This window comes from Podarcis tiliguerta, assembly GCF_965153285.1.
Source record: "Podarcis tiliguerta genome assembly, chromosome: 8".
NCBI lineage: Eukaryota > Metazoa > Chordata > Lepidosauria > Squamata > Lacertidae > Podarcis > Podarcis tiliguerta.
In genome coordinates this window covers 7569120-7712492 of record NC_139541.1, presented here as the reverse complement: position 1 = coordinate 7712492, position 143373 = coordinate 7569120, and the positions used below count along the sequence as shown (strand labels likewise).

General features: G+C 44.1%; 2 protein-coding genes and 2 long non-coding RNA genes across 4 annotated transcripts; 1 reads left to right on the top strand and 3 right to left on the bottom strand.

Moving 5' to 3' along the window:
* Positions 1-58776: 58776 nt before the first annotated feature.
* Positions 58777-65699, bottom strand: LOC310683690 (maestro heat-like repeat family member 5). Its single transcript, XM_083453990.1, has 16 exons — positions 65568-65699; positions 65333-65482; positions 64794-64936; positions 64526-64640; positions 64278-64414; positions 63972-64091; positions 63724-63838; positions 63329-63463; positions 63014-63178; positions 62570-62728; positions 62364-62468; positions 62153-62258; positions 61833-61895; positions 61542-61724; positions 61284-61452; positions 58777-59288 (listed from the first exon to the last, which is right to left on the bottom strand). Exons 1-15 carry the CDS (start codon positions 65682-65684, stop codon positions 61439-61441), a joined length of 1827 nt encoding a protein of 608 aa, XP_083310116.1. The 5' UTR covers positions 65685-65699; the 3' UTR covers positions 58777-59288; positions 61284-61438.
* Positions 65700-78679: 12980 nt separating this feature from the next.
* Positions 78680-139999, bottom strand: LOC310683657 (maestro heat-like repeat family member 5). The gene is made up of 21 exons (XM_083453912.1): positions 139961-139999; positions 134736-134803; positions 121725-121893; positions 121244-121385; positions 121047-121165; positions 120784-120933; positions 120245-120387; positions 119977-120091; positions 119737-119873; positions 119427-119546; positions 119179-119293; positions 118784-118918; positions 118466-118630; positions 118014-118172; positions 117815-117919; positions 117604-117709; positions 117284-117346; positions 116993-117175; positions 116735-116903; positions 114577-114725; positions 78680-78747 (listed from the first exon to the last, which is right to left on the bottom strand). Exons 1-19 carry the CDS (start codon positions 139982-139984, stop codon positions 116890-116892), a joined length of 2232 nt encoding a protein of 743 aa, XP_083310038.1. The 5' UTR covers positions 139985-139999; the 3' UTR covers positions 78680-78747; positions 114577-114725; positions 116735-116889.
* LOC310683948 lies at positions 86208-87564 on the top strand. The gene is made up of 3 exons (XR_014514576.1): positions 86208-86665; positions 86898-87089; positions 87432-87564. It is a non-coding gene; the product is annotated as an uncharacterized lncRNA (long non-coding RNA).
* On the bottom strand, positions 90322-93305 carry LOC310685017. Its single transcript, XR_014515025.1, has 2 exons — positions 91069-93305; positions 90322-90819 (listed from the first exon to the last, which is right to left on the bottom strand). It is a non-coding gene; the product is annotated as an uncharacterized lncRNA (long non-coding RNA).
* Positions 140000-143373: the final 3374 nt, after the last annotated feature.

The window sequence follows — 143373 nt, the reverse complement described above, 5'->3', positions numbered from 1 at the left end:
AATTACAAAAAAAAATCTGACTTTCGGGAATTCATTCAAAAATGGTGCCCAACGGTTGCAAATGCTCCCCTGAAAGGTTTGGCGGTCGAAACAGAAGGCTTATTATCCCAGGACAAGAAATCAGCCATCGACAACTTAACCGGCGGAAAAATATTTTTTGAAAAAATCCCTAAGCCCCGGGGTCATAATTTCAGAAAAAAACTTAGCTTTGGGAATTCACTCATAAATGGTGCCCAACGGTTGTAAATGCTCCCCTGAGAGCTCTGCAGTTCGAAACAGAAGGCTTATTATCACAGGATAAGAAATCAGCCCTCAACAACTTAACCGGGAGAATTATTTTTTTGAAAAAATCCCTAAGCCCCGGGGTCACAATTTCAGAAAAAATCTGAGCTTTGTTTAATCACTCAACAATGGTGCCGAACTGTTGCAAATGCTCCCCTGATAGGTTTGGTGGTCGAAACAGAAGGCTTTTTATCACGGGACAAGAAATCAGCCCTCGACAACTTAACCGGCAGAAAAATATTTTTTTGAAAAAATCCCAAGCCCCGGGGTCACAATTTCAGAAAAAATCTGACTTTCGGGAATTCACTCAAAAATGGTGCCCAACGGTTGCAAATGCTCCCCTGAAAGGTTTGGCGGTCGAAACAGAAGGCTTTTTATCACAGGACAAGAAATCAGCCCTCGACAACTTAACCGGCAGAAAAATATTTTTTTGAAAAAATCCCAAGCCCCGGGGTCACAATTTCAGAAAAAATCTGACTTTTGGGAATTGACTCAAAAATGGTGCCCAACGGTTGCAAATGCTCCCCTGAAAGGTTTGGCGGTCGAAACAGAAGGCTTTTTAACACAGAGCAAGAAATCAGCCCTCGACAACTTAACCCGGCAGAATTTTTTTTTAAAAAAAAATCCCTAAGCCCCGGGGTCACAATTTCAATAAAAAATCTGACTTTCGGGAATTCACTCAAAAAGGGTGCCCAACGGTTGCAAATGCTCCCCTGGTAGGTTTGGTGGTCGAAACAGAAGGCTTTTTATCACGGGACAAGAAATCAGACCTCCACAACTTAACCGGCAGAAAAATATTTTTTTGAAAAAATCCCAAGCCCCGGGGTCACAATTTCAGAAAAAATCTGACTTTCGTGAATTCACTCAAAAATGGTGCCCAACCGTTGCAAATGCTCCCCTGAAAGGTTTCGTGGTCGAAACAGAAGGCTTTTTATCACAGGACAAGCAATCAGACCTCCACAACTTAACCGGCAGAAAAATATTTTTTTGAAAAAATCCCTAAGCCCCGGGGTCACAATTTCAGAAAAAAATCTGACTTTTGGGAATTGACTCAAAAATGGTGCCCAACGGTTGCAAATGCTCCCCTGAAAGGTTTGGTGGTCGAAACAGAAGGCTTTTTATCACAGGACAAGAAATCAGCCCTCGACAACTTAACCGGGAGAAATTTATTTTTGAAACAATCCCTAAGCCCCGGGGTCACAATTTCAGAAAAAAATTGAGCTTTGGGAATTCACTCAAAAATGGTGCCCAACGGTTGCAAATGCTCCCCTGATAGGTTTGGTGGTAGAAACAGAAGGCTTTTTATCACGGGACAAGAAATCATACCTCCACAACTTAACCAGCAGAAAAATATTTTTTTGAAAAAATCCCTAAGCCCCGGGGTCACAAATTCAGAAAAAATCTGACTTTCGGGAATTCACTTAAAAATGATGCCCAACGGTTGCAAATGCTCCCCTGAAAGGTTTGGTGGTCGAAACAGAAGGCTGTTTATCACGGGACAAGAAATCAGACCTCCACAACTTAACCGGCAGAAAAATATTTTTTGGAAAAAGTCCCAAGCCCCGGGGTCACAATTTCAGAAAAAATCTGACTTTCGGGAATTCACTCAAAAATGGTGCCCAACGGTTGCAAATGCTCCCCTGAAAGGTTGGTGGTCGAAACAGAAGGCTTTTTATCAGGGGGCAAGAAATCAGACCTGCACAACTTAACCGGAAGGAAAATATTTTTTGAAAAAATCCCAAGCCCGGGGGTCACAATTTCGGAAAAAATCTGACTTTCGGGAATTCACTCAAAAATGGTGCCCAACTGTTGCAAATGCTTCCCTGAAAGGTTTGGTGGAAGGAACAGAAGGCTTTTTATCACGGGACAAGAAATCAGCCCTCCACAACTTAGCCGGCAGAAAAATATTTTTTTGAAAAATTCCCAAGGCCCGGGGTCACAATTTCAGAAAAAATCTGACTTTCGGGAATTCACTCAAAAATGGTGCCCAAGGGTTGCAAATGCTCCCCTGAAAGGTTTGGCGGTCGAAACAGAAGGTTTTTTATCACAGGACAAGAAATCAGCCCTCGACAACTTAACCGGCGGAAAAATATTTTTTTGAAAAAATCCCTAAGCCCCGGGGTCACAATTTCAGAAAAAATCTGACTTTTGGGAATTGACTCAAAAATGGTGCCCAACGGTTGCAAATGCTCCTCTGAAAGGTTTGGCGGTCGAAACAGAAGGCTTTTTATCACAGGCCAAGAAATCAGTCCTCGACAACTTAACCGGCAGAAAAATATTTTTTTGAAAAAATCCCAAGCCCCGGGGTCACAATTTCAGAAAAAATCTGACTTTCGGGAATTCACTCAAAAATGGTGCCCAACGGTTGCAAATGCTCCCCTGAAAGGTTTGGCGGTCGAAACAGAAGGCTTTTTATCACAGGACAAGAAATCAGCCCTCGACAACTTAACCGGCAGAAAAATATTTTTTTGAAAAAATCCCAAGCCCCGGGGTCACAATTTCAGAAAAAATCTGACTTTTGGGAATTGACTCAAAAATGGTGCCCAACGGTTGCAAATGCTCCCCTGAAAGGTTTGGCGGTCGAAACAGAAGGCTTTTTAACACAGAGCAAGAAATCAGCCCTCGACAACTTAACCCGGCAGAATTTTTTTTTTTTAAAAAAATCCCTAAGCCCCGGGGTCACAATTTCAATAAAAAATCTGACTTTCGGGAATTCACTCAAAAAGGGTGCCCAACGGTTGCAAATGCTCCCCTGGTAGGTTTGGTGGTCGAAACAGAAGGCTTTTTATCACGGGACAAGAAATCAGACCTCCACAACTTAACCGGCAGAAAAATATTTTTTTGAAAAAATCCCAAGCCCCGGGGTCACAATTTCAGAAAAAATCTGACTTTCGTGAATTCACTCAAAAATGGTGCCCAACCGTTGCAAATGCTCCCCTGAAAGGTTTCGTGGTCGAAACAGAAGGCTTTTTATCACAGGACAAGCAATCAGACCTCCACAACTTAACCGGCAGAAAAATATTTTTTTGAAAAAATCCCTAAGCCCCGGGGTCACAATTTCAGAAAAAAATCTGACTTTTGGGAATTGACTCAAAAATGGTGCCCAACGGTTGCAAATGCTCCCCTGAAAGGTTTGGTGGTCGAAACAGAAGGCTTTTTATCACAGGACAAGAAATCAGCCCTCGACAACTTAACCGGGAGAAATTTATTTTTGAAACAATCCCTAAGCCCCGGGGTCACAATTTCAGAAAAAAATTGAGCTTTGGGAATTCACTCAAAAATGGTGCCCAACGGTTGCAAATGCTCCCCTGATAGGTTTGGTGGTAGAAACAGAAGGCTTTTTATCACGGGACAAGAAATCATACCTCCACAACTTAACCAGCAGAAAAATATTTTTTTGAAAAAATCCCTAAGCCCCGGGGTCACAAATTCAGAAAAAATCTGACTTTCGGGAATTCACTTAAAAATGATGCCCAACGGTTGCAAATGCTCCCCTGAAAGGTTTGGTGGTCGAAACAGAAGGCTGTTTATCACGGGACAAGAAATCAGACCTCCACAACTTAACCGGCAGAAAAATATTTTTTGGAAAAAGTCCCAAGCCCCGGGGTCACAATTTCAGAAAAAATCTGACTTTCGGGAATTCACTCAAAAATGGTGCCCAACGGTTGCAAATGCTCCCCTGAAAGGTTGGTGGTCGAAACAGAAGGCTTTTTATCAGGGGGCAAGAAATCAGACCTGCACAACTTAACCGGAAGGAAAATATTTTTTGAAAAAATCCCAAGCCCGGGGGTCACAATTTCGGAAAAAATCTGACTTTCGGGAATTCACTCAAAAATGGTGCCCAACTGTTGCAAATGCTTCCCTGAAAGGTTTGGTGGAAGGAACAGAAGGCTTTTTATCACGGGACAAGAAATCAGCCCTCGACAACTTAACCGGCAGAAAAATATTTTTTTGAAAAATTCCCAAGGCCCGGGGTCACAATTTCAGAAAAAATCTGACTTTCGGGAATTCACTCAAAAATGGTGCCCAAGGGTTGCAAATGCTCCCCTGAAAGGTTTGGCGGTCGAAACAGAAGGTTTTTTATCACAGGACAAGAAATCAGCCCTCGACAACTTAACCGGCGGAAAAATATTTTTTTGAAAAAATCCCTAAGCCCCGGGGTCACAATTTCAGAAAAAATCTGACTTTTGGGAATTGACTCAAAAATGGTGCCCAACGGTTGCAAATGCTCCTCTGAAAGGTTTGGCGGTCGAAACAGAAGGCTTTTTATCACAGGCCAAGAAATCAGTCCTCGACAACTTAACCGGTAGAAATTTATTTTTGAAAAAATCCCTAAGCCCCGGGGTCACAATTTCAGAAAAAATTTGAGCTTTGGGAATTCACTCAAAAATGGTGCCCAACGGTTGCAAATGCTCCCCTGAAAGGTTTGGTGGTCGAAACAGAAGGCTGTTTATCACCGGACAAGAAATCAGACCTCCACAACTTAACCGGCAGAAAAATATTTTTTGGAAAAAATCCCAAGCCCCGGGGTCACAATTTCAAAAAAAATCTGACTTTCGGGAATTCACTCAAAAATGGTGCCCAACGGTTGCAAATGCTCCCCTGAAAGGTTTGGTGGTCGAAACAGAAGGCTTTTTATCACGGGACAAGAAATCAGCCCTCCACAACTTAATCGGCGGAAAAATATTTTTTGAAAAAATCCCTAAGCCCCGGGGTCACAATTTCAGAAAAAAATCTGACTTTCGGGAATTCACTCAAAATTGGTGCCCAACGGTTGTAAATGCTCCCCTGAAATGTTTGGTGGTCGAAACAGAAGGCTTATTATCACAGGACAAGAAATCAGCCCTCGACAACTTAACCCGGCAGAATTCTTTTTAAAAAAAAAAAAACCCTAAGCCCCGGGGTCACAATTACAGAAAAAAATCTGACTTTCGGGAATTCATTCAAAAATGGTGCCCTACGGTTGCAAATGCTCCCCTGAAAGGTTTGGTGGTCGAAACAGAAGGCTTTTTATCACGGTACAAGAAATCAGCCCTCCACAACTTAATCGGCGGAAAAATATTTTTTGAAAAAATCCCTAAGCCCCTGGGTCACAATTTCAGAAAAAAATCTGACTTTCGGGAATTCACTCAAAAATGGTGCCCAACGGTTGCAAATGCTCCCCTGAAAGGTTTGGCGGTTGAAACAGAAGGCTTATTATCACAGGACAAGAAATCAGCCATCGACAAGTTAGCCGGCGGAAAAATATTTTTTGAAAAAATCCCTAAGCCCCGGGGTCATAATTTCAGAAAAAATCTTAGCTTTGGGAATTCACTCAAAAATCGTGCCCAACGGTTGTAAATGCTCCCCTGAAATGTTTGGTGGTCGAAACAGAAGGCTTTTTATCACATGACAAGAAATCAGACCTCGACAACTTAACCGGCGGAAAAATATTTTTTGAAAAAAACCCTAAGCCCCGGGGTCACAATTACAGAAAAAAATCTGACTTTCGGGAATTCATTCAAAAATGGTGCCCAACGGTTGCAAATGCTCCCCTGAAAGGTTTGGTGGTCGAAACATAAGGCTTTTTATCACAGGACAAGAAATCAGCCCTCGACAACTTAATCGGCGGAAAAATATTTTTTGAAAAAATCCCTAAGCCCCGGGGTCACAATTTCAGAAAAAAATCTGACTTTCGGGAATTCACTCAAAAATGGTGCCCAACGGTTGCAAATGCTCCCCTGAAAGGTTTGGCGGTTGAAACAGAAGGCTTATTATCACAGGACAAGAAATCAGCCATCGACAAGTTAGCCGGCGGAAAAATATTTTTTGAAAAAATCCCTAAGCCCCGGGGTCATAATTTCAGAAAAAATCTTAGCTTTGGGAATTCACTCAAAAATGGTGCCCAACGGTTGTAAATGCTCCCCTGAAATGTTTGGTGGTCGAAACAGAAGGCTTTTTATCACATGACAAGAAATCAGACCTCGACAACTTAACCGGCGGAAAAATATTTTTTGAAAAAATCCCTGAGCCCCGGGGTCACAATTTCAGAAAAAATCTGAGCTTTGGAAATTCACTCAAAAATGGTGCCCAACGGTTGCAAATGCTCCCCAGAAATGTTTGGCGGTCGAAACAGAAGGCTTTTTATCACAGGACAAGAAATCAGACCTCGACAACTTAACCCGGCGGAATTTTTTTTAAAAAAAAAAAATCCTAAACCCCGGGGTCACAATTACAAAAAAAAATCTGACTTTCGGGAATTCATTCAAAAATGGTGCCCAACGGTTGCAAATGCTCCCCTGAAAGGTTTGGCGGTCGAAACAGAAGGCTTATTATCCCAGGACAAGAAATCAGCCATCGACAACTTAACCGGCGGAAAAATATTTTTTGAAAAAATCCCTAAGCCCCGGGGTCATAATTTCAGAAAAAAACTTAGCTTTGGGAATTCACTCAAAAATGGTGCCCAACGGTTGTAAATGCTCCCCTGAAAGTTCTGCAGTTCGAAACAGGAGGCTTATTATCACAGGATAAGAAATCAGCCCTCGACAACTTAACCGGGAGAATTTTTTTTTTGAAAAAATCCCTAAGCCCTGGGGTCACAATTTCAGAAAAAATCTGAGCTTTGTTTAATCACTCAACAATGGTGCCGAACTGTTGCAAATGCTCCCCTGAAATGTTTGGTGGTCGAAACAGAAGGCTTTTTATCACAGGACAAGAAATCAGACCTCAACAACTTAACCGGCGGAAAAATATTTTTTGAAAAAATCCCTGAGCCCCGGGGTCACAATTTCAGAAAAAATCTGAGCTTTGGAAATTCACTCAAAAATGGTGCCCAACGGTTGCAAATGCTCCCCTGAAATGTTTGGCGGTCGAAACAGAAGGCTTTTTATCACAGGACAAGAAATCAGACCTCGACAACTTAACCCGGCGGAATTTTTTTTTTAAAAAAAAAATCCTAAACCCCGGGGTCACAATTACAAAAAAAAATCTGACTTTCGGGAATTCATTCAAAAATGGTGCCCAACGGTTGCAAATGCTCCCCTGAAAGGTTTGGCGGTCGAAACAGAAGGCTTATTATCCCAGGACAAGAAATCAGCCATCGACAACTTAACCGGCGGAAAAATATTTTTTGAAAAAATCCCTAAGCCCCGGGGTCACAATTTCAGAAAAAATCTGAGCTTTGGAAATTCACTCAAAAATGGTGCCCAACGGTTGCAAATGCTCCCCTGAAATGTTTGGCGGTCGAAACAGAAGGCTTTTTATCACAGGACAAGAAATCAGACCTCGACAACTTAACCCGGCGGAATTTTTTTTTTTAAAAAAAAATCCTAAACCCCGGGGTCACAATTACAAAAAAAAATCTGACTTTTGGGAATTGACTCAAAAATGGTGCCCAACGGTTGCAAATGCTCCCCTGAAAGGTTTGGTGGTCGAAACAGAAGGCTTTTTATCACAGGACAAGAAATCAGACCTCGACAACTTAACCGGCGGAAATTTTTTTTTTGAAAAAATCCCTAAGCCCCGGGGTCACAATTTCAGAAAAAATCTGAGCTTTGGAAATTCACTCAAAAATGGTGCCCAACGGTTCCAAATGCTCCCCTGAAAGGTTTGGTGGTCGAAACAGAAGGCTTATTATCACGGGACATGAAATTAGCCCTCGACAACTTAACCGGCGGAAAAATATTTTTTTGAAAAGATCCCAAGCCCCGGGGTCACAATTTCAGAAAAAATCTGAGCTTTGGAAATTCACTCAAAAATGGTGCCGAACGGTTGCAAATGCTCCCCTGATAGGTTTGGTGGTCGAAACAGAAGGCTTTTTATCACAGGACAAGAAATCAGACCTCCACAACTTAACCGGAAGAAAAATATTTTTTTGAAAAGATCCCAAGCCCCGGGGTCACAATTTCAGAAAAAATCTGAGCTTTGGGAATTCACTCAAAAATGGTGCCCAACGGTTGCAAATGCTCCCCTGAAGGGTTTGGCGGTCGAAACAGAAGGCTTATTATCACAGGACAAGAAATCAGCCCTCGACAACTTAACCCGGCGGAATTTTTTTTTTTAAAAAAAAAACCCTAAGCCCCGGGGTCACAATTACAGAAAAAAATCTGACTTTCGGGAATTCATTCAAAAATGGTGCCCAACGGTTGCAAATGCTCCCCTGAAAGGTTTGATGGTCGAAACAGAAGGCTTATTATCACAGGACAAGAAATCAGCCCTCCACAACTTAATCGGCGGAAAAATATTTTTTGAAAAAATCCCTAAGCCCCGGGGTCATAATTTCAGAAAAAATCTTAGCTATGGTAATTCACTCAAAAATGGTGCCCAACGGTTGTAAATGCTCCCCTGAAAGCTCTGCAGTTCGAAACAGAAGGCTTATTATCACAGGATAAGAAATCAGCCCTCGACAACTTAACCGGGAGAATATTTTTTTTGAAAAAATCCCTAAGCCCCGGGGTCACAATTTCAGAAAAAAATTGAGCTTTGGGAAATCACTCAAAAATGGTTCCCAACGGTTGCAAATGCTCCCCTGAAATGTTTGGCGGTCGAAACAGAAGGCTTTTTATCACAGGACAAGAAATCAGCCCTCGACAACTTAACCGGCAGAATTTTTTTTTAAAAAAAAAATCCCAAGCCCCGGGGTCACAATTTCAGAAAAAATCTGACTTTCGGGAATTCACTCAAAATTGGTGCCCAACGGTTGCAAATGGTCCCCTGAAAGGTTTGGTGGTCGAAACAGAAGGCTTTTTATCACAGGACAAGAAATCAGACCTCGACAAGTTAGCCGTCGGAAAAATATTTTTTGAAAAAATCCCTAAGCCACGGGGTCATGATTTCAGAAAAAATCTTAGCTTTGGGAATTCACTCAAAAATGGTGCCCAACGGTTGTAAATGCTCCCCTGAAATGTTTGGTGGTCGAAACAGAAGGCTTTTTATCACAGGACAAGAAATCAGACCTCAACAACTTAACCGGCGGAAAAATATTTTTTGAAAAAATCCCTGAGCCCCGGGGTCACAATTTCAGAAAAAATCTGAGCTTTGGAAATTCACTCAAAAATGGTGCCCAACGGTTGCAAATGCTCCCCTGAAATGTTTGGCGGTCGAAACAGAAGGCTTTTTATCACAGGACAAGAAATCAGACCTCGACAACTTAACCCGGCGGAATTTTTTTTTTTTAAAAAAAAATCCTAAACCCCGGGGTCACAATTACAAAAAAAAATCTGACTTTCGGGAATTCATTCAAAAATGGTGCCCAACGGTTGCAAATGCTCCCCTGAAAGGTTTGGCGGTCGAAACAGAAGGCTTATTATCCCAGGACAAGAAATCAGCCCTCGACAACTTAACCCGGCGGAATTTTTTTTTTAAAAAAAAAAAACCCTAAGCCCCGGGGTCACAATTACAGAAAAAAATCTGACTTTCGGGAATTCATTCAAAAATGGTGCCCAACGGTTGCAAATGCTCCCCTGAAAGGTTTGATGGTCGAAACAGAAGGCTTATTATCACAGGACAAGAAATCAGCCATCGACAAGTTAGCCGGCGGAAAAATATTTTTTGAAAAAATCCCTAAGCCCCGGGGTCATAATTTCAGAAAAAATCTTAGCTTTGGGAATTCACTCAAAAATGGTGCCCAACGGTTGTAAATGCTCCCCTGAAATGTTTGGTGGTCGAAACAGAAGGCTTTTTATCACATGACAAGAAATCAGACCTCGACAACTTAACCGGCGGAAAAATATTTTTTGAAAAAATCCCTGAGCCCCGGGGTCACAATTTCAGAAAAAATCTGAGCTTTGGAAATTCACTCAAAAATGGTGCCCAACGGTTGCAAATGCTCCCCAGAAATGTTTGGCGGTCGAAACAGAAGGCTTTTTATCACAGGACAAGAAATCAGACCTCGACAACTTAACCCGGCGGAATTTTTTTTTTTAAAAAAAAATCCTAAACCCCGGGGTCACAATTACAAAAAAAAATCTGACTTTCGGGAATTCATTCAAAAATGGTGCCCAACGGTTGCAAATGCTCCCCTGAAAGGTTTGGCGGTCGAAACAGAAGGCTTATTATCCCAGGACAAGAAATCAGCCATCGACAACTTAACCGGCGGAAAAATATTTTTTGAAAAAATCCCTAAGCCCCGGGGTCATAATTTCAGAAAAAAACTTAGCTTTGGGAATTCACTCAAAAATGGTGCCCAACGGTTGTAAATGCTCCCCTGAAAGTTCTGCAGTTCGAAACAGGAGGCTTATTATCACAGGATAAGAAATCAGCCCTCGACAACTTAACCGGGAGAATTTTTTTTTTGAAAAAATCCCTAAGCCCTGGGGTCACAATTTCAGAAAAAATCTGAGCTTTGTTTAATCACTCAACAATGGTGCCGAACTGTTGCAAATGCTCCCCTGAAATGTTTGGTGGTCGAAACAGAAGGCTTTTTATCACAGGACAAGAAATCAGACCTCAACAACTTAACCGGCGGAAAAATATTTTTTGAAAAAATCCCTGAGCCCCGGGGTCACAATTTCAGAAAAAATCTGAGCTTTGGAAATTCACTCAAAAATGGTGCCCAACGGTTGCAAATGCTCCCCTGAAATGTTTGGCGGTCGAAACAGAAGGCTTTTTATCACAGGACAAGAAATCAGACCTCGACAACTTAACCCGGCGGAATTTTTTTTTTTTAAAAAAAATCCTAAACCCCGGGGTCACAATTACAAAAAAAAATCTGACTTTCGGGAATTCATTCAAAAATGGTGCCCAACGGTTGCAAATGCTCCCCTGAAAGGTTTGGCGGTCGAAACAGAAGGCTTATTATCCCAGGACAAGAAATCAGCCATCGACAACTTAACCGGCGGAAAAATATTTTTTGAAAAAATCCCTAAGCCCCGGGGTCACAATTTCAGAAAAAATCTGAGCTTTGGAAATTCACTCAAAAATGGTGCCCAAGGGTTGCAAATGCTCCCCTGAAATGTTTGGCGGTCGAAACAGAAGGCTTTTTATCACAGGACAAGAAATCAGACCTCGACAACTTAACCCGGCGGAATTTTTTTTTTTAAAAAAAAATCCTAAACCCCGGGGTCACAATTACAAAAAAAAATCTGACTTTTGGGAATTGACTCAAAAATGGTGCCCAACGGTTGCAAATGCTCCCCTGAAAGGTTTGGTGGTCGAAACAGAAGGCTTTTTATCACAGGACAAGAAATCAGACCTCGACAACTTAACCGGCGGAAATTTTTTTTTTGAAAAAATCCCTAAGCCCCGGGGTCACAATTTCAGAAAAAATCTGAGCTTTGGAAATTCACTCAAAAATGGTGCCCAACGGTTCCAAATGCTCCCCTGAAAGGTTTGGTGGTCGAAACAGAAGGCTTATTATCACGGGACATGAAATTAGCCCTCGACAACTTAACCGGCGGAAAAATATTTTTTTGAAAAGATCCCAAGCCCCGGGGTCACAATTTCAGAAAAAATCTGAGCTTTGGAAATTCACTCAAAAATGGTGCCGAACGGTTGCAAATGCTCCCCTGATAGGTTTGGTGGTCGAAACAGAAGGCTTTTTATCACAGGACAAGAAATCAGACCTCCACAACTTAACCGGAAGAAAAATATTTTTTTGAAAAGATCCCAAGCCCCGGGGTCACAATTTCAGAAAAAATCTGAGCTTTGGGAATTCACTCAAAAATGGTGCCCAACGGTTGCAAATGCTCCCCTGAAGGGTTTGGCGGTCGAAACAGAAGGCTTATTATCACAGGACAAGAAATCAGCCCTCGACAACTTAACCCGGCGGAATTTTTTTTTTTTAAAAAAAAACCCTAAGCCCCGGGGTCACAATTACAGAAAAAAATCTGACTTTCGGGAATTCATTCAAAAATGGTGCCCAACGGTTGCAAATGCTCCCCTGAAAGGTTTGATGGTCGAAACAGAAGGCTTATTATCACAGGACAAGAAATCAGCCCTCCACAACTTAATCGGCGGAAAAATATTTTTTGAAAAAATCCCTAAGCCCCGGGGTCATAATTTCAGAAAAAATCTTAGCTATGGTAATTCACTCAAAAATGGTGCCCAACGGTTGTAAATGCTCCCCTGAAAGCTCTGCAGTTCGAAACAGAAGGCTTATTATCACAGGATAAGAAATCAGCCCTCGACAACTTAACCGGGAGAATATTTTTTTTGAAAAAATCCCTAAGCCCCGGGGTCACAATTTCAGAAAAAAATTGAGCTTTGGGAAATCACTCAAAAATGGTTCCCAACGGTTGCAAATGCTCCCCTGAAATGTTTGGCGGTCGAAACAGAAGGCTTTTTATCACAGGACAAGAAATCAGCCCTCGACAACTTAACCGGCAGAATTTTTTTTTAAAAAAAAAATCCCAAGCCCCGGGGTCACAATTTCAGAAAAAATCTGACTTTCGGGAATTCACTCAAAATTGGTGCCCAACGGTTGCAAATGGTCCCCTGAAAGGTTTGGTGGTCGAAACAGAAGGCTTTTTATCACAGGACAAGAAATCAGACCTCGACAAGTTAGCCGTCGGAAAAATATTTTTTGAAAAAATCCCTAAGCCCCGGGGTCATGATTTCAGAAAAAATCTTAGCTTTGGGAATTCACTCAAAAATGGTGCCCAACGGTTGTAAATGCTCCCCTGAAATGTTTGGTGGTCGAAACAGAAGGCTTTTTATCACAGGACAAGAAATCAGACCTCAACAACTTAACCGGCGGAAAAATATTTTTTGAAAAAATCCCTGAGCCCCGGGGTCACAATTTCAGAAAAAATCTGAGCTTTGGAAATTCACTCAAAAATGGTGCCCAACGGTTGCAAATGCTCCCCTGAAATGTTTGGCGGTCGAAACAGAAGGCTTTTTATCACAGGACAAGAAATCAGACCTCGACAACTTAACCCGGCGGAATTTTTTTTTTTTTAAAAAAAATCCTAAACCCCGGGGTCACAATTACAAAAAAAAATCTGACTTTCGGGAATTCATTCAAAAATGGTGCCCAACGGTTGCAAATGCTCCCCTGAAAGGTTTGGCGGTCGAAACAGAAGGCTTATTATCCCAGGACAAGAAATCAGCCCTCGACAACTTAACCCGGCGGAATTTTTTTTTTAAAAAAAAAAAACCCTAAGCCCCGGGGTCACAATTACAGAAAAAAATCTGACTTTCGGGAATTCATTCAAAAATGGTGCCCAACGGTTGCAAATGCTCCCCTGAAAGGTTTGATGGTCGAAACAGAAGGCTTATTATCACAGGACAAGAAATCAGCCCTCCACAACTTAATCGGCGGAAAAATATTTTTTGAAAAAATCCCTAAGCCCCGGGGTCATAATTTCAGAAAAAATCTTAGCTTTGGGAATTCACTCAAAAATGGTGCCCAACGGTTGTAAATGCTCCCCTGAAAGCTCTGCAGTTCGAAACAGAAGGCTTATTATCACAGGATAAGAAATCAGCCCTCGACAACTTAACCGGGAGAATTTTTTTTTTGAAAAAATCCCTAAGCCCCGGGGTCACAATTTCAGAAAAAATTTGAGCTTTGGGAAATCACTCAAAAATGGTTCCCAACGGTTGCAAATGCTCCCCTGAAATGTTTGGAGGTCGAAACAGAAGGCTTTTTATCACAGGACAAGAAATCAGCCCTCGACAACTTAACCGGCAGAAATTTTTTTTAAAAAAAAAATCCCAAGCCCCGGGGTCACAATTTCAGAAAAAATCTGACTTTCGGGAATTCACTCAAAATTGGTGCCCAACGGTTGCAAATGGTCCCCTGAAAGGTTTGGTGGTCGAAACAGAAGGCTTTTTATCACAGGACAAGAAATCAGACCTCGACAAGTTAGCCGGCGGAAAAATATTTTTTGAAAAAATCCCTAAGCCCCGGGGTCATGATTTCAGAAAAAATCTTAGCTTTGGGAATTCACTCAAAAATGGTGCCCAACGGTTGTAAATGCTCCCCTGATAGGTTTGGTGGTCGAAACAGAAGGCTTTTTATCACAGGACAAGAAATCAGACCTCAACAACTTAACCGGCGGAAAAATATTTTTTGAAAAAATCCCTGAGCCCCGGGGTCACAATTTCAGAAAAAATCTGAGCTTTGGAAATTCACTCAAAAATGGTGCCCAACGGTTGCAAATGCTCCCCTGAAATGTTTGGCGGTCGAAACAGAAGGCTTTTTATCACAGGACAAGAAATCAGACCTCGACAACTTAACCCGGCGGAATTTTTTTTTAAAAAAAAAAATCCTAAACCCCGGGGTCACAATTACAAAAAAAAATCTGACTTTCGGGAATTCATTCAAAAATGGTGCCCAACGGTTGCAAATGCTCCCCTGAAAGGTTTGGCGGTCGAAACAGAAGGCTTATTATCCCAGGACAAGAAATCAGCCATCGACAACTTAACCGGCGGAAAAATATTTTTTGAAAAAATCCCTAAGCCCCGGGGTCACAATTTCAGAAAAAATCTGAGCTTTGGAAATTCACTCAAAAATGGTGCCCAACGGTTGCAAATGCTCCCCTGAAATGTTTGGCGGTCGAAACAGAAGGCTTTTTATCACAGGACAAGAAATCAGACCTCGACAACTTAACCCGGCGGAATTTTTTTTTAAAAAAAAAAATCCTAAACCCCGGGGTCACAATTACAAAAAAAAATCTGACTTTTGGGAATTGACTCAAAAATGGTGCCCAACGGTTGCAAATGCTCCCCTGAAAGGTTTGGTGGTCGAAACAGAAGGCTTTTTATCACAGGACAAGAAATCAGACCTCGACAACTTAACCGGCGGAAATTTTTTTTTTGAAAAAATCCCTAAGCCCCGGGGTCACAATTTCAGAAAAAATCTGAGCTTTGGAAATTCACTCAAAAATGGTGCCCAACGGTTCCAAATGCTCCCCTGAAAGGTTTGGTGGTCGAAACAGAAGGCTTATTATCACGGGACATGAAATTAGCCCTCGACAACTTAACCGGCGGAAAAATATTTTTTTGAAAAGATCCCAAGCCCCGGGGTCACAATTTCAGAAAAAATCTGAGCTTTGGAAATTCACTCAAAAATGGTGCCGAACGGTTGCAAATGCTCCCCTGATAGGTTTGGTGGTCGAAACAGAAGGCTTTTTATCACGGGACAAGAAATCAGACCTCCACAACTTAACCGGAAGAAAAATATTTTTTTGAAAAGATCCCAAGCCCCGGGGTCACAATTTCAGAAAAAATCTGAGCTTTGGGAATTCACTCAAAAATGGTGCCCAACGGTTGCAAATGCTCCCCTGAAGGGTTTGGCGGTCGAAACAGAAGGCTTATTATCACAGGACAAGAAATCAGCCCTCGACAACTTAACCCGGCGGAATTTTTTTTTTAAAAAAAAAAACCCTAAGCCCCGGGGTCACAATTACAGAAAAAAATCTGACTTTCGGGAATTCATTCAAAAATGGTGCCCAACGGTTGCAAATGCTCCCCTGAAAGGTTTGATGGTCGAAACAGAAGGCTTATTATCACAGGACAAGAAATCAGCCCTCCACAACTTAATCGGCGGAAAAATATTTTTTGAAAAAATCCCTAAGCCCCGGGGTCATAATTTCAGAAAAAATCTTAGCTTTGGGAATTCACTCAAAAATGGTGCCCAACGGTTGTAAATGCTCCCCTGAAAGCTCTGCAGTTCGAAACAGAAGGCTTATTATCACAGGATAAGAAATCAGCCCTCGACAACTTAACCGGGAGAATATTTTTTTTGAAAAAATCCCTAAGCCCCGGGGTCACAATTTCAGAAAAAAATTGAGCTTTGGGAAATCACTCAAAAATGGTTCCCAACGGTTGCAAATGCTCCCCTGAAATGTTTGGCGGTCGAAACAGAAGGCTTTTTATCACAGGACAAGAAATCAGCCCTCGACAACTTAACCGGCAGAATTTTTTTTTAAAAAAAAAATCCCAAGCCCCGGGGTCACAATTTCAGAAAAAATCTGACTTTCGGGAATTCACTCAAAATTGGTGCCCAACGGTTGCAAATGGTCCCCTGAAAGGTTTGGTGGTCGAAACAGAAGGCTTTTTATCACAGGACAAGAAATCAGACCTCGACAAGTTAGCCGGCGGAAAAATATTTTTTGAAAAAATCCCTAAGCCCCGGGGTCATGATTTCAGAAAAAATCTTAGCTTTGGGAATTCACTCAAAAATGGTGCCCAACGGTTCCAAATGCTCCCCTGAAAGGTTTGGTGGTCGAAACAGAAGGCTTATTATCATGGGACATGAAATTAGCCCTCGACAACTTAACCGGCGGAAAAATATTTTTTTGAAAAGATCCCAAGCCCCGGGGTCACAATTTCAGAAAAAATCTGAGCTTTGGAAATTCACTCAAAAATGGTGCCGAACGGTTGCAAATGCTCCCCTGATAGGTTTGGTGGTCGAAACAGAAGGCTTTTTATCACGGGACAAGAAATCAGACCTCCACAACTTAACCGGAAGAAAAATATTTTTTTGAAAAGATCCCAAGCCCCGGGGTCACAATTTCAGAAAAAATCTGAGCTTTGGGAATTCACTCAAAAATGGTGCCCAACGGTTGCAAATGCTCCCCTGAAGGGTTTGGCGGTCGAAACAGAAGGCTTATTATCACAGGACAAGAAATCAGCCCTCGACAACTTAACCCGGCGGAATTTTTTTTTTTTTAAAAAAAACCCTAAGCCCCGGGGTCACAATTACAGAAAAAAATCTGACTTTCGGGAATTCATTCAAAAATGGTGCCCAACGGTTGCAAATGCTCCCCTGAAAGGTTTGATGGTCGAAACAGAAGGCTTATTATCACAGGACAAGAAATCAGCCCTCCACAACTTAATCGGCGGAAAAATATTTTTTGAAAAAATCCCTAAGCCCCGGGGTCATAATTTCAGAAAAAATCTTAGCTTTGGGAATTCACTCAAAAATGGTGCCCAACGGTTGTAAATGCTCCCCTGAAAGCTCTGCAGTTCGAAACAGAAGGCTTATTATCACAGGATAAGAAATCAGCCCTCGACAACTTAACCGGGAGAATATTTTTTTTGAAAAAATCCCTAAGCCCCGGGGTCACAATTTCAGAAAAAAATTGAGCTTTGGGAAATCACTCAAAAATGGTTCCCAACGGTTGCAAATGCTCCCCTGAAATGTTTGGCGGTCGAAACAGAAGGCTTTTTATCACAGGACAAGAAATCAGCCCTCGACAACTTAACCGGCAGAAATTTTTTTTAAAAAAAAAATCCCAAGCCCCGGGGTCACAATTTCAGAAAAAATCTGACTTTCGGGAATTCACTCAAAATTGGTGCCCAACGGTTGCAAATGGTCCCCTGAAAGGTTTGGTGGTCGAAACAGAAGGCTTTTTATCACAGGACAAGAAATCAGACCTCGACAAGTTAGCCGGCGGAAAAATATTTTTTGAAAAAATCCCTAAGCCCCGGGGTCATGATTTCAGAAAAAATCTTAGCTTTGGGAATTCACTCAAAAATGGTGCCCAACGGTTGTAAATGCTCCCCTGAAATGTTTGGTGGTCGAAACAGAAGGCTTTTTATCACAGGACAAGAAATCAGACCTCAACAACTTAACCGGCGGAAAAATATTTTTTGAAAAAATCCCTGAGCCCCGGGGTCACAATTTCAGAAAAAATCTGAGCTTTGGAAATTCACTCAAAAATGGTGCCCAACGGTTGCAAATGCTCCCCTGAAATGTTTGGCGGTCGAAACAGAAGGCTTTTTATCACAGGACAAGAAATCAGACCTCGACAACTTAACCCGGCGGAATTTTTTTTTTAAAAAAAAAATCCTAAACCCCGGGGTCACAATTACAAAAAAAAATCTGACTTTCGGGAATTCATTCAAAAATGGTGCCCAACGGTTGCAAATGCTCCCCTGAAAGGTTTGGCGGTCGAAATAGAAGGCTTTTTATCACAGGACAAGAAATCAGCCCTCGACAACTTAACCCGGCAGAATTTTTTTTTTAAAAAAAAAAAACCCTAAGCCCCGGGGTCACAATTACAGAAAAAAATCTGACTTTCGGGAATTCATTCAAAAATGGTGCCCAACGGTTGCAAATGCTCCCCTGAAAGGTTTGATGGTCGAAACAGAAGGCTTATTATCACAGGACAAGAAATCAGCCCTCCACAACTTAATCGGCGGAAAAATATTTTTTGAAAAAATCCCTAAGCCCCGGGGTCATAATTTCAGAAAAAATCTTAGCTTTGGGAATTCACTCAAAAATGGTTCCCAACGGTTGTAAATGCTCCCCTGAAAGCTCTGCAGTTCGAAACAGAAGGCTTATTATCACAGGATAAGAAATCAGCCCTCGACAACTTAACCGGGAGAATTTTTTTTTTGAAAAAATCCCTAAGCCCCGGGGTCACAATTTCAGAAAAAATTTGAGCTTTGGGAAATCACTCAAAAATGGTTCCCAACGGTTGCAAATGCTCCCCTGAAATGTTTGGCGGTCGAAACAGAAGGCTTTTTATCACAGGACAAGAAATCAGCCCTCGACAACTTAACCGGCAGAAATTTTTTTTAAAAAAAAAATCCCAAGCCCCGGGGTCACAATTTCAGAAAAAATCTGACTTTCGGGAATTCACTCAAAATTGGTGCCCAACGGTTGCAAAAGGTCCCCTGAAAGGTTTGGTGGTCGAAACAGAAGGCTTTTTATCACAGGACAAGAAATCAGACCTCGACAACTTAACCGGCGGAAATTTTTTTTTTGAAAAAATCCCTAAGCCCCGGGGTCACAATTTCAGAAAAAATCTGAGCTTTGGAAATTCACTCAAAAATGGTGCCCAACGGTTGCAAATGCTCCCCTGAAATGTTTGGCGGTCGAAACAGAAGGCTTTTTATCACAGGACAAGAAATCAGACCTCGACAACTTAACCGGGCGGAATTTTTTTTTAAAAAAAAAAATCCTAAACCCCGGGGTCACAATTACAAAAAAAAAATCTGACTTTCGGGAATTCATTCAAAAATGGTGCCCAACGGTTGCAAATGCTCCCCTGAAAGGTTTGGCGGTCGAAACAGAAGGCTTATTATCCCAGGACAAGAAATCAGCCCTCGACAACTTAACCGGCAGAAAAATATTTTTTGAAAAAATCCCTAAGCCCCGGGGTCACAATTTCAGAAAAAATCTTAGCTTTGGGAATTCACTCAAAAATGGTGCCCAACGGTTGCAAATGCTCCCCTGAAAGCTTTGGAGGTCGAAACAGAAGGCTTATTATCACGGGACAAGAAATCAGCCCTCGACAACTTAACCGGCGAAAATTTTTTTTTTGAAAAAATCCCTAAGCCCCGGGGTCACAATTTCAGAAAAAATCTGACTTTTGGGAATTGACTCAAAAATGGTTCCCAACGGTTGCAAATGCTCCCCTGAAAGGTTTGGCGGTCGAAACAGAAGGCTTTTTAACACAGGACAAGAAATCAGCCCTCGACAACTTAACCCGGCAGAATTTTTTTTTTAAAAAAAATCCCTAAGCCCCGGGGTCACAATTTCAATAAAAAATCTGACTTTCGGGAATTCACTCAAAAAGGGTGCCCAACGGTTGCAAATGCTCCCCTGATAGGTTTGGTGGTCGAAACAGAAGGCTTTTTATCACGGGACAAGAAATCAGACCTCCGCAACTTAACCGGCAGAAAAATATTTTTTTGAAAAAATCCCAAGCCCCGGGGTCACAATTTCAGAAAAAATCTGACTTTCGTGAATTCACTCAAAAATGGTGCCCAACCGTTGCAAATGCTCCCCTGAAAGGTTTCGTGGTCGAAACAGAAGGCTTTTTATCACAGGACAAGCAATCAGACCTCCACAACTTAACCGGCAGAAAAATATTTTTTTGAAAAAATCCCTAAGCCCCGGGGTCACAATTTCAGAAAAAATCTGACTTTTGGGAATTGACTCAAAAATGGTGCCCAACGGTTGCAAATGCTCCCCTGAAAGGTTTCGTGGTCGAAACAGAAGGCTTTTTATCACAGGACAAGAAATCAGACCTCGACAACTTAACCGGCGGAAATTTTTTTTTTGAAAAAAACCCTAAGCCCCGGGGTCACAATTTCAGAAAAAATCTGAGCTTTGGAAATTCACTCAAAAATGGTGCCCAACGGTTGTAAATGCTCCCCTGAAAGCTCTGCAGTTCGAAACAGAAGGCTTATTATCACAGGATAAGAAATCAGCCCTCGACAACTTAACCGGGAGAATTTTTTTTTTGAAAAAATCCCTAAGCCCCGGGGTCAGAATTTCAGAAAAAATTTGAGCTTTGGGAAATCACTCAAAAATGGTTCCCAACGGTTGCAAATGCTCCCCTGAAATGTTTGGCGGTCGAAACAGAAGGCTTTTTATCACAGGACAAGAAATCAGCCCTCGACAACTTAACCGGCAGAATTTTTTTTTAAAAAAAAAATCCCAAGCCCCGGGGTCACAATTTCAGAAAAAATCTGAGCTTTGGAAATTCACTCAAAAATGGTACCGAACGGTTGCAAATGCTCCCCTGATAGGTTTGGTGGTCGAAACAGAAGGCTTTTTATCACGGGACAAGAAATCAGACCTCCACAACTTAACCGGCAGAAAAATATTTTTTTGAAAAGATCCCAAGCCCCGGGGTCACAATTTCAGAAAAAATCTGAGCTTTGGGAATTCACTCAAAAATGGTGCCCAACGGTTGCAAATGCTCCCCTGAAGGGTTTGGCGGTCGAAACAGAAGGCTTATTATCACAGGACAAGAAATCAGCCCTGGACAACTTAACCCGGCAGAATTTTTTTAAAAAAAAAAAAATCCCTAAGCCCCGGGGTCACAATTTCAGAAAAAAATCTGACTTTCGAGAATTCACACAAAAATGGTGCCCAACTGTTGCAAATGCTCCCCTGAAAGGTTTGGCGGTCGAAATAGAAGGCTTTTTATCACAGGACAAGAAATCAGCCCTCGACAACTTAACCCGGCGGAATTTTTTTTTAAAAAAAAAAACCCTAAGCCCCGGGGTCACAATTACAGAAAAAAATCTGACTTTCGGGAATTCATTCAAAAATGGTGCCCAACGGTTGCAAATGCTCCCCTGAAAGGTTTGATGGTCGAAACAGAAGGCTTATTATCACAGGACAAGAAATCAGCCCTCCACAACTTAATCGGCGGAAAAATATTTTTTGAAAAAATCCCTAAGCCCCGGGGTCATAATTTCAGAAAAAATCTTAGCTTTGGGAATTCACTCAAAAATGGTGCCCAACGGTTGTAAATGCTCCCCTGAAAGCTCTGCAGTTCGAAACAGAAGGCTTATTATCACAGGATAAGAAATCAGCCCTCGACAACTTAACCGGGAGAATTTTTTTTTTGAAAAAATCCCTAAGCCACGGGGTCACAATTTCAGAAAAAATTTGAGCTTTGGGAAATCACTCAAAAATGGTTCCCAACGGTTGCAAATGCTCCCCTGAAATGTTAGGCGGTCGAAACAGAAGGCTTTTTATCACAGGACAAGAAATCAGCCCTCGACAACTTAACCGGCAGAAATTTTTTAAAAAAAAAAAAATCCCAAGCCCCGGGGTCACAATTTCAGAAAAAATCTGACTTTCGAGAATTCACTCAAAATTGGTGCCCAACGGTTGCAAATGGTCCCCTGAAAGGTTTGGTGGTCGAAACAGAAGGCTTTTTATCACAGGACAAGAAATCAGACCTCGACAACTTAACCGGCGGAAATTTTTTTTTTGAAAAAATCCCTAAGCCCCGGGGTCACAATTTCAGAAAAAATCTGAGCTTTGGAAATTCACTCAAAAATGGTGCCCAACGGTTCCAAATGCTCCCCTGAAAGGTTTGGTGGTCGAAACAGAAGGCTTATTATCACAGGACAAGAAATCAGCCATCGACAAGTTAGCCGGCGGAAAAATATTTTTTGAAAAAATCCCTAAGCCCCGGGGTCATGATTTCAGAAAAAATCTTAGCTTTGGGAATTCACTCAAAAATGGTGCCCAACGGTTGTAAATGCTCCCCTGAAATGTTTGGTGGTCGAAACAGAAGGCTTTTTATCACAGGACAAGAAATCAGACCTCGACAACTTAACCGGCGGAAATTTTTTTTTTGAAAAAATCCCTAAGCCCCGGGGTCACAATTTCAATAAAAAATCTGACTTTCGAGAATTCACTCAAAAAGGGTGCCCAACGGTTGCAAATGCTCCCCTGATAGGTTTGGTGGTCGAAACAGAAGGCTTTTTATCACGGGACAAGAAATCAGACCTCCACAACTTAACCGGCAGAAAAATATTTTTTTGAAAAAATCCCAAGCCCCGGGGTCACAATTTCAGAAAAAATCTGACTTTCGTGAATTCACTCAAAAATGGTGCCCAACCGTTGCAAATGCTCCCCTGAAAGGTTTCGTGGTCGAAACAGAAGGCTTTTTATCACAGGACAAGCAATCAGACCTCCACAACTTAACCGGCAGAAAAATATTTTTTTGAAAAAATCCCTAAGCCCCGGGGTCACAATTTCAGAAAAAATCTGACTTTTGGGAATTGACTCAAAAATGGTGCCCAACGGTTGTAAATGCTCCCCTGAAAGCTCTGCAGTTCGAAACAGAAGGCTTATTATCACAGGATAAGAAATCAGCCCTCGACAACTTAACCGGGAGAATTTTTTTTTTGAAAAAATCCCTAAGCCCCGGGGTCACAATTTCAGAAAAAATTTGAGCTTTGGGAAATCACTCAAAAATGGTTCCCAACGGTTGCAAATGCTCCCCTGAAATGTTTGGCGGTCGAAACAGAAGGCTTTTTATCACAGGACAAGAAATCAGCCCTCGACAACTTAACCGGCAGAAATTTTTTTAAAAAAAAAAATCCCAAGCCCCGGGGTCACAATTTCAGAAAAAATCTGAGCTTTGGAAATTCACTCAAAAATGGTACCGAACGGTTGCAAATGCTCCCCTGATAGGTTTGGCGGTCGAAACAGAAGGCTTATTATCACAGGACAAGAAATCAGCCCTGGACAACTTAACCCGGCAGAATTTTTTTAAAAAAAAAAAATCCCTAAGCCCCGGGGTCACAATTTCAGAAAAAAATCTGACTTTCGGGAATTCACACAAAAATGGTGCCCAACTGTTGCAAATGCTCCCCTGAAAGGTTTGGCGGTCGAAATAGAAGGCTTTTTATCACAGGACAAGAAATCAGCCCTCGACAACTTAACCCGGCGGAATTTTTTTTTTAAAAAAAAAACCCTAAGCCCCGGGGTCACAATTACAGAAAAAAATCTGACTTTCGGGAATTCATTCAAAAATGGTGCCCAACGGTTGCAAATGCTCCCCTGAAAGGTTTGATGGTCGAAACAGAAGGCTTATTATCACAGGACAAGAAATCAGCCCTCCACAACTTAATCGGCGGAAAAATATTTTTTGAAAAAATCCCTAAGCCCCGGGGTCATAATTTCAGAAAAAATCTTAGCTTTGGGAATTCACTCAAAAATGGTGCCCAACGGTTGTAAATGCTCCCCTGAAAGCTCTGCAGTTCGAAACAGAAGGCTTATTATCACAGGATAAGAAATCAGCCCTCGACAACTTAACCGGGAGAATTTTTTTTTTGAAAAAATCCCTAAGCCACGGGGTCACAATTTCAGAAAAAATTTGAGCTTTGGGAAATCACTCAAAAATGGTTCCCAACGGTTGCAAATGCTCCCCTGAAATGTTAGGCGGTCGAAACAGAAGGCTTTTTATCACAGGACAAGAAATCAGCCCTCGACAACTTAACTGGCAGAAATTTTTTTTAAAAAAAAAATCCCAAGCCCCGGGTCACAATTTCAGAAAAAATCTGACTTTCGGGAATTCACTCAAAATTGGTGCCCAACGGTTGCAAATGGTCCCCTGAAAGGTTTGGTGGTCGAAACAGAAGGCTTTTTATCACAGGACAAGAAATCAGACCTCGACAACTTAACCGGCGGAAATTTTTTTTTTGAAAAAATCCCTAAGCCCCGGGGTCACAATTTCAGAAAAAATCTGAGCTTTGGAAATTCACTCAAAAATGGTGCCCAATGGTTCCAAATGCTCCCCTGAAAGGTTTGGTGGTCGAAACAGAAGGCTTATTATCACAGGACAAGAAATCAGCCATCGACAAGTTAGCCGGCGGAAAAATATTTTTTGAAAAAATCCCTAAGCCCCGGGGTCATGATTTCAGAAAAAATCTTAGCTTTGGGAATTCACTCAAAAATGGTGCCCAACGGTTGTAAATGCTCCCCTGAAATGTTTGGTGGTCGAAACAGAAGGCTTTTTATCACAGGACAAGAAATCAGACCTCAACAACTTAACCGGCGGAAAAATATTTTTTGAAAAAATCCCTGAGCCCCGGGGTCACAATTTCAGAAAAAATCTGAGCTTTGGAAATTCACTCAAAAATGGTGCCCAACGGTTGCAAATGCTCCCCTGAAATGTTTGGCGGTCGAAACAGAAGGCTTTTTATCACAGGACAAGAAATCAGACCTCGACAACTTAACCCGGCGGAATTTTTTTTTTTAAAAAAAAAATCCTAAACCCCGGGGTCACAATTACAAAAAAAAATCTGACTTTCGGGAATTCATTCAAAAATGGTGCCCAACGGTTGCAAATGCTCCCCTGAAAAGTTTGGCGGTCGAAACAGAAGGCTTATTATCCCAGGACAAGAAATCAGCCATCGACAACTTAACCGGCGGAAAAATATTTTTTGAAAAAATCTCTAAGCCCCGGGGTCACAATTTCAGAAAAAATCTTAGCTTTGGGAATTCTCTCAAAAATGGTGCCCAACGGTTGCAAATGCTCCCCTGAAAGCTTTGGAGGTCGAAACAGAAGGCTTATTATCACGGGACAAGAAATCAGCCCTCGACAACTTAACCGGCGGAAATTTTTTTTTTGAAAAAATCCCTAAGCCCCGGGGTCACAATTTCAGAAAAAATCTGAGCTTTGGGAATTCACTCAACAATGGTGCCGAACTGTTGCAAATGCTCCCCTGATAGGTTTGGTGGTCGAAACAGAAGGCTTTTAATCACGGGACAAGAAATCAGACCTCCACAACTTAACCGGCAGAAAAATATTTTTTTGAAATAATCCCAAGCCCCGGGGTCACAATTTCAGAAAAAATCTGACTTTTGGGAATTGACTCAAAAATGGTGCCCAACGGTTGTAAATGCTCCCCTGAAATGTTTGGTGGTCGAAACAGAAGGCTTTTTATCACAGGACAAGAAATCAGACCTCAACAACTTAACCGGCGGAAAAATATTTTTTGAAAAAATCCCTGAGCCCCGGGGTCACAATTTCAGAAAAAATCTGAGCTTTGGAAATTCACTCAAAAATGGTGCCCAACGGTTGCAAATGCTCCCCTGATAGGTTTGGCGGTCGAAACAGAAGGCTTTTTATCACAGGACAAGAAATCAGACCTCGACAACTTAACCCGGCGGAATTTTTTTTTTAAAAAAAAAATCCTAAACCCCGGGGTCACAATTACAAAAAAAAATCTGACTTTCGGGAATTCATTCAAAAATGGTGCCCAACGGTTGCAAATGCTCCCCTGAAAGGTTTGGCGGTCGAAACAGAAGGCTTATTATCCCAGGACAAGAAATCAGCCATCGACAACTTAACCGGCGGAAAAATATTTTTTGAAAAAATCCCTAAGCCCCGGGGTCACAATTTCAGAAAAAATCTTAGCTTTGGGAATTCACTCAAAAATGGTGCCCAACGGTTGCAAATGCTCCCCTGAAAGCTTTGGAGGTCGAAACAGAAGGCTTATTATCACGGGACAAGAAATCAGCCCTCGACAACTTAACCAGCGAAATTTTTTTTTTTGAAAAAATCCCTAAGCCCCGGGGTCACAATTTCTGAAAAAATCTGACTTTTGGGAATTGACTCAAAAATGGTTCCCAACGGTTGCAAATGCTCCCCTGAAAGGTTTGGCGGTCAAAACAGAAGGCTTTTTAACACAGGACAAGAAATCAGCCCTCGACAACTTAACCCGGCAGAATTTTTTTTTAAAAAAAAAATCCCTAAGCCCCGGGGTCACAATTTCAATAAAAAATCTGACTTTCGGGAATTCACTCAAAAAGGGTGCCCAACGGTTGCAAATGCTCCCCTGATAGGTTTGGTGGTCGAAACAGAAGGCTTTTTATCACGGGACAAGAAATCAGACCTCCACAACTTAACCGGCAGAAAAATATTTTTTTCAAAAAATCCCAAGCCCCGGGGTCACAATTTCAGAAAAAATCTGACTTTCGTGAATTCACTCAAAAATGGTGCCCAACCGTTGCAAATGCTCCCCTGAAAGGTTTCGTGGTCGAAACAGAAGGCTTTTTATCACAGGACAAGCAATCAGACCTCCACAACTTAACCGGCGGAAATTTTTTTTTTGAAAAAATCCCTAAGCCCCGGGGTCACAATTTCAGAAAAAATCTGAGCTTTGGAAATTCACTCAAAAATGGTGCCCAACGGTTCCAAATGCTCCCCTGAAAGGTTTGGTGGTCGAAACAGAAGGCTTATTATCACGGGACATGAAATTAGCCCTCGACAACTTAACCGGCGGAAAAATATTTTTTTGAAAAGATCCCAAGCCCCAGGGTCACAATTTCAGAAAAAATCTGAGCTTTGGAAATTCACTCAAAAATGGTACCGAACGGTTGCAAATGCTCCCCTGATAGGTTTGGTGGTCGAAACAGAAGGCTTTTTATCACGGGACAAGAAATCAGACCTCCACAACTTAACCGGCAGAAAAATATTTTTTTGAAAAGATCCCAAGCCCCGGGGTCACAATTTCAGAAAAAATCTGAGCTTTGGGAATTCACTCAAAAATGGTGCCCAACGGTTGCAAATGCTCCCCTGAAGGGTTTGGCGGTCGAAACAGAAGGCTTATTATCACAGGACAAGAAATCAGCCCTCGACAACTTAACCCGGCAGAATTTTTTTTAAAAAAAAAAAATCCCTAAGCCCCGGGGTCACAATTTCAGAAAAAAATCTGACTTTCGGGAATTCACTCAAAAATGGTGCCCAACTGTTGCAAATGCTCCCCTGAAAGGTTTGGCGGTCGAAATAGAAGGCTTTTTATCACAGGACAAGAAATCAGCCCTCGACAACTTAACCCGGCGGAATTTTTTTTTAAAAAAAAAAACCCTAAGCCCCGGGGTCACAATTACAGAAAAAAATCTGACTTTCGGGAATTCATTCAAAAATGGTGCCCAACGGTTGCAAATGCTCCCCTGAAAGGTTTGATGGTCGAAACAGAAGGCTTATTATCACAACACAAGAAATCAGCCCTCCACAACTTAATCGGCGGAAAAATATTTTTTGAAAAAATCCCTAAGCCCCGGGGTCATAATTTCAGAAAAAATCTTAGCTTTGGGAATTCACTCAAAAATGGTGCCCAACGGTTGTAAATGCTCCCCTGAAAGCTCTGCAGTTTGAAACAGAAGGCTTATTATCACAGGATAAGAAATCAGCCCTCGACAACTCAACCGGGAGAATTTTTTTTTTGAAAAAATCCCTAAGCCCCGGGGTCACAATTTCAGAAAAAAATTGAGCTTTGGGAAATCACTCAAAAATGGTTCCCAACGGTTGCAAATGCTCCCCTGAAATGTTTGGCGGTCGAAACAGAAGGCTTTTTATCACAGGACAAGAAATCAGCCCTCGACAACTTAACCGGCAGAAATTTTTTTTAAAAAAAAAATCCCAAGCCCCAGGTCACAATTTCAGAAAAAATCTGACTTTCGGGAATTCACTCAAAATTGGTGCCCAACGGTTGCAAATGGTCCCCTGAAAGGTTTGGTGGTCGAAACAGAAGGCTTTTTATCACAGGACAAGAAATCAGACCTCGACAACTTAACCGGCGGAAATTTTTTTTATGAAAAAATCCCTAAGCCCCGGGGTCACAATTTCAGAAAAAATCTGAGCTTTGGAAATTCACTCAAAAATGGTGCCCAACGGTTCCAAATGCTCCCCTGATAGGTTTGGTGGTCGAAACAGAAGGCTTTTTATCACAGGACAAGAAATCAGACCTCCACAACTTAACCGGCAGAAAAATATTTTTTTGAAAAAATCCCAAGCCCCGGGGTCACAATTTCAGAAAAAATCTGACTTCCGTGAATTCACTCAAAAATGGTGCCCAACCGTTGCAAATGCTCCCCTGAAAGGTTTGGTGGTCGAAACAGAAGGCTTATTATCACAGGACAAGAAATCAGCCATCGACAAGTTAGCCGGCGGAAAAATATTTTTTGAAAAAATCCCTAAGCCCCTGGGTCATGATTTCAGAAAAAATCTTAGCTTTGGGAATTCACTCAAAAATGGTGCCCAACGGTTGTAAATGCTCCCCTGAAATGTTTGGTGGTCGAAACAGAAGGCTTTTTATCACAGGACAAGAAATCAGACCTCAACAACTTAACCGGCGGAAAAATATTTTTTGAAAAAATCCCTGAGCCCTGGGGTCACAATTTCAGAAAAAATCTGAGCTTTGGAAATTCACTCAAAAATGGTGCCCAACGGTTGCAAATGCTCCCCTGAAATGTTTGGCGGTCGAAACAGAAGGCTTTTTATCACAGGACAAGAAATCAGACCTCGACAACTTAACCCGGCGGAATTTTTTTTTTAAAAAAAAAATCCTAAACCCCGGGGTCACAATTACAAAAAAAAATCTGACTTTCGGGAATTCACTCAAAATTGGTGCCCAACGGTTGCAAATGCTCCCCTGAAAGGTTTGGCGGTCGAAACAGAAGGCTTATTATCCCAGGACAAGAAATCAGCCATCGACAACTTAACCGGCGGAAAAATATTTTTTGAAAAAATCCCTAAGCCCCGGGGTCACAATTTCAGAAAAAATCTTAGCTTTGGGAATTCACTCAAAAATGGTGCCCAACGGTTGCAAATGCTCCCCTGAAAGCTTTGGAGGTCGAAACAGAAGGCTTATTATCACGGGACAAGAAATCAGCCCTCGACAACTTAACCGGCGAAAATTTTTTTTTTGAAAAAATCCCTAAGCCCCGGGGTCACAATTTCAGAAAAAATCTGAGCTTTGGGAATTCACTCAACAATGGTGCCGAACTGTTGCAAATGCTCCCCTGATAGGTTTGGTGGTCGAAACAGAAGGCTTTTAATCACAGGACAAGAAATCAGACCTCCACAACTTAACCGGCAGAAAAATATTTTTTTGAAATAATCCCAAGCCCCGGGGTCACAATTTCAGAAAAAATCTGACTTTTGGGAATTGACTCAAAAATGGTTCCCAACGGTTGCAAATGCTCCCCTGAATGGTTTGGCGGTCGAAACAGAAGGCTTTTTAACACAGGTCAAGAAATCAGCCCTCGACAACTTAACCCGGCAGAATTTTTTTTTAAAAAAAAATCCCTAAGGCCCGGGGTCACAATTTCAATAAAAAATCTGACTTTCGGGAATTCACGCAAAAAGGGTGCCCAACGGTTGCAAATGCTCCCCTGATAGGTTTGGTGGTCGAAACAGAAGGCTTTTTATCACAGGACAAGAAATCAGACCTCCACAACTTAACCGGCAGAAAAATATTTTTTTGAAAAAATCCCAAGCCCCGGGGTCACAATTTCAGAAAAAATCTGACTTTCGTGAATTCACTCAAAAATCGTGCCCAACGGTTGCAAATGCTCCCCTGAAAGGTTTGGCGGTCGAAACAGAAGGCTTTTTATCACAGGACAAGAAATCAGCCCTCAACAACTTAACCGGCAGAAATTTTTTTTTTGAAAAAATCCCAAGCCCCGGGGTCACAATTTCAGAAAAAATCTAACTTTCGGGAATTCACTCATAAATGGTGCCCAACCGTTGCAAATGCTCCCCTGAAAGGTTTGGTGGTCGAAACAGAAGGCTTTTTATCACGGGACAAGAAATCAGCCCTCGACAACTTAACCCGGCAGAATTTTTTTAAAAAAAAAAAAATCCCTAAGCCCCGGGGTCACAATTTCAGAAAAAAATTGAGCTTTGGGAAATCACTCAAAAATGGTTCCCAACGGTTGCAAATGCTCCCCTGAAATGTTTGGCGGTCGAAACAGAAGGCTTTTTATCACAGGACAAGAAATCAGCCCTCGACAACTTAACCGGCAGAAATTTTTTTTAAAAAAAAAATCCCAACCCCCGGGGTCACAATTTCAGAAAAAAACTGACTTTCGGGAATTCACTCAAAATTGGTGCCCAACGGTTGCAAATGGTCCCCTGAAAGGTTTGGTGGTCGAAACAGAAGGCTTTTTATCACAGGACAAGAAATCAGACCTCGACAACTTAACCGGCGGAAATTTTTTTTTTGAAAAAATCCCTAAGCCCCGGGGTCACAATTTCAGAAAAAATCTGATCTTTGGAAATTCACTCAAAAATGGTGCCCAACGGTTCCAAATGCTCCCCTGAAAGGTTTGGTGGTCGAAACAGAAGGCTTATTATCACAGGACAAGAAATCAGCCATCGACAAGTTAGCCGGCGGAAAAATATTTTTTGAAAAAATCCCTAAGCCCCGGGGTCATGATTTCAGAAAAAATCTTAGCTTTGGGAATTCACTCAAAAATGGTGCCCAACGGTTGTAAATGCTCCCCTGAAATGTTTGGTGGTCGAAACAGAAGGCTTTTTATCACAGGACAAGAAATCAGACCTCAACAACTTAACCGGCGGAAAAATATTTTTTGAAAAAATCCCTGAGCCCCGGGGTCACAATTTCAGAAAAAATCTGAGCTTTGGAAATTCACTCAAAAATGGTGCCCAACGGTTGCAAATGCTCCCCTGAAATGTTTGGCGGTCGAAACAGAAGGCTTTTTATCACAGGACAAGAAATCAGACCTCGACAACTTAACCCGGTGGAATTTTTTTTTTTAAAAAAAAATCCTAAACCCCGGGGTCACAATTACAAAAAAAAATCTGACTTTCGGGAATTCATTCAAAAATGGTGCCCAACGGTTGCAAATGCTCCCCTGAAAGGTTTGGCGGTCGAAACAGAAGGCTTATTATCCCAGGACAAGAAATCAGCCATCGACAACTTAACCGGCGGAAAAATATTTTTTGAAAAAATCCCTAAGCCCCGGGGTCACAATTTCAGAAAAAATCTTAGCTTTGGGAATTCACTCAAAAATGGTGCCCAACGGTTGCAAATGCTCCCCTGAAAGCTTTGGAGGTCGAAACAGAAGGCTTATTATCACGGGACAAGAAATCAGCCCTCGACAACTTAACCGGCGAAAATTTTTTTTTTGAAAAAATCCCTAAGCCCCGGGGTCACAATTTCAGAAAAAATCTGACTTTTGGGAATTGACTCAAAAATGGTTCCCAACGGTTGCAAATGCTCCCCTGAAAGGTTTGGCGGTCGAAACAGAAGGCTTTTTAACACAGGACAAGAAATCAGCCCTCGACAACTTAAACCGGCAGAATTTTTTTTAAAAAAAAAATCCCTAAGCCCCGGGGTCACAATTTCAATAAAAAATCTGACTTTCGGGAATTCACTCAAAAAGGGTGCCCAACGGTTGCAAATGCTCCCCTGATAGGTTTGGTGGTCGAAACAGAAGGCTTTTTATCACAGGACAAGAAATCAGACCTCCACAACTTAACCGGCAGAAAAATATTTTTTTGAAAAAATCCCAAGCCCCGGGGTCACAATTTCAGAAAAAATCTGACTTTCGTGAATTCACTCAAAAATGGTGCCCAACCGTTGCAAATGCTCCCCTGAAAGGTTTGGTGGTCGAAACAGAAGGCTTTTTATCACGGGACAAGAAATCAGACCTCCACAACTTAACCGGCAGAAAAATATTTTTTTGAACAAATCCCAAGCCCCGGGGTCACAATTTCAGAAAAAAACTGACTTTCGTGAATTCACTCAAAAATGGTGCCCAACCGTTGCAAATGCTCCCCTGAAAGGTTTGGTGGTCGAAACAGAAGGCTTTTTATCACGGGACAAGCAATCAGACCTCCACAACTTAACCGGCAGAAAAATATTTTTTTCAAAAAAATCCCTAAGCCCCGGGGTCACAATTTCAGAAAAAATCTGACTTTTGGGAATTGACTCAAAAATGGTGCCCAACGGTTGGAAATGCTCCCCTGAAAGGTTTGGTGGTCGAAACAGAAGGCTTTTTATCACAGGACAAGAAATCAGACCTCGACAACTTAACCGGCGGAAATTTTTTTTTTGAAAAAATCCCTAAGCCCCGGGGTCACAATTTCAGAAAAAATCTGAGCTTTGGAAATTCACTCAAAAATGGTGCCCAACGGTTCCAAATGCTCCCCTGAAAGGTTTGGTGGTCGAAACAGAAGGCTTATTATCACGGGACATGAAATCAGCCCTCGACAACTTAACCGGCGGAAAAATATTTTTTTGAAAAGATCCCAAGCCCCAGGGTCACAATTTCAGAAAAAATCTGAGCTTTCTAAATTCACTCAAAAATGGCGCCGAACGGTTGCAAATGCTCCCCTGATAGGTTTGGTGGTCGAAACAGAAGGCTTTTTATCACGGGACAAGAAATCAGACCTCCACAACTTAACCGGCAGAAAAATATTTTTTTGAAAAGATCCCAAGCCCCGGGGTCACAATTTCAGAAAAAATCTGACTTTCGGGAATTCACTCATAAATGGTGCCCAACGGTTGCAAATGCTCCCCTGAAAGGTTTGGCGGTCGAAACAGAAGGCTTTTTATCACAGGACAAGAAATCAGCCCTCGACAACTTAACCGGCAGATTTTTTTTTTTTTGAAAAAATCCCAAGCCCCGGGGTCACAATTTCAGAAAAAATCTGACTTTCGGGAATTCACTCAAAAATCGTGCCCAACGGTTGCAAATGCTCCCCTGAAAGGTTTGGCGGTCGAAACAGAAGGCTTTTTATCACAGGACAAGAAATCAGCCCTCGACAACTTAACCCGGCGGAATTTTTTTTTTTAAAAAAAAACCCTAAGCCCCGGGGTCACAATTACAGAAAAAAATCTGACTTTCGGGAATTCATTCAAAAATGGTGCCCAACGGTTGCAAATGCTCCCCTGAAAGGTTTGGCGGTCGAAACAGAAGGCTTATTATCACAGGACAAGAAATCAGCCCTCCACAACTTAATCGGCGGAAAAATATTTTTTGAAAAAATCCCTAAGCCCCGGGGTCACAATTTCAGAAAAAAATCTGACTTTCGGGAATTCACTCAAAAATGGTGCCCAACGGTTGCAAATGCTCCCCTGAAAGGTTTGGCAGTTGAAACAGAAGGCTTATTATCACAGGACAAGAAATCAGCCATCGACAAGTTAGCCGGCGGAAAAATATTTTTTGAAAAAATCCCTAAGCCCCGGGGTCATAATTTCAGAAAAAATCTTAGCTTTGGGAATTCACTCAAAAATGGTGCCAAACGGTTGTAAATGCTCCCCTGAAAGGTTTGGTGGTCGAAACAGAAGGCTTTTTGTCACAGGACAAGAAATCAGACCTCGACAACTTAACCGGCGGAAAAATATTTTTTGAAAAAATCCCTGAGCCCCGGGGTCACAATTTCAGAAAAAATCTGAGCTTTGGAAATTCACTCAAAAATGGTGCCCAACGGTTGCAAATGCTCCCCTGAAATGTTTGGCGGTCGAAACAGAAGGCTTTTTATCACAGGACAAGAAATCAGACCTCGACAACTTAACCCGGCGGAATTTTTTTAAAAAAAAAAAAAAATCCTAAGCCCCGGGGTCACAATTACAAAAAAAAATCTGACTTTCGGGAATTCATTCAAAAATGGTGCCCAACGGTTGCAAATGCTCCCCTGAAAGGTTTGGCGGTCGAAACAGAAGGCTTATTATCCCAGGACAAGAAATCAGCCATCAACAACTTAACCGGCGGAAAAATATTTTTTGAAAAAATCCCTAAGCCCCGGGGTCATAATTTCAGAAAAAATCTGAGCTTTGGGAATTCACTCAAAAATGGTGCCGAACGGTTGCAAATGCTCCCCTGATAGGTTTGGTGGTCGAAACAGAAGGCTTTTTATCACGGGACAAGAAATCAGACCTCCACAACTTAACCGGCAGAAAAATATTTTTTTGAAAAGATCCCAAGCCCCGGGGTCACAATTTCAGAAAAAATCTGAGCTTTGGGAATTCACTCAAAAATGGTGCCCAACGGTTGCAAATGCTCCCCTGAAGGGTTTGGCGGTCGAAACAGAAGGCTTATTATCACAGGACAAGAAATCAGCCCTCGACAACTTAACCCGGCAGAATTTTTTTTTTAAAAAAAAATCCCTAAGCCCCGGGGTCACAATTTCAGAAAAAAATCTGACTTTCGGGAATTCACTCAAAAATGGTGCCCAACTGTTGCAAATTCTCCCCTGAAAGGTTTGGCAGTCGAAACAGAAGGCTTTTTATCACAGGACAAGAAATCAGCCCTCGACAACTTAACCCGGCGGAATTTTTTTTTAAAAAAAAAAACCCTAAGCCCCGGGGTCACAATTACAGAAAAAAATCTGACTTTCGGGAATTCATTCAAAAATGGTGCCCAACGGTTTTAAATGCTCCCCTGAAATGTTTGGTGGTCGAAACAGAAGGCTTTTTATCACAGGACAAGAAATCAGACCTCGACAACTTAACCGGCGGAAAAATATTTTTTGAAAAAATCCCTAAGCCCCGGGGTCATAATTTCAGAAAAAATCTTAGCTTTGGGAATTCACTCAAAAATGGTGCCCAACGGTTGCAAATGCTCCCCTGAAAGCTTTGGAGGTCGAAACAGAAGGCTTATTATCACGGGACAAGAAATCAGCCCTCGACAACTTAACCGGCAGAAAAATATTTTTTTGAAAAAATCCCAAGCCCCGGGGTCACAATTTCAGAAAAAATCTGACTTTCGTGAATTCACTCAAAAATGGTGCCCAACCGTTGCAAATGCTCCCCTGAAAGGTTTGGTGGTCGAAACAGAAGGCTTTTTATCACGGGACAAGAAATCAGACCTCCACAACTTAACCGGCAGAAAAATATTTTTTTGAACAAATCCCAAGCCCCGGGGTCACAATTTCAGAAAAAAACTGACTTTCGTGAATTCACTCAAAAATGGTGCCCAACCGTTGCAAATGCTCCCCTGAAAGGTTTGGTGGTCGAAACAGAAGGCTTTTTATCACGGGACAAGCAATCAGACCTCCACAACTTAACCGGCAGAAAAATATTTTTTTCAAAAAAATCCCTAAGCCCCGGGGTCACAATTTCAGAAAAAATCTGACTTTTGGGAATTGACTCAAAAATGGTGCCCAACGGTTGGAAATGCTCCCCTGAAAGGTTTGGTGGTCGAAACAGAAGGCTTTTTATCACAGGACAAGAAATCAGACCTCGACAACTTAACCGGCGGAAATTTTTTTTTTGAAAAAATCCCTAAGCCCCGGGGTCACAATTTCAGAAAAAATCTGAGCTTTGGAAATTCACTCAAAAATGGTGCCCAACGGTTCCAAATGCTCCCCTGAAAGGTTTGGTGGTCGAAACAGAAGGCTTATTATCACGGGACATGAAATCAGCCCTCGACAACTTAACCGGCGGAAAAATATTTTTTTGAGAAGATCCCAAGCCCCAGGGTCACAATTTCAGAAAAAATCTGAGCTTTCTAAATTCACTCAAAAATGGCGCCGAACGGTTGCAAATGCTCCCCTGATAGGTTTGGTGGTCGAAACAGAAGGCTTTTTATCACGGGACAAGAAATCAGACCTCCACAACTTAACCGGCAGAAAAATATTTTTTTGAAAAGATCCCAAGCCCCGGGGTCACAATTTCAGAAAAAATCTGACTTTCGGGAATTCACTCATAAATGGTGCCCAACGGTTGCAAATGCTCCCCTGAAAGGTTTGGCGGTCGAAACAGAAGGCTTTTTATCACAGGACAAGAAATCAGCCCTCGACAACTTAACCGGCAGATTTTTTTTTTTTTGAAAAAATCCCAAGCCCCGGGGTCACAATTTCAGAAAAAATCTGACTTTCGGGAATTCACTCAAAAATCGTGCCCAACGGTTGCAAATGCTCCCCTGAAAGGTTTGGCGGTCGAAATAGAAGGCTTTTTATCACAGGACAAGAAATCAGCCCTCGACAACTTAACCCGGCGGAATTTTTTTTTTAAAAAAAAAACCCTAAGCCCCGGGGTCACAATTACAGAAAAAAATCTGACTTTCGGGAATTCATTCAAAAATGGTGCCCAACGGTTGCAAATGCTCCCCTGAAAGGTTTGGCGGTCGAAACAGAAGGCTTATTATCACAGGACAAGAAATCAGCCCTCCACAACTTAATCGGCGGAAAAATATTTTTTGAAAAAATCCCTAAGCCCCGGGGTCACAATTTCAGAAAAAAATCTGACTTTCGGGAATTCACTCAAAAATGGTGCCCAACGGTTGCAAATGCTCCCCTGAAAGGTTTGGCAGTTGAAACAGAAGGCTTATTATCACAGGACAAGAAATCAGCCATCGACAAGTTAGCCGGCGGAAAAATATTTTTTGAAAAAATCCCTAAGCCCCGGGGTCATAATTTCAGAAAAAATCTTAGCTTTGGGAATTCACTCAAAAATGGTGCCCAACGGTTGTAAATGCTCCCCTGAAAGGTTTGGTGGTCGAAACAGAAGGCTTTTTGTCACAGGACAAGAAATCAGACCTCGACAACTTAACCGGCGGAAAAATATTTTTTGAAAAAATCCCTGAGCCCCGGGGTCACAATTTCAGAAAAAATCTGAGCTTTGGAAATTCACTCAAAAATGGTGCCCAACGGTTGCAAATGCTCCCCTGAAATGTTTGGCGGTCGAAACAGAAGGCTTTTTATCACAGGACAAGAAATCAGACCTCGACAACTTAACCCGGCGGAATTTTTTTTAAAAAAAAAAAAAATCCTAAGCCCCGGGGTCACAATTACAAAAAAAAATCTGACTTTCGGGAATTCATTCAAAAATGGTGCCCAACGGTTGCAAATGCTCCCCTGAAAGGTTTGGCGGTCGAAACAGAAGGCTTATTATCCCAGGACAAGAAATCAGCCATCAACAACTTAACCGGCGGAAAAATATTTTTTGAAAAAATCCCTAAGCCCCGGGGTCATAATTTCAGAAAAAATCTTAGCTTTGGGAATTCACTCAAAAATGGTGCCCAACGGTTGTAAATGCTCCCCTGAAAGCTCTGCAGTTCGAAACAGAAGGCTTATTATCACAGGATAAGAAATCAGCCCTCGACAACTTAACCGGGAGAATTTTTTTTTTGAAAAAATCCCTAAGCCCCGGGGTCACAATTTCAGAAAAAATCTGAGCTTTGGGAATTCACTCAAAAATGGTGCCGAACGGTTGCAAATGCTCCCCTGATAGGTTTGGTGGTCGAAACAGAAGGCTTTTTATCACGGGACAAGAAATCAGACCTCCACAACTTAACCGGCAGAAAAATATTTTTTTGAAAAGATCCCAAGCCCCGGGGTCACAATTTCAGAAAAAATCTGAGCTTTGGGAATTCACTCAAAAATGGTGCCCAACGGTTGCAAATGCTCCCCTGAAGGGTTTGGCGGTCGAAACAGAAGGCTTATTATCACAGGACAAGAAATCAGCCCTCGACAACTTAACCCGGCAGAATTTTTTTTTAAAAAAAAAATCCCTAAGCCCCGGGGTCACAATTTCAGAAAAAAATCTGACTTTCGGGAATTCACTCAAAAATGGTGCCCAACTGTTGCAAATTCTCCCCTAAAAGGTTTGGCAGTCGAAACAGAAGGCTTTTTATCACAGGACAAGAAATCAGCCCTCGACAACTTAACCCGGCGGAATTTTTTTTTAAAAAAAAAAACCCTAAGCCCCGGGGTCACAATTACAGAAAAAAATCTGACTTTCGGGAATTCATTCAGAAATGGTGCCCAACGGTTTTAAATGCTCCCCTGAAATGTTTGGTGGTCGAAACAGAAGGCTTTTTATCACAGGACAAGAAATCAGACCTCGACAACTTAACCGGCGGAAAAATATTTTTTGAAAAAATCCCTAAGCCCCGGGGTCATAATTTCAGAAAAAATCTTAGCTTTGGGAATTCACTCAAAAATGGTGCCCAACGGTTGCAAATGCTCCCCTGAAAGCTTTGGAGGTCGAAACAGAAGGCTTATTATCACGGGACAAGAAATCAGCCCTCGACAACTTAACCGGCGAAAATTTTTTTTTTGAAAAAATCCCTAAGCCCCTTTGAAAAGATCCCAAGCCCCGGGGTCACAATTTCAGAAAAAATCTAAGCTTTGGGAATTCACTCAAAAATGGTGCCCAACGGTTGCAAATGCTCCCCTGAAGGGTTTGGCGGTCGAAACAGAAGGCTTATTATCACAGGACAAGAAATCAGCCCTCGACAACTTAACCCGGCAGAATTTTTTTTAAAAAAAAAAATCCCTAAGCCCCGGGGTCACAATTTCAGAAAAAAATCTGACTTTCGGGAATTCACTCAAAAATGTTGCCCAACTGTTGCAAATGCTCCCCTGAAAGGTTTGGCAGTCGAAACAGAAGGCTTTTTATCACAGGACAAGAAATCAGACCTCGACAACTTAATCCGGCGGAATTTTTTTTAAAAAAAAAAAACCCTAAGCCCCGGGGTCACAATTACAGAAAAAAATCTGACTTTCGGGAATTCATTCAAAAATGGTGCCCAACGGTTGCAAATGCTCCCCTGAAAGGTTTGGCGGTCGAAACAGAAGGCTTTTTATCACAGGACAAGAAATCAGCCCTCCACAACTTAATCGGCGGAAAAATATTTTTTGAAAAAATCCCTAAGCCCCGGGGTCACAATTTCAGAAAAAAATCTGACTTTCGGGAATTCACTCAAAAATGGTGCCCAACGGTTGCAAATGCTCCCCTGAAAGGTTTGGCGGTTGAAACAGAAGGCTTATTATCACAGGACAAGAAATCAGCCATCGACAAGTTAGCCGGCGGAAATTTTTTTTTGAAAAAATCCCTAAGCCCCGGGGTCATAATTTCAGAAAAAATCTTAGCTTTGGGAATTCACTCAAAAATCGTGCCCAACGGTTGTAAATGCTCCCCTGAAATGTTTGGTGGTCGAAACAGAAGGCTTTTTATCACAGGACAAGAAATCAGACCTCGACAACTTAACCCGGCGGAATTTTTTAAAAAAAAAAAAATCCTAAACCCCGGGGTCACAATTTCAATAAAAAAATCTGACTTTCGGGAATTCACTCAAAAAGGGTGCCCAACGGTTGCAAATGCTCCCCTGATAGGTTTGGTGGTCGAAACAGAAGGCTTTTTATCACAGGAAAAGAAATCAGACCTCGACAACTTAACCGGCGGAAAAATATTTTTTGAAAAAATCCCAAGCCCCGGGGTCACAATTTCAGAAAAAATCTGAGCTTTGGGAATTCACTCAAAAATGTTGCCCATCCGTTGCAAATGCTCCCCTGAAAGGTTTGGCGGTCGAAACAGAAGGCTTTTTATCACAGGACAAGAAATCAGACCTCGACAACTTAACCCGGTGGAATTTTTTTTTTAAAAAAAAACCCTAAGCCCCGGGGTCACAATTACAGAAAAAAATCTTACTTTCAGCAATTCACTCAAAAATGGTGCCCAACGGTTGCAAATGCTCCCCTGAGAGGTTTGGCGGTCGAAACAGAAGGCTTTTTATCACAGGACAAGAAATCAGACCTCCACAACTTAACCGGCGGAAAAATATTTTTTTCAAAAAAAATTTTAAAGTATTTTAAGTATTCATTAGTATTCATCATTCACAGCGCCAGCCAATCTGCTGGTGGCGGGGGCGGGCTTATTGGGGGGCATTTAAGGTTGGGGCAGCCCGTGCTTGCCCCTTTCTTTTCTTTCAGCAGCTGCGGTTTTCCACCCAGCCACCCACCCTCTAGGTTTTCATTTGAACTTTGCTATGGGCTTCGGCTGGTAGCCGCAAGGGGCCTGGTAGGAGTTTTTCCATTTGTTGACTATGAGGGCCACTCCATTTCTTTTACGTGATTCTTGCCCGAGTAGTAGATATGATGGTCATCCGAACTGAATTCGCCCATTCCCGTCCATTTTAGTTCACTGATGCCCAGGATGTCAATATTTATTCTTGCCATCTCATTTTTGACCACATCCAACTTACCCAGGTTCATGGTTCTTACATTCCAGGTTCCTATGCAATATTTTTCTTTACAGCATTGGACTTTCCTTTCGCTTCCAGGCATATTCGCAACTGAGCATCCTTTCGGCTTTGGCCCAGCCGCTTCATCAGCTCTGAATCTACTTGTACTTGTCCTTCGCTCTTCCCCTATAGCATGTTGGACGCCTTCCGACCTGAGGGGCTCATCTTCCAGCGTCATAACTTTTCTATGCCTGTTCTCTTTGTCCATGGAGTTTTTGTGGCAGGGATACTGGAGTGGCTTGCCAGTTCCTCCTCCAGGTGGATCACATTTGGTCAAAACTCTCCACTATGACCTGTCCATCTTGGGTACATAGTTCATAGCTTCTCTGAGTTATTCAAGCCCCTTCGCCACGGCAAGGCAGTGATCCATGAAGGGGGAAAGAGGCCTAGACCGCTTCAAACCAGCCTAGACCTGTGCAAACTGGCTTGAACCGGCTTGAACCGTCACAAACCAGCCACGACTGGTTCAAACTGGCTTGGACCAACACAAACCAGCCTAGACCAGTTCAAACTGGCCTAGACCAGTTGGGAACTTTGAATCTGCAAATAAATGTGGGAAACTTTTAGCTTGACAACTAAAAAAGAGGCAAAAACAAAGTACTATTACAAATATTGTATCGGAAGGAAAGTCTGCAGAGAACCCTGTGGACATAAGAAGATGCTTTCAGAAATATTATAAACAACTGGTCCAAACTGGTTTAAACAGGTCTAGGCTGGTTTGATCCAGCCCAAGCCAGTTTGAACAGTTCCAGACAGCCTCGAGCAGGTCCAGGCCAGTTAGAGCAGTTGTAGGTCATTTGAAACTGGCTCAAGCTGGTTAGAACGGGTCCAGGCGGGTTGGAACAGGTCTATGTCGCTTGGAACCAGCCCAGACTGGTTAGAACCAGTTGATACCAGTTGGATCCAGTCCAAGCTGGTTCAAACCAGCCCAAACCAGTTGGGAAAGGTTCTGGCGGGTTGCAACTTGCCCAGACAAGTTTGAACTGGCCGAGACTGGTTGGAACTAGTTCAGACTGGTTGCAACAGGTCTAGGCTGGTTTGAACCGGTCAAAGCCGATTTGTGCTGGTCCAAGTCTGGTTTCAACTGGTCTAGGCCTGTTTGAACTGGTCTAGGCTGGTTTGAACCAGCCCAAGCCAGTTTGAACAGTTCCAAGTGGCTTGGAACTTGCCTAGACAGGTTGGAGCAGGTCCAGGCCAGTTGGAGCAGGTGCAGGTCATTTGAAACTGGCCCAAACTAGTTGGAACAGGTCTAGACCGGTTTGAACTGGTCCAAGCTGGTTTGAAATGGTCTAGGCCAGTTTGAAACTGTCTAGGCCGGTTTGTGCTGGTCCAAGCCAGTTTGAAGTGGCCAAAGCCAGTTTGAAGTGGCCAAAGCCAATTTGAACATGTCCAAGTGGATGGGGACTGGCCCAGACAGGTTGGAGCAGGTCCAGGCCAATTGGAACAGCTGCAGGTGGTTTGAAACTGGCCCAAGCTGGTTAGAAAAGATCCAGGCTGGTTGGAACAGGTCTATGTCACTTTGAACCAGCCCAGATCAGTTGGAAAAAGTTCATACCAGTTGGATCTGGTCCAAGCCAGTTGGAACCAGTTGGGTGGGTTCCAACTTGCCCAGACCAGCTTGAACTGGTCCAGACTGGTAGGAACAGGTCTAGGTTGGTTTGAACCGCTCCAAGCGGGTTTGAAGCTGTTCAGACTGCTTTGAACCAGGCCAAGCTGGTTTGAACCGGTCGAGCCCGTTTTGAACCAGTCTTGGCCAGTTTCAACCGGTCTAGGCCACTTTGAACTGAAACGGTCCAAGTCGCTTGAAACAGGTCCAAGTCAGTTGGAACAGTCTAGGCCAGTTTGAACCGGTCTAGGCCAGTTTGTGCCATTTCAAGCCAGTGTGAACCGGTCTTGGCCGGGTTGAACAGGTCTAGGTCGGGTTGAACCAGCCCAAGCCAATTTGAACAGTTCCAAGTGGGTTGGAACTGGCTCAAACAGGTTGGAGCAGGTCCAGGCCAGTTGGAGCAGGTGCAGGTCATTTGAAACTGGCCCAAGCTAGTTGGAACAGGTCCAGGCTGGTTGGAACCGGTCCAAGCCAGTTTGAACAAGTCTAGGCCGGGTTGAGCCAGTCTAAGCTGGTTTGAACCGGTATAGGCTTGTTTGAACTGCTCTAGGCCAGTTTGTGCTGGTCCAAGCCAGTTTGAACTGGCCCAAGCTAGTTTGAACCGGCCCAAGCTAGTTTGAACAGGTCCAAGTGGATTGGAACCGGCCCAGACAGGTTGGAGCAGGTCCCGGCCAGTTGGAGCAGGTGCAGGTGGTTTGAAACTGGCCGAAGCTGGTTAGAACAGGTCCAGGCCGGACGGAACAGGTCTATGTCGCTTGGAACTGGCCCAGACTGGTTGGAACTAGCTCAGACTGGTTGCAAACAGTCTAGGCTGGTTTGAACCAGTCAAATCCGATTTGTGCCGGTCCAAGCTGGTTTCAACTGGTCTAGGCCTGTTTGAACCGGTCTAGGCCGGTTTGAGCAGTTCCAAGCTGTTTGAACAGGTCTAGGCCAGTTTGAGAAGGTCCAAGAGGGATTGAACCAGCTCAAATCAGATGGAAAAAGTCCAGGCGGGTTCTAACTTGCCCAGACCAGTTTGAAATGGCCCAGACTGGTTGGAACTTGCTCAGACAGGTTTGAACCGGTCAAGGCAGGTTTGTACCGGTCTAGGCCAGTTTGAAAAGTTCCAAGTGGGTTGGAACTGGCCCAGACAGGTTGGAGCAGGTCCAGGCCAGTTGGAGCTGGTGCCGGTCATTTGAAACTGGTCCAAGCTGGTTAGAACAGGTCCAGGCCAGTTATAACCAGTTCATACCATTTGGATCCAGTCCAAGTCGGTTGGAACCAGCCCAAACCAGTTGGAAAAGGTTCTGGCAGGTTCCAACTTGCCCAGACCATTTTGAACTGGACTGCCCAGACTGGTTTAAACTAACTCAGACTGCTTGGAACAGGTCTAGGCCGGTTTGTGCCGGTCCAAGCCAGTTTGAACAGTTTGAGGCCGCTTAGAACAGTTCTGTGTCACTTGGAAGCAGCCCAGACCTGTAGGAACCAGTTCATACCAGTTGGATCTGGTCCAAGCCAGTAGGAACCAGCCCAAACCAGTTAGAAAAGGTCCAGACGGGTTCTAACTTGCCCAGACTAGTTTGAACTAGCCCAAAGTGGTTGGAACTAGCTTACACAGGAACAGGTCTAGACTGTTTTGAACCAGTCCAAGCAGGTTGGAACAGGTCTAAGCCAGTTGGATCCTGTTCAGACCAGGTGGAACCAGTCCAAGTCGGTTTGAACAGATCTAGGCCTGTTTGAACCGGATAAGGCCGGTTTGTACCGGTCCAAGCCGGTTTGAACAGGACTAGGCCAGTTTGTGCCGGTCCAAAGTTTGAACTGGCCCAGACTGGTTGGAACTAGCTCAGACTGCTTGGAATAGGTCCAGGTCGATTGGAACAAGAGTATGTCTCTTGGAACCAGCCCAGACCTGTTGGAAACAGTTGATAACGGTTAGATCCGATCCAAGCTGGTTGGAACCAGACGAAACGAATTGAAAAAGTCCAGGTGGGTTCCAACTTGCCCAGACCGATATGAACTGGCCCAGATTGGTTGAAACACGGCCAAACCGGTTGGAACAGGTTTATGTCACTTGGAACCAGCCCGGACCTGTTGGAACCAGGTCATACCGGTTGGATCCGCTACAAGCCAGTAGGAACCAGCCCGAAGCAGTTTGAAAAAGTCAAGACAGATTCCAACTTCCCCAGACTGGTTTGAAGTGGTTGGAACAGGTCTAGGCTGGTTTGAACCGGTCAAAGCTGAGTGCAACAGATCCAAGCCGGTTAGAACCGGTCCAAGCCAGTTTGAACCAGCTCAAACTAGTTGCAAAAGGTTCAGGCGGGTTGGAACTGGCCCAGACTGGTTGGAACCGGTCTGGGCCCGTTTGAATCGGTCCAAACCAGTTGGAACCTGTTGAGACCGGTTTGAATCAGTCCAAGCCAGTTTGAACTGATCAAGACCGGTTTGAACTGGTCTTGGCCAGTTTCAACCGGTTTGGGTGGTTTGAAATGGCCCAAGTCAGTTTGAGCAGTTCCAAGTGGGTTGGAACAGGCCCATACAGGTTGGAGCAGGTCCAGGCGAGTTGGAACAGGTGCAGATCAAATGAAACTGGGCCAAGCTGGTTAGAACAGGTCCAGGCTGGTTTGAACAGGACTATGTCACTTGGAACCAGCCCAGCCCAGTCGGAACCAGTTCATACAAGTTGGGTCCTGTCCAAGCCGGTTGGAACCAGCCCAAACCAATTGGAAAAGGTTCAAGCGGGTTGCAACTTGCCCAGAGCACTTTGAACTGGCCCAGACTGGTTGGAACTGGCCCAGACTGGTTTCAACAGGTCTAGGCTGGTTTGAACCGGTCAAAGCCCATTTGTGCCGATCCAAGCTGGTTTCAACTGGTCTAGGCCGGTTTTTGAAGCGATCTAGGCCAGTTTGTGTCGGTCCAAGCCAGTTGGAACCTGTTGATACCGGTTTGAACCGGTGGAGGCCGGTTGGTGCCGGTCCAAGCCGGTTTGAATCTGCAAGGGGGTACCGGGTACAGACCCATCCATCGGGGTTTGGCTCTGCTGATGGCACCTCCCCCATTAGGTTTCGCTCTGCAGTGGCATCTATTCTCCTTCTTTCCTAAGCGGTGAAGAGGGTCATTAAAAGACGCCTGCAATCTTGCCACGTGGGCAGATGGGTTACTATGATTGAGGCCATTAGGTCCTGCATAGCTTGAGGCTTTTCAGAAAAAGGCAGGGTATGGGTTTTCCAGCTTAACAGGTCAGTAGTAGTGAATGGCACATATTGCATGGTAACAGAAGGTGTGGGCCATGCACCGGTGGGTCGGCCCTGATCATCTGTGGGCCTGGGCTCTTGGGGTACCAAAACTGCTCTCAAAGGGAACATCAGGGCTTGGCCCCCCTTCTTGTTACGAAGGTAATGTCCTCCTTTAGATGGAGGTGGCATGGGGGGCCCTGTTGCATCACTTTCCTTCATCTTTATTACTACAGTAGTGCCTCGCAAGACAAAATTAATTCGTTCCTAGAGTTTTTTCGTTCCGCGAGTTTTTTCGTCTTGCGAAGCACCACTGCAGTTAAACACTAACAACGGCGGGGAGGGGCGGGGAGAAGCAGGACAGCTGCCGCAGCCGGTACCTCGGACTCACCCGCGCGTTGTGGCCACCGCGCGACGAGGCTGCTGGAGGGCGGCGGGGCTCAGGAGCGCGACTCCGGCTGCAACGCTGGCTGCTGGCGGCAACGGCTCTCTGAGAGGAGGGCGCGAGGGCGGTGGGCAGCGGCGCGAGGCAGCCGGAAGGTCGGAGGGAGCCGGAGGAGTCGTCAGCCGGAAGGTGGGAGGGAGCCGGAGGAGCGGGGAAGCGAGCGTGTGTGCGTGCAGTGACCGTCGCCATGACAGGAGAGGCAGGGCCATTTCGTCTAGCGAAGCAAGCCCTTAGGAAAATCCGTCTTGCGAAGCACCTCAGAAACGAAAAACCCTTTCGTCTAGCGAGTTTTTCGTCTTCCGAGGCATTCGTCTTGCTGGGTACCACTGTAACTTATTTCCAGTATCACTTCTTGCATCCACAACTGCCCACAGGCCTGACTTTCTCTCAGTGGCTGGAGTGCCTATGGGGTTGCTGATGTCACCCCAGGTTGGAGTTTTGCCCACTTCTCCAGGTTTGGCTCCTCCCACAGCACCCAGGGCCTCCAACGCTATAATCTATAATCTATAATGCCTATAATCTCCTTTTCCTGGGGGGCTTGGACTTGGGCAATTTGGGCTTGATTTCGTACCAGCACTGGGGCTAGCAAGGAGGGCACATCCGGGATGCTAGATGGAGCTTGTAATAATTGGACTGCAGCGGGTGGCTGGACTGGAGGGGATGGCACAATCCTGGCTGAAGGGGCATATGGAGGTGGGACAAAAACCTCCTCTTCTGGGTGGCCCTGGTATATCTTCTTATCAGGGGCTGAAGGCTTGGGTTTATCTATGTTTTTCCGGGCCTCCTGCTTCACTGCTAAAATTTGGCAGGTGTCACCCTTGCACTTCTTCATCCATGGAGGATTTTCCATGCAAGCATTATACCACTGATCAATATAGGGAAATTGATCTGGGTGGCCTCCTGGGTCCCTAGTTACTGAGACTCAAACTAGGCAGCTCAATTCTACATCAAAACTACCTTCCGAAGGCCATTTTGGAAAGCCACTTCCAACCTCGGGAGGAGGTGGTGTTGCGGGCTTCACACAGCCCAACACGCACGCAGAGGCTGGCTCCCAGCCCCACGCGATCTGGGGAATCCTCGGCCGTGTCATCCCTGGGCCAGCTTTCCTATCCAAGGGAAAGTTCGGTTAGCGATGCAATACTACAGGAACTGTGTTCCGTGAAGTATGCCTCCATTGATCAAGCGGTAAAGCTTCTTCGGAGATTCGGCAGGGGAGCCCTGTTAGCTAAGTGTGACATCGAGTCCGCCTTTCGTCTTCTTCCAGTTCACCCGGATGACTTCCGTTGGCTGGGTTTTTAATTTGAAGGGGCGTATTTTATAGATAAAGCCATGCCCATGGGATGCTCAGTAGCATGTGCGGCCTTTGAGACCTTTAGCACATTTCTGGACTGGGCTCTTTGCTTTAAACCGGTTCCGAAGGGGTGGGACATTATCTTGATGACTTTATTCTCGTGGCAAGACAATCTGTCACTTCAGGCTGACTTTCAGGTACAGTCTGACGCCGCGGGTTCCTTAGGGTTTGGCGTCTATTTTAAAGGACAGTAGTGTGCGCAACCTTGGCCTTCAACCTGGCAGGGTAAGCCTATAACGCGCGACCTCACCTTCCTAGAATTTTTTTTCGATCGTGGTCGCAGCACACTTGTGGGCGGAGGAGTTCAAAGATCACCGGGTAGGCTTCTGGACAGACAACAAGGCGGTTGTCTTAGTCCTGTCAAAACAGTCATCGCATTCCCCGAGGGTGGCAGCCCTGCTGAGATCCTTTGTCCTTTTGTGCCTAAAACTAAACATTTATTTCTTGGCTAAGTTTGTACCAGGAGTTAATAACGACATCACGGATGCTCTGTCTCATTTCCAGATGGATCCCTTCCGCTCGTTGGCGCCAGAAGCACAGCAATTGCCACAACCATTTCCGGAGCACCTTTGGAGTCTTGGGAGCGAGAAGTCCTGAAGGGAGTATTAGCATCAGTTGCCCCATCAACACTTAGATCATATAAAAAGGCTTGGTCAGATTTTTTGGTGTTCCGTAATAAAATAGAGAAAGATAGGCATAACACACACACACCCCAACAAAGGCAGAGGTGCTAAAATACCTGGTGCATTTACGAGGGTTGGGTTGCACAGCAAAGACACTTAACATACAGACTACGGCAATCTCCTTCTTTTGTAAGGCCATGTACTCGATAGACCCTTGTGCTGATTTTCTGGTGCGGAAGGCGCTGGAGGGCTGGCGCAGGCTTCAGCCTCCCAGCACCGATGGTAGAAGACCCATAACCTTCAACATCCATGTCAAATCCATAAAAAACTAAGGGCCATTTGTTGGTCAAAGTATGAAGCACGCCTATTTTCAGCAGCTTACTCCATCACCTTTTTCGGCACCTTGTGCATAGGCGAGATGGCTTGCGACGACCAGCCAGATTCTGTTGTACGTGGGATCCTCTTAAAGGATGTGACATTATCTCACTCAGATCTAGTTCTTCATATCCGGAGCTCATAAACTGATCAGCTAGGTAAAGGGGCCCTAATTCGGCTTATAGCAACTCAAAAGAAAGGGCCATGCCCAGTAAAGAACGCAAGACGATTTATATATTTGAGACCAAATACCCCTAGACCATATTTCATACATGCAGATGGCTCCCGCCTTACAAGACATCAGTTTACACGCGTTATGTGTAAGACAATTGCTGCTTGCGGTTTCCCCCCAGCTGAATTTGTGGCCCACTCATTTCGGATCGGGGCACCACTACAGCGGTACACTTAGGCCTTCTGGCTGAAAGGATAAAGGATCTGGGTCGATGGAAGTTAGGTGCTTTTAAAGGGTACATTTGGAGGCCTTTATGACTGTTTTCGTCACCCCTGACCCCTCCTTGTTATGCTCTTTTCCTTTTAGGTGACGTAGTTGTGCGCATTTGGATCATAGGCCATAGTAACGTCCACTGGGCCAGAAACCGTGCTGTCAGCCGGGGCCAGGGGTGTGGGTTAGATCTGCCAAAAAATGTTGAAATCTCCTGGATCACTCGCCGTGGAATGCGTTGGGCGGAATTTCTGCCAGCAGTAAAAGCTAGAGCCACCGTAAAAAGCCCACCGGATGCCCTTGTCATTCAGCTGGGTAAAAATGGTTTGGCCTACTGGAAGGGCATGGACTTAATGTGGAACATTTTCGATGATTTTGATGATCTGAGGATTTCTTTCCCAGATTTAGTCATAATTTGGTCGTCACTGTTGGAAAGGCGCACTTGGAGGGATTGCCAATGCCCTATTGCTATGAACAAATCCAGAAAGATCCTGGAACGCTCAGTGGCTCGTAGAGTGGCAGCGCTGGGGGGGGGTGTCATTGACCACCCCAACATCCAGTTCAGCAAGGTGATCCTATACCTCGAGGATGGCGTGCATCTTTCCGATGCGGGAAGCGATGTTTGGTTGGCTGACATATCTGCGGGGATTAGGGATTGGTTGCAGGTCTGAGGGTATTGGCGGTGAGCTTTGCTCGAGTGGCAGTTAGGCATTGGTATGGGTATTGTTATGTTTATGTATGGGGTGGAGCGCCATCACCTCCCCCGGATATTGAAGGCTAGTCTGGTAAAGGATTCTGGGGGGTGTGGCCCCATCTGAAGCCTATGGAGGCCAGGGCCCAAGACACGCCCCTGAGCGGTGACCCCGGGGGCGTGCCTAGTTGATGTACATCAGCAGGGCTCCCCCTGCTGGTGTCAACCCTTCCGGATCTTCAAGCAAGCAGGCCGAAGCCAGATAGTCAGATAGGACCAATGCCTAAGCCAATACCGCTCATCACCTGTAACCAATAAAGTTGCGGGCAATTTTACAAGTACTATTACAAATATTGTATCAGAAGGAAAGTCTGTAGAGAACCCTGTGGACATAAGAAGATGCTTTCAGAAATATTATAAACAACTGTATAAAAAGGATAAAGAAGATAAAGCTAAAATTGAGCAATTTATCAGAACTAATGGTTTGCAGAAGATTCCCAAAGGTAAAAGGATCCTACTAAATGGTCTAATCACAAGACAGGAAGTGGAAAGCGCAATAAATTTAATGCAACTTGGCAAGGCCCAGGGACCAGATGGTTTATCAGCAAAATACTATAAGACATTGAAAGATTGGCTTATCCAGCCATTGTTAGAAGTTTGCAATAAGATTATAGGAGGGGACAAAGCACCCGAAACCTGGAAGGAAGCCTATATTACTCTGATTGCAAAACAAGATCAAGATAGATTGAACGTCAAAAATTATAGACCAATTTCCCTACTTAATGTGGATTACAAAATCTTTGCCAATATATTGGCCAACAGGCTTAAGAAGGTCTTGTCAGAATATATACATGAGAACCAGACAGGTTTTCTGCCTGGAAGACATATCAAAGATAATATCAGGAATATAGTAGATATTATGGAAAAATTGGAAGCAAAAAAATCTGTAAAGCAATGTTAATGTTCATTGATGTGGAGAAGGCCTTTGACAATGTATCTTGGAATTTTATGACACAAAATTTAGAAAGTATTGGGGTGGGTCGGGAATTCTTAAATGGTATCAATGCGATTTATCATGAACAAAAAGTTAAAATTATAGAAAATAATGTGGTATAGGAGGAAATTAGAATTGAGAAGGGAACCAGGAAAGGGTGCCCACTATCCCCTCTGCTTTTTATCTCGGTCCTTGAGGTCTTGTTAAGTATGATAAGGACAGAAGAACAAATTAAAGGTATAGTAGTAGGATGCTAACAATATAAATTAAAAGCCTTTGCTGATGACTTGGTGTTGACACTTCAATATCCAGACTCCAGTGCAGTAAAAGCACTGGAGATGATACAGGAGTTCAGACAGGTAGCAGGATTTAAGTTAAATGAGAGCAAAACCAAAGTATTAGAGAAAAGTCTGGACAATGAGAAAGAAAATTATTACAAAAAAAGACAGGCCTAGTCTTTGTGAAAAAAGTTTAATATATGGGGGTTAATTTGTCGGTGAAAAATTTGAACTTATACAAAGATAATTATGAGAAATTATGGAATGAAATCAAGAGAGATCTGGAGATCTGGTCAAATTTAAAATTGTCATTAATAGGTTGGATTTCTGTGGTTAAGATGGATGTATTGCCAACGATGCTGTTTTTGTTTCAAGTCCTCCCAATTATTGAGAATGTGAAATGTTTTAAAGAATGGCAGAAAATTTTATCTAGATTTATCTGGCAGGGGGGAAAACCCAGAATTAAGTATAAACTACTAACGGACTCAAAAGAAAGAGGGGGATTCTCCCTGCCAGATTTGAAGATTTACTTTGAAGCCGCAGCTCTTTGTTGGGTTAAGGAATGGATACAACTGGTCGAGGCCAGTTTGTGCCGCTCCAAAGTTTGAACTGGCCCAGACTGGTTGGAACAGGTCCAGGTCAGTTGGAACAGGAGTCTCTTGGAACCAGCCCAGACCTGTTGGAAACAGTTGATAATGGTTAGATCCGATCCAAGACGGTTGGAACCAGACCAAACGAGTTGAAAAATTCCAGACGGGTTCCAACTTGTCCAGACTGGTATGAACTGGCCCAGATTGGTTGGAACAGGACCAAGCCGGTTGGAACAGGTTTATGTCACTTGGAACCAGCCCAGACCTGTTGGAACCAGGTCATACCGGTTGGATCCGCTACAAGCCGGTAGGAACCAGCCCAAACCAGTTTGAAAAAGTCCAGGCGGATTCCAACTTCCCCAGACTGGTTTGAAGTGGTTGGAACAGGTCTAGGCTGGTTTGAACCGGTCAAAGCTGAGTGCAACAGGTCCAAGCCAGTTAAAACCGGTCCAAGCCAGTTTGAACCAGCTCAAACTAGTTGGAGAAAAGTCCAGGCAGGTTCCAACATGCCCAGACCAATTGTAACTGGCTCAGACTGGTTGGAACTGGTCTAGGCTGGTTTGAACCGCTCCAAGTTGGTTGAAACAGGTCCAAGCTGGTTGGAACCTGTCTAGGCCAGTTTGAACCGGTCTAGACCGGTTTGTGCCTGTAAAAGCCAACATCCAGTTCAGCAAGGTGACCCTCTACCGCAAGGATGGCGTGCATCTTTCCGATGCGGGAAACGATGTTTGGTTGGCTGACATATCTGCGGGGATTAGGGATTGGTTGCAGGTGTGAGGGTATTGGCGGTGAGCTTTGCTTGAGTGGCGGTTAGGCATTGGTATGGGTATTGTTATGTAGATGTATGGGAGGGAGCGCCATCACCTCCCCCGGATATTGAAGGCTAGTCCAGTAAAGGATTCTGAGTGGTGTGGCCCCGTCCGAAGCCTATGAAGGCCAGGGCCCAAGGCACGCCCCCGAGCGGTGACCCCAGGGGCGTGCCTAGTTGATGTGCATCAGCAGGGCTCCCCCTGCTGGTGTCAACCCTTCCGGATCTTCAAGCAAGCAGGCTGAAGCTGGATAGTCGGATAGGACCAATGCCTAAGCCAATACCGCTCATCACCTGTAACCAATAAGGTTGCGGGCTATTTTAGCCCATTAACCTTCAAATAACGGTGCCATGTGTCTTTATTCCTACTGGTGGGAGGCGGGAAATCGCCCAGCAACCTGGCTTGGCCAATTCAGCTCACAATGCGTTCTCAGTCAGTTTGACACCATAGTCCCCTGAGAAAGCCCTTTTGAAATTTGCTATCATACAGCCTAGTGGAGTGCTTGAATTACAAGCTGTTGAACACTCCCCCCGCATCGCTATGTCCCTTGTAAAGTGCTTCTCAACAGATTCTCAGAGATTCGCTTCCCTTTGTTCCCGATCAAAATGCAGTCGCCTGATTTGGAAATGCGGTACTGAAAGGTCCAAGTCCCGGTGCCCTGTTATCATCAATTCTGTTGGAACCGGTTCAGACCGGTTGGAACCGGTCCAAGACAGTTTGAACCAGCTGAAACCAGTTGGGAAAAGTCCATGCGGGTTCCAACATGCCCAGACCAGTTTCAACTGGCCCAGACTGGTTGGAACTGGCTCAGACTGCTTGGAACAGGTCTAGGCTGGTTTGAACCGGTCCAGGTCGGTTGAAACAGGTCCAAGTCGGTTGGTACCAGTCTAGGCAGGTTTGTGCTGATCCAAGCCAGTTTGAACCGGTCAAGGCAGGTTTGTACTGGTCTAGGCTGCTTTGAACCGCTCCAAGCCGGTTGGAATTGGTCTAGGCCAGTTTGAACCAGTCCAGGCCAGTTGGTGCCGGTCCAAACGAGTTTGAACAGGTCCAGGCTGAAGAGGTCTAGGCCGGTTGGAACAGCTCTGTGCCACTTGGAAGCAGCCCAGACCTGCTAGGACCCGTTCATACTGGTTGGATCCGGTCCAAGCCAGTAGGAACCAGCCCAAAGCAGTTTGAAAAAGTCAAGGGGGATTCCAAGTTCCCAAGACCAGTTTGAATTGGCCCAGACTGCTTGGAACTGGCTCAGACTGGTTTGAACAGTTTCAAGAGTGAGATGGGTGTGCGTCTACCCACGCCGACGCATGCGCAGTTCTGCTTGCACCTGGCTTTAGAGCTACTACAATTGGTGGTAATTTCAATTCTGCCCCTTTAGGCGTGAAGGCTATTTGAGCTTGAATTTGAGATAGAAAATCACCTCCCAAAAGGGAAATTGGACATTCTAGTACATAAAGAAACTGATGAGTGAGGGTCCTTCCTCCAATCTGGCACTCTTGGGGTTGCAGAAAGGGTTTTAGGGTTTTATTGCCAGCTCAGACTGGTTTGAACAGGTCTAGGCTGGTTTGAACCAGTCCAAGTCGGGTGGTACAGGTCCAAAACCGGTTGGAAGTGGTTTGAACCAGCTGAAACCAGTTGGGAAAAGTCCAAGACAGTTTGAACCAGCTGAAACCATTTGGGAAAAGTCCAGGTGGGTTCCAACTTGCCCAGACCAGTTTGAACTGGCCCAGACTGGTTGGAACTGGCTCAGACTGGTTGGAACAGATCTAGACTGGTTTGAACTGGTCCTGGTTGTTTGAAACAGGTCCAAGCCGGTTCGAACCGGTCTAGGCCAGTTTGAACCGGTCTAGGTCGGTTTGTGCCGGTACAAGCCAGTTTGAACCGGTCTTGGCTGGTTTGAACAGGTGTAGGCCGGTTTGAAATGGCCCAAGCCAGTTTGAGATGTTCCAAGTGGGTTGGAACTGGCCCAGATAGGTTGGAGCAGGTCCAAGCAGGTTGCACCTGCTCCAAGTTGCTCCAAGTTGCTCCAAGTTGCTCCAGGTTGGAGCAGGTCCAAGCAGGTTGCACCTGCTCCAAGTGGTCTGGACCTGCTCCAACCTGTCTGGGCCAGTTCCAACCCACTTGGAACAAGTGGAACAAGACCTGTTCAAACCAGTCTGAGCTGGCAATAAAACCCTAAAACCCTTTCTGCAACCCCAAAAATGCCAGATTTGAGGGAGGTCCCTCACTCATCAGTTTCTTTATGTACCAAAATGTCCCATTCCCCTTTTGGGACGTGATTTCCTATCTAAAATTCAAGCTCAAATAGCCTTCACGCCTAAAGGGGCAGAATTGAAATTACCACCAATTGTAGTAGCTCTAAAGCCAGGTGCAAGCAGAACTGCGCATGTGTCGGCATGGGTAGACGCACAGCCGTCTCGCTCTTGGAACTTTACTAATTAAAAGCCTGAAAAACAAATAACTCTCTTCAAACTGATAGCTGAGATAACTCACCGAAAACTGGGCTTAGCTCCAAGTCCTGGATTGGGGTGTGTTAGTGTTTAAAACGGTGGTTTATCTATTTATTTGGGAAAGACTTGAGAAGGACTTAACAAGATGGCCAAGTCTTTGAAAGAGCTGGGTGAAATAATTCAGCGTTCGGAAGCAAATGTTCGCGCTGATATGCAAGACTTGAAAGGAGAGATGAGAAGAATGACTGCTACAGTAGAAAAAGTTATGAAAATAGCAGAGTATGCAAAAGAGGTAGCTGATGCAAACGTAAACAAAATAGAATCTCTGACAAAAAGGATTTCACAAATGAACGATAGACAGCGCAGAAGGAATTTAAAATTCTCTGGTATTTCTGAAGATATTGAGAATAAGGACCTGGAAAAGGAGATGTTAGAATGGCTCAAAGAACAAGGAATTGAAATTGAGCAGAATGAAATTGAGAGAGTGCACCGGGTGTTCACACCACGAGGAGGCTCTGGACTTCCCAGGGTCGTAATTATGGCATTCACAAGAGAGAAGTTAAGAGATAAAATTTATAAATCACTCCGGCAGAAAGCAGACCTGCAGTTTAAACAGCGAAAGGTCATAGTGAGACAAGACTTTTCTCAAGAAACGCTTCAAGACAGGATATGTATGCAGCGGTTTGCACAAGCTCTCTACAATCATAAAATCCTCTTTACCTGGGCCTACCCTGCTACACTGTTGGTTTTTAAAGACAGCAGGAAATATTCTGCTAAGAACCCTGGTGAAGCAAAAAAAAAATGCTAGCTGATTTAGGAGTTGGACTACAAGGACAGGCTGAGCAAGAACTCTCATGTTCGGAAGAATTACAGGTAGACCAACAGGGAGAGTCGAGTGAAGAATCTCCAGAATCTCCAGTGCAGAGACAAGAGAATAAAAGAAGACGGAAGTCGAGAGGGGAAGGAAACAGCAAGAAATAATATATACTAGAGACATCTAAAATGGTCTTTTGTAAATATATATATGTTGCTTTTTCTGATATAAACTTTCCAAGAGCGAAGGGAGAGGAGTATGGTTATCCAAGATACCATGAGACAGGGATCATGGAGATCCCTCAGTCTCAGGGGGGAGTTGAATGGGCCAGAATTGAAAATATAATATATGTACACAGAGGGATTCAAAAAATAAACAGTAGCTGGGATAATGGATAGATCTTGAAAGGTTTTATCTTTAAATGTTAACAGGCTGGCCTCAAACACCAAATGCTACAGGGTACTGATATTGGCAAAGAAAATGAAAGTGCCTTCAGGAGACTCATAGAGCCAAAACAAACAATAGACCTTTGTTATGCTCTCAGCAATGGGGCCTAATAGCAGAATCGAAAGTGACGAACAAGGCTAGAGGGGTCGCTATACTATGTAATGCAAATCTTAAGCCGGAGGTTCTGAGCCAGAAAAAAGATAATGATGGTAGATTTATATTCTTAAAAATTAAAGACATAAGACTTTCTCTTATATTGACTACGAGCTAATTAAAGAATGGAATGAAATCAGTGTTAGAACAGCAAAGATTATGGGAATATGGATTTCAGACCATGCTCCACTATTTGTGGAGCTGGGACTGGAAGAGGGTGGAAAAAGTAGGAGATGGCGGTACAATAACCTAATAATGGCAAAAGAGATTGACAGGGAATATATTAGAAAACCAATTGGTTGGTATTTTAAAGAAAACAATAGTTCAGCCGAGATTCCGGTAGTATGGGACGCTTTCAAAGCTGTTATAAGAGGACATTGTATACTGAAAGAGATTGCGATTAAGAAGGATTGGTACTCGGGGAGACAGGAAAAAATTAAAGAGATTGAAATCTTGCAACAACAGCAACAGGTTCAACTTCTAAGGAGAAGACAGGAGCAGTTAAGAAAGTTAAAACAGGAATTGGATGAGCTGGATATACTTGGAAGAGAGATAATATGATCAAAACTGGTTTTCAGAGAACCTCCATAGGATCATATAAGAGACTGGCAAACTATTTAAAGAAAAGAAGGGATAAACAGAGGGTGAAGGCCATTAAGACCAGAAGGAAAATACTTACACAAAGCTCTAGAGAAATAAGGAAATAATTTGCAGAATTCTGTCAATCTTTATATAAAGAAGAAAATAAAAATATAAGTAGGGAAAGTTTAGGGTTTAAAATCGAAGAAACTGATAGATTAAAACTGAAGGAGGAAATTTCTCTGGAAGAAATAGAGAATGTAGTTAAATCATTTAAAAGTAAGAAATCCCCAGGATTAGATGGAATTACGGCAGACTTTTATAAAGAAACAATTGATATCCTGGGCTCAAAACTGAAAAAAGTATTTAATAATATCTTAGAAGGGGGGGAAGCCCCAGACACTTGGAAACTAGTGGAAATAGTAGTAATTGAAAAACTGCAAAAGGACCCTACAGAGGTGGGGTCATACAGACCAATTAGCCTATTAAATCAAGACTATAAGATATTTACAAAGATCCTGGCAAGGCAACTGGAAAAGGTACTACCTAAAATAATTAAGGAAGATCAATATGGATTTGTTAAGGGAAGATACATAGGCCATCCTATAAGAAATGTGTTTTAATAAATACATATAATAAATATATTTTTTTTATTTTTTTATTTTTTTTTATTTATTTTTTATTGTTTTAATAAATACATTTATTAACAAGCAGGGTAAAAGGAAAATTGGTGGTCTTAAAATTGGATGTGTATAAGGCCTTCGACACAATTAGACATAAGTTCTTATGGAATATTATGCAGGAGGTAGGATTAGGAGAGAACTCTGTCGAAGCAAACTGGGAATTGTATAGAGAAGGGAAGGCTGCGGTCAGAGTGAACGAGGGGGTTTCAGATCAATTCAATATACAAAGAGGAGTTAAACAAGGATGTTCACTCTCACCACTACTATTTGCATTGGGTATGGAGTACTTGGCAGACAGAATACGAAACTCAGTAAGGATAAAAGGATATAAGGAAGGAAAGGAAGAAATTAAGTTAAACAGGGTGTAAGAGAACTTATGATAATCCTGAAGGACTTTAAAGAGGAGTCGGGGAGTAAATTTGGAGAAGTCTGAAATTTTATTTTGGGATGTAAAGAAAGAGGAGAAGAAGGAAATTGCAAAAATGACAAAGATGGATATCTATAGGAAAAAAATTGAATACTAGGGGTAAATATTATTAAAAATAGTGCTAGGATTCCAGATGTAAATTACAAAGAAGCGTGGAGAAAGATCAAGAAGGATATAAAACCATGGAATAATAAGAATTTATTTATTCTAGGTAGGGTTAGAGCAGTTAAAATGTTTTTGGTACCGAAATTATTATATTTATTTCAAGTAATTACACTACCCATTAGGAAAATATGGTTCAAAACATGGAATAAGGTATTTTAAAATTGGATTTTTGGAAGTAAAAGAGTTAGAACCCCAGACATAGTAAATTATTCATCTCAAGAAGAGATGGGATGGGGAATACTGAACTTAGAATTTTACTATGAAACGTTCCAATTGAAAAATCTAATAGATATTGCATATAAGGAAGGGATTAAATGGATAAGACTGGAGAATGAAATAAATGAAAGAACAGGAAGAGAAAGGCTATTTAATAGAGATATTAACACGGCTTTTAAGAAGACAATAGGACCAAGGAAAACTGCATTATGAATCTGGAAGAACTGGAATACAAAATGGATGCCAACATACTCAAGGTGGATGCTGTTAAAATATATGCAGGAGGGTCAAAGGGAGCCTAGTTGGTGGAAGAAATTAGAAGATCGGGGATTTTATAAATTAAAAGATATGTTTGATGAAGAAGGGAATTTAACTACAAAAAAAAAGTTTTTAAAGAAAAAATAGGAAAACGATATTGGCTGAAAGTGCAAGGACTTTATGATTTAATAAAAATGGAAAGAGCAGATGAAACGATGAGGACACAAATGAAAATAGATATGGTGCTGAACAAAAGACAAATGGTGAAGAAAGGGATAGTAGGGATGTGATATAAAGTGATGATAAGCGACAAAGAAAGAATGATAAGGATAATTCAGATTACTCACCCGAGGAAGTTTGCCTTCTTAACCCTGCATGCCCACGAAGCCCTATGGAAGGAGAACGGACTCATTGGTACAAAGGGCAAAGCTCTCAAATACGACCCACAATTAGAAAATCTCTTGGAAGCTGTATGGGCACCCGAGAAAATTGTTGTAATGCACTGCCGGGCCCACAGCCGGGAGTCCACCAAAATGGCAAAGGGCAATCATTTGGCAGACAAGGTAGCAAGGAAATCAGCCTTGGAGGAACCTCCACCAGACTCTATGATAGCCTCCCTTTTGCCGACAGTTATTAATATGCAGGAAATGAAGCCCATTTATACAGAGAGAGAAGCAAAATGGGCCCATCAGGAAGGAAGAACCAGTTTACCTCCCATAAAGGATGGTTCATATTGCCAGATCAGCGAGTTTTTGTCCCAGAAACCCTAGGCAGAGAAGTGGTGAAGCGGTACCACGAGTCCATTCATTATGTAGCCACAGTGTTGCGAGAAGGCCTAGGCAGGCAATTCTATAACGCCAGGCTATCTCAGCTGGCTGAGGCCGTGTCCAGAACGCGTCTCCTATGTGCCCAAAACAACCCCAAGTAGGGCCCAGTACGTCATATCCCCTTGTATTTTCATGATTGGTACATACCCGTTTGGGTACAAGCATTACCATGGCAGCTGTGGCATATACCCATATACCCTTAGAAGGGTTTCGGCCAAGACCGACCTATCATAGGAGGTAAATGCCCAGGGGAACCTAAAAGAACTGTAGTCAGGTTCTCTCACCCACCAACCCAAGGTGCACTTCCTCCCACCATACTGGTCACAGTAGCCTTCTTTCCTCCCTTCTTTCCTCCGCCCCCCCACAAACCCTTTTTGAGTAGCAATAGCAGGGTGTATACAGTGTGAATTGACCACTCCAGTTTGACCAGAACCCGGGAACCACTAAGAGGCTCTACTGGGTGCGGCTGAACGGAGGGTTGGCTCACTCTCCAGGTATGCTCTGGTCTTGGTTACCTCCAGTTCTTCTTACAGTAATAGTAACTGTTCTCCTTCTTATCTTCTTTTACTACCCACGAGGAATTGTTGATATCCTTGGGCTCCTTGAACCCCTGGAGTTCCTTGATGATGATGAAGTTGATGTTAACCCTGATGTGCATCTTGACCTTGAGGAGACCAATGACAAAAGAAAATGTTGTTGTAAAGAATGCTAAGCAGATGTTTCAAATATATGGAGAAAATGTCACCCTTTATTATGAACACCCTAGAAAGGTAGCTGACATGTCCCTCATCCCAGGACTAACCAGGAACCCTGACATTGTCTTGGCAGGCCTACTGTATAATCAAAGTGGCCTTTTCGTGACACCTCCTTCTGAAATGAATGATACCTCCTACCGATATTTCCGGTTCTCCAGAACCACCCAGGGCTTGTGCTTTTGTTGTTATGCCTCTGGATCATGGAACGCCAAATGGAAAGATTGGTCGCATGTCCAGCACCACCAACATAAAGGTTGGCTGGGAAATTACACACAGTGCACTGCTAAGTTTTGGTTGCGGGGTTCCTTCAACGCCTCTTACCAAAGCAACACCACATCCTCAGATCTGTATCCATACTTTCGCCAATATACAGTCAACTTCACCGGACAGGGATCCATCTGTTCTGGCTGGCTGATCAAGGACCCCAATCTTTGGTTCTTGTATAATGGACTAGCCACTAATTACCACCCTGGTAATTATCAGTGTGTGGGAATAGGTGCCTTTACTTTCCCTGTGGAGGCTTTTCCTCCTCTACCCTCTCTTAGAAACAGAAAGAGGAGAGAAGTCCAAGGGGAACAGTGCAGTGATAAGATTTTCCTGGCCCGGTCTGTGGGTGCTATTGGTGGAGGCTTCGTTAGCATCCTCACCATCGGCATACATCCGGGAGTTGTGGCTGAACAAAACCGTGAAGCACTATTTGCCCTAACATGCAGGTTGGAGAAAACCATCAATGCCACTACACATATCCTCCGACAGTTGCAGTCTGAGATTGAGAATTTGAACCAGATAGCAGCAGCTAATAGACTTGCTCTTGACTATCTCCTCGCCAAATCAGGAGGTTTTTGTAAAATAGTCCCGGAAGGCAAATGCAGAGTGAAGTTTCATGACCTCAACAACACTACTGAGGACGAGTTGCCAAAATTACAGGCCCTTATAAATGATAACCATTGCTGCATCTGTCGAATCTTGAGCATATTTTGAATGGGTTATAGGTTTGCAACATACGCTTCTGGTTTCTTATTGAATGGTTTTTTTAGAAATCTTAATGATTTCTTCATGAACTTTGTTCCAAAAGCTTTTTATCTCCTTACACCCCACCATATATGGTACATTGTTCCTATCTCGGTGTTACCTCTCCAGCACACATTGGTTTTTTGCTTATAGATTTTTGCCGATTCCTTGGGGCAGGGGTTAGGTACCATCGGTAGATCATTTTCATTACATTCTCCCTTATTGTATAACATGCTGTCAACTTGATGTCAAATTTCCACAGCTAACATTATGTTGTGGCCAAAATCCTGTGCCCACTTTATCATAACATCCTTTAGCATCTCATCCTTGAGTTCCCATTCCAAAAGTAGATCATACATCCTAGATAGGGTCTTTTTATTAGTTTGTACTAATTCCTTTTGTAAGAATGACTTCTTTTCTCCAAAACCAATTTTCTTATCCTGATTAAATATATGCACTATTTGGTGATATTGAATCCAGCCGTTACAATACTGTTTAATTTCTTCATACAATTTGATTTTTAATTGGCCCTGTTCTACCTTTATTAATTGTTGGTAAGTTGTCCAATTTGTGCCCATGTTTGTCTTTTTTACCGTTATCATCTCCACTGGGGATACCCACCAGGGTATTTTGGGCTTTAATAGTCTGTAGTACTTATCCCAGACCTTGTATAATGAAATTATTGAGATTTTATCACTATGTGATTTTAAAAGTCCTTATGCACTGCCACTTTGTTGTATGTTAGGTAGGCATGCCATCCAAACCTTGTATTCCAACCTTCTAAATCTAATATATCAGCCTTCTTCAAGAAGGTGGGGTTGTTTTAAATGGTTGTTAAATGTGTTTCGTTGATTTAGATTTTGTAACACAACAACAACGAAAAGGTTTCCTACCGCTGTGTACGGAAGGTCGTGAGGGCAGCACCACTCCTCTTGGTCCATCCTGATGGCGTTGATGTTCCTGGCGCTGGTCCAGACTGGATCCCGCGGAGAGCAGAAGATGGTATCTCTGCAGCATAACTGTGATGTTACGTTGACTTGGCCTGGCGCTACTCCGGATGTTCTGTCAGGAGAAGAAAGGGGCTCGTTGAGAAACGCCCCATCCAAACAACCCACCAGATGTCCCAATAGCCCACCAGATGCCTCACTCACCTGGCATGCAGCTCAGGAAGTCCTGCGGGTAAGGTTCCCTGTGAACGCAGTAGAGCAGCCTCCTCAAAAAGCGCTGGACCCTGCCTTTCTTCCGATGTTTATAGGCCTGCTGCATGATGTTCAGGCAGCTCCTCCCTGTCTGCCTGAGCCCTTCTTCCTCGTGCTGCTGCATCTCTTCCAGCCCTGAGTGGCAAGGGAGAAAGGTCTGAACATACATCTGGGAATTTGCCTTCCCCTGAAGACCTTTCTCAGCAGAAGCATCCCTCCCTGCCCTCCGTACGTCTCACTCACATGTTCCATAGGATGCCATGTCTTGATTGTGGATGAAACTGGCATCCCGGAAAGCCAGATGACCTAGAGAAAGAGATAGAGGGCAGGAAAAGGGACGTCATCTTGGTGCAAAGCAAGGGGAGATAGAGGCAGCTCGGCAGGAGGACAGGTATGCTCTGCTGCGTCTAGAGGCCTCCACCCTCACCGAGCACTCAGAGCAAGATCTGGGCACAGATGGAGGCCTACCTAGCAGGTGGCCTGGGGACATGCCCATCCTCCCTGCCATCATTACCAAGTCGTTTCTGTCCATCCCTAGCAGGGAAGGACGTTGCTTGACTTACCCAGAAGCAGAGCTGCCACCCTGGAGACTGATGGCAGCCTGTTGGCGGATGGCTTCGTACATGTTAAGGCAGCACTCCGAAGGATGTCCTTGCTGAAGGTCTTGCTCTGTGGGCAAAGACAAAGGAGAATCGGCATCAGAGAGGCTTGAGAGCGCGGCAGAAGAGCCTTGCACTCCCAAAGACATGCCTGGGCAAAGCAGAGGGACCTTACCAGATGCTTGGCAGCCTGGTGGAGAGCAAAGTGGAGGCTAAATTTGTTGGAACGAGCCCACCACTTCACTTGTGGGGCTAGATGGGAAAGAGCCCTCCTTGCGGCCTGCAACACAAGAAGAGAAGAGGGTTACAAATTGCGGTACATAGTCTCGTAAGCTCCTGAGAACAATCCCTCTCTCCTACTGCGTAAGTCTTCCTCCTCACCTTGGCCACCTCGTCCTCGTCTTCGAGGTGAATGAGGACCACAACCAGTTCGTGAATGGCTTCTTCTTCTGTTGATGTTATTGGAAGCCTTTGGTCTCTCATCCAGCCCCGAAGCAGCCCCAGATGTTGGATGGCTGATGCACGGACGGAGGCTTCCTCCTGTAGGCAGAAAATATCAGAGGTTGTATTTCTCATCAGATCACTTTCCTTTCTCCTGCCCACTGGGGTGTTTTGAGGCTGCTCAGCCCCCTATCCTCCTCCTGGGGGAGACTGGGGGCAGGGGTGACTCTCCCCCTGCGTTTTCCAGGCAGGCTTCCAAGAGAAGGTGCTCCACCCTCCTGAAGCCAGAACATCTCCGCTGCATGCCAGTCTAAACCCCACCCTTCCTCTTCCAAAGCATTCCTCCTCCACCGGGTGTGATGTCATGTTTTCCTTTGTACTCACATGGGCAGCCAGACCGCAGTAGGTTGCCGCCAGCATCTTCAGGTCTTCCTCTCCCAGCTCCCTGGAATGGTAGGCTTGGTCTACTAGCTCTATCAACTCTGGGAGGACATCAGCTTCTGCAGAAGGGAGGGAATCCAGCAGCAACAGCCGTAGAAGCGAAGGGTCCTACACAAAAGAGAGAATCTTTTCAAAGGTCTGAGAGGCCTCACGCCTTTTAGCACAGGCCCTTCAGTATTGTGCCAGCAAAAGAGTGCTGGGCCATGATTAGAATCGAGATCTGTACCCCCCCCCTCCCTCCCTCTGAGCATCACTTGCCATGTCAGAGTCCAGAAGCAGGGATATCCCTCTGACGCTTAGCTTCCGGACTTGCAGGTGGTCGTGTGCCAGCCAGTTGAGGAGCTGCTCCAGTGTATCTTCACAGGGATAGACCTCCAGACGGCAGCTGAGCAGCTAAAGAGGCCCAAAGAGAAAGAAACTCTTCAGTGATGAGAGGCTGAGGCAGGTTCTCCTTTTACCCACCATTTGCAATTCTGCACAGAGCAAACCCACTGAAGTGAATGTACCAAAGTTTGTCATGTACATCAAATCCAATGGGTCTACTCTGAGGAGCACTAAAACAGGCCTTAGGCTCAAAGTAGCCCAACACTCGGCAGAAACCAAGCCAGGGCCTCCTTGCTGCACCCATTTCCTCCCGCGTCAGTCCCCCTCACCTCGATGTAGATAGCTGCCGCGACTTGTGGCATCCCGGCAAAATCCTGGTCCTCGAGAGCAGCGATGATGCTTTCCACCATGGGAGGGATCCACCAGCGTTGCTTTCCGACAGCTCTGAAATGGAGAAACAGATCTTGGTAAGGAAGGGAAAGACACCGCAGGAAGCAAACAGGGGCACAGTCCGATCCCGTGCCTTCAGCTCCGTTTGCCAGACCACTGGGGAAGGTCACCGCGTTCTTCCTCTTACCTCACCATGGCAGACAACCCCTGGCTGAAAGTCTCCCGGCAGAAAAGTTGGTCGACGATGGCCGCCTCCACTTGCTCTCCAGTGGTGCCAAGAAGGAGGTGAAGAACTTCCTTAGCCCCTCTGCAACAAAAACAAGGCCAGTTTTACCAGGAGGGTCATTGCCACACCCTCAAATTCCTTCCCCATCTTTCCCTCCCTAGCAGCCGCCTGAAGGAGAGCCTCCCTTGCAAAACCAAGCTGGACAGGAAACCCCCCGAGGTTGAAGGGGAAAGGACTCCATTGGTCCCTTTGCAACACACTACTCACCCGAGGAATTCCTGGTCATAATGGAAGTTCATAACCATCCCCAGGAGAGCGATGAGCAGCTGTGGGAAGTTCTGGCGCACAGCTGCTTTGTAGTCCTCCATCCTGAGGATGGCGTGCAACAGGCTGGTTAGATGTTGCTGGAAGAGAGAGGGGTGCAAGTCACTTTATCTGCTTTCCTGAAGAATACAGGAATCCCTAGATATTACCCTGGGAAGAAGGAAGCCAGAAAGCAGATGGTAGGTCCTTACCACTTCGGTGGCAGATTCCGCCAAGGGGCTTTCGTAAAGCTGCTCGGCCGTCAGATGGATCAGTTGTTCTGGGTCGGCCGATGCTAAAACCTCCTTCCACACACTCTCGCAGTCTCTGTGAATGCAAAAACAAGAGCAATGGTCAGATTCAAGTCTTCTGCTTGCTGCCATGCTCCAGAGAGAGGAAATGGCAGCAAGGGCTTTCTGAGCAAGCCCTGCAGCTTGCCAACCTCCCCCTTAGCCCAGTAGAACCTGGAGGGCTCCATACCTGAAAGGAAACTGGAGGAGATATTCAACCACTGTCGCCAGGTGGTGGTGCGACAAGATGGACAAAGCGAAGACGGCCATCCTTCTGCCTTGAACTGTAGGCCCCTGGCTGATCTTATAGAAGGCCTCCAGCAGCACCTTCACCTGTCAGAGAAAAGGAGAGGGTTACTTGGAGAGTACAAGGAAGTGGGGCTTCTGCAGGCGGATCCCTCCATCCCTCATTGAAAGAGGGACCCTTGACCTGTGCCACCACAGCCATCTTCATTCCAAGGTACCACTCAGGGTCCTTGGGAGTATTGGACCCAGGCAGCTCCAGGGCGCCAGTTCCCCTATCCATTGTGGGCCAAGAGAAGAAGCTTGCCAGTCTACTCCCAGAAGGAGGAGGATTCCCCATCCCTGAATCCATGGCTGAGGTTCTTGTCCTGACATTGCCAGGCCCCTCTCAACTAACATGTGTCCTGGCCACCCAATGGCATGAGGTTGCCTCCCCTACACCAAAGCAGAGAATCTTCTTCTCTCCTACCTTTGCAGATGCCTTACCTCCACTTTTGTGCCGCCAAACTGCTTGATGAATTCTTGCAGTAAGTGGGAGATATCCAGTGGGTTGAAGCTGCTCTCGACGACCAGGTCTCTGGCCAGGAAGCACACGGCCTCCAAGAGCTGCTCCGCAGGGAGAAAGGCGCCAAAGACCTGAAACAAGAGAGGAAGGTCAGAGATGCCCACAGGGCAGGGCTGGGGAGCAGAAAGCCCAGGTGCTTGAGAGACAGCGACTTACCCTGGCAAGAGTGTAACAATTGTTCACGAACAATTCAGGAACCGGTCCTCCGGTGGATCTGAGGACCTTTTCAGCTCTGGTGATAAGCGTTTGGTTCCATGATGTTCGTGGCAGCATCTCTGCAAAGGAAAGCCAAAGGGTTAGTTTGGGTCTTGCTCACCCCCAGCCCCTTCCTGGGATATATTCTTCTAGTCTTACCTTCGTCGCGCCGCAGGATGGGCAGAAGATGGCAGAGAGCCTCTGCTGCCCACTGCCTGCTCTCCGGGTCCGGATCCAACGAACAAAGGCAGGAAATCGCCACCAGTTGTCCAAGGGAGGATGCAGAAACCGCTACCGATGGCTGAGAAGAAACCAAGAGAAGTGACTGATAAGAGAAGCAACCCATCACCATTTTTCCTATAACATTTTAATTAAATCTTCCAAACATTCCAAAACATTTAGCATCCTATGCAGAAAAAAACCATTTCTTTTTGACTTCCCACCCCTCTTTTCCGGATGTTCACTTTTTACTTCTTTTCTCAGCTGTTTTACTCACTGGGATTCGTTCTGCTATGGCCCAGCTCTGTTCTCAAAATTGGGTAAATGCTGGGATGCCTGATTGTCCCTTGGGCACCTTGCAGGGTGGGCCTAGAAGCAGCAGCCTGAAGGCCTTGACAGCCCTGCATGATTGCAATCCTTCCCTTCAGAAACTCACAGATTCTGTTTGTCCCCGTGTCAGTTTCAGTTTATTAGTTAATTTTTCTAGTAGGGCTGTTTCCCATACTATTTGGTACCATTGGTCCATGCTTACTCCTGACAGGTCTCTCCAGTGTCTGGCTATGATGCTTCTGGCTGCTGAGAGTAGGTGGGTTATGAGTTCTTTGTGGTGTAAATGGGCATTGTTGTCTTGGAAAATGTTTAGTAGGGCCAATTCTGGGGTGATGTCTATTACTTGCTTAGTTATTTTACATATTTCTTGTATGGCTGTTGTCCAGAAAAAAAAGGAAAAAAAAAAAGAAACTCACAGATTCCTGGATCTTCTGCAGGAAGGCGGAAAGATCTTGGAGCGCCTTCCTTCGGATCTTCCCACTCTTCATCGTTGCGACGACATCCGTGAGTCTATTCTTCAGCCGGTCCCTGCTATCGCTTTCAGGAAGAAGATCAGCCGCATCCATGGAAGCTGTGGTTGGGATGCTGAGGGGAGAGAGGAGTAGCACTTTTGTAAAATGATTTTATTGCCTCCCATCCTTCAAAGACCCCAAGCACCACCACCATAGAAATGGACCGGGGTTTTTTGTTTTGTTTTGTTTTAAATAAATTTTATTAGTATTTTCCACACAACAACAACAACACGAAAGATATCTAAAAATAGCAATACACAACACACAAAAATCAACATTCGAAAACTAAAGAAAGCAACAACAAAAAACAAAAAAAAAACCCTAATCCATATCTTACAAGTTACTATTATAAACACTAAAACAACAACAACAAGACACTGACTCTTACCAATCCCACAGCACCTCCTTTATCTCTCATTGTGTCTTCCTGTTTTCCTGTTTTCTTTATCACCTCTATCCTAACATCTAGATATAAATCCCTCTTTCATATCCTTTCACTTCACAAGGTTATTCCAGACTCAGCCAGATTTCTGTCCTCGAACCTTGACTTTTGAGGTATTCATTTAGGCACTCCCATTCTTTTTTTTACTCCACTTTTTGGTTTTTGTCTTATTATGTCTGTCAATTTGGCTAATTCTAAGTATTCTGAGAGCTTACATAGCCACTCTCCCCTAGTGGGTAACTGATTCCCTTTCCAGTACTTAGCCACCAGGATTCTTGCTGCAGACATTGCGTATAAGAAAAAATTAGTTTTGTCTTTTGGAATATAGTCATTTAAAATTTCTAAAAGGAATGCCTCTGGCTTTTACTATATGATATTCTTAATATTTTCTTTATTTCTTCATGGATCATGCTCCAAAATTTCCCAATTTCGGGGCATGTCCACCACATATGGTAGAAGGTTCCTTTTTGTATCTTGCATCTCCAGCACTTATTATTATATGAGCTTCCGGGGAAGATGGTGCCAGGTCAAGTCTCAACTGAGTCTCTGCTGCGTGAGTAGGAGCTCTAATGATCAAATTACCCTGATAAAAAGGCTCAACCTATGAAAATATCTGCCAACTTTTATCAGTAAAAGACTCCGGGAGCTGTTGGGTGGACTTTGAAACCTCTCCTCCCTTTTAAAGCTACTTAAATCAACTTTGAACCACCTACCTTGAAAAGCCTATAAAGTTGTGGGTTGGATAAAATAGCCCCATTTATTTCTGAGTACGAAGATGGTACTTACAAGACAATGTTGCAAAGAACTGGGGATTTCACCTTTACAACCTGTAACAACTCCCCCAAAGAAAAAAACAGGCCAAAATTTCAACCGACTTCCATCCCAAGGCTGATGAAGCAAATAATCCAGGAAACCTCCATTCTCATGAGTGGTCTATTGACCACACCTGGATTAAGGTAAATGTACCTTTACCTTTTAAAGGTACCCCTGCCCGTACGGGCCAGTCTTGACAGACTCTAGGGTTGTGCGCCCATCTCATTCAAGAGGCCGGGGGCCAGCGCTGTCCAGAGACACTTCCGGGTCACGTGGCCAGCGTGACATCGCTGCTCTGGCAAGCCAGAGCCGCACACGGAACGCCGTTTACCTTCCCGCTAGTAAGCGGTCCCTATTTATCTACTTGCCCCCGGGGGTGCTTTCGAACTGCTAGGTTGGCAGGCGCTGGGACCGAGCAACGGGAGCGCACCCCGCCACGGGGATTCGAACCGCTGACCTTTCGATCGGCAAGCCCTAGGTACTGAGGCTTTTACCCACAGCACCACCCGTGTCCCTTACACCTGGATTAGAAGGGAGGAAAAAACTAACATTGGAGGTGAGGGAGTGGACCTGGCAACAGAACTAAAACAAGCTGAGCTAGCCAAAGAGGGACCTGAAGCAAGTTTAGAACAGGAGCTATTCCTGGAAAACCTAGAAGCCATGTCAAACGAGCCTCCTTTCCCCTCCCTATCAGGAGAGAATTTAAGGTGCCCTTCCCTGACTGAGACAGGCAAATGGCCAAACAGCTTAAGGTTACAGTACCCGAACAACTGTATCTTCTACTTGTCAGGGATGTTCGAAGAGTTACTCAAAACTCATTTCACACAGATAAGCAAAGAACTTGAGCCAATTAAAAATTTCCTTTCGGAAAGCTTGAACCTGCTTACCACCCTAACTGAATTGATTAAGAACCATGAGGTCGCTGTCCCACACATGACATCTGGGAATAGGACTAATGGAGGTGAAACTAAGCCGGGACTCGATTACACAAAAAAAACACCAGAAACAATTCAGTGCAGGAGGGAGGGTCCCTTGCTCCCAAGAAACCAACCTTAAAGAGAAAATGCTCAACACAAAAAATGAAGAAGACCAAAAACATCAAAATGAGAGGCCAAAGGGAACGCCGACCTGCCCGACTAAAAAAATGAATTTCCAGAAGCTCTTTAAGCTGCTGGAGAATATAACAAAAAAGAACTCTGCTCCTACAACCCAAAAGAAAATCCCAAACTCATGCACGCCAATAAAGCACTCTGAGGAAAAGCCCCACGCCCCAGCAGATCACACACCACCCTCTAGTGGGGAAATAGGAATGCCAAAGGAAATTCCGGCTCCCATGCAACCAACCCTTCTCTTGACATCGCAAAGAAATCCCGTGTACCCCAACATAACAAGAAAGGATCAAGATAAAACAACACAGACTTGTTGGAAGCTAACGTTAAATAATCACAAACTTGCCTTCACAATTCTTCCCACAAATAGAGGACACCCATCATATGCTCAAAGAAAAGAAAATATTCCCGAAAAAATCGGAATTGTCACCAGGGGCCTCGTGACAGCAGAAAATATCATCAAGGTAAAATTCCTCCCTCATGATACGGCCCAAAATAGGGCTATAGTGACTTTTAACGACGGGCTCTCAACTAAGCAGACCCTTTCAAATAAAGACAATTTCCTGAGGGCTGGCTTGCTTGTGCACCGTTTCTTTGAAAACATCAAAAACCCGTTACCACTTCTAGGAGCACATAGGCCAGCCAGACCAAAAACCAAAACCAGCACTGCAGAATCCAACAGTGCCGGAAATGGTAAGCCGCTCTACCCAGAGGCTGGCAATCTTAGACAATCTGGCAGGCTGTACAAAACCCCGCCCTCACCAAATAAGCTAGAAAAGGACTTCTCCTCAAAGGATGAACAACTCCTAACAACCTACCTCGAGCAGATCCTACTTTCCCAGGATGCACTAATTGAAAGACTTTCAACCATAAGGAAGTCCCTTCCACCTCTAGCCCCGCCTCCTCCCATGGAATTTAATTACATCAATTGCAAATCAAAGCCTTTAACCAACGAGGAATGGACATCTTGTCGATATCTGTCTCCAGAAGAAACGGGCTCTCCTACACCCTCTCCAATAGCCCAATCCAAATCGCAACAAGTCGAACTAGTGGTGCCAGCGCCGGGAATCGGCTCAATCTTCATGGATTGCCTTAGAATCCTAGAAGCTATTCATGCAGAGGAATGAAATAAGGTCTTAGTGGGGGACTGCCTGGACGGACAAATTAATACCCCCAAATTAGTCTTCCCTTCCAAAGGGTCCCCCATTCCTCCGCATCGCGGCTCAATCAAGCCAAACTCAAAGTACCTGAGGAATCAGCGGCAGAAAACAGCTATGAGAGCCTGGAATCTAAAAACCCAAGAGTCAACTGCTGCCCTAAACATCATCTCCTGGAATGTTGCCGGCTGGTCCAGATGCCTCTCCCATTCTACAGACACTCCCTTCTACCATCAAAACTTTAATATCATCGCTCTCCAGGGGACGTGGGCGGCTGAAAACCCATCATTGGAAGGATACTATACATAGGCAGTGAGAGCGGTTGCAGGCAGAGGACCAGGGAGGCTCAAGGGGGGATTATGCATCCTAATCTCATTCTGCCTAAACGCCACCTGTAAGGAACTGTCCCCCCTAGACCACCTAGCAATGGCCCTACTCATATCCTGGAGAAACTGCAGTTTACTAATTATCAATGCTAATTTGCAACAAGCAAAAAAACCGATATTGAGGGCATCTGGAATAGACTGGACTCTTATGTCAGGTTACTGCTAACAGACTATCCAGGAGCAAAGGTCCTGCTGGTGGGCGACCTAAACGCAAGATTAGGTCCTGATGACCCCAGTTTAGAAACCAAATACAGGCAAAAAAATAGGGTACCCTGACGACTTTGGCCCGGAGGCCAAGGCAGTCAAAGGATCAACATTCAAATTTTGCTGGAGCCTGCCTCCTCAAATTCTCTAGGCAGCTAAGTCTTCATATCCTAAATGGTTGCACCAGGGGCAACATTCCCGGGGAATATACATTCATCTCTGGGGTAAGATCCAGCACAATTGATTATATGTTGATGGACAGTGAATTGCTAACAAAAATGGTGAATTTAAAAGTGCTCTCATTCATAGAGGGGGACCATTTCCCTTTGCACCTCAGGTGTCTCTGTTAAACGAGTCACCCTTCCTGAGAACTGTATACCCTGCGGAGATCACCGCATTAGAGCGGTGCCGAGTGAAATGGACCCCTGCACTTGACTCCAAACTGAAGAAGATTCTAACCTCTGAAAAACTCCGTACAATTTTAACTGGCTTTGGGAGTAATCCTAGGCCTGAGGACCCAGTTTCCAAGTATGAGAGCCTGCTCCAACAATTAAAACCCTATCTTTTGAATACCACAGAGAAAAGGCCAACTAAACCAAGAACATCAAATAAGCCCTGGTTTGATTACACCTGCTTCGAGGCAAAGAAAGCCCTGCAAAATGCTTACAAAGCTGCCCTGACAGCCGAAAATTCTGTCAGACATCAAGCCTATCTTTGCTGCCCTAAAAAAAGAGTATAAAGACCTAATACTCCACCAAAAGAATGCCTATAACAGAAAATGTTGGCTAGAATTAATTAGTGCGGCAAAAGCAAAACATCAGACACTATTCTGGAAACTGGTAGCTTCTGGCACCCATAAAGCTATTTCCCCCTTAACCTCACAAATTCCCCCTAGCCTGTGGGTCTCATTCTTCCAATCTTTGTATGAGGATGCTGAACCTCCACTACGGAATTATAATATAGAACAACTGGCTAAATGGCCACCTGTTTCAGTAACTGAAGTGAAATCATATATAAACCAACTGAAAATGGCCAAAGCCCCAGGCTCAGACGGCATCATGCCAGAAATCATAAAAGCACAGGTGGATTGGTGGGCACCTTTCTTAGCCACCCTCTTCACCTATATAGATGACACTGGCCGCATCCCAAGGGAATGGGGAACAGCCATAATAGTTCCTATCTATAAAAAGGGCAACAGAGGGGACCCAGCAAATTATAGGCTGATTAGCTTATTAAGTTTGATCAGTAAACTCTACGCAAAGCACCTCCTTAATAAGTTTACAGAATGGCTAGAGAACGAAGATATCCTGGCAATAGAACAAGCGGCTTCAGACCCGGAAGGTCCACAACAGATCACTGCCTAATGCTACAACATCTCATTGACAAATACAAATCAGAATGGCAGATGAAGTTGATGGACTAGATGAATTGGTGGAAAAGACTGGCAAGATCCGAGACCAGGGAGAAGAGTTGGTGGAAGAAGACTGGGAAAAGTTTAAAGAATATTTATAGAAATATTGTAAAATTAATGAATGTTAGAAGAACGTTGGGATGAAGTTATATGGCTTCAGTAGAAATGTTATAAGGAATTAAGTATAAATAGATTAATTGAGCATTAAAGGTAAAAATATGGTTAGAATGTGTTAAGACAATTATAGGATAGAAAACAAAGGAAGATGGAAAGGAATTGCTGAAACAATTAATAGAAGTGGAATACAAAAAGGGAGGTGTGAGGAGGTCGAGGAAATAAGGGAAGGAAAGATAAGATGTTGAAATTGAAATTTTAAATGGTTTTTGTTTTGTTTTGTTCTGTTTGTTTCTTTTATTATGTTTGTTTGTTTGTTTTTATTATTATGTATGGTATGGTATGGTATGGTATTTTTTTTCTTTTTTGGTCTTTTGCAGTGTTGTGTTTAATTTGCTGGGAACTCAATAAATATTATTTGAAAAAAGAAAAAAAAAGACAAATGCAAATCAGGAGGACAAGCCTCACTATACGCTGCCTTCATTGACCTAAAAGCAGCCTTTGATACAGTCTCCAGAACCAGACTCTGGGACAGACTACAGGGTACCAATATAGATAGAAGGCTCCTGTTCTTAATCCAGGCACTGCACGCAAACACGGCTCTTAGAGTCAGGTGCAGCCGCCTAGGACAACTAACGGACCCTATTAAAACCTTCAAAGGAGTCAGGCAACAGTGTCTATTGGCCCATCTACTATTTAATTTCTATCTAAATAACTTAGTATCTGCACTCAATGACTCAGAACTCCACCCGCCAAAGCTTGCAAATCGGCATATTTCGGTCCTGCTATATGCCGATGATGCGGTAATTCTATCTAGAACCCCCATTGGACTCAAAAGAACACTAAGAAAGCTCGCAGCATACTGTGAATCTGAATGTCTCAAAATCAACTATCAAAAGACCAAGATACTCGGTTCTGGGGAAAAACCAAAGCTTAGAAGCTGGGAACTCCAAGGCCATAAATTAGAACAAGTCACAAACTGCAAGTATCTAGGAATGGTGGTACAGGTCTCAGGAACCAACAAACTACACATAAACTCCATCAGGAGTTCAGCAGAAAAAATCGCAAATTGTATTCTTAAATTCTTCAGAGCACAAGGGGGCTTCTTCGTCTCAAACGCATGGGTGAGATTGGAAATGGGGATGATGAGAGTGGAGGCTAGCATCTGCTTAACATCAATCTACAAATGGCTGACATTGAATCTGCTCCCCCGAGGGATAGCCCCACTGATCCTCTGCGACCAATTCCAGTCAGGCTGGCAGACTGCAGTTCTGAACACCCTCCGGAAACTGAGTTTTGCCCCTCAAGCCCTTCTAAGTCTGGGCTTGGGCCAGGCAAAAGCCACGTTCAGGCAAAGAATATTAGATACCAAGAGACAACAGGACTGCGCAAGGTGTCCCGACTATAAAATTAGAGAAATCGAGAGAGAGATAGCCGCACCAGCAGCATTGGGAGAGATAGGAAGCCCAGAACACTTGTTCCTTAAATGTCCCTTTTATGAAGAGGCACATAGTAAGTTCATTCATCCCCTACTGGTGAGGCTCGCTGACCTCCCGCAAAAGCAAAAATTTGACCTTTTGCTGTTAGACAAAGATCAGAAGAAGACCTGGATGATCATGTTCAGCAAAACCTCCAGGACTGATATAAAAAGCAATGGGGAAATTGGGCAACCTTGTCGTGTTCCTTTTTCTTTTCTGAACTCTTCTGTTACAACATTGTTAACAATTAATCTAGCTTTTTGTTCAGAATAGATTGCACCTATACCATTTTCAAATTCTTGGCCTACCCCCATCCCCTGGAGATTCTTCTTCATAAAGCTCCAAGAAATGTCAAAGGCTTTCTCCGCGTCCACAAATATCATCACTGCTTTTGTATTAATTTTTTCCTGTAGAAGTTCCAAAATGTCTATTATATTCCTCACGTTATCGGATAAATGCCTACCCGGGAGAAAGCCAGCTTGGTCCTTATGAATCTCCTCTACTAAAACTTTATTTAGTCTTCTGGCCAAAATGTCTGCAAAGATTTTGTAATCCACATTGAGTAGTGATATAGGGCGGTAGTTCTTAAACTGTGTCTTTTCAGACTCTGTTTTTGGTATAAGTGTGATAAATGCCTCTTTCCAATTGGTTAAAGGGATACAGGTCGGAGCCAAACAATATAAATTAAGAGCATTTGCAGATGACTTAGTTTTGACCCTACAGGAGCCAGAATCTAGTGCAGCAAGAGCTTTAGAACTGATTCAAGAGTTTGGTCGGTTAGCAGGATTTAAACTGAATAAAGCTAAAACAAAGGTTTTGGAAAACTAACAGAAATTGAGAAAGAGAGGTTTCAGAATGAGACAGGTTTGACAGTGGTTAAGAAAGTAAAGTATTTGGGAATTATTATGACAGCTAAAAATGGGAAATTATTTAAAGACAATTATGATAAATGCTGGAACGAGATAAAGAAAGATCTAGAAACATGGTCAAATTTGAAACTTTCACTGTTAGGACGTATTCCTGCGATAAAGATGAATGTATTGCCTAGAATGTTGTTTTTATTTCAGACACTGCAGATTATTGACAAAATGGACTGTTTCAAGAAGTGGCAGAAAGACATATCTAGATTTGTCTGGCAGGGCAAAAAGCCAAGAATAAAATTTAAAATACTAACTGATGCAAAGGAAAGAGGAGGCTTCGCCCTGCCAGACTTAAAACTTTATTATGAATCAGCAGCTTTCTGCTGGTTGAAAGAATGGCTGCTTCTTGAAAACACAGACATTCTGGATTTAGAAGGATTTAACAATGTTTTTGGTTGGCATGCATATCTATGGTATGAAAAGGTTAAAGTGCATAGAATGTTTAAAAATCACATTGTTAGGAAAGCATTGTTTAATGTCTGGACAAGGTATAAAGTTCTGCTTGAAAATAAAACCCCAAGGTGGTTGTCACCAATGGAAGCAAAAGCTCTAAAAAAGCTTAATATGGAGGCCAAATGGCCAAAATATTGGGAAATTTTAGAGCAGGAGGGAGATAAACTAAAATTGCAGAGTTTTGAAAAACTAAAAAGTAAGGTGCAAGACTGGCTTCATTATCACCAGATAATGGAGGCATACAAATTGGATAGAAAAATTGGCTTCCAGGTGGAAAAATCAAAATTGGAAACAGAATTGCTAGAACCCAAAACTAAGATTTTGTCAAGGATGTACAACTTGCTGTTGAAATGGAATACACAGGATGAGACAGTGAAATATGCAATGATTAAATGGGCACAAGATGTTGGTCATAACATAATGTTAGCTGACTGGGAACGGTTATGGACCATTGGCATGAAATTTACGGCATGTAATGCCTTAAGAGAAAATATTATGAAAATGATATATAGATGGTACATGACACCAGTCAAGCTGGCTAAAATCTGTCATTTGCCCGATAATAAATGTTGGAAATGTAAAGAAACTGAAGGCACATTCTTCCACCTTTGGTGGACGTGCCCAAGGATTAAGACCTTCTGGGAAATGATCTATAATGAATTGAAAAAGGTGTTTAAATACACCTTCCCGAAGAAACCAGAGGCCTTTCTCCTGGGCATGGTTGACCAACAGGTGAAAAGGAAGGACAGAACCTTTTTTATGTATGCCACAACAGCAGCAAGAGTACTTATCGCACAGCACTGGAAGACACAAGAGTTACCCACTCTGGAAGAATGGCAGATGAAAGTGATGGACTATATGGAATTAGCCGAAATGACCGGCAGAATCAGAGACCAGGGAGAAGAGACGGTGGAAGAAGACTGGAGGAAGTTCAAAGACTATTTACAGAAACATTATAAGACTAATGAATGTTAATTTGACATCAGATGGAATGCAAAAGGTTATTAGTAAAAAAGTTGTAAAATTCGAAGACCCAACATTTAAGACATTAAGGAGATCAAGTTACACCAAAATACCAAAATCAAGATAAAGATTAATTAAGGTAGAGGGAAGGGATTTGCTGATTAAATATAAGATTTGGAATACATTGAAGGGAGGTTTGGGGAAGTCGGTGAAATAAGTTAATGCAAGAAATTTTGTGAAGATGAAATTGTTTTTATTGTTGTTGTTGTTTTTTCTTCTTGACGTTTTGCGCTTTTGTAACTTTGTATTCTTGTTGTTGCTTTTTTAGTGTTTGTTCTTTTTCTGTTTTGTTTTTTGTGTTAAAACTTAATAAAAATATTTTTAAAAAAAACAACAACAGAAGAAGACCTGGATGGTCGCCAGATTCTGTGTACAAATCTGTAGGCGCAGACCATCGCCCAGCTCAAAATAGTCCGGCATGAAAATCCCCAAACTCGGTTCCATGGGTGACTCTGAGTCAACTCCCTGGGATAGTTTATTGTTGCACATTGTTTCTAAATTTATTGTTGTACATTGTTTTAATTGTCTGTTTTAACCATATTTGCACATCAGTTTCTAATGTTGTGAGTGTCCTCTATTTCAGAGGCTTCTACTCTGCAGCCTCTTACAGTTGTTTTAACTGCGAGTCTTTTAGTTCTTACGCTCTTACAGTTGTTTTAACTGCATGTTTTTATTTGTTTTTAGTTCTTATCTGTTTTAATTATCAGTTTTTATCCATCCATTATCCGTGTTTAATCTTGTATTTTATTCAGATGTTTTATCCTATGCTTGTTTCCTTGTTCTTATCTGCTCCAACATTTATCAGTTAAAAAAAATCCTGCTATTTTATTTATATGCTGTTGTTGTTTTATCCTGGTCTGTGACCATAATAAAGTTCATTCATTCATATTATGTTTTGTTCATTTTTGCAAGCCTTTCTGGTGCCAGGTACCATCTGTGATGCATTTTCATATAGTTCTCTCTTATTAGGTAACATGCTGTAAAATTTATAATTTTTGTCCATTCATTATATTCAATTGGGTGGCCCAGCTCTTGTTCCCATTTTTTAATAGTGTCTCCTTTTTCCTCCTTTTCTATTTTCCCACTTTGTAACAGTTTATATATTTTTGAGAGTGTTGGTTGTTATATAAAATTTCTTTCTCCCATACCGAGATTTTTTTATCAAACCCCTTAAGCTTACTATCCTTCTCAAATATTATTTTTAATTGGAAATATTCTAACCAATTCACCCCCCTCTCTTTTAATTCTTCAAATTTCTTTACTGTTGGGCAATCTTTGATCTCTTCTACGAGTTCCCTATATGTTCGCCAGCTATCTTTCATATTGCTTCTATGCAAGGCTGATGACTCTATAGGTGATAGCCACCAGGGAGTTTTGGCTGTTACTATTGTTTTATTGGGAGGCGGGTGGCGCTGTGGGTTAAAGCCTCAGTGCCTAAGGCTTGCCGATCGAAAGGTTGGCGGTTCGAATCCCCGCGGCGGGGTGTGCTCCCGCTGTTCGGTCCCAGCGCCTGCCAACCTAGCAGTTCGAAAGCACCCCCGGGTGCAAGTAGATAAATAGGGACCGCTTACTAGCGGGAAGGTAAACGGCGTTTCCGTGTGCGGCTCTGGCTCGCCAGAGCAGTGATGTCACGCTGGCCACGTGACCTGGAAGTGTCTTCGGACAGCGCTGGCCCTTGGCCTCTTTGAGTGAGATGGGCGCACAACCCTAGAGTCTGTCAAGACTGGCCCGTACGGGCAGGGGTACCTTTACCTTTACCTTATTGTTTTATTACTTTCCCAAACTTTGAATAGGGCCTTTCTCACCAAATGATTAGTGAATCCTCTATGTGCTTTTATTTTATCGTGACCCAGGTAGCCATGCCACCCGAAAAGTTTGTCCCAGCCCTCCAGGTCTAAGATTTCAGTATCTGTCAGTAACATCCAATCTTTCAGCCATGTCATTCATGCAGCCTCAAAATACCACTTTGCTCAGCAAATGAGGGCCTCCAAACCTTCAGCCAGGTTGCATGAAGAAGGAACGGATGAGAAACTTTCCTTCCACAAACTTTCTTAAGTTACATTATATTTATGAAATAAATTGTTTGAAATATTGGAATCATATTGTGCATTGAGCTATCCTAGCTGCTCCCTACTGCTGAAAAATATTTTTATTCATTTAATTATTATGGCATCAAAAGATAGTTATGAAATTATCTATTATTGTGTTTCTTAGAAATGCTGACATTGTATCTGTTTAAGATTGCTTTTTCATTATTTCTGTTATGCAGTTTGGAGTAAACACTGAGTGAGTTGTTTTAAATGGAAAGGCAGTACACAAATAAATGTGATTTCTTTTAAACAAAATAAAACACGTGTAAAGAAAAAACAACAACAACAGCTTGAGGTTTGGGACTGCAAACCTGCCCCTTTCTCTAGGCTCCATCAGTACTTTGAACCTTACTCTTACCGGGGGGTTTTTAAAAGCAATTGATTATGGGGGAAGGGATTAGCACAGGATTACCTTGGAGGAAGATCCTCCCCATCTTCCAGGCTGATTTCCGATATTTGATCTTCATCAAAATCAATTCCCTGTCCATGAGAAAAGAGAAACAGGAACGTCAGAATGTGAAGAATGGATCAGACCCATCAAGCAGTTGGTCCCTTACCTTTCCCGCCCCGACCTGGCCACAGTGATCCATGCAACAGTCATCTCCAGGCTTGACTACTGTAATTTGCTCTACGCGGGGCTGCCCTTGAAGCTGTCCCAGAAACTCCAGCGGGTGCAGAATGCTGCAGCGAGGCTCCTCACGGGGTCTCTGCCATGGGAGCATATTCACCCAGTGCTTTTCCAGCTGCACTGGCTCCCGGTGGAGTACAGGGTCAGATTTAAGGTGCTGGTTTTGACCTTTAAAGCCCTTCACGGCCTAGGACTCTCGTACCTACGGGACCGCCTCTCCTGGTATGCCCCACGGAGAGCCTCAAGGTCCATAAATAGCAACACCCTAGTGGTCCCGGGCCCTAAGGAAGTTAGATTAGCTTCAACCAGAGCCAGGGCCTTTTCAACACTGGCTCCAGCCTGGTGGAATGCTCTGCCTCATGAGACCAGGGCCCTGCAGGATCTGATTTCTTTCCGCAGGGCCTGTAAGACAGAGTTGTTCCACCTGGCCTTTGGCTTGGAGCCAATTTGATTCCCTCCCCCTCTTTCTTTTTTCTTTTCCTTTCTCTTCCTGCGATGAGGCTACATTTTAATATTTTAATGTTAATTGTTGTATTTTGTTTTTAAGTTGTATTCACTCAACTTGTTTTTATTATTGCTTGTAAGCCGCTCTGAGCTAGGCCTTGGCTGGGGAGGGCGGGGTATAAATAAAATATTATTATTATTTATTATTATTATTATTATTACTTCAGGTTACATACGCTTCAGGTTACATATGCTTCAGGTTACAGACTCCGCTAACCCAGAAACAGTACCTCGGGTTAAGAACTTTGCTTCAGGATGAGAACAGAAATCGCGCAGCAGCGGCGCGGCAGCAGCGGGAGGCCCCATTAGCTAAAGTGGTGCTTCAGGTTAAGAACAGTTTCAGGTTAAGAACAGACCTCCGGAACGAATTAAGTACGTGACCAGAGGTACCACTGTAATGGCAATGGTGCCCACCTCAGAGGTGCTGGAACTGAGTTCTGGCTGGAGAAAAGCCATGGGCCTGATCCAGCAAGGCTCTTGGGGGACTTCGAAGTTGTGTTTCTCAATAACAACAACAACAACAACAACAATAATTTATTATTTATACCCCGCCCATCTGGCTGGGCTTCCCCGGCCACTCTGGGCAGCTTTCAACAAAATATTAAAATTCAGTAAAGCATCAAACATTAAAAGCTTCCCTAAACAGGGCTGCCTTCAGATGTCTTCTAAAAGTCTGGTAGTTGTTGTTCTCTTTGACATCTGGCGGGAGGGCGTTCCACAGGGCGGGTGCCACTACCGAGAAGGCCCTCTGCCTGGTTCCCTGTAACCTGGCTTCTCGTAGCGAGGGAACCGCCAGAAGGCCCTCGGCGCTGGACCTCAGTGTCCGGGCAGAACGATGGGGGAGGAGACGCTCCTTCTGATATACTGGACCGAGGCCATTTAGGGCTTTAAAGGTCAGCACCAACACTTTGAATTGTGCTTGGAAACGTACTGGGAGCCAATGCAGGTCTTTCAAGACCGGTGTTATGTGGTCAAGCATTGGGCCCCACACCCACCATCACAACATACAAAAAATACATTTGAAACCAACCAGGAGACCATGTGACAAAGCCAACCATTTCCTCCCTGACAGAGTTGTGGGCCATGAGTCGGCAACCTTTAGCCCTGTGTTTCAGAATGAGGCATCTGATCAAGATCTGTATTTTGGATTGAGCTTGAAAAAAAAAAAATTGCAAATGCTTGTTTCATGCCAGGCAGAGGCCGGCTGGCTGGGTACTTTGGCAGTTGTTTTGTTTTCCTGCACAAGGGCCCCCTGATTTATAGAAGTACCTCAAAGTTATAGAAGGAAATTACAGGCTGGAGCAAAGGTCATACAAATTACAGAATACAATCAAGCTGCAAAAAAACTAATTAAGAGTTGGTAAATAGTTTATCTATGGGCCTCCCATCAGCCACATTTTCCTAAGGTTAAAGGGCAAGAGCTAATAGAAACAGCAGCTGGCTGGGAAAACCGAAGAGGCTGCTCTGAAGTTGCTTTTAGAAATTGCTTTTAGAAAGCGTTTTTACGAAGTTCCTTTCTCCTTTGAAAAGGCCTTTCTTCTAAAAATATATCTATGTTATGTATGAAATATATTGGCTTTAATGTAATTTTAGAAAGTAAGAAATGTTAGATTCTTATGTTAGATTCTTATTCCATTGATGGTGTGTGAGAAGGTGAACTCAAGATCTCTGTTTAAGACAAAATTTCTGAGCCATCTGTTTTAGCCGTTTGCCCCTGTTGCCAGGGGCAGAAGGGCAAAAGAGCAAAAGGGCAATAGGGTAAAGATGATCTAGTAATTAAGGTGCCTTGAGGAGGCAAATGTAAGACATATGACTACCTGTCTGCCATTTATGGATAGAAGGAAATATAGCTCTTTGTCTCCCATAAAAGGTAATAGGAAATGGGTGTATCTTTTATGATTGGTTCTAGCAAACAGCCAATAGGAATTTCAACCAGGCTGATTGGACAGAGGCAGCCAAAGGAGGAGTAAGGGGGCTGGGCTGAGGAAATATAAGTGCTGGCCATCAGGGCTGGAGTGGGCAGAGGTTTGGTAACCATATACCACTGTGCCAATCATTTATTTGTCTGACAAATAAATTATTATTTTAATTTCTCTATTGCTGCGTTGAATATTTCATTCCAGCTAAGCGTTAACCACAAGCAGGGTGCTACATTAATACCTCTTGGCACTCCCCGTTTCTTCCAACCCAAAAAGGTGCCCATGTGCCAGTGTTGGGCAGGGGTGGTCAATGTGCTGTATTCCAGATGTTGCTGAACTACAACTCCCATCCTCCCTGACTGATGGGAGCTGTGGTCCCAAAACATCTGGACTGCCTTTCTTAGGAGCTACAAACCAAGCCACTGCTTCATGAGTTAACCATACCAACTCTATCATGGCTTCCTGAAATAATATTTGAACAGTCCTCTTTGCAGATTTAACCCAAATGATGACTCAAACTGGAATGACAGAGCGGATCCAAAACAGATTAGGCTTCATTCAGATGCTACAATGCAAGGTGAATATTTAGGTCACTGCACATCTCTAGAAGGAGATGTGAAAAATCCTATGGGTTACTGGGATGTAAGCAGACACCAAAGGATTGCATCGTAGGTTAATTTCTGGTTTGGTTTGGTTTTTTAAATTACCTAGGATTTATTGATCCACTGATAAGAGAGCTTTTCAATTACCATTTTTCTGGTCTTTTAAAATGTACTAATATGTTGAAAATTGACCCCATTCAAAAAAAATAATAACAATTAAAGCTCACGAATCTAGAATATTGGTTCTGTAAAGTTTGGCAAATAGCTTTCTTCAAATGAGAAATCAAAGAGTTTTTGGCACTTTGGCATCTGTTGATTTTTAAAATAGCCAGGAATCTGGTAGAACAGTTCCAACGCCATATAAAATGGTTTGGTCTTTTAAAAGGGGGAACAGGATCAACTGAAGAAGGGCTAAATGAATTAAAGAAAACAAAATGTGGATATAATTCACTGAGTCATTTTTATTTTGATTCTGCTATAGATTTTGGAGCATCTTAAAAAGCAGAGACATCACCTTGTTGACCAATGTCCATATAGTTAAAGCTATGGTTTTCCCAGTAGTGATGTATGGAAGTGAGAGTTGTTCCGCCTGGGACGTGCCCAGGGATTAAGACCTTCTGGGAAATGATATATAATGAAATGAAAAAGGTATTTAAATATACCTTCCTGAAGAAACCAGAGGCCTTTCTCCTGGCCATGGTCGGCCAATTGGTGTTAAAGAAAGATAGAACTTTCTTTATGTATGCCACAACAGCAGCAAGAATACTCATCGCAAAGTACTGGAAGACACAAGAGCTACCCACTCGAGAAGAATGGCAGATGAAGCTGATGGACTATATGGAAATGGCGGAAATGACTGGCAGAATTCAAGACCAGGGAGAAGAGTCGATGGAAGAAGATTGGAAAAAATTTAAAGTATATTTACAGAAATATTGCAAAATTAATGAATGTTAGAGGAATATTGGAATGAAGTTATATGGTCTTAGCAGAAGTGTTATTAAGAACTATATGAATATTAATTGTTAATGTGCTAAAGTGGAAAATTTAAAGTTAAATTGTGTTAAGATAAATTATAGAACAAAAATTGAGAAAGAGGGAAAGGATTTGTTGAACCAGCTAATTTGAACTAGAATACAAAAAAGGGAGGTGCGAGGAAGTAGAGGAAATAAGCTTATGAAAGATAATGAAATGAAACTTGGATGTGTTTTTAAATGTTTTAGTTTTTTCTTGTTGTTTTGTGGTATTGCTTTTCTTTTTTCTTTTTGATGTAATGTTTGTTAAATTTTTGTTTCTTTTTTTCTTTTTTTTCTTTCTTTTTGTAATTTTTAAACATTTAATTTTTTTAAATTTTTTTTTTTAGAAAAGAGAGTTGTTCCGCCTGGCCTTTGGCTCAGAATCAGTTTGATTCCCTCCCCCTCTTTCTATTTCCTTTTCCCTCCTGTGAAGAGGCTGCATCCTAATGTTTTAATGTTGTATCTTAACCTTTTAAATTGTATTTTAATCAACTTGTTTTTATTATTGGTTGTTAGCCACCCTGAGCCCGGTCTTGGCTGGGGAGGGCGGGGTATAAATAACCTCTACTTACCTCCAGGAGTCTTCGGGACGCCATCCTATCCTGTAGTGACGGAGCGAAGGTCACTACAGGCGACCTCTGCCAACCTCAGGATGCTGAGGAACCTCAAACGGTCACAAGCTCCGTTGCTAGGCAACGGCAGTTGAGAACATGGAATTCCCGGCCTCAGTGCCAAGGGCCTAGGACAGTCCGTGTGGCCTAGTGGTTAGAACAATGTTAATGCCATGCAACGCTAGGGTGATATAATATATGTACAGTTTAAACCTTTTTCTATTATTTGTATCCTGCTTTGCAGGCTCTTGTTGTCTCCTAAAGAAGCTGACAGGATTGCTCCCCTGTCCCCTTACTTATGTGTTTGCCGTGTACATTTATGAACGTTTATTTTATATTTGGGACCTTTGAATTCTTAACTCTGAACTCTGGATTAATAACATTTTAGGAATCTTCCAGTATGGCTAATTCTTTTTTTTTTTTTTAATAATATTTATTATAAGTTTTATAGTTACAGGAAAAAAAAGTATAAGAAAAAAGCAATTAAAAATTAACAAACAATACATCGAGAATAGAAAGAAAAAACAATACATCAAATCAACAAGAGAAAACAAAAACATTTAAAAACACATCCAATTTCCTTATCTTTATCTTTCATTTACTTATTTCCTCGACTTCCTCACACCTCCCTTTTTTGTATTCTAGTTCAAATTAGCTAATTCAGCAAATCCTTTCCCTCTTTCTCAATTTTTGTTCTATAATTTATCTTAACACAGTCTAACTTTAAATTTTCCACTTTAGCCCATTAACAATCAGTTTTTGCTTAATTCTTTATAACATTTCTGCTAAAACCATATAATTTCATTCCAGTATTCTTCTAACATTCCTTAATTTTACAGTATTTCTGTAAATATACTTTAAATTTTTTCCAATCTTCTTCCATCGACTCTTCTCCCTGGTCCAGTATGGCTAATTCTATTGCTGGGAAGGACTCAGTGACCCCGGTCTATTTTAGGAGAGAGGGTGGTATGGGGTTGGGGGCAGATGAGATGGAGCTGCTTGGCAGTGGGTGTGTCGTATGCAGAAAGCATACGCTTCAATTCCCATGACCCACCTCCTTCAGTTACTGGTTTCTTGGGGTTGGGGCTAAATCCATGATGGGTCAGAGAAAAATGAGCAGCGGCAGGAACCAGTCAAAGCAAGTTAGATCTTAATTTTACTGTTGCGACAGAGTTTCTCACCTTACATGTTGCATGGAGGTGAGGAGCCAAGACAAGTGTGTGTAACAACTTTTAAAGACTTGCGAAATTGCTAATAATAATATATATATATATATATATATATATATATATATATATATACACACACACACACACACACACACACACACACCCCACCCATCTGGCTGGGTTTCCCTTAGCCCAGAGGTTTTGGACTTTTTTGAGTCCACGGCTCCCTTGACCAACTACATTCTTTCTGTGGCAGCCCTGTGAGGCTCAGGAGCCCAGCTATGTCACCCCTTGCCAGCAGAGCTGGCAGCCTCTCGTTCTTTTTCCGACTCCTTACCTTGTGGAGTGTTCCCTCTTCTCCTCTCTCCCCTCTCCTTCGGAGTCCTCTGGACAGCCGCAGCTGCCGCCCCTTCCCTAAAGAGAGGTGCCTCCTCACGCTGCCCCACAGGGGCCTGGGAAGCACCCCCTGGCCAGCTCCAGAGGCACCATATGCCTGGGGAGCTTGTACCCAGGGGTGCTGCAACAAACAGCTGCACAAGCCTTGGGGAGGCAGAGATGCAAGAAGGCATGGGGAGGGGGAGAGAGAAAGAGGGACAGAGGCCAGTGTTGCTCCCAGCACCCTTGACCATCATTCAAGGCACCAAAGGGTGCCACAGCACCCTGGTTGAAAAACCACTGCCCACCCAACAAGCATCAGACATGCATCACAGAAAGAGGCAGTCTTGTCTCCTGGCTTGTCTCTTGTCATGATACCTGACAATGTTTTCTGGTTGCCCTTTCCTGACCATTCTGAGCCTTTCCCTTGAAATGGTAAATACCTCAGTTCTTGAACCCATTGTCACAGATCTACCCCTATTTATGTGAGAGGTTTATAGCTTTGGAAGGATTTGTAAGTGAAAAGAACTATTGGGAAAGGTTTTTCCTTCAACTGCAGAGTAAATATCTGGGGTCATTAAGAGGGTTGAGATGGCTTCAGGATTGCTCTATGAACTCAAAGAAAGTGTCTTTTTTTTCAGGGAATATTTTATAATTTTTGACTGGTGAAGGATTGTTTTTTCTCTAGGGTGCGTGTCTGCTATGTGTGCACCTTCAGATCTGTGTAACACTCATGCCAACTTTGGTTGCCCAGCGCCTGCAAGCCCCCTTGCAGTTTTGTTTTTTTTAAACCACACCAGCAACTGCTCACCAGGAGCAGAACTGAGCAGCTTCTGTGAGCGAAGTGAAGAGCTGTTTCTCAGAAGGGGAAACCCTGGGAGAGACTAGAGTTCAAATACCTCCTTACTCAGCTGTGCAGCTCACTGGGTGACCTGGGGCAGGTTGTCATCTTGAGCGCCTTGGAGCCGGATAGTCGATAGGACGAATGCCTAAGCCAATGCCTCTCATTCCTGAATTCAATAAAGTTGTGGCCTAATTCGCCCATTTTAACCTTAAATTATGGTGTCTTGTGTCTTTATTTATCCTAGTGGGGGGCGGGAACTCGCCACGCAAATAGCTTTGGAAGGATTTGTAAGTGAAAAGAACTATTGGAAAAAGTTTTTCCTTCAACGGCAGAGTAAATGTCTGGGGTCATTAAGAGGGTCAAGATGGCTTCAGGATTGCTTTGTGAACTCAAAGAAAGTGTCTCTTTTTTCAGGGAATAGGATTGGTTTTTCTCTAGGGTGCATGTCTGCTATGTGTGCACCTTAAGATTTGTGTAACACTCATGCCCACTTCGGTTGCCCAGCACCTGCAAGCCCCCTACTGTGACATCATAGAATGCTTGCAGTTGTGTTTTTTTACACCACACCAGCAACTGCTCACCAGGAGCAGAACTGAGCAGCTTCTGTGAGTGAAGTGAAGGGCTGTTTCTCAGAAGGGGAAACCCTGGGAGAGACTAGGGTTGAAATACCTCCTTATTCAGCTGTGCAGCTCACTGGGTGACCTGGGGCAGGTTGTGGGGATTAAATGAGAAGGCGAGAACTTGAGCTCCTTGGAGTAAAAGATGGGATATCAATTCAGACACCCTCAGAAGGTGGTGGACTCTCCTTCTTTGGAGGGTTTTTTATACACAGAGTTTGGGTGGCCATTTGCAAGGGATTCTTGAATTGGATTCCTGTTTTGCAGGCAATTGGACTAGATGCCCCTTGGGGTTCTTTCCAAATCTACAGTTCTATGATTTTGTTTAAGTGTCATTTTATTGATTAGATAGGAAACCCTTTCGAGACTGCTCTGAGATCCCAGGTTGGATATAAGCGCCATAAATGAGAAAAGAGACACGTCGGCCTGTGAATGACCCCAGGCAGCTGGCAGAAGGACTCGGACACAGAGGCAGAGGAAACCTGGAGGCTTCAGGACGAAGTTGCTGTTAAGCACTGGACGCAGTGCCGACTGGAAAAGGTGAGTGGCCGTCTGCAAGATCTTACAGAGCTCAGGAGATCTTGTGAGATTTCAGGAAGATCTCACAAGATTTTGCTAGCCTAATACTACTAGTAAACCAACTAGATTTAGTAGGATTATGTGTAGGGTTTCCATGTTGGGTTGCAGCTAGCACTGTGGGCAGGGTAAAGTCCTGGCACTTATATGACCTCCCACTACTGACATTGCTGGTGCTGGCAGGGTTGAGTAAGGTTGGCACAGTGCAAACACACCGGTGCAGCCAAACTCGTGCTCATGCCAGTGTGTTCACACCACATCAACCTCACCTCCTTCCTCCTCTACCTGTTCCCTTTTGAGATGCAGATGAGGACATGTTTGTGGATGAACCCAGCTTCAAGGCCAAAGATTCCCTGTGGTTACAGCAAAGACAATCCTAACCCAAGAAGGACAACAGGAAATGATTAATTGCATGAACATGCAATTGCCCTCCCCTATCTTTATAGGTATCGGTTCCAGCCTGTGACCTTGTGTGACGCAAGAAGTGGAAAGGAAGCCTGACCATCCCAAACCTGTGGTGGACATTGAACCTCCAAACTCTCTGGGGATGGATGCACCGGAAGCCACCGGTCCCACAAAGGGAGATGTTCGACCTTACAATTTTTCGGTGGACCTGAAAATCCTATTCAGGAAACAACCAGTCGGAAGGAAATCCTCCTCCCAGGCCTTGGAAGAAACACATTCTGCTCAAGGGCCAAGTGACTGTTTCAGGACAAATAAAGTGACAGTTGCAGGTGAACCAGGAAACTGAGAAGTGGTATACAAAACTAAATATGCAGGAGGGTGTAAAGGTAAAGGGACCCCTGACCATTAGGTCCAGTCGTGGCCGACTCTGGGGTTGCGACGCTCATCTCGCTTTATTGGCCGAGGGAGCCGGCATACAGCTTCCGGGTCATGTGGCCACATGACTAAGCCGCTTCTGGCGAACCAGAGCAGCGCACGGAAACGCCGTTTACCTTCCCGCCGGAGCGGTACCTATTTATCTACTTGCACTTTGACGTGCTTTCGAACTGCTAGCTTGGCAGGAGCAGGGACCGAGCAACGGGAGCTCACCCCGTCGTGGGGATTCGAACTGCCGACCTTCTGATTGGCAAGTCCTAGGCTCTGTGGTTTAACCCACAGCGCCACCCACATCCCTTCTGCCTATATAAGGTAAAGGGACCCCTGACCATTAGGTCCAGTCGTGGCCGACTCTGGGGTTGCGACGCTCATCTCCCTTTATTGGCCGAGGGAGCCGGCGTACAGCTTCCGGGTCATGTGGCCAGCATGACTAAGCCGCTTCTGGCAAACCAGAGCAGCGCATGGAAACGCTGTTTACCTTCCCGCCAGAGCGGTACCTATTTATCTACTTGCACTTTGACGTGCTTTCGAACTGCTAGGTGGGCAGGAGCAGGGACCGAGCAATGGGAGCTCACCCCATCGTGGGGATTTGAACCGCCGACCTTCTGATCAGCAAGTCCTAGGCTCTGTGGTTGAACCCACAGCGCCACCCGCATTCCGCAGGAGGTGTAGATAGTCTTTAAGAAAGGATGCTCTTCAAAGGCTGGGGGTGTGTGTGTAACAAAAATTGGAAGTATTGCAGACCCTTTTTCTGACCTGAGAAGTCAATTGTCTCTTATTTAATCAGCTGAATAAACCAAGTCTGACCCCCTTTCCTTGGGGGGGGGGGGCGGGAGTGAATCTGGAACATGTATCCCAGGGAAGAGCAGCATAGATTTAGGCAACAGGTTGTAGGCTCCATTGCTCTTCCCCCGGCGCAGCAGCACTCTTCCTTTCCCAACGGGATTCCCCCTTCTTCACAGTAGGGTGTGCTCCTCCCTGCACACCCTCCAAATCGGCCTTCCAATAGACAGCCTTGGATTCAAGCGTTGGTTTCCAGCAGGGCTGTGAAGTGCTGAAGGGGGACAATTTGCAAAAGTTTGGCACCATTTTTGAGTGAATCAGATTTTTACTGAAATTGTCGCGGGTTAGGGATGTTTTTCTGCAGGTTAAGGCCTCGAGGGCTGATTGTTTGACCTATGATAAAAACCTTTCTCTTTTCACAGCCAAACCTTTCAGGGGACAATTTGCAACAGTTTGGCACCATTTTCGAGTGAATGGGATAACGTCAGAGAACTGGCCAAGACTGGTTGGAAGTAGCTCAGACTGGTTGCAACAGGTCTAGGCTGGTTTGAACCGGTCCATGCTGATTTGTGCTGGTCCAAACTGGTTTGAACTAGTCTGGGCCGTTTTGAACTGGTCTAGTCCTTTATTCCAACGTTTTGCAACATATATACATGCTTAAAATATTGAGGCAACTGACAAAACTGTGATGGAAAGAGCATTTAGACCAGGGATGGGAGATCTCTAAGACTCCAATTTCTATCATATACCTGCCCTTGCAGGTTGGGGTGGATAGGAATTGGGAGTCTGCCAACATATGGAAAGAACAGGTTCCCCACCTCTGATTTAGATCTGCACCCTCATAAGCCAAACTGCCAATGTCAACAAGCTCTGCATGCGTTACATGAGCAATGGGAAGCAACTGGCGGAGTTTAGCCACAGACCTCATAGAATCATAGAATCATAGAGTTGGAAGAGACCACAAGGGCCATCGAGTCCAACCCCCTGCCAAGCAGGAAACACCATCAGAGCACTCCTGACATATGGTTGTCAAGCCTCTGCTTAAAGACCTCCAAAGAAGGAGACTCCACCACACTCCTTGGCAGCAAATTCCACTGTCGAACAGCTCTTACTGTCAGGAAGTTCTTCCTAATGTTTAGGTGGAATCTTCTTTCTTGTAGTTTGGATCCATTGCTCCGTGTCCGCTTCTCTGGAGCAGCAGAAAACAACCTTTCTCCCTCCTCTATGTGACATCCTTTTATATATTTGAACATGGCTATCATATCACCCCTTAACCTCCTCTTCTCCAGGCTAAACATGCTCAGCTCCCTTAGCCGTTCCTCATAAGGCATCGTTTCCAGGCCTTTGACCATTTTGGTTGGTCAAACCATTTTGGTTGCTCATTATTCTGCAAAATGCAGAAATACTTTTTACTCTGCCCAATTTTGCCATGCAGATGGCTGGGGGGTGAGGAAACTGGCTATCTGACCATGAGGGCACTCGACTGATCTTGAGACGATACCCGTTGCTAAAATGCTAATCTGCAATTTAATTTCTAAAACTTTTTTTTAAAAAAAAAACAACAAGAGCCAGATACTTTTAAAAGTTTTAGTAAAATTATTTATGTACACCAATGCATAATATTTACATTTATATAATACTGATGGGGCGGGGGGGGGGAGAGAACTGAACCGAACCATGGTACAACCAAAAGACACACTGAAATGGTGAAGAAAGAAGATTTTGAGAGAACGACGATTGAATTTAGGATTCACAGCTACACCCATGCTGCCAGTCAGCCTCAGAACAAACTCCCCTTTCCTGGACAAGTCCCTGCTACGCTGAATAACAAACCAGACAAGCTCATATGAGCTAGTTGGAACATGATGCCCACCTTAGTGAGGGGCTGCTGAGAAAATTCCAACAGGGAAAATAAATGTGGAAAACATTGCATCAGAAAAAAATAAACCCACCTGCATTTCCAGTTCCACGAATGATTGGCAGGTGCTGTTATGAATCTGGTACCTTTGCAAACAGGTTTTTTTTTTCCGGCCAAAGGGAAAGTTGGAAGTTTTCCACACACACACAAATCCTCTATACAGTGGTACCTCGCAAGACGAATGCCTCGAAAGACGAAAGAGTTTTTCGTTTCTGAGTTGAATCGCAAGACGAATTTCCCTATGGGCTTGCTTAGCAAGACGAAACGTCTTGCGCCCTTTTTTTAAAAAACGTCAATGCATTCCTATGGGAAACCGTCAATACACAGTGGTGCTTCGCAAGATGAAAAAATTCACAAGACGAAAAAACTCGCAGAACGAATTAATTTCGTCTTGCGAGGCACCACTGTAGTTGCCTTCCCCAACTTGGTGCCCTCCATATTTGTTGGACTACAACTTGCATCAGCCAACTGTCAAGTTGGTTTGGCCAAACGCTGGAAGTCGGCTGCAGGAGACTTGCAAGGCTCCTGGTGCCACCAGATCTGGGCCACTGCTTTAACGGAAGAAATCATAACAAAATGCAGCTGAACCCTGCGCTATCCAAAAGCAAAGGACAGCTTTTCTAAAACCGTCTATTGCATCATACATTAAAGGAACACAATTGGCAGCTACCTCAGAGATTCCTTTGGATAATATGCTTATGAAGGACAATCGCCTGGAATTATAATGCTGTTTTTGGAGTACTACCACTCCCTTCTCTCACCTCATATTCCATTCTCTTTCTTCTTTAGATCACTTTTTCTCTTTTTCCTTTATTATTGCTATTACTGCTTTTTGCATATTGGAAAATGAAAACTATTTTTTTTAAAAAAAAGGATGATACAAGTTGCAGTCCAAAAAATGTGGAGGACGTGGTTGGGGAAGCTGGCTTTAAACGCATTATCCCAGAAGCACTGCCAGGGTAGAAAAACAGAAGGTTGCACAACTCATTTTGTCCCATTTTGCTTACTGATTTCTGTCCACCCAACTCAGAAAACAGCTACTGATGCAGAGGTTTCCTATGTACGTATGAAGCCCTCTTTCCTGCAAGGGCTCCCCTGGTTTACTTCAAAAGTGACAGAAAATCTGTGTGAGTATTCCTCTGAAGTAAACAAAATACCCATGCCTAAGTTCTACACATGCTTAGTGGTTGAGCTACTGAGTGGGCAGTTGGTATTCTCAAGAAGAATTCTTCCTCACCAACCCACTCCCCATGGACTTGTCCGCTGAAAGCAAAACTCCTATGGGGTATCTGCCTTGCCTTGCCTTGTATTATGAAACACATACTTAGAACCAAAACCAACCAGAGATCTCAGCCATTTAACCTCCTTTAAAATAAGATATGCTGGCAGCATAACAAGGCATTTTTTAAAAAAATAAACCCACTTAAAACAGTTAAGGAAATTAATCTTTTGTAATAAAGGGGGGGAAATAACAGCATTTGATCTTCAACCTCAAGTTGCCATACTAACCTTAATCTAATCCATTTTTTCCTTATTGTTCATAGTGACGGATCTGGCAAGGGTTGCCAGGTCTTGTTAACCAGAGTGGTGAAAGCAGAGCATTCTGGGAACTGCTTATGCTAGCAGGGAGGGGTCAGCCACTGGAATTTAAGAACAGCCTCAAAGCCACACTTGTTTCGCCACAGTCTACTCTTTGCACATGTAAGTTGCCACAGAATTTCTGCAGAAAATGGCAAGACAACCGCTGTTGTGAGTTCTTCGTCACACCACTGCAAGCCAGTCCCTCTTAATGCCCTCCGTGGGGAGGGAAATCGAGGAACAGTGGTTCCAAAACAAAGGTGCGTGTCAAATTCTTGAAGAATACGGGTGCCAATTTTCAGCGCAGAACAATACTGAAAGGGAAGATGCTACTATTTATTTCACTGAGGACCATTGGCTTCTGGATAGTTTGGTGTTCCCACACAGAAATAAATTCCAGCTGACAAGCTGGTGGTAAAGATTCACCTCACCTGGAACTCTTGAAGAGCATCCAAGAACCGCTTTCCACTTCAGCATTGCTCTTGTAAGTAGAAGCCTCCATCTGCATTGCAAGAGGTTGGAATAGACAACCCTTTGGGCCAATTCTAATTCTATGAACCTCGCTCTGCACAGCCTCAGTGAATATAATCCTGCTGTGAGCAAGACTTCAGAAGGCCCATCTTCTCTTGACATTTGGCTTGTGGGCATGTCCAGAGAAGGCCTTCTCCAATCGTTTCCTGGTGCGTGCTCTTAGTGTCCAAGTCAGATCATGAAGAAGAGGAAGTGTTTGGATTTGATATCCCGCCTTTCACTCCCTTTAAGGAGTCTCAAAGCGGCTAACATTCTCCTTTCCCTTCCTCCCCCACAACAAACACTCTGTGAGGTGCGTGGGGCTGAGAGACTTCAGAGAAGTGTGACTGGCCCAAGGTCACCCAGCAGCTGCATGTGGAGGAGCGGAGACGCGAACCCGGTTTCCCAGATTACAAGACTACCGCTCTTAACCACTGCACCACACTGGCTCTCATGGTTTTGCACTTACGCCTTGCCCCAATTTATTAGCGGCGAGCAAGCATGCAGGGTGGCCTGTTGACGCACCTTCCTCCCAGCCTGACCGCACAGCTGTCAGCAGTGGCGTAGCGTGGGTTGTCAGCACCCGGGGCAAGGCAAGTAATTTGCGCCCCCCCGCCGCACTGTCCCTCCCCCAGATAGTCCCTCACTCTCTCTCCGCACCGCACGCCTGGCACCCTCCCCTCCACAGTGGGCGGCGACCCGGCGGCTCGGATCGGATTCGCACAGCCAGCACTGCAGTGAGAGAGAGTGAGTGAGCCAGGTAGGGGCAGAGAGCTGCGAGTGTGAGCGCCCCCCCCCCGATGTTGCGCCCGGTGCGCCCGGCCCCCCTGCACCCCCCACGCTACGCCACTGGCTGTCAGTGTCGAAGACCGAAACCAAAAAACATAGGGCACCCACCTGAAAATTTACCAATCAGTTTAATACTTTTCACTGGGAATTGTTGGAAAGAACTAAGAAAAAGGCTGTTACACATTGAGACAGCATCCTTGATAGTCCCGACTTCCACAAAATTATGGCAGAGGCAGAGGTGAGCAATGAGCTAAATAGCGGTAAAAGGACAAAAAATGGAGCATAGCAACTGATGAGGCAATATGGCTCAGGAAACCAAGTGTAAACAACCCCAGAAGTAAGTGAGCAATGAAAAAGTATCCACGTGAAAAGTCAACAGCTCTTAAGAAGCCTTGAAGCGGCACTTTACAGGCTAAACGGCACAAGGGATTGTACCAAAATAATTCTATAAAACCGTCATCCGTCAAGTCGTAAAACGCAAATGTGTCGTAAGATAAAAAACTAGAAATATGTACAGATCTTTGTTAAATGAATTTGTTTTAAAAAAAGGAAAGGAAGAAGACCAACCTATCCAGGTTAGAGGGCCGGTTTCTGTCCTTTTTCAGCTTCAGAAGTGGGGTGGGTGGGGAAGAGGGGCAGCTTGAAACTCAAGAGACCCAGGAGCAGCAGGCTGCCTCTGCTAGAGGCTCTTTGGGTCACTCTCCACAGCCAGCTCTTCTGCCATCAAAGCAGCTGCCTGACTTTCGGGAATTCACTCAAAAATGGTGCCCAACGGTTGCAAATGCTCCCCTGAAAGGTTTGGTGGTCGAAACAGAAGGCTTATTATCACAGGACAAGAAATCAGACCTCCACAACTAAACCGGCAGAAAAATATTTTTTTGAAAAAATCCCAAGCTCCGGGGTCACAATTTCAGAAAAAATCTGACTTTTGGGAATTTACTCAAAAATAGTGCCCAACGGTTGCAAATGATCCCCTGAAAGGTTTGGTGGTCGAAACAGAAGGCTTATTATCACAGGACAAGAAATCAGACCTCCACAACTTAACCGGCAGAAAAATATTTTTTTGAAAAAATCCCAAGCCCCGGGGTCACAATTTCAGAAAAAATCTGACTTTCGGGAATTCACTCAAAAATGGTGCCCAAAGGTTGTAAATGCTCCCCTGAACGGTTTGGTGGTCGAAACAGAAGGCTTTTTATCACGGGACAAGAAATCAGAACTCCACAACTTAACTGGCAGAATATATTTTTTTAAAAAAATCCCAAGCCCCGGGGTCACAATTTCAGAAAAAATCTGACTTTTGGGAATTGACTCAAAAATGGTGCCCAAGGGTTGCAAATGCTCCCCTGAAAGGTTTGGTGGTCGAAACAGAAGGCTTTTTACCACGGGACAAGAAATCAGCCCTCCACAACTTAACCGGCAGAAAAATATTTTTTTGAAAAAATCCCAAGCCCCGGGGTCACAATTTCAGAAAAAATCTGACTTTCGGGAATTCACTCAAAAATGGTGCCCAAAGGTTGCAAATGCTCCCCTGAATGGTTTGGTGGTCGAAACAGAAGGCTTTTTATCACGGGACAAGAAATCAGACCTCCACAACTTAACCGGCAGAAAAATGTTTTTTCGAAAAAATCCCAAGCCCCGGGGTCACAATTTCAGAAAAAATCTGACTTTTGGGAATTGACTCAAAAATGTTGCCCAAGCGTTGCAAATGCTCCCCTGAAAGGTTTGGTGGTCGAAACAGAAGGTTTTTTACCACGGGACAAGAAATCAGCCCTCCACAACTTAACCGGCAGAAAAATATTTTTTTGAAAAAATCCCAAGCCCCGGGGTCACAATTTCAGAAAAAATCTGACTTTCGGGAATTCACTCAAAAATGGTGCCCAAAGGTTGCAAATGCTCCCCTGAACGGTTTGGTGGTCGAAACAGAAGGCTTTTTATCACGGGACAAGAAATCAGACCTCCACAACTTAACTGGCAGAAAAATATTTTTTTGAAAAAATCCCAAGCCCCGGGGTCACAATTTCAGAAAAAATCTGACTTTCGGGAATTCACTCAAAAATGGTGCCCAACGGTTGCAAATGCTCCCCTGAAAGGTTTTGTGGTCGAAACAGAAGGCTTTTTATCACAGGACAAGAAATCAGACCTCCACAACTTAACCGGCAGAAAAATATTTTTTCGAAAAAATCCGAAGCCCCGGGGTCACAATTTTAGAAACAATCTGACTTTCGGGAATTGACTCAAAAATGGTGCCCAATGGTTGCAAATGCTCCCCTGAAAGGTTTGGTGGTAGAAACAGAAGGCTTTTTATCACGGGACAAGAAATCAGACCACCACAACTTAACCGGCAGAATTTTTTTTTTGGAAAAAATCCCAAGCTCCGGGGTCACAATTTCAGAAAAAATCTGACTTTTGGGAATTGACTCAAAAATAGTGCCCAACGGTTGCAAATGCTCCCCTGAAAGGTTTGGCGGTCGAAACAGAAGGCTTATTATCACAGGACAAGAAATCAGACCTCCACAACTTAACCGGCAGAAAAATATTTTTTTGAAAAAATCCCAAGCCCCGGGGTCACAATTTCAGAAAAAATCTGACTTTCGGGAATTCACTCAAAAATGGTGCCCAACGGTTGCAAATGCTCCCCTGAAAGGTGTGGCGGTCGAAACAGAAGGCTTTATATCACAGGACAAGAAATCAGACCTCCACAACTTAACCGGCAGAAAAATATTTTTTTGAAAAAATCCCAAGCCCCGGGGTCACAATTTCAGAAAAAAACTGACTTTTGGGAATTCACTCAAAAATGGTGCCCAACGGTTGCAAATGCTCCCCTGAAAGGTTTGGTGGTCGAAACAGAAGGCTTTTTATCACGGGACAAGAAATCAGACCTCCACAACTTAACCGGCAGAAAAATATTTTTTCGAAAAAATCCCAAGCCCCGGGGTCACAATTTCAGAAAAAAACTGACTTTTGGGAATTGACTTAAAAATAGTGCCCAAGGGTTTCAAATGCTCCCCTGAAAGGTTTGGTGGTCGAAACAGAAGGTTTTTTACCACGGGACAAGAAATCAGCCCTCCACAACTTAACCGGCAGAAAATATTTTTTTGAAAAAATCCCAAGCCCCGGGGTCACAATATCAGAAAAAATCTGACTTTCGGGTATTCACTCAAAAATGGTGCCCAAAGGTTGCAAATGCTCCCCTGAATGGTTTGGTGGTCGAAACAGAAGGCTTTTTATCACGGGACAAGAAATCAGACCTCCACAACTTAACCGGCAGAAAAATATTTTTTTGAAAAAATCCCAAGGTCCGGGGTCACAATTTCAGAAAAAATCTGACTTTTGGGAATTGACTCAAAAATAGTGCCCAACGGTTGCAAATGCTCCCCTGAAAGGTTTGGCGGTCGAAACAGAAGGCTTATTATCACAGGACAAGAAATCAGACCTCCACAACTTAACCGGCAGAAAAATATTTTTTCGTAAAAATCCCTAAGCCCCGGGGTCACAATTACAGAAAAAATCTGACTTTCGGGAATTCACTCAAAAATGTTGCCCAATGGTTGCAAAAGCTCCCCTGAAAGGTTTGGTGGTCGAAACAGAAGGCTTTTTATCACGGGACAAGAAATCAGACCTCCACAACTTAACCGGCAGAATATATTTTTTAAAAAAAATCCCAAGCCCCGGGGTCACAATTTCAGAAAAAATCTGACTTTTGGGAATTGACTCAAAAATGGTGCCCAACGGTTGCAAATGCTCCCCTGAAAGGTTTGGAGGTCGAAACAGAAGGCTTTTTACCACGGGACAAGAAATCAGACCTCCACAACTTAACCGGCAGAAAAATATTTTTTTGAAAAAATCCCAAGCCCCGGGGTCACAATTTCAGAAAAAATCTGACTTTCGGGAATTCACTCAAAAATGGTGCCCAAAGGTTGCAAATGCTCCCCTGAATGGTTTGGTGGTCGAAACAGAAGGCTTTTTATCACGGGACAAGAAATCAGACCTCCACAACTTAACCGGCAGAAAAATATTTTTTTGAAAAAATCCGAAGCCCCGGGGTCACAATTTTAGAAACAATCTGACTTTCGGGAATTGACTCAAAAATGGTGCCCAATGGTTGCAAATGCTCCCCTGAAAGGTTTGGTGGTAGAAACAGAAGGCTTTTTATCACGGGACAAGAAATCAGACCTCCACAACTTAACCGGCAGAATTTTTTTTTTGGAAAAAATCCCAAGCTCCGGGGTCACAATTTCAGAAAAAATCTGACTTTTGGGAATTGACTCAAAAATAGTGCCCAACGGTTGCAAATGCTCCCCTGAAAGGTTTGGCGGTCGAAACAGAAGGCTTATTATCACAGGACAAGAAATCAGACCTCCACAACTTAACCGGCAGAAAAATATTTTTTCGAAAAAATCCCAAGCCCCGGGGTCACAATTTCAGAAAAAAAATGACTTTTGGGAATTGACTTAAAAATAGTGCCCAAGGGTTTCAAATGCTCCCCTGAAAGGTTTGGTGGTCGAAACAGAAGGTTTTTTACCACGGGACAAGAAATCAGCCCTCCACAACTTAACCGGCAGAAAATATTTTTTTGAAAAAATCCCAAGCCCCGGGGTCACAATATCAGAAAAAATCTGACTTTCGGGTATTCACTCAAAAATGGTGCCCAAAGGTTGCAAATGCTCCCCTGAATGGTTTGGTGGTCGAAACAGAAGGCTTTTTATCACGGGACAAGAAATCAGACCTCCACAACTTAACCGGCAGAAAAATATTTTTTTGAAAAAATCCCAAGCTCCGGGGTCACAATTTCAGAAAAAATCTGACTTTTGGGAATTGACTCAAAAATAGTGCCCAACGGTTGCAAATGCTCCCCTGAAAGGTTTGGCGGTCGAAACAGAAGGCTTATTATCACAGGACAAGAAATCAGACCTCCACAACTTAACCGGCAGAAAACTATTTTTTCGTAAAAATCCCTAAGCCCCGGGGTCACAATTACAGAAAAAATCTGACTTTCGGGAATTCACTCAAAAATGTTGCCCAATGGTTGCAAAAGCTCCCCTGAAAGGTTTGGTGGTCGAAACAGAAGGCTTTTTATCACGGGACAAGAAATCAGACCTCCACAACTTAACCGGCAGAATATATTTTTTAAAAAAAATCCCAAGCCCCGGGGTCACAATTACAGAAAAAATCTGACTTTTGGGAATTGACTCAAAAATGGTGCCCAACGGTTGCAAATGCTCCCCTGAAAGGTTTGGAGGTCGAAACAGAAGGCTTTTTACCACGGGACAAGAAATCAGACCTCCACAACTTAACCGGCAGAAAAATATTTTTTTGAAAAAATCCCAAGCCCCGGGGTCACAATTTCAGAAAAAATCTGACTTTCGGGAATTCACTCAAAAATGGTGCCCAAAGGTTGCAAATGCTCCCCTGAATGGTTTGGTGGTCGAAACAGAAGGCTTTTTATCACGGGACAAGAAATCAGACCTCCACAACTTAACCGGCAGAAAAATATTTTTTCGAAAAAATCCGAAGCCCCGGGGTCACAATTTTAGAAACAATCTGACTTTCGGGAATTGACTCAAAAATGGTGCCCAATGGTTGCAAATGCTCCCCTGAAAGGTTTGGTGGTCGAAACAGAAGGTTTTTTACCACGGGACAAGAAATCAGACCTCCACAACTTAACCGGCAGAATTTTTTTTTTGGAAAAAATCCCAAGCTCCGGGGTCACAATTTCAGAAAAAATCTGACTTTTGGGAATTGACTCAAAAATAGTGCCCAACGGTTGCAAATGCTCCCCTGAAAGGTTTGGCGGTCGAAACAGAAGGCTTATTATCACAGGACAAGAAATCAGACCTCCACAACTTAACCGGCAGAAAAATATTTTTTCGTAAAAATCCCTAAGCCCCGGGGTCACAATTACAGAAAAAATCTGACTTTCGGGAATTCACTCAAAAATGTTGCCCAATGGTTGCAAAAGCTCCCCTGAAAGGTTTGGTGGTCGAAACAGAAGGCTTTTTATCACGGGACAAGAAATCAGACCTCCACAACTTAACCGGCAGAATATATTTTTTTAAAAAAATCCCAAGCCCCGGGGTCACAATTTCAGAAAAAATCTGACTTTTGGGAATTGACTCAAAAATAGTGCCCAACGGTTGCAAATGCTCCCCTGAAAGGTTTGGCGGTCGAAACAGAAGGCTTATTATCACAGGACAAGAAATCAGACCTCCACAACTTAACCGGCAGAAAAATATTTTTTTGAAAAAATCCCAAGCCCCGGGGTCACAATTTCAGAAAAAATCTGACTTTCGGGAATTCACTCAAAAATGGTGCCCAACGGTTGCAAATGCTCCCCTGAAAGGTGTGGCGGTCGAAACAGAAGGCTTTATATCAAGGGACAAGAAATCAGACCTCCACAGCTTAACCGGCAGAAAAATATTTTTTTGAAAAAATCCCAAGCCCCGGGGTCACAATTTCAGAAAAAAACTGACTTTTGGGAATTCACTCAAAAATGGTGCCCAACGGTTGCAAATGCTCCCCTGAAAGGTTTGGTGGTCGAAACAGAAGGCTTTTTATCACGGGACAAGAAATCAGACCTCCACAACTTAACCGGCAGAAAAATATTTTTTCGAAAAAATCCCTAAGCCCCGGGGTCACAATTTCAGAAAAAATCTGAGCTTTGGGAATTCACTCAAAAATGGTGCCCAACGGTTGCAAATGCTCCCCTGAAAGGTTTGGTGGTCGAAACAGAAGGCTTTTTGTCAGGGGACAAGAAATCAGACCTCCACTACTTAAGCGGCAGAAAAATATTTCTTTGAAAAATTCCAAGCCCCGGGGTCACAATTTCAGAAAAAAATCTGACTGTTGGGAATTCACTCAAAAATGGTGCCCAACGGTTGCAAATGCTCCCCTGAAAGGTTTGGCGGTCGAAACAGAAGGCTTTTTATCACAGGACAAGAAATCAGACCTCCACAACTTAATCGGCAGAAAAATATTTTTTGAAAAAATCCCTAAGCCCCGGGGTAACAATTTCAGAAAAAATCTGACTTTCGGGAATTCACTCAAAAATGGTGCCCAACGGGTGTAAATGCTCCCTTGACAGGTTTGGCGGTCGAAACAGAAGGCTTTTTATCACAGGACAAGAAATCAGCCATCGACAACTTTACCGGCAGATTTTTTTTTTAAAAAAAATCCCTAAGCCCCGGGGTCACAATTTCAGAAAAAATCTGAGCTTTGGGAATTCACTCAAAAATGGTGCCCATCGGTTGCAAATGCTCCCCTGAAAGGTTTGGTGGTCGAAACAGAAGGCTTTTTATCACGGGACAAGAAATCAGACCTCCACAACTTAACCGGCGGAAAAATATTTTTTTGAAAAAATCCCAAGCCCCGGGGTCACAATTTCAGAAAAAATCTGACATGCGGGAATTCACTCAAAAATGGTGCCCAACGGTTGCAAATGCTCCCCTGAAAGGTTTGGTGGTCGAAACAGAAGGCTTTTTGTCACGGGACAAGAAATCAGACCTCCACAACTTAAGCGGCAGAAAAATATTTCTTTGAAAAAATCCCAAGCCCCGGGGTGACAATTTCAGAAAAAAATCTGACTGTTGGGAATTCACTCAAAAATGGTGCCCAACGGTTGCAAATGCTCCCCTGAAAGGTTTGGCCGTCGAAACAGAAGGCTTTTTAACACAGGACAAGAAATCAGCCCTCGGCAACTTAACCCGGCAGATTTTTTTTTAAAAAAAAATCCCTAAGCCCCGGGGTCAGAATTTCAAAAAAAATCTTACTTTCAGCAATTCACTCAAAAATGGTGCCCAACGGTTGCAAATGCTCCCCTGAAAGGTTTGGCGGTCGAAACAGAAGGCTTTTTATCACAGGAGAAGAAATCAGCCCTCGACAACTTAACCGACGGAAGACTATTTTTTTCAAAAAAAAATTTTAAGTATTTTAAGTATTCATTAGTATTCATCATTCACAGCGCCAGCCAATCGGCTGGTGGCGGGGGCGGGCTTATTGGGGGCATTTAAGGTTAGGGCAGCCCGTGCTTGCCCCTTTCTTTTCTTTCAGCAGCTGCGGTTTCCCACCCACCCTCTAGGTTTTCATTTGAACTTTCCTATGGGCTTCGGCTGGTAGCCGCAAGGGGCCTGGTAGGAGTTTTTCCATTTGTTGACTATGAGGGCCACTCTATTTCTTTTACGGGATTCTTGCCCGAGTAGTAGATATGATGGTCATCTGAACTGAATTCGCCCATTCCCGTCCATTTTATTTCACTGATGCCCAGGATGTCAATATTTATTCTTGCCATCTCATTTTTGACCACATCCAACTTACCAAGGTTCATGGTTCTTACATTCCAGGTTCCTATGCAATATTTTTCTTTACAGCATTGGACTTTCCTTTCACTTCCAGGCATATCCGCAACTGAGCGTCCTTTCGGCTTTGGCCCAGCCACTTCATCAGCTCTGAATCTACTTGTGCTTGTCCTCCGCTCTTCCCCTATAGCATGTTGGACGCCTTCCGACCTGAGGGGCTCATCTTCCAGCGTCATAACTTTTATATGCCTGTTCTCTTTGTCCATGGAGTTTTCTTGGCAGGGATACTGGAATGGCTTGCCGGTTCCTCCTCCAGGTGGATCACATTTGGTCAAAACTCTCCACTATGACCTGTCCATCTTGGGTACATAGTTCATAGCTTCTCTGAGTTATTCAAGCCCCTTCGCCACGGCAAGGCAGTGATCCATGAAGGGGGAAAGAGGCCTAGACCGCTTCAAACCAGCCACGACTGGTTCAAACTGGCTTGGATCAGTGCAAGCTTGGTGGGTTGCAACTTGCCCAGACAAGTTTGAACTGGCCGAGACTGGTTGGAACTAGCTCAGACTGGTTGCAACAGGTCGAGGCCAGTTTGAACCAGTCTTCGCCAGTTTCAACCGGTCTAGGCCACTTTGAACTGAAACGGTCCAAGTCGCTTGAAACAGGTCCAAGTCAGTTGGAACAGTCTAGGCCAGTTTGAACTGGTCTAGGCCAGTTTGTGCCATTTCAAGCCAGTGTGAACTGGTCTTGGCCGGGTTGAACAGGTCTAGGTCGGGTTGAACCGGCCCAAGCCAGTTTGAACAGTTCCAAGTGGGTTGGAACTGGCTCAAACAGGTTGGAGCAGGTCCCGGCCAGTTGGAGCAGGTGCAGGTCATTTGAAACTGGCCCAAGCTAGTTGGAACAGGTCCAGGCTGGTTGGAACCAGTCCAAGCCAGTTTGAACAAGTCTAGGCTGGGTTGAGCCGGTCTAAGCTGGTTTGAACAGGTCCAAGTGGATTGGAACCGGCCCAGACAGGTTGGAGCAGGTCCCGGCCAGTTGGAGCAGGTGCAGGTGGTTTGAAACTGGCCCAAGCTGGTTAGAACAGGTCCAGGCTGGTTGGAACTGGTCCAAGCCAGTTTGAACAAGTCTAGGCTGGGTTGAGCCGGTCTAAGCTGGTTTGAACAGGTCCAAGTGGATTGGAACCGGCCCAGACAGGTTGGAGCAGGTCCCGGCCAGTTGGAGCAGGTGCAGGTGGTTTGAAACTGGCCCAAGCTGGTTAGAACAGGTCCAGGCCAGACGGAACAGGTCTATGTTGCTTGGAACCAGCCCAGACCGGTTAGAACTAGTTCATACTAGTTGGATCCAGTCCAAGCTGGTTCAAACCAGCCCAAACCAATTGGAAAAAGGTTCTGGTGGGTTGCAACTTGCCCAGACAAGTTTGAACTGGCCCAGACTGGTTGGAACTAGCTCAGACTGGTTGCAACCGGTCTAGGCTGGTTTGAACCAATCAAATCCGATTTGTGCCGGTCCAAGCTGGTTTCAACTGGTCTAGGCCTGTTTGAACCGGTCTAGGCCGGTTTGAGCAGTTCCAAGCTGGTTTGAACAGGTCTAGGTCAGTTTGAGAAGGTCCAAGAGGGATTGAACCAGCTCAAATCAGATGGAAAAAGTCCATGCGGGTTCCAACTTGCCCAGACCAGTTTGAAATGGCCCAGACTGGTTGGAACTTGCTCAGACAGGTTTGAACCGGTCAAGGCAGGTTTGTACTGGTCTAGGCTGGTTTGAAAAGTTCCAAGTGGGTTGGAACTGGCCCCGACAGGTTGGAGCAGGTCCAGGCCAGTTGGAGCTGGTCCCGGTCATTTGAAACTGGTCCAAGCTGGTTAGAACAGGTCCAGGCCAGTTAGAAGCAGTTCATACCAGTTGGGTCCGGTCCAAGTCAGTTGGAACCAGCCCAAACCAGTTGGAAAAGGTTCTGGCAGGTTCCAACTTGCCCAGACCATTTTGAACTGGACTGCCCAGACTGGTTTGAACTAACTCAGACTGCTTGGAACAGGTCTAGGCTGGTTTGTGGCGGTCCAAGCCAGTTTGAACTGGTCTAGGCCAGTTTGTGCCCATTCGAGCCAGTTTGAACAGTTTGAGGCCGCTTCGAACAGTTCTGTGTCACTTGGAAGCAGCCCAGACCTGTAGTAACCAGTTCATACCAGCTGAATCTGGTCCAAGCCAGTAGGAACCAGCCCAAACCAGTTAGAAAAGGTCCAGGCGGGTTCTAACTTGCCCAGACTAGTTTGAACTAGCCCAAAGTGATTGGAACTAGCTTACACAGGAACAGGTCTAGACTGTTTTGCGATGAACAAATCCAGAAAGAACCTGGAACGCTCAGTGGCTCGTAGAGTGGCAGCGCTGGGGGGGGGCGGGTTATTGACCACCCCAATATCCAGTTCAGCAAGGTGATCCTATACCTCGAGGATGGCGTGCATCTTTCCGATGCGGGAAACAATGTTTGGTTGGCTGACATATCTGCGGGGATTAGGGATTGGTTGCAGGTCTGAGGGTATTGGCGGTGAGCTTTGCTCGAGTGGCAGTTAGGCACTGATATGGATATTGTTATGTAGATGTATGGGGGGGAGCGCCATCACCTCCCCCGGATATTGAAGGCTAGTCTAGTAAAGGATTCTGGGGGCTGTGGCCCCATCCGAAGCCTATGGAGGCCAGGGCCCAAGGCACGCCCCCGAGTGATGACCCCGGGGGCGTGCCAAGTTGATGTGCATCAGCAGGGCTCCCCCTGCTGGTGTCAACCCTTCCGGATCTTCAAGCAAGCAGGCCAAAGCCAGATAGTCAGATAGGACCAATGCCTAAGCCAATACCGCTCATCACCTGTAACCAATAAAGTTGCAGGCAATTTTACAAGTACTATTACAAATATGGTATCGGAAGGAAAGTCTGTAGAGAACCCTGTGGACATAAGAAGATGCTTTCAGAAATATTATAAACAACTGTATAAAAAGGGTAAAGAAGATAAAGCTAAAATTGAGCAATTAATCAGAACTAATGGTTTGCAGAAGATTCCCAAAGGTAAAAGGATCCTACTAAATGGTCTAATCACAAGACAGGAGGTGGAAAGCACAATAAATTTAATGCAACTTGGCAAGGCCCCGGGGCCAGATGGTTTATCAGCAAAATACTATAAGACATTGAAAGATTGGCTTATCCAGCCATTGTTAGAAGTTTGCAATAAGATTATAGGAAGGGGACAAAGCACCCGAAACCTGGAAGGAAGCCTATATTACTCTGATTGCAAAACAAGATCAAGATAGATCGAACGTCAAAAATTATAGACCGATTTCCCTACTTAATGTGGATTACAAAATCTTTGCCAATATATTGGCCAACAGGCTTAAGAAGGTCTTGTCAGAATATATACATGAGAACCAGACAGGTTTTCTGCCTGGAAGACATATCAAAGATAATATCAGGAATATAGTAGATATTATGGAAAAAATGGAAGCAAAAAAATCTGTAAAGCAATGTTAATGTTCATTGATGAGGAGAAGGCCTTTGACAATATATCTTGGAATTTTATGACACAAAATTTAGAAAGTATTGGGGTGGGTCGGGAATTCTTAAATGGTATCAATGTGATTTATCATGAACAAAAAGTTAAAATTATAGAAAATAATGTGGTATAGGAGGAAATTAGAATTGAGAAGGGAACCAGGCAAGGGTGCCCACTTTCCCCTCTGCTTTTTATCTCGGTCCTTGAGGTCTTGTTAAGTATGATAAGGACAGAAGAACAAATTAAAGGTATAGTAGTAGGATGCTAACAATATAAATTAAAAGCCTTTGCTGATGACTTGGTGTTGACGCTTCAATATCCAGACTCCTGTGCAGTAAAAGCACTGGAGATGATACAGGAGTTCAGACAGGTAGCAGGATTTAAGTTAAATGAGAGCAAAACCAAAGTATTAGAGAAAAGTCTGGACAATGAGGAAAGAAAATTATTACAAAAAAAGACAGGCCTAGTCTTTGTGAAAAAAGTTTAATATATGGGGGTTAATTTGTTAGTGAAAATTTTGAACTTATACAAAGATAATTATGAGAAATTATGGAATGAAATCAAGAGAGATCTGGAGATTTGGTCAAATTTAAAATTGTCATTAATTGGTCGGATTTCTGTGGTTAAGATGGATGTATTACCAAAGATGATGTTTTTGTTTCAAGTCCTCCCAATTATTGAGAATGTGAAATGTTTTAAAGAATGGCAGAAAATTTTATCTAGATTTATCTGGCAGGGGGGGAAACCCAGAATTAAGTATAAACTACTAACGGACTCAAAAGAAAGAGGGGGATTCTCCCTGCCAGATTTGAAGATTTACTTTGAAGCCGCAGCTCTTTGTTGGGTTAAGAAATGGATACAACTGGTCGAGGCCAGTTTGTGCCGCTCCAAAGTTTGAACTGGCCCAGACTGCTTGGAACAGGTCAAGGTCAGTTGGAACAGGAGTCTCTTGGAACCAGGCCAGACCTGTTGGAAACAGTTGATAATGGTTAGATCCGATCCAAAACGGTTGGAACCAGACCAAAGGAGTTGAAAAATTCCAGGCGGGTTCCGACTTGCCCAGACTGGTATGAACTGGCCCAGATTGGTTGGAACAGGGCCAAGCCGGTTGGAACAGGTTTGTGTCACTTGGAACCAGCCCAGACCTGTTGGAACCAGGTCATACCGGTTGGATCCGCTACAAGCCGGTAGGAACCAGCCCAAACCAGTTTGAAAAAGTCCAGGCGGATTCCAACTTCCCCAGACCGGTTTGAAGTGGTTGGAACAGGTCTAGGCTGGTTTGAACCGGTCAAAGCTGAGTGCAACAGGTTCAAGCCGGTTAAAACCAGTCCAAGCCAGTTTGAACCAGCTCAAACTAGTTGGAGAAAAGTCCAGGCAGGTTCCAACATGCCCAGACCAATTGGAACTGGCTCAGACTGGTTGGAACTTGTCTAGGCTGGTTTGAACCGGTCCAAGTTGGTTGAAACAGGTCCAAGCTGGTTGGAACCTGTCTAGGCCAGTTTGAACCGGCCTAGGCCGGTTTGTGCCTGTAAAAGCCAACATCCAGTTCAGCAAGGTGACCATCTACCGCAAGGATGGCGTGCATCTTTCCAATGCGGGAAACGATGTTTGGTTGGCTGACATATCTGCGGGGATTAGGGATTGGTTGCAGGTCTGAGGGTATTGGCGGTGAGCTTTGCTCGAGTGGCGGTTAGGCATTGGTATAGGTATTGTTATGTAGATGTATGGGGGGAGCGCCATCACCTCCCCCGGATATTGAAGGCTGGTCCGGTAAAGGATTCTGAGGGGTGTGGCCCCGTCCGAATCCTATGGAGGCCAGGGCCCAAGGCACGCCCCCAAGCGGTGACCCCGGGGGCGTGCCTAGTTGATGTGCATCAGCAGGGCTCCCCCTGCTGGTGTTAACCCTTCCGGATTTTCAAGTAAGCAGGCCGAAGCTGGATAGTCGGCTAGGACCAATGCCTAAGCCAATACCGCTCATCCCCTGTAACCAATAAAGTTGCGGGCTATTTTAGCCCATTAACCTTCAAATAACGGTGTCATGTGTCTTTATTCCTACTGGTGGGAGGCAGGAAATCGCCACGCAACCTGGCTTGGCCAATTCAGCTCACAATGCGTTCTCAGTCAGTTTGACACCATAGTCCCCTGAGAAAGCCCTTTTGAAATTTGCTATCATACAGGCTAGTGGAGTGCTTGAATTACAAGATGTTGAACACTCCCCCTGCATCGCTATGTTCCTTGTAAAGTGCTTCTCAACAGATTCTCAGAGATTCGCTTCCCTTTGTTCCCGATCAAAATGCAGTCGCCTGATTTGGAAATGCGGTACTGAAAGGTCCACATTCAGTGCCCCGGTGCCCTGTTACCATCAATTCTGTTGGAACCAGTTCAGACCGGTTGGAACCGGTCCAAGACAGTTTGAACCAGCTGAAACCAGTTGGGAAAAGTCCATGCGGGTTCCAACATGCCCAGACCAGTTTGAACTGGCCCAGATGGGTTGGAACTGGCTCAGACTGCTTGGAACAGGTCTAGACTGGTTTGAACCGGTCCAAGTCGGTTGAAACAGGTCCAAGCCGGTTGGAACCAGTCTAGGCCAGTATGAACCAGTCTAGGCAGGTTTGTGCTGATCCAAGCCAGTTTGAACCGGTCAAGGCAGGTTTGTACTGGTCTAGGCTGCTTTGAACCGCTCCAAGCCGGTTGGAATTGGTCTAGGCCAGTTTGAACCGGTCCAGGCCAGTTGGTGCTGGTCCAAACCAGTTTGAACAGGTCCAGGCTGAAGAGGTCTAGGCCGGTTGGAACAGCTCTGTGCCACTTGGAAGCAGCCCAGACCTGCTGGGACCCGTTCATACTGGTTGGATCCAGTCCAAGCCAGTAGGAACAGGCCCAAAGCAGTTTGAAAAAGTCAAGGCAGATTCCAAGTTCCCAAGACCAGTTTGAATTGGCCCAGACTGCTTGGAACTGGCTCAGATTGGTTTGAACAGTTCCAAGAGTGAGATGGGTGTGCGTCTACCCACGCCGATGCATGCGCAGTTCTGCTTGCACCTGGCTTTAGAGCTACTACAATTGGTGGTAATTTCAATTCTGCCCCTTTAGGTGTGAAGGCTATTTGAGCTTGAATTTTAGATAGGAAATCATGTCCCAAAAGGGAAATTGGACATTCTAGTACATAAAGAAACTGATGAGTGAGGGTCCTCCCTCCAATCTGGCACTCTTGGGGTTGCAGAAAGGGTTTTAGGGTTTTATTGCCAGCTCAGACTGGTTTGAACAGGTCTAGGCTGGTTTGAACCGGTCCAAGCCAGGTGGTACAGATCCAAAACCTGTTGGAAGTGGTTCAGACCGGTTGGAACCGGTCCAAGACAGTTTGAACCAGCTGAAACCAGTTGGGAAAAGTCCAGGTGGGTTCCAACTTGCCCAGACCAGTTTGAACTGGCCCAGACTGGTTTGAACTGGCTCAGACTGGTTGGAACAGGTCTAGACTGGTTTGAACCGCCCAGGTTGGTTGAAACAGGTCCAAGCCGGTTCGAACCGGTCTAGGCCAGTTTGAACCGGTCTAGGTCGGTTTGTGCCGGTACAAGCCAGTTTGAACTGGTCTTGGCTGGTTTGAACAGGTCTAGGCCAGTTTGAGAAGTTCTAAGTGGGTTGGAACTGGCCCAGATAGGTTAGAGCAGGTCCAAGCAGGTTGCACCTGCTCCAAGTTGCTCCAAGTTGCTCCAGGTTGGAGCAGGTCCAAGCAGGTTGCACCTGCTCCAAGTGGTCTGGACCTGCTCCAACCTGTCTGGGCCACTTCCAACCCACTTGGAACAAGTGGAACAAGACCTGTTCAAACCAGTCTGAGATGGCAATAAAACCCTAAAACCCTTTCTGCAACCCCAAGAATGCCAGATTGGAGGGAGGTCCCTCACTCATCAGTTTTTTTATGTACCAAAATGTCCCATTCCCCTTTTGGGACGTGATTTCCTATCTAAAATTCAAGCTCAAATATCCTTCACGCCTAAAGGGGCAGAATTGAAATTTACCACCAATTGTAGTAGCTCTAAAGCCAGGTGCAAGCAGAACTGCGCATGCGTCAGCGTGGGTAGACGCACACCCGTCTCGCTCTTGGAACTTTACTAATTAAAAGCCTGAAAAACAAATAACTCTCTTCAAACTGATAGCTGAGATAACTCACCGAAAACTGGGCTTAGCTCCAAGTCCTGGATTGGGGTGAGTTAGTGTTTAAAATGGTGGTTTATCTATTTATTTGGGAAAGACTTGAGAAGGACTTAACAAGATGGCCAAGTCTTTGAAGGAGCTGGGTGAAATAATTCAGCGTTCGGAAGCAAATGTTCGCGCTGATATGCAAGACTTGAAAGGAGAGATGAGAAGAATGACTGCTACAGTAGAAAAATTTAAAAAAATAGCAGAGTATGCAAAAGAGTTAGCTGATGCAAACGTAAACAAAATAGAATCTCTGACAAAAGGGATTTCACAAATGAACGATAGACAGCGCAGAAGGAACTTAAAATTCTCTGGTATTTTTGAAGATATTGAGAATAAGGACCTGGAAAAGGAGATGTTAGAATGGCTCAAAGAACAAGGAATAGAAATTGAGCAGAATGAAATTGAGAGAGTGCACCGGGTGTTCATACCACAAGGAGGCTCTGGACTTCCCAGGGTCGTAATTATGGCATTCACGAGAGAGAAGTTAAGAGATAAAATTTATAAATCACTCCGGCAGAAAGCAGACCTGCAGTTTAAACAGCAAAAGGTCATAGTGAGACAAGACGTTTCTCAGGAAACGCTTCAAGACAGGAAACGTATGCAGCGGTTTGCACAAGCTCTCTACAATCATAAAATCCTCTTTACCTGGGCCTACCCTGCTACACTGTTGGTTTTTAAAGACAGCAGGAAATATTCTGCTAAGAACCCTGGTGAAGCAAAAAAATGCTAGCTGATTTAGGAGTTGGACTACAAGGACAAACTGAGCAAGAACTCTCGTGTTCGGAAGAATTACAGGTAGACCAACAGGGAGAGTCGAGTGAAGAATCTCCAGAATCTCCAGTGCAGAGAGAAGAGAATAAAAGAAGATGGAAGTCAAGAGGGGAAGGAAACAGCAAGAAATAATATATACTAGAGACATCTAAAATGGTCTTTTGTAAATATATATATGTTGCTATTTCTGATATAAACTTTCCAAGAGCGAAGGGAGAGGAGTGTGGTTCTCCAAGATACCATGAGACAGGGATCATGGAGATCCCTCAGTCTCAGGGGGGAGTTGAATGGGCCAGAATTGAAAATATAATATATGTACACAGAGGGATTCAAAAAATGAACAGTAGCTGGGATAATGGATAGATCTTTAAAGGTTTTATCTTTAAATGTTAACAGGCTGGCCTCAAACACCAAATGCTACAGGGTACTGATATTGGCAAAGAAAATGAAAGTGCATATACTATGCCTTCAGGAGACTCATAGAGCCAAAGCAAACAATAGACCTTTGTTATGCTCTCAGCAATGGGGCCTAATAGCAGAATCGAAAGCGACGAACAAGGCTAGAGGGGTCGCTATACTATGTAATGCAAATCTTAAGCCGGAGGTTCTGAGCCAGAAAAAAGATAATGATGGTAGATTTAAAGACATAAGACTTTCTCTTATATTGACTACAAGCTAATTAAAGAATGGAATGAAATCAGGGTTAGAACAGCAAAGACTATGGGAATATGGATTTCAGACCATACTCCACTATTTGTGGAGCTGGGACTGGAAGAGGGTGGAAAAAGTAGGAGATGGCGGTACAATAACCTAATAATGGCAAAAGAGATTGACAGGGAATATATTAGAAAACCAATTGGTTGGTATTTTAAAGAAAACAATAGTTCAGCCGAGATCCCGGTAGTATGGGACGCTTTCAAAGCTGTTATAAGAGGACATTGTATACTGAAAGAGATTGCGATTAAGAAGGATTGGTACTTGGGGAGACAATAAAAAATTAAAGAGATTGAAACCTTGCAACAACAGCAACAGGTTAAACTTCTAAGGAGAAGACAGGAGCAGTTAAGAAAGTTAAAACAGGAACTGGATGAGCTGGATATAGCTGGAAGAGAGATAATATGATCCAAAATTATTTTCAGAGAACCTCAATAGGATCATATAAGAGACTGGCAAACTATTTAAAGAAAAGAAGGGATAAACAGAGGGTGAAGGCCATTAAGACCAGAAGGAAAATACTTACACAAAGCTCTAGAAAAATAAGGAAAGAATTTGCAGAATTCTATCAATCTTTATATAAAGAAGAAAATAAAAATATAAGTAGGGAAAGTTTAGGGTTTAAAATCGAAGAAAGTGATAGATTAAGACTGAAGGAGGAAATTTCTCTGGAAGAAATAGAGAATGTAGTTAAATCATTTAAAAGTAAGAAATCCCCAGGATTAGATGGAATTACGGCAGACTTTTATAAAGAAACAATTGATATCCTGGGCTCAAAACTGAAAAAAGTATTTAATAATATCTTAGAAGGGGGAAAAGCCCCAGATACTTGGAAACTAGTGGAAATAGTAGTGATAGAAAAACTACAAAAGGACCCTACAGAGGTGGGGTCATACAGACCAATTAGCTTATTAAATCAAGACTATAAGATATTTACAAAGATCCTGGCAAGGCGACTGGAAAAGGTACTACCTAAAATAATTAAGGAAGATCAATATGGATTTGTTAAGGGAAGATACATAGGCCATCATATAAGAAATGTGTTTTAATAAATACATTTAATAAATACATTTTTTATTTTTTATTTTTTATTTTTTATTTTTTATTGTTTTAATAAATACATTTATTAACAAGCAGGGTAAAAGGAAAATCGGTGGTCTTAAAATTGGATGTGTATAAGGCCTTCAACACAATTAGACATAAGTTCTTATGGAATATTATGCAGGAGGTAGGATTAGGAGAGAACTCTGTCGAAGCAATCCGGGGATTGTATAGAGAAGGGAAGGCTGTGGTCAGAGTGAACGAGGGGGTTTCAGATCAAGTCAATATACAAAGAGGAGTTAAACAAGGATGTTCACTCTCACCACTACTATTTGTATTGGGTATGGAGTACTTGGCAGACAGAATACGAAACTCAGTAAGGATAAAAGGATATAAGGAAGGAAAGGAAGAAATTAAGTTAAACATGTATGCAGCTGCTATCCTATTATTATTTACAAACCCCTTAGAGGGTGTAAGAGAACTTATGATAATCCTGAAGGACTTTAAAGAGGAGTCGGGGAGTAAATTTGGAGAAGTCTGAAATTTTATTTGGGGATGTAAAGAAAGAGGAGAAGAAGGAAATTGCAAAAATGACAAAGATGGATATCAATAGGAAAAAAATTGAATACTTGGGGTAAATATTATTAAAAATAGTGCTAGGATTCCAGATGTAAATTACAAAGAAGCGTGGAGAAAGATCAAGAAGGATATAAAACCATGGAATAATAAGAATTTATTTATTCTAGGTAGGGTTAGAGCAGTTAAAATGTTTCTGGTACCGAAATTATTATATTTATTTCAAGTAATTACACTACCCATTAGGAAAATATGGTTCAAAACATGGAATAAGGTATTTTAAAATTGGATTTTTGGAAGTAAAAGAGTTAGAACCCCAGACATAGTAAATTATTCATCTCAAGAAGAGATGGGATGGGCAATACTGAACTTAGAATTTTACTATGAAACGTTCCAATTGAAAAATCTAATAGATATTGGATATAAGGAAGGGATTAAATGGATAAGACTAGAGAATGAAATAAATGAAAGAATAGGAAGAGAAAGGCTATTTAATAGAGATATTAACACGGCTTTTAAGAAGACAATAGGACCAAGGAAAACTGCGTTAGGAATCTGGAAGAACTGGAATACAAAATGGATGCCAACATACTCCAGGTGGATGCCGTTAAAATATATGCAGGAGGGTCAAAGGGAGCCTAGCTGGTGGAAGAAATTAGAAGATCAGGGATTTTATAAATTAAAAGATATGTTTGATGAAGAAGGGAATTTAATTACAAAAAAAAAGTTTTTATAGGAAAACAATATTGGCTGAAAGTGCAAGGACTTTATGATTTAATAAAAATGGAAAGAGCAGATGAAACGATGAAAATAGATATGGTGCTGAACTAAAGACAAATGACGAAGAAAGGGATAGTAGGGGTGTTATATAAAGTGATGATAAGCGACAAAGAAAGAATGATAAGGATAATTCAGATTACTCACCCGAGGAAGTTTGCCTTCTTAACCCTGCATGCCCATGAAGCCCTATGGAAGGAGAACGGACTCATTGGTACAAAGGGCAAAGCTCTCAAATACGACCCACAATTAGAAAATCTCTTGGAAGCTGTATGGGCACCCGAGAAAATTGTTGTACTGCACTGCCGGGCCCACAGCCGGGAGTCCACCAAAACGGCAAAGGGCAATCATTTGGCAGACAAGGCAGCAAGGAAATTAGCCCTGGAGGAACCTCCACCAGACTCTATGATAGCCTCCCTTTTGTCGACAGTTATTAATATGCAGGAAATGAAGCCCATTTATACAGAGAGAGAAGCAAAATGGGCCCATCAGGAAGGAAGAACCAGTTTACCTCCCCATAAAGGATGGTTCATATTGCCAGATCAGCGAGTTTTTGTCCCAGAAACCCTAGGCAGAGAAGTGGTGAAGCGGTACCACGAGTCCACTCATTATGCAGCCGCAGCGTTGCGAGAAGGCCTAGGCAGGCAATTCTATAACGCCAGGCTATCTCAGCTGGCTGAGGCCGTGTCCAGAACGCGTCTCCTATGTGCCCAAAACAACCCCAAGCAGGGCCCAGTACGTCATATCCCCTTGTATTTTCATGATTGGTACATACCCGTTTGGGTACAAGCATTACCATGGCAGCTGTGGCATATACCCATATACCCTTAGAAGGGTTTCAGCCAAGACCAACCTATCATAGGAGGTAAATGCCCAGGGGAACCTAAAAGAACTGTAGTCAGGTTCTCTCACCCACCAACCCAAGGTGCACTTCCTCCCACCATACTGGTCACAGTAGCCTTCTTTCCTCCCTTCTTTCCTCCGCCCCCCCACAAACCCTTTTTGAGTAGCAATAGCAGGGTGTATACAGTGTGAATTGACCACTCCAGTTCGACCAGAACCTGGGAACCACTAGGAGGCTCTACTGGGTGCGGCTGAACGGAGGGTTGGCTCACTCTCCAGGTATGCTCTGGTCTTGGTTACCTCCAGTTCTTCTTACAGTAATAACAACTGTTCTCCTTCTTATCTTCTTTTACTACCCATGAGGAATTGTTGATATCCTTGGGCTCCTTGAACCCCTGGAGTTCCTTGATCATGATGAAGTTGATGTTAACCCTGATGTGCATCTTGACCTTGAGGAGACCAATGACAAAAGAAAATGTTTTTGTAAAGAATGCTAAGCAGATGTTTCAAATATATGGAGAAAATGTCACCCTTTATTATGAACACCCTAGAAAGGTAGCTGACATGTCCCTCATCCCAGGACTAACCAGGGACCCTGACATTGTCTTGGCAGGCCTACTGTATAATCAAAGTGGCCTTTTCGTGACACCTCCTTCTGAAATGAATGATACCTCCTACCGATATTTCCGGTTCTCCAGAACCACCCAGGGCTTGTGCTTTTGTTGTTATGCCTCTGGATCATGGAATGCCAAATGGAAAGATTGGCTGCATGTCCAGCACCACCAACATAAAGGTTGGCTGGGAAATTACACACAGTGCACTGCTAAGTTTTGGTTGTGGGGTTCCTTCAACGCCTCTTACCAAAGCAACACCACATCCTCAGATCTGTATCCATACTTTCGCCAATATACAGTCAACTTCACCGGACAGGGATCCATCTGTTCTGGCTGGCTGATCAAGGACCCCAATCTTTGGTTCTTGTATAATGGACTAGCCACTAATTACCACCCTGGTAATTATCAGTGTGTGGGAATAGGTGCCTTTACTTTCCCTGTGGAGGCTTTTCCTCCTCTACCCTCTCTTAGAAACAGAAAAAGGAGAGAAGTCCAAGGGGAACAGTGCAGTGATGAGATTTTCCTGGCCCGGTCTGTGGGTGCTGTTGGTGGAGGCTTCGTTAGCATCCTCACCATCGGCATACATCCGGGAGTTGTGGCTGAACAAAATCGTGAAGCACTATTTGCCCTAACATGCAGGTTGGAGAAAACCATCAATGCCACTACACATATCCTCCGACAGTTGCAGTCTGAGATTGAGGATTTGAACCAGATAGCAGCAGCTAATAGACTTGCTCTTGACTATCTCCTCGCCAAATCAGGAGGTTTTTGTAAAATAGTCCCGGAAGGCAAATGCAGAGTGAAGTTTCATGACCTCAACAACACTACTGAGGACAAGTTGCCAAAATTACAGGCCCTTATAAATGATAACCATTGCCGCATCTGTCGATTCTTGAGCATATTTTGAATGGGTAACAGGTATTCCTTATAGGTTTGCAACATACGCTTCTGGTTTCTTATTGAATGGTTTTTTTAAAAAATCTTAATGATTTCTTCATGAACTTTGTTCCAAAAGCTTTTTATCTCCTTACACCCCACCATATATGGTACATTGTTCCTATCTCGGTGTTACCTCTCCAGCACACATTGGTTTTTTGCTTATAGATTTTTGCCGATTCCTTGGGGCAGGGGTTAGGTACCATCGGTAGATCATTTTCATTACATTCTCCCTTATTGTATAACATGCTGTCAACTTGATGTCAAATTTCCACAGCTAACATTATGTTGTGGCCAAAATCCTGTGCCCACTTTATCATAACATCCTTTAGCATCTCATCCTTGAGTTCCCATTCCAAAAGTAGATCATACATCCTAGATAGGGTCTTTTTATTAGTTTGTACTAATTCCTTTTGTAAGAATGACTTCTTTTCTCCAAAACCAATTTTCTTATCCTGATTAAATATATGCACTATTTGGTGATATTGAATCCAGCCGTTACAATACTGTTTAATTTCTTCATACAATTTGATTTTTAATTGGCCCTGTTCTACCTTTATTAATTGTTGGTAAGTTGTCCAATTTGTGCCCATGTTTGTCTTTTTTACCGTTATCATCTCCACTGGGGATACCCACCAGGGTATTTTGGGCTTTAATAGTCTGTAGTACTTATCCCAGACCTTGTATAATGAAATTATTGAGATTTTATCACTATGTGATTTTAAAAGTCCTTATGCACTGCCACTTTGTTGTATGTTAGGTAGGCATGCCATCCAAACCTTGTATTCCAACCTTCTAAATCTAATATATCAGCCTTCTTCAAGAAGGTGGGGTTGTTTTAAATGGTTGTTAAATGTGTTTCGTTGATTTAGATTTTGTAACACAACAACAACGAAAAGGTTTCCTACCGCTGTGTACGGAAGGTCGTGAGGGCAGCACCACTCCTCTTGGTCCATCCTGATGGCGTTGATGTTCCTGGCGCTGGTCCAGACTGGATCCCGCGGAGAGCAGAAGATGGTATCTCTGCAGCATAACTGTGATGTTACGTTGACTTGGCCTGGCGCTACTCCGGATGTTCTGTCAGGAGAAGAAAGGGGCTCGTTGAGAAACGCCCCATCCAAACAACCCACCAGATGTCCCAATAGCCCACCAGATGCCTCACTCACCTGGCATGCAGCTCAGGAAGTCCTGCGGGTAAGGTTCCCTGTGAACGCAGTAGAGCAGCCTCCTCAAAAAGCGCTGGACCCTGCCTTTCTTCCGATGTTTATAGGCCTGCTGCATGATGTTCAGGCAGCTCCTCCCTGTCTGCCTGAGCCCTTCTTCCTCGTGCTGCTGCATCTCTTCCAGCCCTGAGTGGCAAGGGAGAAAGGTCTGAACATACATCTGGGAATTTGCCTTCCCCTGAAGACCTTTCTCAGCAGAAGCATCCCTCCCTGCCCTCCGTACGTCTCACTCACATGTTCCATAGGATGCCATGTCTTGATTGTGGATGAAACTGGCATCCCGGAAAGCCAGATGACCTAGAGAAAGAGATAGAGGGCAGGAAAAGGGACGTCATCTCGGTGCAAAGCAAGGGGAGACAGAGGCAGCTTGGCAGGAGGACAGGTATGCTCTGCTCCGTCTAGAGGCCTCCACCCTCACGGAGCACTCAGAGCAAGATCTGGGCACAGATGGAGGCCTACCTAGCAGGTGGCCTGGGGACATGTCCATCCTCCCTGCCATCGTTAACAAGACGTTTCTGTCCATCCCTAGCAGGGAAGGACGTTGCTTGACTTACCCAGAAGCAGAGCTGCCACCCTGGAGACTGATGGCAGCCTGTTGGCGGATGGCTTCGTACATGTCAAGGCAGCACTCCGAAGGATGTCCTTGCTGAAGGTCTTGCTCTGTGGGCAAAGACAAAGGAGAATCGGCATCAGAGAGGCTTGAGAGCACGGCAGAAGAGCCTTGCACTCCCAGAGACATGCCTGGGCAAAGCAGAGGGACCTTACCAGATGCTTGGCAGCCTGGTGGAGAGCAAAGTGGAGGCTAAATTTGTTGGAACGAGCCCACCACTTCACTTGTGGGGCTAGATGAGAAAGAGCCCTCCTTGCGGCCTGCAACACAAGAAGAGAAGAGGGTTACAAATTGCGGTACATGGTCTCGTAAGCTCCTGAGAACAATCCCTCCCTCCACCTCTTTGGCCCTCACCTTGGCCACCTCGTCCTCGTCTTCGAGGTGAATGAGGACCACAACCAGTTCGTGAATGGCTTCTTCTTCTGTTGATGTTATTGGAAGCCTTTGGTCTCTCATCCAGCCCCGAAGCAGCCCCAGATGTTCGATGGCTGATTCCCGGACGGAGGCTTCCTCCTGTAGGCAGAAAATATCAGAGGTTGTATTTCTCATCAGATCGTTTTCCTTTCTCCTGCCCACTGGGGTGTTTTGAGGCTGCTCAGCCCCCTATCCTCCTCCTGGGGGAGACTGGGGGCAGGGGTGACTCTCCCCCTGCGTTTTCCAGGCAGGCTTCCAAGAGAAGGTGCTCCAGAGGAACACCCTCCTGAAGCCAGAACATCTCTGCTGCATGCCAGTCTAAACCCCACCCTTCCTCTTCCAAAGCATTCCCCCTCCACCGGGTGTGATGTCATGTTTTCCTTCGTACTCACATGGGCAGCCAGACCGCAGTAGGTTGCCGCCAGCATCTTCAGGTCTTCCTCTCCCAGCTCCCTGGAATGGTAGGCTTGGTCTACTAGCTCTATCAACTCTGGGAGGACATCAGCTTCTGCAGAAGGGAGGGAATCCAGCAGCAACAGCCGTAGAAGCGAAGGGTCCTACACAAAAGAGAGAATCTTTTCAAAGGTCTGAAAGGCCTCACGCCTTTTAGCGCAGGCCCTTCAGTATTGTGCCAGCAAAAGAGTGCTGGGCCATGATTAGAATCGAGATCTGTACCCCCCCCTCCCTCCCTCCCTCTGAGCATCACTTGCCATGTCAGAGTCCAGAAGCAGGGATATCCCTCTGACGCTGAGCTTCCGGACTTGCAGGTGGTCGTGTGCCAGCCAGTTGAGGAGCTGCTCCAGTGTATCTTCACAGGGATAGACCTCCAGACGGCAGCTGAGCAGCTAAAGAGGCCCAAAGAGAAAGAAACTCTTCAGGGATGAGAGGCTGAGGCAGGTTCTCCTTTTACCCACCATTTGCAATTCTGCACAGAGCAAACCCACTGAAGTGAATGTACCAAAGTTTGTCATGTACATCAAATCCAATGGGTCTACTCTGAGGAGCACTAAAACAGGCCTTAGGCTCAAAGTAGCCCAACACTCGGCAGAAACCAAGCCAGGGCCTCCTTGCTGCACCCATTTCCTCCCGCGTCAGTCCCCCTCACCTCGATGTAGATAGCTGCCGCGACTTGTGGCATCCCGGCAAAATCCTGGTCCTCGAGAGCAGCGATGATGCTTTCCACCATGGGAGGGATCCACCAGCATCGCTTTCCGACAGCTCTGAAATGGAGAAACAGATCTGGGTAAGGAAGGGAAAGACACCGCAGGAAGCAAACAGGGGCACAGTCCGATCCCGTGCCTTCAGCTCCGTTTGCCAGACCACTGGGGAAGGTCACCGCGCTCTTCCTCTTACCTCACCATGGCAGACAACCCTTGGCTGAAAGTCTCCCGGCAGAAAAGTTGGTCGACAATGGCCGCCTCCACTTGCTCTCCAGTGGTACCAAGAAGGAGGTGCAGAAGTTCCTTAGCCCCTCTGCAACAAAAACAAGGCCAGTTTTACCAGGAGGGCCATTGCCACACACTCAAATTCCTTCCCCATCTTTCCCTCCCTAGCAGCCGCCTGAAGGACAGCCTCCCTTGCAAAACCAAGCTGGACAGGACCCCCCCCCCCCGAGGTTGAAGGGGAAAGGACTCCATTGGTCCCTTTGCAACACACTACTCACCCAAGGAATTCCTGGTCATAGTGGAAGTTCATAACCATCCCCAGGAGAGCGATGAGCAGCTGTGGGAAGTTCTGGCGCACAGCTGCCTTGTAGTCCTCCATCCTGAGGATGGCGTGCAACAGGCTGGTTAGATGTTGCTGGAAGAGAGAGAGGTGAAAGTCACTTTCTCTGCAGAATACAGGAATCCCTAGATATTACCCTGGGAAGAAGGAAGCCAGAAAGCAGGTGGCAGGTCCTTACCACTTCGGTGGCAGATTCCGCCAAGGGGCTTCCGTAAAGCTGCTCGGCCGTTAGATGGATCAATTGTTCTGGGTCGGCCGATGCTAAAACCTCCTTCCACACTCTCTCGCAGTCTCTGTGAATGCAAAAACAAGAGCAATGGTCAGATTCAAGTCTTCTGCTTGCTGCCATGCTCCAGAGAGAGGAAATGGCAGCAAGGGCTTTCTGAGCAAGCCCTGCAGCTTGCCAACCTCCCCCTTAGCCCAGTAGAACCTGGAGGGCTCCATACCTGAAAGGAAACTGGAGGAGATATTCAACCACTGTCGCCAGGTGGTGGTGCGACAAGATGGACAAAGCGAAGACGGCCATCCTTCTGCCTTGAACTGTAGGCCCCTGGCTGATCTTATAGAAGGCCTCCAGCAGCACCTTCACCTGTCGGAGAAAAGGAGAGGGTTGCTTGGAGAGTGCAAGGAAGCGGGGCTGTCTGCAGGCGGATCCCTCCATCCCTCATTGAAAGAGGGACCCTTGACCTGTGCCACCAAGGTACCACTCAGGGTCCTTGGGAGTATTGGACCCAGGCAGCTCCAGGGCGCCAGTTCTGCTAGCCATTGTGGGCCAAGAGAAGAAGCTTGCCAGTCTACTCTCAGAAGGAGGAGGATTCCCCATCCCTGAATCCATGTTTCTCAGGACCCTTGGCTGAGGTTCTTGTCCTGACATTGCCAGGCCCCTCTCAGCTAACATGTGTCCTGGCCACCCAATGGCATGAGGTTGCCTCCCCTACACCAAAGCAGAGAATCTTCTTCTCTCCTACCTTTGCAGATGCCTTACCTCCACTTTTGTGCCGCCAAACTGCTTGATGAATTCTTGCAGTAAGTGGGAGATATCCAGTGGGTTGAAGCTGCTCTCGATAACCAGGTCTCTGGCCAGGAAGCACATGGCCTCCAAAAGCTGCTCCGCAGGGAGAAAGGCGCCAAAGACCTGAAGCAAGAGAGGAAGGTCAGAGATGCCCACAGGGCAGGGCTGGGGAGCAGAAAGCCCAGGTGCTGCCTCTGCAGAACCCAGAACATATGGCTTGAGAGACAGCGACTTACCCTGGCAAGCGTGTAACAATTATTCACGAACAATTCAGGAACCGGTCCTCCGGTGGATCTGAGGACCTTCTCAGCTCTGGTGATAAGCGTTTGGTTCCATGACGTTCGTGGCAGCATCTCTGCAAAGGAAAGCCAAAGGGTTAGTTTGGGTCTTGCTCACCCCCACCCCATGCTGGGATACATTCTTCTAGTCTTACCTTCGTTGCGCCGCAGGATGGGCAGAAGATGGCAGAGAGCCTCTGCTGCCCACTGCCTGCTCTCCGGGTCCGGATCCAATGCACAAAGGCAGGAAATCGCCACCAGTTGGCCAAAGGAGGATGCAGAAACCGCTATCGATGGCTGAGAAGAAACCCAGAGAAGGGACTGATTAGAGAAGCAACTCATCGCCATTTTTCCTATAACATTTTAATTAAATCTTCCAAACATTCCAAAACATTTAGCATCCTATGCAGAAAAAACCCATTTCTTTTTGACTTCCCACCCCTCTTTTCCTAATGTTTGCTTTTTTCTTCTTTTCTCAGCCATTTTACTCACTATGGCCCAGCTCTGTTCTCGAAATTGAGTATGTGCTGGGATGCCTGATTGTCCCTTGGGGACCTTGCAGGGTGGGCCTAGAAGCAGCAGCCTGAAGGCCTTGACAGCCCTGCATGATTGCAATTCTTCCCTTCAGAAACTCACAGATTCCTGGATCTTCTGCAGGAAGGTGGAAAGATCTTGGAGCGCCTTCCTTCGGTTCTTTCCACTCTTCATCGTTGCGACGACTTCCGTAAGTCTATTCTTCAGCCGGTCCCTGCTGTCGCTTTCAGGAAGAAGATCAGCCGCATCCATGGAAGCTGTGGTTGGGATGCTGAGGGGAGAGAGGAGTAGCACTTTTGTGAAATGATTTTATTGCCTCCCATCCTTCAAAGACCCCAAGCACCACCACCATAGAAATGGACCGGGGTTTTTTGTTTTGTTTTGTTTTAAATAAATTTTATTAGTATTTTCCACACAACAACAACAACACGAAAGATATCTAAAAATAACAATACACAACACACAAAAATCAACATTCGAAAACTAAAGAAAGCAACAACAAAAAACAAAAAAAAAAACCCTAATCCATATCTTACAAGTTACTATTATAAACACTAAAACAACAACAACAAGACACTGACTCTTACCAATCCCACAGCACCTCCTTTATCTCTCATTGTGTCTTCCTGTTTTCCTGTTTTCTTTATCACCTCTATCCTAACATCTAGATATAAATCCCTCTTTCATATCCTTTCACTTCACAAGGTTATTCCAGACTCAGCCAGATTTCTGTCCTCGAACCTTGACTTTTGAGGTATTAATTTAGGCACTCCCATTCTTTTTTTTACTTCACTTTTTGGTTTTTGTCTTATTATGTCTGTCAATTTGGCTAATTCTAAGTATTCTGAAAGCTTACATAGCCACTCTCTCCTAGTGGGTAACTGATTCCCTTTCCAGTACTTAGCCACCAGGATTCTTGCTGCAGACATTGCGCATAAGAAAAATTTAGTTTTGTCTTTTGGAATATAGTCATTTAAAATTTCTAAAAGGAATGCCTCTGGCCTTCTACTATATGATATTCTTAATATTTTCTTTATTTCTTCATGGATCATGCTCCAAAATTTCCCAATTTCGGGGCATGTCCACCACATATGGTAGAAGGTTCCTTTTTGTATCTTGCATCTCCAGCACTTATTATTATATGAGCTTCCGGGGAAGATGGCGCCAGGTCAAGTCTCAACTGAGTCTCTGCTGCGTGAGTAGGAGCTCTAATGATCAAATTACCCTGATAAAAAGGCTCAACCTATGAAAATATCTGCCAACTTTTATCAGTAAAAGACTCCGGGAGCTGTCGGGTGGACTTTTAAACCTCCCCTCCCTTTTAAAGCTACTTAAATCAACTTTGAACCACCTACCTTGAAAAGCCCATAAAGTTGTGGGTTGGATAAAATAGCCCCAAGATGGTACTTACAAGACAATGTTGCAAAGAACTGGGGATTTTACCTTTACAACCTGTAACAACTCCCCCAAAGAAAAAAACAGGCCAAAATTTCAACCTACTTCCATCCCAAGGCTGATGAAGCAAATAATCCAGGAAACCTCCATTCTCATGAGTGGTCTATTGACCACACCTGGATTAAGGTAAAGGTAAAGGTACCCCTGCCCGTACGGGCCAGTCTTGACAGACTCTAGGGTTGTGCGCCCATCTCACTCAAGAGGCCGGGGGCCAGCGTTGTCCGGAGACACTTCCGGGTCACGTGGCCAGCGTGACAAGCTGCATCTGGCGAGCCAGAGCCGCACACGGAACGCCGTTTACCTCCCCGCTAGTAAGCGGTCCCTATTTATCTACTTGCCCCCGGGGGTGCTTTCGAACTGCTAGGTTGGCAGGCGCTGGGACCTAGCAATGGGAGCGCACCCTGCCACGGGGATTTGAACCGCTGACCTTTCGATCGGCAAGCCCTAGGCGCTGAGCTTTTACCCACAGCGCCACCCACGTCCCTTACACCTGGATTAGAAGGGAGGAAAAAACTAACATTGGAGGTGAGGGAGTGGACCTGGCAACAGAACTAAAACAAGCTGAGCTAGCCAAAGAGGGACCTGAAGCAAGTTTAGAACAGGAGCTATTCCTGGAAAACCTAGAAGCCATGTCAAACGAGCCTCCTTTCCCCTCCCGATCAGGAGAGAATTTAAGGTGCCCTTCCCCGACTGAGACAGACAAATGGCCAAACAGCTTAAGGTTACAGTACCTGAACAACTGTATCTTCTACTTGTCAGGGATGTTCGAAGAGTTACTCAAAACTCATTTCACACAGATAAGCAAAGAACTTGAGGCAATTAAAAATTTCCTTTTGGAAAGCTTGAACCTGCTTACCACCCTAACTGAATTGATTAAGAACCATGAGGTCGCTGTCCCACACATGACATCTGGGAATAGAATAGAATAGAATAGAATAGAATAGAATAGAATAGAATAGAATAGAAACCAACCTTAAAGAGAAAATGCTCAACACAAAAATGAAGAAGACCAAAAACATCAAATTGAGAGGCCAAAAGGGAACGCCGACCTGAATTTCCAGAAGCTCTTTAAGCTGCTGGAGAATATAACAAAAAAGAACTCTGCTCCTACAACCCAAAAGAAAATCCCAAACTCATGCACGCCAATAAAGCACTCTGAGGAAAAGCCCCACGCCCCAGCAGATCACACACCACCCTCTAGTGGGGAAATAGGAATGCCAAAGGGAATTCCGGCTCCCATGCAACCAACCCTTCTCTTGACATCGCAAAGAAATCCCGTGTACCCTAACATAACAAGAAAGGATCAAGAGAAAATAACACAGACTTGTTGGAAGCTAACGTTAAATAATCACAAACTTGCCTTCACAATACTTCCCACAAATAGAGGACACCCATCATATGCTCAAAGAAAAGAAAATATTCCCGAAAAAATCGGAATAGTCACCAGGGGCCTCGTGACAGCAGAAAATATCATCAAGGTAAAATTCCTCCCTCATGATACGGCCCAAAATAGGGCTATAGTGACTTTTAAGGATGGGCTCTCAACTAAGCAGACCCTTTCAAATAAAGACAATTTCCTGAGGGCTGGCTTGCTTGTGCACCATTTCTTCGAAAACATCAAAGACCCGTTACCACTTCTAGGAGCACATAGGCCAGCCAGACCAAAAACCAAAACCAGCACTGCTGTGCCAGAAATGGTAAGCCGCTCTACCCAGAGGCTGGCATTCTTAAACAATCTGGCAGGCTGTACAAAACCCCGCCCTCACCAAATAAGCTAGAAAATGATTTCTCCTCAAAGGATGAACAAGTCCTAACAACCTACCTCGAGCAGATCCTACTTTCCCAGGATGCACTAACTGAAAGACTTTCGACCATAAGGAAGTGCCTTCCACCTCCAGCCCCGCCTCCTCCCATGGAATTTAATTACATCAATTGCAAATCAAAGCCTTTAACCAACGAGGAATGGACATCTTGTCGATATCTGTCTCCAGAAGAAACGGGCTCTCCTACACCCTCTCCAATAGCCCAATCCAAATCGCAACAAGTCGAACTAGTGGTGCCAGCGCCGGGAATCGGCTCAATCTTCATGGATTGCCTTAGAATCCTAGGCAATTGAAAATTCACAAATTGTTACACGATCAGAGAGAACTTTCAAAAAATGCAACATCGATGGTATCTAACACCATGGAAGCTTTCAAAAATGTATAAAAATGTATCAAGTAATTGTTGGAGATGCGGAGACTCAGGAACATTCTTCCATATGTGGTGGATATGTAGGAAAATACAGGTATTCTGGGAGAGTATACATGCAGAACTGTAAAAAATGCTAAAGATCTCTTTCAATAAAAAACCAGAGGCCTACCTCCTGGGAATAACAGATTTGGATATTCCACAAAAGAGGAAGGGTATCTTTTTATATGCCACGGTGGCAGCAAGAGTTTTGATCATAGCAAAATGGAAGAGTAATGAAATCCCCTCTATTCAGGATTGGATCGAAAAGCTGACAGAATATGCTGAATTAGATGGTTTATCAGAAAAAATAAAGAATAAATCAAAACAGGAATTTCTTTCTAAATGGGAGGTTTTTAAAGAATATCTGAAAAATAAATATAGTAGTTTAAATTCTGTTGCAGCATTCGAGGAACTTCAGTAATAGTTGTAAGGTAGATATAAGAAATTAGATTTAATGAGAATAAGTTTAATTATTTAAAAAAATGTGTATTGGCAATAAGTAATATGAATTTGAAGTATGGAATAGATGGGAGGTTGGGTCTTTAGTGTTAAGACCAATAGATGTTTTATTGTTTGTTAAGAATATTCTGTGTCTATGGTTATTTTTGTAATTTGTGTATAATTTGGTATTTGTGTTTTTTGTTTGTTTTTCTTGTTGTATAAATAAAAAAATTTAAATTTTAAAAAAAGGCTCCCCCATTCCTCCGCATCGCGGTTCAATCAAGCCAAACTCAAAGGACCTGAGGAATCAGCGGCAGAAAACGGCTATGAGTGCCTGGAATCTAAAAAGCCAAGAATCAACTGCTGCCCTAAACATCATCTCCTGGAATGTTGCCGGCTGGTCCAGATGCCTCTCCCATTCTACAGACATTCCCTTCTACCATCAAAACTTTAATATCATCGCTCTCCAAGAGACGTGGGCAGCTGAAAACCCATCATTGGAAGGATATTATACATATGCAGTGAGAGCGGTTGCAGGCAGAGGACCAGGGAGGCTCAAGGGATTAGGATTATGCATCCTAATCTCATTCTCCCTAAACGCCACCTGAAAGGAACTGTCCCCCCTAGACCACCTAGCAATGGCCCTACTCATATCCTGGAGAAACTGCAGTTTACTAATTATCAATGCTTATATCCCCCCAACAAGCAAAAAAACCGATATTGAGGGCATCTGGAATAGACTGGGCTCTTATGTCAGGTTACTGCTAACAGACTATCCGGGAGCAAAGGTCCTGCTGGTGGGCGACCTAAACGCAAGATTAGGGCCTGATGACCCCAGTTTAGAAACCAAATACAGGCAAAAAATAGGGTACCCTGACGACTTTGGCCCGGAGGCCTTACAACTACCAAGGCAGTCAAAGGATCAACATTCAAATTTTGCTGGAGCCTGCCTCCTCAAATTCTCTAGGCAGCTAAGTCTTCATATCCTAAATGGTTGCACCAGGGGCGACATTCCCGGGGAATATACATTCATGTCTGGGGTAAGATCCAGCACAATTGATTATATGTTGGCGGACAGTGAATTGCTAACAAAAATAGTGAATTTAAAAGTGCTCCCATTCATAAAGGGGGACCATTTCCCTTTCACCTCCAGGTGTCTCCGTTAAACGAGTCACCCTTCCTGAGAACAGTATACCCTGCGGAGATCACCGCATTAGAGCGACCTGGTTGCCGAGTCAAATGGACCCCTGCGCTTGACTCCAAACTGAAGAAGATTCTAACCTCTGAAAAACTCCGTACAATTTTAACTGGCTTTGGGAGTAATCCTAGGCCTGAGGACCCAGTTTCCAAGTATGAGAGCCTGCTCCAACAATTAAAACCCTATCTTTTTAATACCACAGAGAAAAGGCCAACTAAACCAAGAACATCAAATAAGCCCTGGTTTGATTACACCTGCTTTGAGGCAAAGAAAGCCCTGCAAAATGCTTACAAAGCTGCCCTGACAGCCGAAAATTCTGTCAGACATCAAGCCTATCTTTGCTGCCCTAAAAAAGAGTATAAAGACCTAATACTCCACCAAAAGAATGCCTATAACAGAAAATGTTGGCTAGAATTAATTAGTGCGGCAAAAGCAAAAGATCAGACACTATTCTGGAAACTGGTAGCTTCTGGCACCCATAAAGCTATTTCCCCCTTAACCTCACAAATTCCCCCTAGCCTGTGGGTCTCATTCTTCCAATCTTTGTATGAGGACGCTGAACCTCCACTACGGAATTATAATATAGAACAACTGGCTAAATGGCCGTCTGTTTCAGTAACTGAAGTGAAATCATATATAAACCAACTGAAAATGGTCAAAGCCCCAGGCTCAGACGGCATCACGCCAGAAATGATAAAAGCACAGGCGGATTGGTGGGCACCTTCTTAGCCACCCTCTTCACCTATATACAGTGGTGCCTCGCAAGACGAAAAGAATGCGTTCCGTGAGTCTCTTCGTCTAGCGGTTTTTTCGTCTTGCGAAGCAAGCCCATTTGCAGATTAGCGGATTAGCGCTATTAGCGGTTTAGCGGCTATTAGCGGCTATTAAAGGCTTAAGGGATTAGCGGATTAGCTGCTAAAAGGCTATTAGCAGCTTCGTGCCTTAGAAAAAGGGGGTGGGGAGCGGGAAAAAATCGTAGGAACTCGCAAGACATTTTCGTCTTGCGAAGCAAGCCCATAGGAAATTCGTTTTGCGAAGCACCTCCAAAACGGAAAACCCTTTCGTCTAGCGGGTTTTCCGTCTTGCGAGGCATTCGTCTTGCGGGGCACCACTGTAGATGACACTGGCCGCATCCCAAGGGAATGGGGAACAGCCATAATAGTTCCTATCTATAAAAAGGGCAACAGAGGGGACCCAGCAAATTATAGGCCGATTAGCTTATTAAGTTTGATCAGTAAACTCTACGCAAAGCACCTCCTTAATAAGTTTACAGAATGGCTAGAGAACGAAGATATCCTGGCAATAGAACAAGCGGGCTTCAGACCCGGAAGGTCCACAACAGATCACTGCCTAATGCTACAACATCTCATCGACAAATACAAATCAGGAGGACAAGCCTCACTATACGCTGCCTTCGTTGACCTAAAAGCAGCCTTTGATACAGTCTCCAGAACCAGACTCTGGGATAGACTACAGGGTACCAATATAGATAGAAGGCTCCTGCTCTTAATTCAGGCACTGCACGCAAACACGGCTCTTAGAGTCAAGTGCAGCCACCTAGGACACCTAACGGACCCTATTAAAACCTTCAAAGGAGTCAGGCAACGGTGCCTATTGGCCCCTCTACTATTTAATTTCTATCTAAATAACTTAGTATCTGCACTCAATGACTCAGAACTCCACCCGCCAAAGCTTGCAAATCGGCATATTTCGGTCCTGCTATATGCCGATGATGGGGTAATTCTATCTAGAACCCCCACTGGACTCAAAAGAACACTAAGAAAGCTCACAGCATACTGTGAATCTGAATGTCTCAAAATCAACTATCAAAAGACCAAGATACTCGCTTTTGGGGAAAAACCAAAGCTTAGAAGGCCATGAATTAGAACAAGTCACAAACTACAAGTATCTAGGAATGGTGGTACAGGCCTCAGGAACCAACAAACTACACATAAACTCCATTGGGAGTTCAGCGGAAAAAACCACAAATTGTATTCTTCTTCGTCCCCGCAACTCTAAAATTATACAAGGCCAAAACTTTGGCACAACTCCTGTATGGTTCCTTTTGGGTCCACCTTCCTCTGCTTTCTCCCCCCTTGAGAGAGTTCAATCTAGACTTCTTAGAGCTCTCCTCCAAGTCCCCAGATGTGTCTCAAACACATGGGTGAGATTGGAAATGGGGATGATGAGAGTGGAGGCTAGCATTTGCTTAACATCAATATACAACTGGCTGACATTGAATCTGCTCCCCCGAGGGATAGCCCCACTGATCCTCTGCGACCAATTTCAGTCGGGCTGGCAGACTGCAGTCCTGAACACCCTCCAGAAACTGGGCTTTGCCCCTCAAGCCCTTCTAAGTCTGGGCTTGGGCCAGGCAAAAGCCACGGTCAGGCAAATAATATTAGATACCGAGAGACAACAGGACTGCGCAAGGTGCCCCAACTATAAAATTGGAGAAATCGAGAGAGATATAGCCGCACTGGCAGCATATCTCTTCTTTCTCGTATCTAGGGATGCAAGAAGGGCCTTTACACTCGCCAGAAGCGCGGCTCTTCCCTCGCCGGTCCTGGATGGAGCCTTCAGAAAAGTCCCCTACGCTCAGAGACTTTGCACCTGTCCATTGGGAGAGATAGGAAGCCCAGAACACTTGTTCCTTAAATGTCCCTTTTACGAAGAGGCACGTAGTAAGTTCATTCATCCCCTACTGGTGAGGCTCGCCGACCTCCCGCAAAAGCAAAAAATTGACCTTTTGCTGTTAGACAAAGATCAGAAGAAGACCTGGATGGTCGCCAGATTCTGTGTACAAATCTGTAGGCGCAGACCATCGCCCAACTCAAAATGTTGTTGCTGTTTAGTCGTTTAGTCATGTCTGACTCTTCGTGACCCCATGGACCAGAGCACGCCAGGCACTCCTGTCTTCCACTGTCTCCCGCAGTTTGGTCAGACTCATGTTTGTAGCTTCGAAGACACTATCCAACCATCTCATCCTCTGTCGTCCCCTTCTCCTTGTGCCCTCCATCTTTCCCAACATCAGGGTCTTTTCCAGGGAGTCTTCTCTTCTCATGAGGTGGCCAAAGTATTGGAGCCTCAGCTTCACGATCTGTCCTTCCAGTCAGCACTCAGGGCTGATTTCCTTCAGAATGGATAGGTTTGATCTTCTTGCAGTCCATGGGACTCTCAAGAGTCTCCTCCAGCACCATAATTCAAAAGCATCAATTCTTCGTTGATCAGCCTTCTTTATGGTCCAGCTCTCACTTCCATACATCACTACTGGGAAAACCATAGCTTTTACTATACGGACCTTTGTTGACAAGGTGATGTCTCTACTTTTTAATATGCTGTCTAGGTTGGTCATTGCTTTCCTCCCAAGAAGCAGGCGTCTCTTAATTTCGTGGCTGCTGTCACCATCTGCAGTGATCATGGAGCCCAAGAAAGTAAAATCTCTCATTGCCTCCATTTCCTCCCCTTCTATTTGCCAGGAGGTGATGGGACCAGTGGCCATGATCTTCGTTTTTTTGATGTTGAGCTTCAGACCATATTTTGCGCTCTCCTCTTTCACCCTCAATAAAAGGTTCTTTAATTCCTCCTCACTTTCTGCCATCAAGGTTGTGTCATCTGCATATCTGAGGTTGTTGATATTTCTTCCAGCAATCTTAATTCCGGCTAGGGATTCATCCAGCCCAGCCTTTCACATGATGAATTCTGCATATAAGTTAAATAAGCAGGGAGACAATATACAGCCTTGTCGTACTCCTTTCCCAATTTTGAACCAATCAGTTGTTCCATATCCAATCTAACTGTAGCTTCTTGTCCCACATAGAGATTTCTCAGGAGACAGATGAGGTGATCAGGCACTCCCATTTCTTTAAGAACTTGCCATAGTTTGCTGTGATCGACACAGTCAAAGGCTTTTGCATAGTTAATGAAGCAGAAGTAGATGTCTTTCTAGAACTCTCTAGCTTTCTCCATAATCCAGCGCATGTTTGCAATTTGGTCTCTGGTTCCTCTGCCTCTTCTAAATCCAGCTTGCACTTCTCGGTCCACATGCCGAGTTCTCGGTCCACATACTGCTTGAGCCTTCCTTGTAGAATTTTAAGCATAACCTTGCTAGCGTGTGAAATGAGTGCCATTGTGCGGTAGTTGGAGCATTCTTTAGCACTGCCCTTCTTTGGGATTGGGATGTAGACTGACCTTCTCCAATCTTCTGGCCACTGCTGAGTTTTCCAAACTTGCTGGCATATTGAGTGTAGCACCTTAACAGCATCATCTTTTAAAATTTTAAATAGTTCAGCTGGAATACCATCACTTCCACTGGCCTTGTTATTTGCAATGCTTTCTAAGGCCCATTTGACTTCACTCTCCAGGATGTCTGGCTCAAGGTCAGCAACCACACTACCTGGGGTGTACGAGACATCCATATCTTTCTGGTATAATTCCTCTGTGTATTCTTGCCACCTCTTCTTGATGTCTTCTGCTTCTGTTAGGTCCTTACCACTTTTGTCCTTTATTATGGTAATCTTTGAACGAAATGTTCCTTTCATATCTCCAATTTTCTTGAACAGATCTCTGGTTCTTCCCATTGTGTTGTTTTCCTCTATTTCTTTGCATTGCTCATTTAAGAAGGCCTTCTTGTCTCTCCTTGCTATTTTTTGGAAATCTGCATTCAATTTCTTGTATCTTTCACTATCTCCCTCGCATTTTGCTTGCCTTCTCTCCCCCGCTATTTGTAAGGCCTCATTGGACAGCCACTTTGCTTTCTTGCATTTCTTTTTCATTGGGATGGTTTTCGTTGCTGCCTCCTGTATAATGTTGCGAGCCTCCATCCATAGTTCTTCAGGCACTCTGTCTAGCAAATCTAAATCCTTAAACCTGTTCCTCACTTCCACTGTGTATTCATAAGGGATTTGATTTAGATTGTATCTTACCGGCCCAGTGGTTTTTCCTACTTTCTTCAGTTTAAGCTTGAATTTTGCTATAAGAAGCTGATGATCTGAGCCACAGTCAGCTCCAGGTCTTGTTTTTGCTGACTGTATTGAGCTTCTCCATCTTTGGTTGCAGAGAATATAATCAATCTGATTTCGATGCTGCCCATCTGGTGATGTCCACGTGTAAAGTCGTCTCTTGTGTTGTTGGAAAAGCGTGTTTGTGATGACCAGCTTTTTCTCTTGACAGAACTCTATTAGCCTTTGCCCTGCTTCATTTTGCTCTCCAAGGCCAAACTTGCCAGTTGTTCCTTTTATCTCTTGATTCCTTACTTTAGCATTCCAATCCCCTATAATGAGAAGAACATCCTTCTTTGGTGTCACTTCTATAAGGTGTTGTAAGTCTTCATAGAATTGGTCAATTTCAGTTTCTTCAGCACCCGTAGTTGGTGCATAAACTTGGATTACTGTGATGTTAAAAGGTCTGCCTTGGATTCGTATTGAGATCATTCTATCATTTTTGAGATTGCATCCCAGTACTGCTTTCACCACTCTTTTGTTGACTATGAGGGCCACTCCATTTCTTTTACGGGTTTCTTGCCCACAGTAGTAGATATGATAGTCATCCGAACTGAATTCGCCCATTCCCGTCCATTTCAGTTCACTGATTCCCAGGATGTCAATATTTATTCTTGCCATCTCATTTTTTACCACATCCAACTTACCCAGGTTCATGGTTCTTACATTCCAGGTTCCTATGCAATATTTTTCTTTACAGCATTGGACTTTCCTTTCGCTTCCAGGCATATCCGCAACTGAATGTCCTTTCGGCTTTAGCCCAGCCGCTTCATCAGCTCTGGATCTACTTGTACTTGTCCTCTGCTCTTCCCCAGTAGCATGTTGGACGCCTTCCGACCTGAGGGGCTCATCTTCCAGCGTCATAACTTTTATATGTCTGTTGTCTTTGTCCATGGAGTTTTCTTGGCAGGGATACTGGAGTGGCTTGCCGGTTCCTCCTCCAGGTGGATCACATTTGGTCAAAACTCTCCACTATGACCTGTTCATCCTGTTCATCTTGGGTGCCCTGCTCGGCATAGTTCATAGCTTCTCTGAGTTCTTCAAGCCTCTTCGCAAAATAGTCCGGCATGAAAATCCCCAAACTCGGTTCCATGGGTGACTCTGAGTCAACTCCCTGGGATAGTTTATTGTTGCACATTGTTTCTACATTTATTGTTGTACATTGTTTTAATTGTCTGTTTTAGCCATATATGCACATCAGTTTCTAATGTTGTGAGTGTCCTCTATTTCAGAGGCTTCTACTCTGCAGCCTCTTATAGTTGTTTTAACTGCAAGTCTTTTAGTTCTTACGCTCTTACAGTTGTTTTAACTGCATATTTTTATTTGTTTTTAGTTCTTATCTGTTTTAATTATCAGTTTTTATCCATCCATTATCCGTGTTTAATCTTGTATTTTATTCAGATGTTTTATCCTATGCTTGTTGGCAGGTTGAGAGGAGTTCCCTACCAGGACAGACTTTGTTCGCGCGCTCAAGACATCGATTCCATAAAACATATTTTGTTGCACTGTGCAAAATATGAGCAAGCCAGGGCTGAACTGATACTATCCTTGCTGCTACCTTTCCCGGGAAAATCAGAGGCTCACTATGTCAGGTTCCTACTGGAAGACCGGACATATGCTAGAACGTTAGCACTGGCAAAGTTTTTATCGGTGGTTGCAAGAACAAATGAGCCCTATATTCTAAACAAAATGCTTGTTTAACCTGGAGGTAGGCTGTATGAATTGTGTACTGATTTGTAATGATTTGTTGGGTCTCTGGACCGTAATAAAGATTGATTGATATATAAAATTTCTTTCTCCCATACCGAGATTTTTTTATCAAACCCCTTAAGCTTATTATCCTTCTCAAATATTGTTTTTAATTGGAAATATTCTAACCAATTCATCCCCCCTCTCTTTTAATTCTTCAAATTTCTTTACTGTTGGACAATCTTTGATCTCTTCTACGAGTTCCCTATATGTTAGCCAGCTATCTTTCATATTGCTTCTATGCAAGGCTGATGACTCTATAGCTGATAGCCACCAGGGAGTTTTGGCTGTTACTATTGTTTTATTTCTTTCCCAAACTTTGAATAGGGCCTTTCTCACCAAATGATTAGTGAATCCTCTATGTGCTTTTATTTTATCGTGACCCAGGTAGCCATGCCACCCGAAAACTTTGTCCCAGCCCTCCAGGTCTAAGATTTCAGTATCTGTCAGTAACATCCAATCTTTCAGCCATGTCATTCATGCAGCCTCAAAATACCACTTTGCTCAGCAAATGAGGGCCTCCAAACCTTCAGCCAGGTTGCATGAAGAAGGAACGGATGAGAAACTTTCCTTCCACAAACTTTCTTAAGTTACATTATATTTATGAAATAAATTGTTTGAAATATTGGAATCATATTGTGCATTGAGCTATCCTAGCTGCTCCCTACTGCTGAAAAATATTTTTATTCAATTAATTATTATGGCATCAAAAGATAGTTATGAAATTATCTATTATTGTGTTTCTTAGAAATGCTGACATTGTATCTGTTTAAGATTGCTTTTTCATTATTTCTGTTATGCAGTTTGGAGTAAACACTGAGTGAGTTGTTTTAAATGGAAAGGCAGTACACAAATAAATGTGATTTCTTTTAAACAAAATAAAACACGTGTAAAGAAAAAAACAACAACAACAGCTTGAGGTTTGGGACTGCGAACCTGCCCCTTTCTCTAGGCTCCATCAGTACTTTGAACCTTATTCTTACCGGGTTGTTTTTTTAAAGCAATTGATTATGGGGGAAGGGATTAGCACAGGATTACCTTGGAGGAAGATCCTCTCCATCTTCCAGGCTGATTTCCGATATCTGATCTTCATCAAAATCAATTCCCTGTCCATGAGAAAAGAGAAACAGGAACGTCAGAATGTGAAGAATGGATCAGACCCATCAAGCAGTTGGTCCCTTACCTTTCCCGCCCCGACCTGGCCACAGTGATCCATGAGACGGTCACCTCCAGGCTTGACTACTGTAATTTGCTCTACGTGGGGCTGCCCTTGGAGCTGTCCCAGAAACTCCAGCGGGTGCAGAATGCTGCAGCGAGGCTCCTCACGGGGTCTCTGTCATGGGAGCATATTCACCCAGTGCTTTTCAAGCTGCACTGGCTCCAGGTGGAGTACAGGATCAGATTTAAGGTGCTGCTTTTGACCTTTAAAGCCCTTCACAGCCTAGGACCCTCGTACCTACGGGACCGCCTCTCCCGGTATGCCCCACAGAGGACCTTAAGGTCCATAAATAGCAACACCCTCGTGGTCCCAGGCCCTAAGGAAGTTAGATTGGCTTCAACCAGAGCCAGGGCCTTTTCAACACTGGCTCCGGCTTGGTGGAACGCTCTGCCTCATGAGACCAGGGCCCTGCAGGATCTGATTTCTTTCCGCAGGGCCTGTAAGACAGAGTTGTTCCGCCTGGCCTTTGGCTTGGAGCCAATTTGATTCCCTCCCCCTCTTTCTTTTTTCTTTTCCTTTCTCCTCCTGCGATGAGGCTACATTTTAATATTTTAATGTTAATTGTTGTATTTTGTTTTTAAGTTGTATTCATTCAACTTGTTTTTATTATTGCTTGTAAGCCGCTCTGAGCTAGGCCTTGGCTGGGGAGGGCGGGGTATAAATAAAATATTATTATTATTATTAATTATTATTATTATTATTACTTCAGGTTACATACACTTCAGGTTACATATGCTTCAGGTTACAGACTCCGCTAACCCAGAAATAATCCCTCAGGTTAAGAACTTTGCTTCAGGATGAGAACAGAAATCGCGCAGCAGCGGCGCGGCAGCAGCGGGAGGCCCCATTAGCTAAAGTGGTGCTTCAGGTTAAGAACAGTTTCAGGTTAAGAACAGACCTCCGGAACGAATTAAGTACGTAACCAGAGGTACCACTGTAATGGCAATGGTGCCCACCTCAGAGGTGCTGGAACTGAGTTCTGGCTGGAGAAAAGCCATGGGCCTGATCCAGCAAGGCTCTTGGGGGACCTCGAAGTTGTGTTTCTCAAAAATAACAACAACAACAACAACAACAAACAACAACAACAACAATAATTTATTATTTATACCCCGCCCATCTGGCTGGGCTTCCCCGGCCACTCTGGGCGGCTTTCAACAAAATATTAAAATTCAGTAAAGCATCAAACATTAAAAGCTTCCCTAAACAGGGCTGCCTTCAGATGTCTTCTAAAAGTCTGGTAGTTGTTGTTCTCTTTGACATCTGGTAGGAGGGCATTCCACAGGGCGGGTGCCACTACCAAGAAGACCCTCTGCCTGGTTCCCTGTAACTTGGATTCTCGCAATGAGGGAACGGCCAGAAGGCCCTTGGAGCTGGACCTCAGTGTCCGGGCAGAACGATGGGGGTGGAGATGCTCCTTCAGGTATACTGGGCCGAGGCCGTTTAGGGCTTTAAAGGTCAACACCAACACTTTGAATTGTGCTCGGAAACGTACTGGGAGCCAATGCAGGTCTTTCAAGACCGGTGTTATGTGGTCAAGCATTGGGCCCCACACCCACCACCACAACATACAAAAAATACATTTGAAACCAACCAGGAGATCATGCGACAAACCCAACCATTTCCTCCCTGACAGAGTTGTGGGCCATGGGTGGGCAACCTTTAGCCCTGTGTTTCAGAATGAGGCATCTGATCAAGATCTGTATTTTGGATTGAGCTTGAATATATATATAAAGGTAAAGGTAAAGGTACCCCTGCCCGTATGGGCCAGTCTTGACAGACTCTAGGGTTGTGCGCCCATCTCACTCAAGAGGCCAAGGGCCAGCGCTGTCCGAAGACACTTCCGAGTCACGTGGCCAGCGTGACATCGCTGCTCTGGTGAGCCAGAGCCGCACACGGAAACGCCGTTTACCTTCCCGCTAGTAAGCGGTCCCTATTTATCTACTTGCACCCGAGAGTGCTTTCGAACTGCTAGGTTGGCAGGCGCTGGGACCGAACAGCGGGAGCGCACCCCGCAGCGGGGATTCGAACCGCCGACCTTTCGATCGGCAAGCCCTAGGCGCTGAGGCTTTAACCCACAGCGCCACCCGCGTCCCTTATGAATATATATATATATATTTGCAAATGCTTGTTTCATGCCAGGCAGAGGCCGGCTGGCTGGGTGCTTTGGCAGTTGTTTTGTTTTCCTGCACAAGGGCCCCCTGATTTATAGAAGTACCTCAAAGTTATAGAAGGAAATTACAGGCTGGAGCAAAGGTCATACAAATTACAGAATACAATCAAGCTGCAAAAACACTAATTAAGAGTTGGTAAATAGTTTATCTATGGGCCTCCCATCAGCCACATTTTCCTAAGGTTAAAGAGCAAGAGCTAATAGAAACAGCAGCTGGCTGGGAAAACCGAAGAGGCTGCTCTGAAGTTGCTTTTAGAAATTGCTTTTAGAAAGCGTTTTTACGAAGTTCCTTTTTTCTTTGAAAAGGCCTTTCTTCTAAAAATCTATCTATGTTATGTATGAAATATATTGGCTTTAATGTAATTTTAGAAAGTAAGAAATGTTAGATTCTTATGTTAGATTCTTATTCCATTGATGGTGTGTGAGAAGGTGAACTCAAGATCTCTGTTTATGACAAAATTTATGAGCCATCTGTTTTAGCCGTTTGCCCCTGTTGCCAGGGGCAGAAGGGCAAAAGAGCAAAAGGGCAATAGGGCAAAGATGATCTAGTAATTAAGGTGCCTTGTCGAGGCAAATGTAAGACATATGACTACCTGTCTGCCATTTATGGATAGAAGGAAATATAGCTCTTTGTCTCCCATAAAAGGTAATAGGAAATGGGTGTATCTTTTATGATTGGTTCTAGCAAACAGCCAATAGGAATTTCAACCAGGCTGATTGGACAGAGGCAGCCAAAGGTGGAGTAAGGGGGCTGGGCTGAGGAAATATAAGTGCTGGCCATCAGGGCTAGAGTGGGCAGAGCTTTTGGTAACCACTGTGCCAATCATTTATTTGTCTGACAAATAAATTATTATTTTAATTTATCTATTGCTGCGTTGAATATTTCATCCCAGCTAAGCGTTAACCACAAGCAGGGTGCTACATTAATACCTCTTGGCACTCCCCGTTTCTTCCAACCCAAAAAGGTGCCCATGTGCCAGTGTTGGGCAGGGGTGGTCAATGTGCTGTCTTCCAGATGTTGCTGAACTACAACTCCCATCCTCCCTGACTGATGGGAGTTGCGGTCCCAAAACATCTGGACTGCCTTTCTTAGGAGCTACAAACCAAGCCACTGCATCATGAGTTAACCAAACCAACTCTATCAAGGCTTCCTGAAATAATATTTGAACAGTCCTCTTTGCAGATTTAACCCAAATGATGACTCAAATTGGAATGACAGAGCGGATCCAAAACAGATTAGGCTTCATTCAGATGCTACAATGCAAGCTGAATATTTGGGTCACTGCACATCTCTAGAAGGAGATGTGAAAAATCCTATGGGTTACTGGGATGTAAGCAGACACCAAAGGATTGCATCGTAGGTTAATTTCTGGTTTGGTTTGGTTTTTTAAATTACCTAGGATTTATTGATCCACTGATAAGAGAGCTTTTCAATTACCATTTTTCTGGTCTTTTAAAATGTACTAATATGTTGAAAATTGACCCCATTCAAAAAAATAATAACAATTAAAGCTCACGAATCTAGAATATTGGTTCTGTAAAGTTTGGCAAATAGCTTTCTTCAAATGAGAAATCAAAGAGTTTTTGGCACTTTGGCATCTGTTGATTTTTAAAATAGCCAGGAATCTGGTAGAACAATTCCAACGCCATATAAAATGGTTTGGTCTTTTAAAAGGGGAAACAGGATCAACTGAAGAAGGGCTAGAAAACAAGAAAACAAAATGTGGATATAATTCACTGAGTCATTTTGATTTTGATTCTGCTATAGATTTTGGAGCATCTTAAAAAGCAGAGACATCACCTTGTTGACCAATGGTCCATATAGTTAAAGCTATGGTTTTCCCGATAGTGATGTATGGAAGTGAGAGTTGTTCTGCCTGGGACGTGCCCAAAGATTAAGACCTTCTGGGAAATGATATATGATGAAATGAAAAAGGTATTTAAATATACCTTCCTGAAGAAACCAGAGGGCTTTCTCCTGGGCATGGTCGGCCAATTGGTGTTAAAGAAAGATAGAACTTTCTTTATGTATGCCACAACAGCAGCAAGAATACTCATCACAAAGTATTGGAAGACACAAGAGCTACCCACTCAGGAAGAATGGCAGATGAAGCTGATGGACTATATGGAAATGGCGGAAATGACTGGCAGAATTCAAGACCAGGGAGAAGAGTCGATGGAAGAAGATTGGAAAAAATTTAAAGTATATTTACAGAAATATTGCAAAATTAATGAATGTTAGAGGAATATTGGAATGAAGTTATATGGTCTTAGCAGAAGTGTTATTAAGAACTATATGAATATTAATTGTTAATGTGCTAAAGTGGAAAATTTAAAGTTAAATTGTGTTAAGATAAATGATAGAACAAAAATTGAGAAAGAGGGAAAGGATTTGTTGAACCAGCTAATTTGAACGAGAATACAAAAAAGGGAGGTGTGAGGAAGTTGAGGAAATAAGCTTATGAAAGATAATGAATTGAAACTTGGATGTGGTTTTAAATGTTTTAGTTTTTTCTTGTTGTTTTGTGGTATTGCTTTTCTTTTTTCTTTTTGATGTAATGTTTGTTAAATTTTTGTTTCTTTTTGTTTCTTTTTTCTTCTTTCTTTTTGTAATTTTTAAACATTTAATTTTTTTTAATTATTTTTTAGAAAAGAGAGTTGTTCCGCCTGGCCTTTGGCTTAGAATCAGTTTGATTCCCTCCCCCTCTTTCTATTTCCTTTTCCCTCTTGTGAAGAGGCTGCATCCTAATGTTTTAATGTTGTATCTTAATCTTTTAAATTGTATTTTAATCAACTTGTTTTTATTATTGGTTGTTAGCCACCCTGAGCCCGGTCTTGGCTGGGGAGGGCGGGGTATAAATAACCTCTACTTACCTCCAGGAGTCTTCGGGACGCCATCCTATCCTGTAGTGATGGAGCGAAGGTCACTACAGGAGACCTCTGCCAACCTCAGGATGCTGAGGAACCTCAAACGGTCACAAGCTCCGTTGCTAGGCAACGGCAGTTGAGAACATGGAATTCCCGGCCTCAGTGCCAAGGGCCTAGGAGAGTCCGTGTGGCCTAGTGGTTAGAACAATGTTAATGCCATGCAACGCTAGGGTGATATATATATATATATATTCTTTGAAATGTACAGTTTAATACTTTTTCTATTATTTGTAGCCTGCTTTGCAGGCTCTTGTTGTCTCCTAAAGAAGCTGACAGGATTGCTCCCCTGTACTTACTTATGTGTACATTTATGAACATTTATTTTATATTTGGGGCCTTTGAATTCTTAACTCTGAACTCTGGATTAATAACATTTTAGGAATCTTCCAGTATGGCTAATTCTTTTTTTTTTTTTTTAATAATATTTATTAGAAGTTTTATAGTTACAGGGGAAAAAAGTATAAGAAAAAAAGCAATAAAAAATTAACAAACAATACATCGAGAATAGAAAGAAAAAACAATACATCAAATCAACAAGAAAAAACAAAAACATTTAAAAACACATCCAATTTCCGTATCTTTATCTTTCATTTACTTATTTCCTCGACTTCCTCACACCTCCCTTTTTTGTATTCTAGTTCAAATTAGCTAATTCAGCAAATCCTTTCCCTCTTTCTCAATTTTTGTTCTATAATTTATCTTAACACAGTCTAACTTTAAATTTTCCACTTTAGCCCATTAACAATCAGTTTTTGCTTAATTCTTTATAACATTTCTGCTAAAACCATATAATTTCATTCCAGTATTCTTCTAACATTCCTTAATTTTACAGTATTTCTGTAAATATACTTTAAATTTTTTCCAATCTTCTTCCATCGACTCTTCTCCCTGGTCCAGTATGGCTAATTCTATTGCTGGGAAGGACTCAGTGACCCCGGTCTATTTTTGGAGAGAGGGTGTTATGGGGTTGGGGGCAGATGAGATGGAGCTGCTTGGCAGTGGGAGTGTTGCATGCAGAAAGCATACGCTTCAATTCCCATGACCCATCTCCTTTCAGTTACTAGTTTCTTGGGGTTGGGGCTAAATCCATGATGGGTCAGAGAAAAATGAGCGGCGGCAGGAACCAGTCAAAGCAAGTTAGATCTTAATTTTACTGTTGCGACGGAGTTTCTCACCTCACCTTACATGTTGCATGGAGGTGAGGAGCCAAGACAAGTGTGTGTAACAACTTTTAAAGACTTGAGAAATTGCTAATAATAATTATATATATATATAATTTATACCCCACCCATCTGGCTGGGTTTCCCTTAGCCCAGAGGTTTTTGACTTTTTTGAGTCCATGGCTCCCTTGACCAACTACATTCTTTCTGTGGCAGCCCTGTGAGGCTCAGGAGCCCAGCTATGTCACCCCTTGCCAGCAGAGCTGGCAGCCTCTCGTTCTTTTTCTGACTCCTTCCCTTGTGGAGTGTTCCCGCTTCTCCTCTCCCCTCTCCTTCCGAGTCCTCTGGACAGCCGCAGCTGCCGCCCCTTCCCTAAAGAGAGGTGCCTCCTCACGCTGCCCCACAGGGGCCTGGGAAGCACCCCCTGGCCAGCTCCAGAGGCACCGTTCGCCTGGGGAGCTTGTAGCCAGGGGTGCTGCAACAAACAGCTGCACAAGCCTTGGGGAGGCAGAGATGCAAGAAGGCATGGGGGGGCGGGGAGAAAGAGGGACAGAGGCCAGTGTTGCTGGCGGCACCCTTGACCATCATTCAAGGCACCAAAGGGTGCCACAGCACCCTGGTTGAAAAACCCCTGCCCACCCAACAAGCATCAGACATGCATCACAGAAAGAGGCAGTCTTGTCTCCTGGCTTGTCTCTTGTCATGATACCTGACAATGTTTGCTGGTTGCCCTTTCCTGACCAGTCTGAGCCTTTCCCTTGAAATGGTAAATACCTCAGTTCTTGAATCCATTGTCACAGATCCACCCCTATTTATGTGAGAGGTTTATAGCTTTGGAAGGATTTGTAAGTGAAAAAAATTATTGGGAAAGGTTTTTCCTTCAACTGCAGAGTAAATATCTGGGGTCATTAAGAGGGTTGAGATGGCTTCAGGATTGCTCTATGAACTCAAAGAAAGTGTCTTTTTTTTCAGGGAATATTTTATAATTTTTGAATGGTGAAGGATTGGTTTTTCTCTAGGGTGCGTGTCTGCTATGTGTGCACCTTCAGATTTGTGTAACACTCATGCCAACATCTGTTGCCCAGCGCCTGCAAGCCCCCTACTGTGACAGCATAGAATGCTTGCAGTTCTTTTCATAAACCCCACCAGCAACTGCTCATCAGGAGCAGAACTGAGCAGCTTCTGTGAGTGAAGTGAAGAGCTGTTTCTCAGAAGGGGAAACCCTGGGAGAGACTAGGGTTCAAATACCTCCTTACTCAGCTATGCAGCTCACTGGGTGACCTGGGGCAGGTTGTGGGGATTAAATGAGAAGGTGAGAACTATATATGTCACCTTGCGCTCCTTGGAGTAAAAGATGGGATAGCAATTCAGACGCCCTCAGAAGGTGGTGGACTCTCCTTCTTTGGAGGATTTTTATACACAGAGTTTGGGTGGCCATTTGCAAGGGATTCTTGAATTGGATTCCTGTTTTGCAGGCAATTGGACTAGATGCACCTTGGGGTTGTTTCCAAATCTACAATTCTATGATTTTGTTTAAGTGTCATTTTATTGATTAGATAGGAAACCCTTTTGAGACTGCTCTGAGATCCCAGGTTGGATATAAGCGCCATAAATGAGAAAAGAGAGAGACACGTCGGCCTGTGAATGACCCCAGGCAGCTGGCAGAAGGACTCGGACATAGAGGCAGAGGGAACCTGGAGGCTTCAGGACGAAGTTGCTGTTAAGCACTGGACGCAGTGCTGACTGGAAAGGTGAGTGGCCGTCTGCAAGATCTTACAGAGCTCATGAGATCTTGAGATTTCAGGAAAATCTCACAAGATTTTGCTAGCCTAATACTTCTAGTAAACCAACTAGTTTTAGTAGGATTATGCCTAGGGTTTCCGTGTTGGGTTGCAGCTAGCACTGTGGGCAGGGTAAAGTCCTGGCACTTGTATGACCTCCCACTACTGACATTGCTGGTGCTGGCTGTTAGGATATTTCCGTTCCACCTTAAAAGGGAGCAGGCTTTGAGTCACAGAGTCTGCGTATTTCCTGTTTTCACAGGATGTTTATGTTGTGTCTGCTTTCGTTTCTCTCTCTCTGCCGGAACTCTCAAGCATGCAGTCGTGTCTTTGTTCTGATCAACGCTGAATAAACTTCTAAATAATGCTCTCCTGACTGCATATTTTGCTGTGCATATCTGCTGATAAGAGCGTGCAT

What these genes read in the sequence shown, in the direction of transcription:
- LOC310683690 (XM_083453990.1), bottom strand. Translation starts at nt 65,684, where the DNA reads ATGCTGCCACGAACATCATGGAACCAAACGCTTATCACCAGAGCTGAA. An exon ending in GGGTTGTCTGCCATGGTGAG is followed by an intron (nt 63,839 to 63,971) that starts GTAAGAGGAAGA and finishes TCTCCATTTCAG; the next exon opens with AGCTGTCGGAAAGCAACGCT. An exon ending in CATGGCATCCTATGGAACAT is followed by an intron (nt 61,725 to 61,832) that starts GTGAGTGAGACG and finishes CTTGCCACTCAG; the next exon opens with GGCTGGAAGAGATGCAGCAG.
- LOC310683657 (XM_083453912.1), bottom strand. Translation starts at nt 139,984, where the DNA reads ATGGCGTCCCGAAGACTCCTGGAG. An exon ending in ACCAGGCTGCCAAGCATCTG is followed by an intron (nt 117,710 to 117,814) that starts GTAAGGTCCCTC and finishes CTTTGCCCACAG; the next exon opens with AGCAAGACCTTCAGCAAGGA. An exon ending in CATGGCATCCTATGGAACAT is followed by an intron (nt 117,176 to 117,283) that starts GTGAGTGAGACG and finishes CTTGCCACTCAG; the next exon opens with GGCTGGAAGAGATGCAGCAG.